General features: G+C 37.0%; 5 protein-coding genes across 69 annotated transcripts in view; 1 reads left to right on the forward strand and 4 right to left on the reverse strand.

Moving 5' to 3' along the window:
- The window catches only part of LOC127856399 (uncharacterized), a 32,933-nt gene extending 14,969 nt beyond the window's left edge, over nucleotides 1-17,964 (reverse strand). The window contains exons 1-10 of one of the 50 annotated variants that reach the window (XM_052392583.1): nucleotides 17,847-17,964; nucleotides 14,903-15,010; nucleotides 14,452-14,526; nucleotides 13,974-14,078; nucleotides 8,955-9,087; nucleotides 6,247-6,324; nucleotides 5,359-5,580; nucleotides 4,935-5,136; nucleotides 4,269-4,490; nucleotides 1-3,824 (exon numbers count right to left, since the gene is read on the reverse strand). The exon at nucleotides 1-3,824 is cut by the window's left edge and continues 8 nt beyond it. In XM_052392583.1, coding sequence (XP_052248543.1) covers nucleotides 1-3,824; nucleotides 4,269-4,490; nucleotides 4,935-5,136; nucleotides 5,359-5,580; nucleotides 6,247-6,324; nucleotides 8,955-9,087; nucleotides 13,974-14,078; nucleotides 14,452-14,526; nucleotides 14,903-15,010 — 4,969 coding nt within the window. In that variant the 5' untranslated portion in view covers nucleotides 17,847-17,964. Of the gene's footprint in view, nucleotides 3,825-4,026; nucleotides 4,047-4,248; nucleotides 4,491-4,692; nucleotides 4,713-4,914; nucleotides 5,137-5,358; nucleotides 6,325-8,954; nucleotides 9,088-13,973; nucleotides 14,079-14,451; nucleotides 14,527-14,902; nucleotides 15,011-17,846 lie in introns of all 50 variants that reach the window. The other 49 variants (XM_052392553.1, XM_052392552.1, XM_052392555.1 and 46 more) reach the window with 49 other exon arrangements.
- Nucleotides 17,965-28,968: 11,004 nt separating this feature from the next.
- On the forward strand, nucleotides 28,969-51,583 carry LOC127856595 (uncharacterized). 3 transcript variants are annotated; one of them, XM_052392893.1, is made up of 6 exons: nucleotides 28,969-29,208; nucleotides 31,568-31,825; nucleotides 44,673-44,790; nucleotides 45,457-45,485; nucleotides 48,174-48,317; nucleotides 50,971-51,583. In XM_052392893.1, exons 1-6 carry the CDS (start codon nucleotides 29,097-29,099, stop codon nucleotides 51,231-51,233), a joined length of 924 nt encoding a protein of 307 aa, XP_052248853.1. In that variant the 5' UTR covers nucleotides 28,969-29,096; the 3' UTR covers nucleotides 51,234-51,583. The 3 variants fall into 3 exon arrangements, with proteins under 3 accessions (XP_052248853.1, XP_052248851.1, XP_052248852.1); XM_052392891.1 differs by lacking the exon at nucleotides 50,971-51,583 and adding an exon at nucleotides 46,687-47,604 and having other exon boundaries at nucleotides 48,174-48,293; XM_052392892.1 differs by lacking the exons at nucleotides 28,969-29,208; nucleotides 31,568-31,825; nucleotides 50,971-51,583 and adding exons at nucleotides 34,094-34,357; nucleotides 46,687-47,604 and having other exon boundaries at nucleotides 48,174-48,293.
- Nucleotides 51,584-54,157: 2,574 nt separating this feature from the next.
- Nucleotides 54,158-61,028, reverse strand: LOC127856437 (uncharacterized). Of its 2 annotated transcripts, none has more exons than XM_052392644.1 (6): nucleotides 60,971-61,028; nucleotides 57,587-57,693; nucleotides 56,318-56,381; nucleotides 55,323-55,481; nucleotides 54,939-54,990; nucleotides 54,158-54,678 (listed from the first exon to the last, which is right to left on the reverse strand). In XM_052392644.1, the coding sequence occupies exons 2-6, from the start codon at nucleotides 57,674-57,676 to the stop codon at nucleotides 54,534-54,536; spliced, it is 510 nt and encodes a 169-aa protein (XP_052248604.1). In that variant the 5' UTR covers nucleotides 57,677-57,693; nucleotides 60,971-61,028; the 3' UTR covers nucleotides 54,158-54,533. The 2 variants fall into 2 exon arrangements, with proteins under 2 accessions (XP_052248604.1, XP_052248606.1); XM_052392646.1 differs by having other exon boundaries at nucleotides 60,897-61,012.
- Nucleotides 61,029-65,618: 4,590 nt separating this feature from the next.
- On the reverse strand, nucleotides 65,619-115,347 carry LOC127854932 (band 4.1-like protein 5). 11 transcript variants are annotated; one of them, XM_052390039.1, is made up of 21 exons: nucleotides 115,019-115,347; nucleotides 110,117-110,221; nucleotides 106,167-106,209; nucleotides 101,993-102,071; nucleotides 99,382-99,479; nucleotides 98,897-99,017; nucleotides 98,470-98,557; nucleotides 97,048-97,136; nucleotides 96,614-96,683; nucleotides 95,506-95,675; nucleotides 94,552-94,722; nucleotides 93,248-93,477; nucleotides 91,847-92,053; nucleotides 90,319-90,400; nucleotides 87,305-87,472; nucleotides 83,668-83,769; nucleotides 83,282-83,375; nucleotides 81,227-81,241; nucleotides 78,003-78,803; nucleotides 73,708-73,776; nucleotides 65,619-71,782 (listed from the first exon to the last, which is right to left on the reverse strand). In XM_052390039.1, exons 1-21 carry the CDS (start codon nucleotides 115,157-115,159, stop codon nucleotides 71,579-71,581), a joined length of 3,147 nt encoding a protein of 1,048 aa, XP_052245999.1. In that variant the 5' UTR covers nucleotides 115,160-115,347; the 3' UTR covers nucleotides 65,619-71,578. The 11 variants fall into 11 exon arrangements, with proteins under 11 accessions (XP_052245999.1, XP_052246002.1, XP_052246000.1 ...); XM_052390045.1 differs by lacking the exon at nucleotides 73,708-73,776 and adding an exon at nucleotides 76,576-76,621 and having other exon boundaries at nucleotides 71,641-71,782; XM_052390043.1 differs by having other exon boundaries at nucleotides 71,644-71,782; nucleotides 73,658-73,776.
- A 2,069-nt stretch (nucleotides 115,348-117,416) lies between these two features.
- On the reverse strand, nucleotides 117,417-143,121 carry LOC127854933 (ribonuclease P protein subunit p25-like protein). Of its 3 annotated transcripts, none has more exons than XM_052390054.1 (6): nucleotides 143,083-143,121; nucleotides 141,817-141,970; nucleotides 125,498-125,590; nucleotides 124,254-124,330; nucleotides 120,902-120,976; nucleotides 117,417-118,404 (listed from the first exon to the last, which is right to left on the reverse strand). In XM_052390054.1, the coding sequence occupies exons 2-6, from the start codon at nucleotides 141,955-141,957 to the stop codon at nucleotides 118,170-118,172; spliced, it is 621 nt and encodes a 206-aa protein (XP_052246014.1). In that variant the 5' UTR covers nucleotides 141,958-141,970; nucleotides 143,083-143,121; the 3' UTR covers nucleotides 117,417-118,169. The 3 variants fall into 3 exon arrangements, with proteins under 3 accessions (XP_052246014.1, XP_052246013.1, XP_052246012.1); XM_052390053.1 differs by having other exon boundaries at nucleotides 143,029-143,118; XM_052390052.1 differs by having other exon boundaries at nucleotides 143,013-143,118.
- Nucleotides 143,122-144,179: the final 1,058 nt, after the last annotated feature.

Here is a 144,179-nt window from a genome sequence, read left to right on the forward strand (position 1 = left end):
AAGGACAACAACCGTAAGAGCTGGTCTGTCCATTCATTTGACAGCACGTCTCTCCATCTTGACACTCAGAGCCATCAGGACATATCACATCAGTCAGACTTACTCTAGCTGGAGATTTCACAAACCAGTCTAGCACTTGATTTCCACGATTACACTTCCCAGCACTCACATCACACTTTGTGTTCTCTGGACAACAGTGGACATGGTCATCACAGCAGACTGCTTTGGGGAGTGGACAACAGCCCCATTCACCTGAGTCCAGTTTACAGCAGGTGTTTCCAGTAGGGCATTCATGGCTTTCATCACATTTCACTGCTCCCAGGGTCTTGGCTGGAGATTTCACAAACCAGTCTAGCACTTGGTTTCCACGGTTACACTTGCCTGCACTCACATCACACTTTGTGTTCTCTGGACAACAGTGGACATGGTCATCACAGCAGACTGCTTTGGGGAGTGGACAACAGCCCCATTCACCCGAGTCCAGTTTACAGCAGGTGTTTCCAGTAGGGCATTCATGGCTTTCATCACATTTCACTGCTTCCAGGGTCTTGGCTGGAGATTTCACAAACCAGTCTAGCACTTGATTTCCACGGTTACACTTGCCTGCACTCACATCACACTTTGTGTTCTCTGGACAACAGTGGACATGGTCATCACAGCAGACTGCTTTAGGAAGTGGACAACAGCCCCATTCACCTGAGTCCAGTTTACAGCAGGTGTTTCCAGAAGGGCATTCATGGCTTTCATCGCATTTCACTGCTCCCAGGGTCTTGGCTGAAGATTTCACAAACCAGTCTAGCATTTGGTTTCCACGGTTACACTTGCCTGCACTCACATCACACTTTGTGTTCTCTGGACAACAGTGGACATGGTCATCACAGCAAACTGCTTTGGGGAGTGGACAACAGCCCCATTCACCTGAGTCCAGTTTACAGCAGGTGTTTCCAGTAGGGCATTCATGGCTTTCATCACATTTCACTGCTCCCAGGGTCTTGGCAGCAGATTTCACAAACCAGTCTAGCACTTGGTTTCCACGGTTACACTTGCCTGCACTCACATCACACTTTGTGTTCTCTGGACAACAGTGGACATGGTCATCACAGCAGACTGCTTTGGGGAGTGGACAACAGCCCCATTCACCTGAGTCCAGTTTACAGCAGGTGTTTCCAGTAGGGCATTCATGGCTTTCATCACATTTCACTGCTCCCAGGGTCTTGGCTGGAGATTTCACAAACCAGTCTAGCACTTGGTTTCCACGGTTACACTTGCCTGCACTCACATCACACTTTGTGTTCTCTGGACAACAGTGGACATGGTCATCACAGCAGACTGCTTTTGGGAGTGGACAACAGCCCCATTCACCCGAGTCCAGTTTACAGCAGGTGTTTCCAGTAGGGCATTCATGGCTTTCATCACATTTCACTGCTTCCAGGGTCTTGGCTGGAGATTTCACAAACCAGTCTAGCACTTGGTTTCCACGGTTACACTTGCCTGCACTCACATCACACTTTGTGTTCTCTGGACAACAGTGGACATGGTCATCACAGCAGACTGCTTTAGGGAGTGGACAACAGCCCCATTCACCTGAGTCCAGTTTACAGCAGGTGTTTCCAGAAGGGCATTCATGGCTTTCATCGCATTTCACTGCTCCCAGGGTCTTGGCTGGAGATTTCACAAACCAGTCTAGCACTTGGTTTCCACGGTTACACTTGCCTGCACTCACATCACACTTTGTGTTCTCTGGACAACAGTGGACATGGTCATCACAGCAAACTGCTTTAGGGAGTGGACAACAGCCCCATTCACCTGAGTCCAGTTTACAGCAGGTGTTTCCAGTAGGGCATTCATGGCTTTCATCACATTTCACTGCTCCCAGGGTCTTGGCTGGAGATTTCACAAACCAGTCTAGCACTTGGTTTCCACGGTTACACTTGCCTGCACTCACATCACACTTGGTATTTTCTGGACAACAGTGGACATGGTCATCACAGCAGACTGCTTTAGGGAGTGGACAACAGCCCCATTCACCTGAGTCCAGTTTACAGCAGGTGTTTCCAGTAGGGCATTCATGGCTTTCATCACATTTCACTGCTTCCAGGGTCTTTGCTGGAGTTTTCACAAACCATTCTAGCATTTGGTTTCCACGATTACACTTGCCTGCACTCACATCACACTTTGTGTTCTCTGGACAACAGTGGACATGGTCATCACAGCAGACTGCTTTGGGAAGTGGACAACAGCCCCATTCACCTGAGTCCAGTTTACAGCAGGTGTTTCCAGTAGGGCATTCATGGCTTTCATCACATTTCACTGCTCCCAGGGTCTTGGCAGCAGATTTCACAAACCAGTCTAGCACTTGGTTTCCACGGTTACACTTGCCTGCACTCACATCACACTTTGTGTTCTCTGGACAACAGTGGACATGGTCATCACAGCAGACTGCTTTGGGGAGTGGACAACAGCCCCATTCACCTGAGTCCAGTTTACAGCAGGTGTTTCCAGTAGGGCATTCATGGCTTTCATCACATTTCACTGCTCCCAGGGTCTTGGCTGGAGATTTCACAAACCAGTCTAGCACTTGGTTTCCACGGTTACACTTGCCTGCACTCACATCACACTTTGTGTTCTCTGGACAACAGTGGACATGGTCATCACAGCAGACTGCTTTGGGGAGTGGACAACAGCCCCATTCACCCGAGTCCAGTTTACAGCAGGTGTTTCCAGTAGGGCATTCATGGCTTTCATCACATTTCACTGCTTCCAGGGTCTTGGCTGGAGATTTCACAAACCAGTCTAGCACTTGGTTTCCACGGTTACACTTGCCTGCACTCACATCACACTTTGTGTTCTCTGGACAACAGTGGACATGGTCATCACAGCAGACTGCTTTAGGGAGTGGACAACAGCCCCATTCACCTGAGTCCAGTTTACAGCAGGTGTTTCCAGAAGGGCATTCATGGCTTTCATCGCATTTCACTGCTCCCAGGGTCTTGGCTGGAGATTTCACAAACCAGTCTAGCACTTGGTTTCCACGGTTACACTTGCCTGCACTCACATCACACTTTGTGTTCTCTGGACAACAGTGGACATGGTCATCACAGCAAACTGCTTTGGGGAGTGGACAACAGCCCCATTCACCTGAGTCCAGTTTACAGCAGGTGTTTCCAGTAGGGCATTCATGGCTTTCATCACATTTCACTGCTCCCAGGGTCTTGGCTGGAGATTTCACAAACCAGTCTAGCACTTGGTTTCCACGGTTACACTTGCCTGCACTCACATCACACTTGGTATTTTCTGGACAACAGTGGACATGGTCATCACAGCAGACTGCTTTGGGGAGTGGACAACAGCCCCATTCACCTGAGTCCAGTTTACAGCAGGTGTTTCCAGTAGGGCATTCATGGCTTTCATCACATTTCACTGCTTCCAGGGTCTTTGCTGGAGTTTTCACAAACCATTCTAGCATTTGGTTTCCACGATTACACTTGCCTGCACTCACATCACACTTTGTGTTCTCTGGACAACAGTGGACATGGTCATCACAGCAGACTGCTTTGGGAAGTGGACAACAGCCCCATTCACCTGAGTCCAGTTTACAGCAGGTGTTTCCAGTAGGGCATTCATGGCTTTCATCACATTTCACTGCTTCCAGGGTCTTGGCTGGAGATTTCACAAACCAGTCTAGCATTTGGTTTCCACGGTTACACTTGCCTGCACTCACATCACACTTTGTGTTCTCTGGACAACAGTGGACATGGTCATCACAGCAGACTGCTTTTGGGAGTGGACAACAGCCCCATTCACCTGAGTCCAGTTTACAGCAGGTGTTTCCAGTAGGGCATTCATGGCTTTCATCACATTTCACTGCTCCCAAGGTCTTGGCTGGTGATTTCACAAACCAGTCTAGCACTTGGTTTCCACGGTTACACTTGCCTGCACTCACATCACACTTTGTATTTTCTGGACAACAGTGGACATGGTCATCACAGCAGACTGCTTTAGGGAGTGGACAACAGCCCCATTCACCTGAGTCCAGTTTACAGCAGGTGTTTCCAGTAGGGCATTCATGGCTTTCATCACATTTCACTGCTTCCAGGGTCTTGGCTGGAGATTTCACAAACCAGTCAAGCATTTCGTTTCCACGGTTACACTTGCCAGCACTCACATCACACTTTGTGTTCTCTGGACAACAGTGGACATGGTCATCACAGCAGACTGCTTTGGGGAGTGGACAACAGCCCCATTCACCCGAGTCAAGTTTACAGCAGGTGTTTCCAGTAGGGCATTCATGGCTTTCATCACATTTCACTGCTTCCAGGGTCTTGGCTGGAGATTTCACAAACCAGTCTAGCATTTGGTTTCCACGGTTACACTTGCCTGCACTCACATCACACTTTGTGTTCTCTGGACAACAGTGGACATGGTCATCACAGCAGACTGCTTTTGGGAGTGGACAACAGCCCCATTCACCTGAGTCCAGTTTACAGCAGGTGTTTCCAGTAGGGCATTCATGGCTTTCATCACATTTCACTGCTCCCAAGGTCTTGGCTGGTGATTTCACAAACCAGTCTAGCACTTGGTTTCCACGGTTACACTTGCCTGCACTCACATCACACTTTGTATTTTCTGGACAACAGTGGACATGGTCATCACAGCAGACTGCTTTAGGGAGTGGACAACAGCCCCATTCACCTGAGTCCAGTTTACAGCAGGTGTTTCCAGTAGGGCATTCATGGCTTTCATCACATTTCACTGCTTCCAGGGTCTTGGCTGGAGATTTCACAAACCAGTCAAGCATTTCGTTTCCACGGTTACACTTGCCAGCACTCACATCACACTTTGTGTTCTCTGGACAACAGTGGACATGGTCATCACAGCAGACTGCTTTGGGGAGTGGACAACAGCCCCATTCACCCGAGTCAAGTTTACAGCAGGTGTTTCCAGTAGGGCATTCATGGCTTTCATCACATTTCACTGCTCCCAGGGTCTTGGCTGGAGATTTCACAAACCAGTCTAGCACTTGGTTTCCACGGTTACACTTGCCTGCACTCACATCACACTTTGTGTTCTCTGGACAACAGTGGACATGGTCATCACAGCAGACTGCTTTGGGGAGTGGACAACAGCCCCATTCCCCTGAGTCCAGTTTACAGCAGGTGTTTCCAGTAGGGCATTCATGGCTTTCATCACATTTCACTGCTTCCAGGGTCTTGGCAGCAGATTTCACAAACCAGTCTAGCACTTGGTTTCCACGGTTACACTTGCCTGCACTCACATCACACTTTGTGTTCTCTGGACAACAGTGGACATGGTCATCACAGCAGACTGCTTTAGGGAGTGGACAACAGCCCCATTCACCCGAGTCCAGTTTACAGCAGGTGTTTCCAGTAGGGCATTCATGGCTTGCATCACACTTCACTGCTTCCAGGGCCTTGGCTGGAGATTTCACAAACCAGTCTAGGACTTGGTTTCCACGGTTACACTTGCCTGCACTCACATCACACTTTGTGTTCTCTGGACAACAGTGTACATGGTCATCACAGCAGACTGCTTTAGGGAGTGGACAACAGCCCCATTCACCTGAGTCCAGTTTACAGCAGGTATTTCCTGTAGGGCATTCATGGCTTTCATCACATTTCACTGCTTCCAGGGTCTTGGCTGGAGATTTTACAAACCAGTCTAGCACTTGGTTTCCACGATTACACTTGCCTGCACTCACATCACACTTTGTGTTCTCTGGACAACAGTGGACATGGTCATCACAGCAGACTGCTTTTGGGAGTGGACAACAGCCCCATTCACCTGAGTCCAGTTTACAGCAGGTGTTTCCAGTAGGGCATTCATGGCTTTCATCACATTTCACTGCTTTCAGGGTCTTGGCTGAAGATTTCACAAACCAGTCTAGTATTTCATTTCCACGGTTACATTTGCCTGCACTCACATCACACTTTGTGTTCTCTGGACAACAGTGGACATGGTCATCACAGCAAACTGCTTTTGGGAGTGGACAACAGCCCCATTCACCTGAATCCAGTTTACAGCAGGTGTTTCCAGTTGGGCATTCATGGCTTGCATCACATTTCACTGCTTCCAGGGTCTTGGCTGGAGATTTCACAAACCAGTCTAGCACTTGGTTTCCACGGTTACACTTGCCTGCACTCACATCACACTTTGTGTTCTCTGGACAACAGTGGACATGGTCATCACAGCAGACTGCTTTGGGGAGTGGACAACAGCCCCATTCACCTGAGTCCAGTTTACAGCAGGTGTTTCCAGTAGGGCATTCATGGCTTTCATCACATTTCACTGCTTCTGTATCTTCCACTGAAACATTATACAAACATGAAAATATCAGAAAACCAGGTATTTGACATTTTACCGATTAAGTTTCTTTAATTATTTGTGCAATCCAATGCTTGGACTGTATGGAAGTTGTCTACACATTAAGTTTAATGGCATTGACTTGATCCAAACTAGTCCTCAAAATATGCTTCGTTTGTTCACCAATGCTAAAATTATAAATATGTAAATGAAAAATTCTATTATGCCAGCCACCTGGCAAATAAAATATCATAGCCAGAATTCAGAGATTGTGAAAAAGCAAAACATTTCTTCATTCATAAATATTAAATCTACAAGAAAAACATCAATAAACACCGAGAGCATTTAAGTCAAAGCCCGATGGCCCCAACATGATTGGCTCGAATTTTTGGTTAGCTCGAACTCTCCTCGAAGAACCAATTTTTTATTGCTATATATTCATCTAAATTTCTGTCAGATGGCTTGATTTGGCGAGGGTTGAATTATCGGATGGCTCAAACTGTTCTCACAGTCCCGGTCATAATTTTCACACATTCTTTTGTTTGTTTTGCTCGAACTCGCTTCGGGTGGCATACAGCTGTTAATCAATTAGGAGCCCTTGATTAAAGACTCACCATAAGTGCAAACATGTCATTGACTCAACCGTTAATTGATTTGAGTAAAAGATGATATTTTGTATACAATCTGGAGTTTTTTGTAGATGCTTTAGTATTATGGCTGGAAGAGCTGCATCACAATATTTAATCTGTCAACTTGATGGAATAGAAAACTTTGTATCTATACATCATGTCATAATTATTTTTTTTTAACGAGAGAAAAAATAAATACTTGTTGTGTTTTAATATTTCAGAAGTGTGCATATAATCATTATGTATGTTTTGTTTCTTAGTGCTGATTCTTTACATGTACCCGTAAATGTGCTAAGAAAAAAGGGCTGATATAATATATATTTATTTAATGATATTCGTTTGATTGCAAGCAAGTTTATATTTGATTCTTCTTAATTCAAAAGAAGAAAGTAGTACGAAGTTTAGGTAGTATGAATACACTTCATCTTGAGATGTAAATATATTGCATATTCATGTTAGTTAACATAAGTATATTAGAAATCGGTTGGCACAAATTCCTAATGGCTCAAACTTTTGTTGTTGGTCCTGACGAGTTTGAGCCATCGGGTTTCAACAGTACTTGTAACCATATTTTGCATTGGAAAAGTCATTAAGCACCTAGTATTTACATGCAATTGAATCACCTGGTTAAATGACTTTCTAGATTGTTATGATTTTCTTATCCAAAGAGAATAAATTCATTTTGTAAAGTGGAAATGCTTGATTAGTAATGACTTGTCTTTGTTTCCCATGATGCCAGGCTAAAATTGCTGATTACTTAAGAATGTTTTATTTCATAAATTTTATACTTTTTAACCTTTATTAAGAAATCAATTCAAATATGCTGGAATCAAAACGTTATTTGAATCAGGTACCCCTTTTCCACTTTCCTTTTCTTTTTTAAAATTGAAAGGTAACACACCTGCTGGGCTAGCATATTTAAAATACAAATTTTAAAGAATGTTGAACTCAAGATATTTTATGAAAATTGTATTTCTATGTTAAGTAAAGGAAATTCATTGTGCGGAAACTGTTTTTCTATCTTTAGTAACAGAGAACATGACCTTGAACCCACTAAGCTCCATAACAACCACAAGCTAAGCTAGATCTTCATGCAAGCTTGCTGTAACCAAAGTTCAAGCTTGATTATAATCTGCAAATGTATTGACCACATTTATTGACCATTCATCTTGATGAGACCAATTTTTGCCATATACTAATCTAATAACCAGGACTTTCAACTATGGTAAAACCTCATTAAAATATTTTCATGCTAGCTTGTTTTTTCTTACGTAATGGCTACACACTCTAAATAAAACAAGACTATTGCCAAGAAATACAATTTATGTCCCCTACCGGCTCCACCATTGTCAGAAATTCCACCATTGTCAGAATTTTTTTATATATTATTATTTGTTGCCATAGCAACCAGAATTTTTGACGAAGGAACAAAATGAAATTACTTGCATAATGTACATATTGTCATCTATCCATTTTTCAAGTTTCATGAAAAAATAATAAGAACTTTTAAAGTTATCGCAGGATCCAGAAAACCACCATTTTCAGCAGTATTTCTAGTCTATTTATTGAAATAGCAACCAGAATTTTTTAAGTAGGAACAAAATGAAATGATGGCATAATGTCCATATTGCCATCTATCCATGTTTCAAGTTTCATTAAAAAATATGAAGAACTTTTAAAGTCATTGCAGGATCCAGAAAACCACCATTTTCAGCTGTATTTCTCTTCTATTTGTTGCCATAGCAACCAGAATTTTTGACGTAGGAACAAAATGAACTGACGTGCATAATGTCCATATTGCCATCTATCCATGTTTCAAGTTTCATGATAAAATATAAAGAACTTTTAAAGTTATCACAGGATCCAGAAAAGTGTAACGAACAGAGCGCAAACCATAAGTCCCCTCCGGTGAAACTGGTAGGGGACAATAAGCTAAATATTGCTGCTCAGAGAGTTTGAATAACAATCCGCTAAGTGTCCCTGATAATATCAGCACATATTTACCATAGGTAAGTATGGTTGTATCTGGTTTTTCTGCCCAAAGGATGGTGGTATCGCTGTTAATGCACGCCTGGCGCTGCAGATCACACTTCAAACCCTGAGGACAGCAGTGCCTCATGTCCTGGCAGCATACCGCCTGCAGCCATTATAGAAACACCATGCAGCAATTTCTCATTAATTTTTTTTTTATAGATTTGCTCAAACTTATTTTATTGCATGATAAGGAAACAACTTACTGACCAGTTGTTTGACAGGATTCGGCTCCAAAACATTGGAGCCAGTGCAATAAAAATAAAAATATATGTATTCCATTTCTGACATAATCACAGGCAAGAGCAAAGCAGAGAATTCAATAAAACATATAAACATATTGGTTGAAGATTCCTTAAATTCGGGTTCAATTTATCATAATCAGATTAAGTTATGAAAGTGACCTCTTTGAGCTGCAACAAAGTTTTCTATGATTTGACCTTGTGACCTTGTTGGCTGCACGTGATCCAGATTCAAACTCAGCCTAGATACTTGACAGAACAACAATCTGACCAAGTTTCATGCCTAGATACTGGACAGAACAACAATCTGACCAAGTTTCATCAACTAGATACTGGACAGAACAACAATCTGACCAAGTTTCATCAAGATTGAGTCCTAAATGTTGCCTGAAAAGTTGTTTCAAGATTATTCTGCGATTTGACCTATTGACCTTATTTGTCACTTGTGATAATCCATAATCAATCTAGGTCTAGATATTATCAAGATAAACATTCTGACCATGTTTCATCAAGATTTGATAAAAAAAATTGTCTCTCATGCTATTATTAGCTATAAAATGACCATGCATGGCGCTTATTGACTAATATAGCCTGACCAAAACAGATTAACATTCGTGCTAGCTCAGGTGAGCTAAAGAAGTGACTTTCCTTTAAAAAATCAAGAGATGTGCTTGTCAGAAACACAATGCCCCCTAATGTGCCGCTTTGATTTTTTGCTTACCTTTGACCTTGACCTTTCACCACTCAAAATGTGCAGCTCCATGAGGTACACATGTATGCCAAATTTCAAGTTGCTATTATCAATATTGCAAAAGGTATGACCAAGGTTAAAGTTTTTTGAGACATAAAATGGCAGACAGACAGTCAGTCAGTCAGACGGACGGACGGACGGACGGACGGACGGACGGACGGACGGACAGACAGACAGACAGACAGACAGACACATACAATGAGAGAGAGACAGACAGACAGGCCAAAAACAATATACCCCGATCATTCGATCAAGGGGCATAAAAAGGATTCAGAGTAAATTTTGGAGGTGCACTTTTATTTTCATTGTCCTTAAGGGTTATCTTTAGTATATACAGTTATATATACAGTTATATAAAGTTACATCCTAGCAAAAGCTTGTTAGCTTTAAAGTAATAATTGTAAGGTACTCTATCCATTTAACTATCAGTTTAGTTCCATGTATGTGGAAAAATACATCAGGAAGAACGCAGATGTGTTTTAATATCATTGAAAAATGTTAATGCAAAATGGTTAGTGTCAAATTACTGTTTGTCATTTACATTAGTAAACATCCTGGGACATTGTTCAGATATTAAACTGTTTTAAGTATATAAAAGCATTTTAAGATTTTCTGATCAAAACATCCCAGTGTGAGTCGTGTTTACTTCCTTTTTGACTTTTTTCTCAAAGTGTTTTTTGCATCATGTACATGTTCATTGTAAAACTGTCACACAACTAGGAAGTTACGGCCAAATTTTGAAATAGATGTGTAAATTAAAACAAGTGATTTAAAGTCATACATTGCAGTTTGCCTACATGAAAACTAAGATTGGTTTTAAGATTAACATTCTTTTTTTTTAATTCAATTTCAAATAAGACTTCCAAGGGAAGCTAAATAACTCCTGGCAGAACATATACATACCTTGTATTATGTTTATAAGTAATTTCTACAAGCAACTCCTTAAACAATAAGCAACATTACAACAACCTCATGAAACAATATAATGTTAATATGTGCATACTTTTATATTGGTGGTATATCATGTTTAAAATTGCCAGTTGACATTTTGGGACCATTTTTAACCAAACATTTTAAAATTATTTTCCCAAATTGTTCAAATCTTAATATTCCATTGAGTTCAGTTATAACCATAATTATTTGAACGTGCAACATCTCACAATATGTGGTGTCATTGGGTATTCTTTGCATTTTTGACGAGCTGTAGTTTCTGTTTCAAATTTATTGTTTAAAAACATAAATTAAACAAGAGTTCCGCAATCGCAAAAATACCCCGCCCCCCCAAAAACAGCGCTTTGAACTAGTGTCTATAATTTCAATATATGTATCCCGGAAAAAGCAACTTTTTGGAAAAACCCACTAATCTGCTGGTACAAATTATCATGACCCATTTATAATCCTTTCAAAATCACACACCGTATAAACCGTTATTCTTTAAAGGAAGCTATCATTGGTCGATATAATGGACCAGCGTTGTTTGTACCGGGGTGATTAGTGGGTTTTTCTAAACTCGTGCTTTTCCGGGATCAGTCTATTGGGGTAATTTACTGTCCAAGCCAATGCACATGGAAAGTATCAAGCCAATCCATGTTGACGAGTTATTGATTGGAAACGATTTCACTCTAAGTGTGACAGTGACCTTTGACCTACTGACCCCAATTCCAATAGAGTTCATCTACTGTCCATGCCAATGCACATATGAAGTTTCAAACCAATGTGTCAATTCGTTGATGAGTTATTGATCGGAAATGATCTTCACACTTGGTGTGATAGTGACCTTGACCTTTGACCTAGTGACCCCAATTTCAACAGGGGTCAATTACTGTACAAGGCCAATGCACATGTGAAGTATCAAGCCAAGCGCTCAATTCTTGACAAGGTATTGATCGGAAACGATTTTCACATTTGTGATATGACCTTGTTCTTTGACCTAGTGACCCCAATTTCAATAGGGGTCATCTACTGTTAAAGGCCAATACACATGTGAAGTATCAAGCCAATCGGTCGATTCGTTGACAAGTTATTGATCAGAAACTATTTTCACACTTATTGTGATAGTGACCTTGACCTTTGACCTAGTGACCCCAATTTCCATAGGGGTCATCTACTGTCCAAGGCCAATGCACACGCCAAGTATCAAGCTGATGGTCGATTGGTTAACGAGTTATTGATGGGAAACAAACTGGTCTACCGACAGACTGAAAGACAGACCGACTGACAGACAGACATCCAGCAAAACAATATACCCCCTCTTCTTCTAAGGGGAGGGGGGTGGGCCTAAAAATTGCTTAAAGACATGATAAAGCATTTCAAAAAGAATGGCTAAGAGGTGAGAACTCAAGAGCTTGACACTTTAGATGAAGACAAATATTTTTTGCTCTTTGATTCTGATGCTTTTTGCTCAAAATTACACTTAAAATAGGATATTTAGTTTAGTTTGAACCTATTTATTTTAGCTCGATTGCATCGAAAGCTTCGGGTTTATTGAAACGCTCTCTGTTTTCTGGGCCTAGAACCAGTTATTGACTGAAAGAATTCAAATATCATTTTAAGAAGGTAACATATGATCACATATGATTATTCAAACAAGGTCAATTCTCCAAAACTTCTTTTAGAAATGTCTTACATGCTTTCTTTACAATTGATAGAATAAATGTGTCAGAGATAGCGGCCAGAATCATCGTGTCAGGAATAGCAGTTAATCATTGTGTCAGAGATAGCGGTCAAGTGTAAACTGCACATAACATTGTAAGAATTGTGTCAGAGATAGCGGTCAAGTGTACATAACATTGTTAGAATTATTGTGTCAGAGATAGCGATCAAGTGTAAAGTGCACATAACATTGTCTGTATTTGGTACAATAGTCAATAGTCATATGAATTTTTATTTGAAGTTCACATAAATCAATGTCAAATGATCATCCCTTTGTGATATCAAATGATTGTTTCCTTGTGACAAGTAGATAAACATTTGAACTTGAGTCCTTGTACAGTTTGATAATCAACCGTGAAACGGTAGCTTAGATAATTAAATTTTTCTTTACACAAAAAGGACACAAACGCCCTATCTCCATAACTGAGACATGTAGGAACTAAACTGTTATGTACAGATTGTTGAGTATTTTAAAAATTGCATCATGTTACGATGTAGCAGGTTTGAAACAAGATGAATGAGTATTAGAACAAATGATCTGACATCTCATCTTAACAGGAGGGTCCTGAAATTGATATTTGAAATTATGCTGGTATTGAAAAAAGTAATTGAAATGCAGCAGGTTAAAATTAATATTTGACATTCTGCAGGTGTTTTAATTATTATTTGAAACAATGCACATTTAAAAATTAAAATTTTCACATGAAGGTTGAAATTATTTATGACATTATGCAAGTGTTCAAATTTATGTTTGACATTATTCTTGTTTAAAAGATTATGCATATTGAAATTAGAAAATATAATTAGTAACCCCAAGGGCAGGGCCAATCTTGACCTCAGGGACATGTTTTAACAAACTTGCAATTAATATATATTTAATAATATATTTCAATAATATGTGTGGGTTTTCACAAGTGTTCATGTAATATTCTATTAATTCACAAGTGGCACATTTTTATTGAATTATATCATCACAACTTAAAAATACTAATTCCCAGTCTGGAATTGTTGATAGCAAAAGTGAGGGATGTGTGGTGGCCAATTCACACAAACACTATCAATATGTCATAAAACAACATTTTCATTACATTGACAAAAAATATGATATAATATACATATATATCACATTCAATTTTTATGTCAAAGTTATTAAAAAAATTGTTTAATACCATATCGATACTGCTTGATTATTGTTTAATTTCATGTGCTTTACAAGGGGTCATGGATGACTTGGCCATGTCCAAATACCTGTGGTTGAAAGTCATTGAAATACCAATGTAATCTCAATCAGTGACATTTGATTACGTAACTATACTCTACTTCTGAGCATGATATTAATTATCTCACATTTTCCAGGGTGCAGCAACCGAATGTTGAGAAAGATGTCTGACAGCAGGTGGCTGTGTCCGGGCACGATGTTCTGTTGTCCTGACACTGCTGCCCTCCGTTACCCTGGCAACCAAACACAGAAGCTAAAGTAGGAATTGCATTTATGATGAATTCTCATCCCATATTGTCCATAATTTTTCATCTTTCTTTACATATGGAAACTCAAATTAATTTACATTTGTAGCCTTGACAATTGGTAAAGGTCACACAACACCAAATGGATGCAAACATTTATTATTTTGTACTTGATTATACACGGTTTTCCCTCAGCATGATAAGAACTATTATAAAAGTTTATTTTCACTGTTTTCAGGTTTGTAAATAACTTATATCACATTTCATTTGCAAAATTTACATATTGGGGTGGTGTTGATATAACTAGTGGTAGTCTTTCAAAGTTTGTCAGACTTACGAGATAATGACAGTTTTTACTTACCAGATGTTTCCTTAGATTTTCTACTGAAGTAAAAAGCCGATTTGGCTCATGCTTGTAAACAGTTCTTTGTTTATCCTGGAATATATTAAAAAATTTAAGTCAATACTTAACTTTCAATCAAACACATTTTTTCAAATCAAATGAATTCTAGGTTAACTTTCCGAGTTACCCTAATGCTATGATATACCTTGTGAAAAGAACATGAAGACTAAAAAGTCTGCATTTGACTGAAATGAGCAAAAAATCCACGAAGTAAGATTAATAACTGTTAAATGTTTTGTACATTTCATAAAACAATAATCTAACAAGGTAATCATGATTTGAAATATACCATTTACTTGGTATTGTTGTAAGTTTTCATGTAGGATATTTGGAGCCCTGAAGAGATTCATAAACACAATTATTTCCCATCTACATGTACTAATAGCAGGTCCTGTTCAGATATACATACCTGGGCTATATTGAGGTCTTTGAATGACTTGAAAAACAGCTTCTGGGAAACTGCTGCTCCCAAAAGTCCCACAATGCAACTGCACAGCAGAATGTCCCTACACCCCATCTGGGAGTAGAATATTATATAAATATAGAATAATGTGATATATGGGTGGGTTGATCAAAGATATTTTATTAAAACTGTGATTAGTGAATAATTATATATTCATACATTGTTAAAGTAACTCTGCAAGAAAAAGTCAGACAAGTGTGTGGCTCAAAACCACAACAGTCAGGACAATAAGCATGGTGCTCTAATATCTACGTTAAGCAGGTGGCTATTTCTTTCTCAAACATAAACTTCAAACCTCCTATTATCTTTTAAGGCTTACTCAAGGTATCCCACTATGTTCTCTTAACAGCATGTCAGTAAACATGACAGGAATAGTCTGCCAAGTGGAGGCTCAAACACAATTGATGGAACAAACACTAGTAAGGAAATTTACCAACTTAGACAACCTGGCATCTGGTTGAAACGAATGCATGCTATTTGTTGCACTGATTTGGTCTATGGGTCATAAGACAACCTGTGTATATTTATATTTTTTTGCAGTATTAGAAATATTTTACCAAATTACACCAATATAACGTGGAAAATTATACTATGAAAAAAGAACCCTATTTTAATTATTGTATATTGTATATTCAGCTACTTTGGAGGTACATTGACTTTTGATCCTTATCAATACCATGTGAGACATTTAACTCCAAATTTTACATCTTAACGTCTAAGAAGGCAAGCTTGCAACTATGAAATTTTAAACCTTATCCTATCAATGTGTTGAGTTGTAATTTTGCTTTCATTCATAAAAATAGACTACCAGTACTGTAAGTACACCAACATACTATTATAAAATGGATATTAGCAAAATTATAGTTGATTGTACAACATCTACTAAAACAAGGGCTGTTTGTAAAACATGCATGCCCCCCATATGGGCTGTCCGTTGTACTGGCAGCCATTGTGTGAATACGACATTTGTCACTGTGACCTCGACCTTTGACCTAGTGATCTGAAAATCAATAGGGGTCATCTGCAAGTCACGATCAATGTACCTATGAAGTGTCATGATCCTAGGCAAAAGCGTTCTTGAGTTATCATCAGAAAATCATTTTACTATTTCGGGTCACCCTGACCTTGACCTTTGACCTTGTGACCTCAAAATCAATAGGGGTCATCTGCGAGTCATGCTCAATCTACCTATGAAGTTTCATGATCCTAGGCATATGCGTTCTTAAGTTATCCTCCGAAAATCATTTTACTATTTCGGGTCACCGTGACCTTGACCTTTGACCTAGTGACCTCAAAATCAATAGGGGTCATCTGAGAGTCATGATCAATCTACCTATAAAGTTTCATGATCCTAGGCATATGCGTTCTTGAATTATCATCCAAAAATCATTTTACTATTTCGGGTCACCGTGACCTTGACCTTTGACCTAGTGACCTCAAAATCAATAGGGGTCATCTGCGAGTCATGATCAATCTACCCATGAAGTTTCATGATCCTAGGCGTATGCATTCTTGAGTTATCATCCGGAAACCATTTTACTATTTCGGGTCACCCTGACCTTTGACCAAGTGACCTAAAAATCAATAGGGGTCATCTGCGAGTCATGATCAATATACCCATGAAGTTTCATGATCCTAGGCGTATGCGTTCTTGAGTTATCATCCGGAAACCATTTTACTATTTCGGGTCACCGTGACCTTGACCTTTGACCTAGTGACCTCAAAATCAATAGGGGTCATCTGCAAGTCATGATCAATGTACCTATGAAGTTTCATGATCCTAGGCCCAAGCGAGTTATCGTCTGACAACCACCTGGTGGACGGACCGACAGACAGACCGACCGACCAACTGACAGACCGACATGAGCAAAGCAATATACCCCCTCTTCTTCGAAGGGGGGCATAAAAAGTGTTCTTAGATACTATCTTTTAGATTCTAAAACTCATATTTTGTTGTTATCTTAAACCAAGAGCACCAGATTTCTTTGTTTTGTTGGTTCTTAATACAGAATCATGACCAAGGTTTTATAATAAGTATTTCATAAAATCAAATTAAATGTGAGTGTGGTTGATTTTATAGGAGTGAAAGAAAACGAAGGATATCAAACTTTTTTTACACACATAACTGGGTATGTACTATTTTTCCTGTATGTATATGACATTATCCTGCACATACAGATCAGGGTATGGACTTTTTATCCTTCATAATCAGTAAACTGAACATATAAATGACTTATACATGTAGTTCTAGCCATGGCATAGTGGATATGGTGTCCGTATTGGTGCAGGAGGTCAAAAGCATGATTGCCCACAGTGAGAGCTTTCTTTACATCTCCCTTAAAAACACTATGAATTGGTTCTACTTTGCTAAATTACATTATGCTGAAACTTGGGTAAAAAAACCTAATTGACAAAAATCACGAAAACTGTACATTTTTGTAAATATTTTTATTTCTAATACATTGAGAGGGGAAGTCATTATATGCACAAAATATATATCTTTTGAGCAAGGGAATCGGGCCGAATTAAAGCCCCAAATAAGCCCGGAAAATCCTATGATGACTGTATTGTAGTGAAGCACATCAGTACATTATTAACTACTATTAAATTTAATGACATTCATGTAAATAATTGTCATTCCTTTACCTAGTCGTAAAATCAATTTACGAGCCTGATGATTAACTCTTTTTGCGCGCTTACCTCATGTGACAGCGAGTAAACAATCAATGAACTGATCTGATATAAATCTAGTTAATCATAATGCACTCCCCACCCATAGCTTATAATGCATATTTTGAAAAAGAAACTACAACCAAGCAAATGTTTCACTTTTAAAAAGAAGATTACGTGCAGTTTAACATATTGAAATGTCATATAATAAAGAACCAACCTTGCAATTCTGATGTGCTTCGTTTGGAGAAAAAGTTGACAGTGTACAATTTGATCCGTGGAAAAAATAATCACATGACTGCCGGCTTGATCACGTGCATCACATGAACACTATTATGAGCGCTCTGATTAGTTAGACGCTTATCAAATGCCTTCAGTTTTACTTTCAGTTTCGTTTTAGTGACTAAAAATACACATTGTCTTTCGCACCATGAAATCCATCGTAACCGTCTTGCAAACAGTTGACTAAATGTATAAGCAAGAGTTTTACGGTTCTTGAGCCCAGCACATCCCCGTTGTGAGATTCATCTACGCATTAAGTACTAAGCAGATACCACTTACACAGCAGCTTTCAAGATATACACCGAACAAAATGGATTAAATTGATTATTAGCAATCGACCATTAGCACTAGCATTCTAAGGAACGTACACTTGTTGCCATTCCATAATGTTTTAAAGCTATAAAGATGCGGGAGGTGTTGTGCCATTTAACCATAATATTAATACATTATGTACGTGAAATATGTTTAAAGGTAATTTTATGAGTCAGTCATGACGGAGAAAGTTCGAGGTCACTTTAAGGGCAAACGTTTTGCCCATAATTTTCGTGTCCTCTACAAGAAAACTTGGTTGAACTATTTTTTATTCAATTACTTTAACATTATTGCACATTTTTATGAAAATCCTTTCACAGCCCTTGTCATTAAGAAGACATGCAGTAACGCCGACGCGAGGTCAAGGCCACGTGCGATGTGAAGGTCAAATGCTTAAGCTTCAATTTCCTTTAAAAGTTTGTTTGTTTCACTCAATAATTTTATTATTACCAAGCTTCGATGGATTTTCATGAAAGTTGGAATACATGCATGGCCGGATTAAGAGCTAGGCTAGCAAGGCTGCAGCCAGTTTCCCAATCTATTATCTTTCTTTATTACGCCATTTAACGAATCTTTCGGGATTGCAGTATAATCTGTGTGATTTCACCAGTTTCCCGATGTTTATCGAATTGTAACCGTTTAGTTCGCTTTGATTAACTATGCTATCTATTTTCTTTCTTTGCTGTATATAACCATTAGTTTCTCTGTTTATTATACGACTTGCCCGTATGGTCATTACAACATCAGGACACGTTTGACGACATTGAAGAGAGGGCCAAAGCGTTTGTTGCAATAAACGAATATAAGGATGCGATTTAAAAGCGTAAGAAACGGCGGAAACTATTTCGTGACGAGAGTACGACACCAGATGCGAATTCGGAGTTAAGTGCATGTGACCAATTTCGAATCCAAACATTCTACAGCATAGTTGATTGTCTCACTGTTGATCTCCGCAAGCGGTTGAGCGCACATTCTGGTCTTCACAAACTCATGACAGAGTTTTAGTCTCTCACATTGGATGATCTACGGAAATGTGCAACACATCTATTGGAATCTTATCCAGATGACACTGAATCGTCTTCTGTTGACGAATTCGTTCAGTTCAAAGCCATCTAAGAAGCGGACCAAGACCTTACCGTCCCCCACATGAGTGAACTGCTGAACTTTGATGGAGGTCAACTACAGAAACTTTTCCAAACGTTGCCATCGCTCTACAAATATACTTAACAATTCCAGTTAATAACTGTCAAGGTAGTATGTCATTTTATCATTTTTCACGCGTGAAAAAACTATCGATGGAACACCATAAGTCAGGAAAGGTTGACAGCATCGGGGCTATTGAATGTCAAGTCCTCCAAGAACTAGACGTCACACAGCTGATCAATGACCTTTGCCAGCTGAAGTGTCGTAGAAGAGACTTATAGGCTGGAATCTGTAAAATGTAACATGTATGTTAAGTTCATTTAATAAAATTGTTATACATTGTATAACTTGTTTTGCTATATATATAATGTAACTGTCAACTGGGTACAAATGCAAGTTTTCTGATCTTTGTAGTTGTAGTATCAAGTAAGAAGGGTCCAGAGGTAAGGAGGCCCCATGTAACTTGTGCAGCCTTGGGCCCCAAAACAGCTTAATCCGGCCCTGAATACATGTTTTGCTCATCGATACCATGTGCGGAAAGGTAAACCCCCTACTCAAGCTTGAAGGTCAAGTGGTTGACAATGAGTCTGTATTTTCATGTCCGGTAAATATTTCATGTGGTCTTTCAATTGTTTGATTTTGACACTTGTCTTCGATGTTTATCCATTGACATGTATTTTTGTTATACACTCAAACATAACATTAAGATTACCCCAAAATTAGTCTTCTGCTTTGACAGAATTATGGAGCTTTTTGGACATTGAATTTCAGCATATAAGTTGTATTTGATTTTTTTTTTCAACTATAACTGATACAATTAAACTCGATGAGGACAGATTAGACGTATTTGCTGCTTATTAAATTAATATTGTATGAAACCGTTAATATATTGTGTATTAACTATTTGTTTCTACTTACCTAGTTTTTAATACAATACCTTTTGTGCATTATGTTTGAACTCTGTAATGTATGTTTTAATATTGTACAGATGCACATTGACTACAATTTGATAACTTGCATGTAAATGGTCAAAGGCATTTTGCCGATGTTCTTATAAAAAAACTTGAACTATAAAACAACTAGCTTGAAGCAAGTGTTAGAATCAGCTGTAACAATACCATGATCATTTTAGTTCAATTTCTCCAATAAACAAAGTCGAATGCCTGTTGTTTCCGTATTGTCTGCGATGTCCCGTGTGTTCTGTGTTCTGGTGAATGTTCTTTTGTCAGTGTATATTTCCCTAAAGACACTAATAAAAGTTTCTATTCCGCACGTTAAATACTTGTTCGATCTTAAAATACTATTATAAAAAACAGATAACAATGCGATGTGTTGTCTATCATTGTTTGCACTTAAGTCAAAAACTGTTTTTGGCATGTGTGTTGTGATATATTTTGTCTAACAATTACCAAAGAAAACTATAGATTGTAGTTTATAGATTGAACCACTTCTGTAGACAACAGCCTTTGTAAAGGATAATATGAATATTAGTTTATTATAGTCTCATCAGCATAATTGCATAGATAGATCAATACATTAAAACATAAAACACAATGATTGCTGCAGGTCAATTTTGAGTTACAAGAGACTACCCAGCAAACAAAAGACGTCTTTTATGGTTGTTAAGACGTTGTTTTGGTTATGTCTGGATTTATCAGGATGTTGGTAGTGTTGATGTATTTTTACAACTCTTAAAAGATCGCCTTATTTGTTGTAACACGCAAAAATGGTCAGGTAGTTTGTTCGACTTGTCTAGGTGTGAAACATATATAATGTATTATTCATTAATTGAACCAGAAAAATATATTTCGCTTAAAATACTTCTACACAAAATTGTACTATAGAACACATTTGCAAAGTTCAGATGTTCCAACCACAAGTTTCGTATTAAAACTGGACGGCATCTTGGTATAGAACATGATCTAAGATATTGAACACATTGTCGTCTTTTTGAAAACACTTGTGTTATTGAACACGAAGTTGTTTTTATTGATCTAAATTTCACGAAGAACGTAACACTCACCCTTTTTCTTGGTTAAGTGGAATAAGAGAAGAACTCGATTTTGTTACTCTGAGGAAAACAAAAAAAAGATCATGCAGACATTGAAAAAATACACTATTTATGTATATCTTTATTTGAAAAGTATAACAATAATATTATTCACAATTTCTGTCATGTATAATGTGACATGTACGTATATTAAACATTTTTATTTTATTTATTTTAGTCCTTCTACTAATCATTACTTATCATTCATAGCATACTTGTTCAATTCAATATTATCTTTAAAACTATGACATATTTATATAAACTAAATAGTATATTTTGAATTAAAAATTGCAGACATTTTTTGGCGTTAGAATTGTTAAGCATGTAAATAGTATTATTTATCCATACACAAATCTCGAATATAAAAAGCAATACATCAAAATATTATAATTATAACGTATGGGTCTATTTGATTTCAATACAATATGTCTTAAATCGAGATAAATTTAGGATATACAAAGCCAAGAAACACCTATTCAATCCACCCTACAGTATATGTTGCATTTTTGGCTTGTCACAAGTTCTTGTCTATAATGTGTACTGGAGGTTACTCCTCTGAGGCATTTACTCAACACGGGGTTTATAATGACAATAGGAATGTGTAAGAAGTACGCAGTTATTCAAATCTATGCACAGAGGTTGCAATTTAGCTGGTGTGAGAATTGTTAACCGTTATCCCACATGGGAGGTTCCCAATGCGATGATTTTTTTGTTATTTATACAACGTCATCCCAAGTGTTTTATTTGGCCTGGTACACGGACGGTCATGATTCAGGGAACGAGTAACTATTTAGTGACTTCATGAAGGTCCCAGCCAGATCCCCGCGTCGTTATGGAGCCATAGGGGTCAGGGCTCCCAGCGTAACCCCTAGTGACCCCAGGTTGGAAAAAGCCACAAACCGCGTTGGTCGATATGATACTGGCTCTCTCCTGAATCAGAAATAAACTTTTTGTCCCAAATATACATAAGTTTACATGCTCTAGTTCAGACAAACTTTTATAAACTTGATTTTAACGTGTCTATATTATCAGTTTAACTGAGATTTCGATGCATAAACTGTTATAAAATAAAACCGCGTGGTTGTAACGTAGTCTTAATACTTAATGGAACATACTAAAAGTAAATGCTCTAAAGCCACCTGGAGGAAAAGCAAAGAGAATTGTAATCAAAACAATTATAGGAATAAGAGCGGTTACTACAGTAACTATGACAAATAAGGGGCACATTCATCACTAACGCACACAGAATGTTCTCTGGACCTAAAGGGGGGGGGGGGTAATAACGAGAATGGTTACCGAATTAATCAAACATAGCTATGTAAATGTTAACACATCGGTTTTTGCAGCAACCGAAGCCATGCCAACAGTTGCACGTAAGGAAATCATAGCAGTTGTAGAACACTGATACTTCATAACTGTTGCACAAAGCTGGTTCTTATGAACCACATGGTGCCATAGAAATTAGAATGCTTATAATAGCAACTATGTCATAAGATTGGTTACCATTGTAACTGACGCAAACGAGGCATTCAATAATAAGGTACAACGCAAGTGACCGTCTCAACCATAGAAATGAAACTAACGGCGATCTAAACAAAACTAATTAACATATCAATGACGATATAAACCCTTGGAAAGAGACGGAATCCCATTGCAACAAAAATACAAGGCTCGATACAAACCAATGCAAAGATAAAATTTGAACTGTAGAGCACCAACAATTTTTGCACGAAAACAATCATAGCAGCAATTATGGTCACTGAATGAACAATACAAACACTTATTATTGTTTATTGGGAAAAATACTATGACATATTTATTATGCGCGAGTTAACTTTATAGTTGGTTCAGTTACTGTTTCTGTTCAGTTTTTCCAACATACTCTTAACTCAAATGGGATATAGGCGGCGATGGCTTTATCAGCAATAGTGGCAAACTTCACATGCGCCACCCAACTTTCTTCCTCCCAACATAATTTCAAAAAGTTCGTCCCCTCACCTGTCTATCATGCCGCACACGGTCAAAACTGAGGTGCATTTGACAATGAAACTAATTTCACGAAAATGCCAGACTCGGATGACCCAACTTACTAGACTGAAATGCTCTCATGTTCACGATTCAAGTGTGTACACTGACCATATCAACGTATCACTCAACAGATCTATGTGCGCTTAGTCAGCAGACCAAAGTGAATAGACTCAGGAGAATTAGGTGCACACTTTCAACGTACCCCGGTGCACACATTTAATGTATATCAGAGCAACATATGGTATATGTTTAGAAAACATAATTAAGGTTCTCTAGTCAATAAGTATATTCAACGTCGACTTATTTGTGAGAACAAAATTACAATAAAATCAACCTCTTTATCCTGTGTGATTGTTCTAAAAGTTAATAGGTTATATTGCCAAAAAAAAGCTTATACTATGGTTAATATGGGCAACGGATATTTTGTTGTTTGAGAGTTTAATTTAAATTGTGGCCATAAGAACCGTCTATGATCATAGTTCCTCAAAGTATAGTAAAATAATGTAATAGTGAAGTTGAGTATCGGTGGATAGAAGTAATAATTGAAAAATGTGACGAACAGTGTCAGGTTAATAGACGATACAAGATACACACCCTGTCACAGTGTCAGGTTAATAGACGATACAAGATACACACCCTGTCACAGTGTCAGGTTAATAGACGATACAAGATACACACCCTGTCACAGTGTCAGGTTAATAGACGATACAAGATACACACCCTGTCACAGTGTCAGGTTAATAGACGATACAAGATACACACCCTGTCACAGTGTCAGGTTAATAGACGATACAAGATACACACCCTGTCAAAGCAGTTATAATAGGACCAGTTAAGCTCAACGTCTTAAAAGGGCCTTTTCACAGAGTTTGCCATGTATTGAATTTTTTCATTAAATGCTTTATATTGATGAAGTTAAACATTTGATCTTCAAAGCTCCAGTACAAAATCAAGACTAAAATTTAAAAAAGAAAAAAAGGGCTCGAACCACTGACCCCTGGATTCCTGGAGTATAAGTCTACCACTTAGACCACTCGGCCATCCGTGCTTATACAATGAAGTATGTAATTTATACTTTATATAAGTAATCCTTGTAGTTTCACAAACTATAACGACAACAACAGAACTCTCCAAATTATTCAATCGTTTCGCGTTGCAACGCTTGATAATTTTCAGGTTTTAAATCGTCTAAAGATGCATATAATGGCTATTTTAGAGCATGGTTATTGTTCAGCATTACTGTTTCCTCACAAATTTCATAACTAAAACGAAAATTTGCCAATCTGAAACAACTCTTTTTATATTTTGTCAATTAACCAAAACGTGTTAAGGCCCCTTTAATAGCGACAGCCAACTGGACTAGTAGATCATCCCCGTTCGTTGACAGTTTTATGTATCTAGCATCCTACTCGGACACGGCCAAATCTCGAGCGTAGTATTGACACGTGAAAGATGACAGGTTAACCTCGTTAATCCATTCATGTGTAATTTTTGTAATTACCGGAAATTGTGTATCTTAGTTAAAAGGACGTTCGTGTTTTGTTCGGCGAAGCTCTTTAACCCTTGTTTGGACCTTTCTCGACCTTTGTAATTGTTCAATATAAATCTTAACCCTTTGCATGCTGGGTAATTTGTCGTCTGCTAAAATGTCGTTTGTGAATTTCTAAAATTAGCATTTTCTTAAAAAAAAAACAAAGAATACTATCAGAATAGCTAACAGTTTGGATCTTGATGAGACGCCACGTTCTGTGGCGTCTCATCTGGATTCAAACTGTTTGCAAAGGCCTTCAAAATTCGGTTCCAACGCTTAAAGGGTTAAGAATAATTCCCGCTGTATGTTCGAATGAATAAATGGAGTTTTCTTTTTTGTGTGAAAAATGCCAATATGACCATGTTTATTAAGATTTATTATCAAATGAGGTATCTAGAGAAGGGTATTCTAAGATTTGACCTGGAGACCTAGCTTTTGGATACACGAGTCACAGATTCAAACTCTGCCTATATTGTCAAGAAAAACAATCTGACACAGTTTCGTCATGATTTAGCCATTTATTTAGCCCCTACAGTGAGTGACCTTGATGAAGTGTTTTTATGCACTGTATTGCAAATTTATATATACCCTTTCCAATTCATGTTTACATATTGTATAAATTAATGCATAGCGCACAATTTATCGCATGTCTAGCGATTGTTATACAAATGCCAGTATTTGCAGAATATAAGACAACTAGGAAACATCCATTACATATTTGTTATATTCAAACTGTACACTTTTGTTCTTGGATAGACGCAATCTATTGACATTGATTGAAATTTGGTATGTAAGAATTTCACGAAGACGCAGTCTTTTCACACATTCGTTAATATCTAATTGCGTTTTGTAATGAATATTCTAACAACATTACTTTTCGATAGAAGATGGAAGACAGACTTTGTTATTTATAGCAAATATGTCGGTAGTGCTTCTTTGGCTTTCAGGTACGATATCCAAACATTTGAACGCAAACTGCCCTTGATATCCTTCGAGATGAAATGCATTACGTATAAAGAAAGCACGACATGTCTGTGCTAGAACGCTTGTTTATGCAATACCAAGAAATAAAAAAATGTTCTATGTCAATTATAAAACTATTATTCTATTGGTGGGAGATTTCTCCACTATTTTATTGGGTGTTGACAAATGTCATTATAAGTAAATAAAACATGAATTTGAAAACCTGACAAAGCAACAGTCGCATGTCAAATATTTGCATAAGCAGTTCAAATCAGCTTTTACTGTATCAGTATGATACATGAACAAATTATTGCAGCATTTGCTTTGAATGTATTCAAACCTGCAGCGGCCAAGTAAATTTGCATGACAGTCTAACGAAAACCAAGCTAGCTTGAACAAACGGCACACTTTCTGTATAAAAATCTGAGAATGTTGTTATATTAGAGTGAACATTTATTTAACTATGTTGTACTTAGGTGATAAGGCGTAAAGCGTGGGTTTTATTAATTCAAACTCCCACACTTGTTTCCTAAAACATATGCACAACTTCATTGTCACATCACAACTGGGGTTTAAACATGCACACAAGTTGAATCTACATGGTCTTAAAGCATTTACAATTATCAGAAGCAGTCAGTAAAAGGTACACACAATGCTTACAAAGCCTTTGAAGACAGAAAGGATTGAAATAAAACACAAAGGGGCCATGATGGTCCTGAAGGTCCTTATCAGATTTGATGAAAAATGAGGCCTCTAGTGCGATCTTGAGCTAAAAGTTGACTATTTTTGTAACAACGCGTGGCTTTCTTTTTGAAGTATACCGGTAATATGCATTTTACATTACAGTCTGAATATATTTGTAGTAATGTCCCTTACATGTACATTGGTTTAAGACCCTGTTTGGTACACGCTTTCGCTTTTCGTTTCTTTTCGTTCTTTCTTTTTTCTTACAGTGTATTCTTGTTATTACACTTAAGCTCTATATTTCCGATGTATAAATCTAGCAATGTAAGGCATTTCATGACGCACTTCTTAGATGCCTTTCTCTTAAATATTAATTATAGATGCGTGGTTAGTAAGCATTTAAAAACAAACAGATTTAACAGACTTAATATTATTATTAAGTCTATGCCGTATAAATAATTCCTTTAAAAAAACGTTCAGAGGGAAAATAAGAAAAAATGCAACGAGAACGCTTGGTGGAAATAGAAAAAAACACTATTAAATTGCGAAATAGAATAAAGAACTATAAACGCCAAGTGTGAATAGAAAAAAAACCCACTACAAACGCTTGGTGGGATTATAAAAAAGGCACCCCGAACTCTTGGTTGGAATGAGAACAAGCACCTGAAACGCTTGGTAAGAATAGAAAAAGCACAATAAACGCTTGTTGGGAATTAAAAAAATCACTTCAAATGCTAGGTGGGAATAGAAAAAAGCACTACAAACGATTTGTGGGAATAGAAAAAAAGAACTACAAACGATTTGTGGGAATAGAAAAAAGGAACTTCAAACGACGCTTGGTAGGAATGAGAAAAAGCAACTGAAACGCTTGGTGGGAATATAAAAAAAGCACAATAAGCGTTTGTTGGTTATAAAAAAGAGCACTTCTAATCCTAGGTTGGAAATAGAAAAAAAAGTTTGGTGGGATTAGAAAAAAGCGCTACAAACGCTTAAATGGAATGGAATCATCTCTATAGACGCTTAGTGGTTAGATATAAAAAACACCACAAAGGCTATGTGTTGGAATGAAAAAGTCGTCACTGATAAATCTGGGACGACACTTTACGCACATGCATTACGCCCCGTTTTCTCAGAACACGACTGCAATAATCAAGAGACTCACGTACACAACCATCGCAAAAATCATGAACAAAACTGGGATCATCGTCTCAATGTAAAAGCACTTTGGGTTGGGGTCAATTTTAAGGATCTTTAAGCGTCACACTTGGTCAAATATTATCCGTTAAACTTTTAAGTGTAGAAAATACTTTATTGAATAAAAATTAAAATTAAATAGCAATCTACAAAAATCGTTCAATTTAATTACTATTTAATTACTCAACGGTTTTATACATACCATCGCATCAGAACTTTCTAACTTTTTGAGGTACGATGACATGAAACCATAACGAGTATAAACTACAGTACATCTCGCCCTTTTTAAATACGCTTAAAGGGATATTATGCTCATCTAACAGTATATGCTATGTTTATAGGTGTCTTTCGCAACCGTTGTTTATTTTTGGTGCTTTCACTTCATATACACTTATATTTGTTAATGCGGCATCAACATACTAAAACTATATACCGAAAAGAGAAAAATAACGCATTTGAATATCAACCGTACTTTCGTTTTGACAAAATGATTCGATGTCAATCTAAATTTAGTTTTAGTGCAGATTCGTTCATACGACACAAAGACACAATTTTGTTTTACGGATCATTTTAATTTCCTGCAACGATATTTATTCATACGACACACGAAAACTAACTCCGATCCTAATAAAAAGACAGTTCCGCTCGGCTTAGAGGACTGGGACAGTCATGTAAAATATCGAATATATTAAATACTTTTTTTTATAAACAACTGGTAGCAAGATGACTTGCAGATAATTGGTCAGTTACCACATTATAACACTTTACTTCACTTTAAGAGACGAAGCATCATACAGTTTTTACATTCAGATCATCGTCTTGCAATCATGGCAGAAGTCGCCATAAGGTTGTTAAAGGCCTAAATGAAATTGCTCGGTTGTGTATGTCTATCCGAAGCCACATAAGATCAAGTCTATAAAGCACTGACCATGAGCATCGTTGGCTGATAAACAATAAAACATATCTAATTACAAACATACGTATGAGCGATTTGACATCAACTATGTCATAAACGTCAGTAAAGAAACACCGTTAGAGCGCAGTCGATTGTTTTTGCGTTATTTTATCTGTTTCAACATTACGTCATAGCGACGTCTGACAGCCAACCGTTCGCCTCGCGAATACTATATCATACAAATAGTGTCCAGACAAGCGGTTGAAACGCGCTGCACGTGTATATTAACAGTAGATGAGCAATTATAAGTTGTCTGAAAGGCACGAACGTATTTTTGCGATAAAAATTATTTGTTCCTATCAGGTTTAATATTGACAGTATTTCAAGGATGTTTATACAGATTGTGTTCATGTTTTTGCTAGGGGTCGTGTGCACCCCTTTCACGAATGCTCAACCGAGTTTCGAAGCGTTTCTTAGAAGCATGGGACACGGTGGAGGAGGTACGTAGATAGTCTTCTGTCAGATAGAAGATCATAATGTGTATACCTCAATGGTCGTTCCGAAAGTAGTGCTTATTTCGTGAGAGTCCAGGGATAAATAAAAACAATGAGCAATCGCATCTTTGCCTGTTGTGGTATTTCCTGTATCATAATTATGTTTGTCTTCATCATTTAAGTACATTTTGTTGGAGACTTCGTTACAATATGAACGTTCATGTGCTACTTGGTTAAAAACAGTTTCATTTTGTGTGTTTTTTCCTGTATCATATGTGTGTCTGCATCATGTTAGTGCATTGCATTGGAGACAAAGTTACAATATGAACGTTCATGTTCTACTTTTGTAAAAAAACAACAACAGTTAAGCAATCCCATATATGGCTTTTGTAGTTATATCATGTGAACTTTGTGCGTACGTTTAGTGTGGATTGGGGCATTTTCATACAAGTAACACGCATATCGTTTCATTGCAATTGTCGGAAGAAAACACATCTATTGTTTACATGTATACAAGTCTTCTATGATTGAACATAAATAAAAGCAAGAAACATGATTTGAAAACAGGCCGCTTCATAGTAGATCTATATAGAAAATTGATTAACTGAAGCACACCTTTGTATCTATTTATGTACGGAATCCGATTGTTGCTATAAAGAATGTAACCCTTCGACCTTTGAGAAAAACGCACGACAATCAAAGCGACGACAATCCGCAATTTATTACGACACGCGACATTGGAATTTTTTATTGTCACATTGTCACGCATATATTTGTCAAGAAAAGATCCATGGAAATTGCGTGTCTTTTAGAATTTCGTCTTTCGTTTTTAATGTCGTTTTTCGTGTCTTGCGTTTTATCGATTGTTGACTGTGGTATTTTGAGGACGATACACGACAATTATATGTTTTGTCTGATTTATGTGAACCGGAAAATCGAACAAAACTCTTAGTTTCAGCATGATATTCACTGATCATCGTATATCCAACTATCGTCTATTCGTAAACAATTCAAACATAGCTCAGTTTTGAAAAATGAATAAGAGTTTTAATTTCAATTGTACACATGTGTATAAAATCGTTTAAAAATAGATATAATTTTCGGTAAATCGTTCTGTTTTTCCAGAAACAACTCTGTGTCGTACGGATGTATGACTCGGTAAATCGTTGTGTTTTTCCAGAAACAACTCTGTGTCGTACGGAAATATGACTCGTACTAATCAATTCGTGGTTTAATTCATACGCAAAAGAACTGAATATAGTCGTTAATTTGCCAATACAAATGATATAAAAAAAGAAATATAAATTTATGTATTATGCCATGATTAGGCCTGTTAAAATAAAATTACATATACGCATGCAAAAGAAATATAAAAAAAACTCGCCAGTTCGGAAAAATAGGGATTTTTGAGACATCATTAACAAAAAAAATCAATATATACACACATCTACTTGGCAAAAGGAATGACGACATGATTTTGTTCTAAACAATATTGAACACATTAAAGCCTTTTCATTTATACTCATGTGACAGACAAAATGAAAAAATACTATACTCCTTTCTCGAGCCTTTAAACAATAAACTTTAGACAAACACTTTATATGGCTTTTGTGATCTTTTTGTCTATTTTAAGCATGGATAACTTCTACAACGATTCATCCACTTTGCCATCAGGACGTCAGTTAAGAAATTACGCGCAATTTCATCTGTCCGTTTGCGCTGAGCATATGACGTTTTTACAATAGGAAGTGTCCATCCCACCACAAATAAATCATTAACGTCATAGACCATAACAACTGTGTTACCTTTTATTGCTTCGACAAGTTACCAAGACCGCTCGATTCTCTTTTTTACACAAATAAAAGAAGAAACTTGCATCATCCCTATCCATTCGAGGCAAAACAACCAAATAAACTGGATGTATGATGGCAGATTTCCATATTATTCTGGCGTGTTGGGGGGTTGAAAAAGGTCGCCAAGACGCCACGATGAAAGAACGACAAATATACCCGCTAGATCGACAAAATGGGCGCCGATCCTACAGTATTGCATGTTCGGAAAGTTTGTCGTTTTGGCAGGTACCCCGGTATATATATAATTCTGGCGGCTAAGCGATCTTCAAACCCGCCAATACGAAATCACGAAAAATATACGTAAAGCGACAAAAAGGGCACCGATGCAACAATTATCACATCCGTCATCTTTTTAGGTTAGGGCAGGTATATGTGTCGTGTTGGCCACTTCTAAACCCTCCAACACGATAAACCGGAAAACGACAACTACACCTACAAGAACAACAAAAATGACGCCACTATAACAATTACGACATGTTTAGCCCATTTTCGTTTTAATTGTCTATTTTCAGGTATGCAATTTCCTAGCAGACCCAGTTTTCCCGAAATGATTGATATGACGTCATCAGCCGGAAGTGGTTCGTGCCCCTATCAGTCACATCCGAATAAGTTAAAATTCAACCAAATGGTGAACAATCGCATGATTACGCAAGACTGCGCACCGGGTACCATGTTCGATCTCAGTAAATGTAGCTGCGTGAATGCTCCTAGCGCAGCGCCGGGAGGTGGACCGCCAGTCGGAGGTGACCCCAGAATGAGCGCCACTGGTGGTAAGAGTCTTAAAACACCGCCTTTAGATTTCTGGGTCCATTATTTTAACAAGTCCAAAGCTACTATATTTTACATTTCTTAAAACTAAGATTTTTATATGTGTAAAATTGTAATATATCGATAAAATATGTTACAATAACACAACATAGGCCAGAAAAATTATGCATTGAAGACAAATTTTATAAAATGCAGCAATGACAAATTAGCGCCCCGAGCCGGTTGTGACGAAGTTATTTCGTACATATTTTCCTACAATGACCGAAGCATTCGTCTTTTTATTTAGTGTTCGTGTGTCGTATGAATAGATATTGTTGCATGAATTTAAAATGAACCGTTAAACTAAATTTAGATTCATATCGTACATGCACGATTTACATGCTGGCGAATTCGACTGTACGGACATTTTCGATTTCAGAATTAAATATCTGGGGTCGTATTCTAGAAGCATCTTAAGTTAAATTTTATTCTTATCCTTAAATAGGGAAAAATTTCTTAAGTGTTTCCTTTCATATTGCAATAGTTTGGCACCAAGATATACATGAAAATAGCATCATTATGTCAATGTTATTTTAGGAATACCATAAAGACACGTGTTTCCTTATTTACCCGGTAGTAAAGAAATACACAACATTGTAATTTTGACCTTAAGTGAAATTATTTAAGAAATGACTTAAGATGTTTATGGAATACCACCCCTGGCTTATTACGCATTTTTCGACACATGTTCTTCTTAAATTTTATTTTAATTTACATTGAAATATATCTTTAATAAGTTTTTTCCACATTTTATAAAAATTAATAAATAATTTGACAAAATCGTATAATCTCGCTTTAAGCATTAGTTTCGATTTTTTTCGGCGTAAGCTGAATAAGCCAGCTTTTCACCCTGACTTGACCTTTGTAAGTGTCCAATAATACTCAAATAAAATTTCCCGCGGCTAGGTACGAATGAATACACTTCATTTATTCCATTGGCCGATTTGAGTATAACACCAGAACATTGGAAACATATCCGCGTCTTTGTAACACTGTTTTACTGCATGAAACAATTTTATCTCTAATGAAAAGGCCCAATAGATAGAACAGTTTTACAATCAATTTTCGACATAAATACAGTTTGTGCGTTCACCTTTTATTTTCAGAGAATTACCAGCGCAAAAGCGTTTAACTAAAGGCTATGTTGTCATATTTAGTACTTACTTGCATTGCATTTCAACCCGCGAGGTTTCGGGTGAATACGCGGTCATTTTGTGAAAGTCAGAGTTTATATACAGTTCATCACCGGAGTTCGCAAAAGGGGTTGCGATCATTGTGTCTTACTGACAATAACGTAGTTACTGTAATGCATTGCATTCCAATCCGCAAGGTATCAAGGTCAGTTTGCGGTCAGTTGCAGAAATCTTTATATAAACGCCGTCTCGTAAACTTTGTGCACTTGAAGTCTGTTTTGATCAGAAAGATACTAAATAAAGATATTCGGCGATATTATTGTGGTATGTCAATCATCGATTTTTAATATGGTTTCAAAATTTGCATGATAAGGACCAATTTTGATAAAATTAATTAGAAATATTTATCCATTTAGACCAGTTTATTAAGCATGACCACAATAATTCGCTATACTATAATTATGCAATTAAATAAGATTCGAGTATTGCCGGCTGACCTATATGCACTCGTTTATTTTTATGTTTCTTGTGTTTTTCTATTCTGTAAATATAGATATCTGAGTAATAATATCACATAAAGCAAAATAAGCCACGAAATCTGGCGCAACACCCCGTAATTGATTTGCTTATGATGTAGCTAACAACTGCGCAGAAAAAAGGCATCCGCTACTTTTTATCTCATAGAGATAACTTTTGATCGTTCATAAACATCGACCACAATCAACGCCGTATATCTTTTTTAAAGATATTTCTTGTTCATCTTAGAAACACATGGAGAACAAATGAGTTCAAAAGGGTATTATATTGATAAATTCCATAATCTAAATAATACCGACGAACGTTTGTAATTCTATTTTTAGTGTGAGCGTTAACTCACACTAATGTTACAGAGCAAGTTTTGCAAATCAGATCTATGCGCTCAACTGCTTAAAGCGAGATTATACGATTTTTTATAAGTGTTAAATTGTAATATATTGATAAAATATGTTACAATAACACAAAATAGGCAAGAAAAATATACATTAAATACAAATTTCATAATATGCAGCAAAGACAAATTAGCGCCCCGAGCCGATTGTGGCGAACATATTTTCCTACAATAACCGAAGCATTCGTCTTTTTATTAGGACCAGAGTTAGTGTTCGTGTGTCGTATGAATATATATCGTTGCAGGAATTTAAAATGAACCGTTAAACTAATTTTAGATTCACATCGTACATGCATGATATACATGCTGGCGAACTCGACTGTACAGCCGTTTTCGATTTCGGAATTAAATATCTGGCTTATTTCGCAATTTTCTATGGAACGCCTCGTCTGTCTCCTGTTGACTATTGATATATCGGAGGTTTCATTGAAACGGTATGGGTTTAAATCATATGAAATGTGTTTATAATAGTATGCTCTGTGCTTGCCATCGTATGCTGTGTGTTTGCGATGGTATGATGTCATTGATGTGGGTTTGTGATGATATGCTGTGTGTTTGTGATGATATGATGTGTGTTTGTGATGATATGCTGTGTGTTTGTCATAGTCTGCTGTGTGTCTGTCATGGTATGTTGTATGTTTGTCATGGCACATTCTATACATAGATGTTGACGTCACTACGTTATTGTCACTAAGACCGTTGTGTACACAATGGTCATGGCATGCTATGTCTTTGTGATGGTACGCTGTGTGGTTGTAATGGTATTCTGTGAGTTTCATTGACATGATGTGGGTTTAAATCAAATGATATGTGTTTATAATAGTATGATGCGTGCTTGCCGTAATATAATGTGCGTATGTGATTGTATGATCTGTGTTTGTCATGGTATGCTAGGTGTTTGTCATGGTATGCTGTCTTTTGTCATGATATGCTAGGTGTCTGGAATGGTATGCTGTGTGTTTGTCATTGTATGCTGTATTTTCGTCATGGTATGCTGTGTGTTGGTCATGGTATGCTGTGTGTTTATCATGGTATGCTGTGTGTTTATCATGGTATGATGTGTGTTTTTTGTACTATCCTGTGGGGTTATCTAACATGATGTCCTTTTCATTCGCTTTGATGTAAGTTGGCGTTATTTTCATTCGGAACACTCGGTATTTGTCAAAGAACTTATGATTTCGTCATACGTATGTCCGTCGGTCCGTGCGTCCGTATTTCCGTATGTCCGTGCGCTGCTCTCTTTGTCTGTTTTTCTTTCTGTCTATCTGTTCGTGTGTCTGTTTGTCTGTGTGTCTGTCTTTCTCTCTGTTCCTCCGTTCGTATTACCGCCCGTGTGTCTGTCCGTCCGTGTGTACTAATTTCATTTTGTCCGTTTGTCCGTGAGTCTCGTCTGTTTGTCTGTCTGTCTGTTTTTGTGTATGTCTTTATGTCTGTCCGTATGCCCATTTGTTCGTGTGTCAGTCCGTGTGTCCTTATTTCCGACTGTCCGTGCATCTGTCTTTCCGTCTGCATGTCGGTCCGTTCGTCCCTGCGTCCGTATATCCGTCTGTCTTTGTTACCGTCCGTCCGTTTGTCGGATATACGGACATAAGGACGGACATACGCACTGACTTACGGAAATCAGGACAGACAGACAGACACACAGACAACCATACACACCGACAGACAGACAGACAGACATGCAGGCTGGCAGAGAGGAAGGCAGACAGACAGAAGACAGACAGAAAGACACACAGACAGACAAACACACAGACAGACACACAGACAGGCATGCATACAGACGGACGGACGGACCGACGAACGGACAGACACACAAACAGATAGACAGAAAACAGACAGACAAACAGGCAGACGCACGAATGGACGGAAATGCGGACATACGGACCGATGGACATTCATATGACGTAACCATTTGATCTTTGACAAGAACCGAGTGTTCCGAATGAAAATAACGCCAACTTACATCATAGCGAATGAAAATGACATCATGTTAGATAAACCCTCAGGATAGTACAACAAACACACAGCATACAATAACAAACACGCAGCATACCATGACAAACACACAGCATACAATGACAAACAAACAGCATACCATGACAAACACCTAGCATACCATGACAAACACACAGCATACAATCACATACACACACCATACTATGGAAAGCACACATCATACTATTATAAGCACATATCATTTGATTTAAACCCACATCATGTCAATGAAACTCACAGCATACCATCACAAACACACAGCGTACTATCACAAACACTTAGCATACCATGACAAACACACAACATACCATGACAGACACACAGCAGACTATGGCAAACACACAGCATATCATCAACAATACACAACATATCATCACAAACACACAGCATACCATCACAAACCCACAGCATACCATAACAAACCCACAGCCAGTCATTGAAATTGAGATTTAAATCTACAAGCAAGTCGGGCTAGAACTATGGGAATTTGAACAAGCCCGAGTCAGATTTTACTGGCCATAACATTTTTGTTAAAAATGCAGATAAACATAACATAAAACATCCAAAGAAGCATTCATTTATTCAATCTTTAAAATACAATACAAATCTCTTATTAATTTCATCCTCATCCAAGTTAGCTTCCTCGTCATCTGAGCCAGCCTCTTTCGGATCCTGAAATAAGTAGAAATTAATTTCACACACGGATATCAATCAAATCACAATTATAAATATATACATAAGGTTTAGGTAAAAAAATAGCAGAAAGTTGTCCCATATATCCACGTGAAAGAGAGAGCAAACCTGAACCACCGGAAAGTATATAAGCAATTAAGTGCCAGGTTATTCTACAAAAAGCCAGTTGACAAATGCGTCAATCACAGTTACCTCAGATTCGCATTCCTCAACGACGTACTTAAATGACAACTGTTCGGCCATTACTCCCTGTGTCCCGAACGCAACGCAAAACATTTATTTTATATAATAGTAATCCGGGAATCACAAAACCATGCGCTTTATGCGCAGTTATCCAATTTTCGGCTGATTGCCCAGCATGTGTGCGCAGTGTGTTAAAACATAAGCGGCTGTTGATTTAAGGGGCTCAAAACTTTGTTTACAAATATTGAAAATGAAAGTGGAACTCGTTTTCTGTTTAATGAATTGTACAAGCACGTCGGGCTTGTAATATTGGTTTTCCTACAAGCCCGAAAGAAAAAATACTAGTTTTTTGCTGTCGGACTAGTGCGAATTTCGATGACTGCACAGCATACTATGGCAAGCACACAGCAAACTATTATAAACACATATAATATGATTTAAACCCACATCATTTCAATGAAACCTCCGATATATCAATAGTCAACAGGAAACAGACGAGGCGTTCCATATTTTTCGACACATGTTCTTCTGAACTTTTATTTTATTTTATATTGAAATATATATACATATATAATAAGTTGTTTACACATTTTATATAAATTCATTAATATTTGACAAAATGGTATATACCCGCTTTAACTACGCTTTGGAAAGACAACCACTGACTGTTTGCAATAAAATTATGCAGACAACAAATGCTAGGAGCGTCTGCTAGAAAAGATAACCACCACATCTGCCTGTTTAATGTTTATAGTTCACCACTGGTACACTGCAGCGAGAGTATATGACTAATAGTGTTTAACAGCTTGTAAGACGACATTGGCCAGTCTAGTGTTTATCATTGAAATCTGTACATGTTGGCTGCTTCAGGGAACGCGGGGCTTAATGCATCTCAAATAAGATTAGCCTGTGTAATGCGCACAAGCTAATCAAGGACGACATTTCTGATTTTATAATGTTTTTCGTTTTAAGAGAGTCTCTGGTACTGGGATGACAACTAATGCATATGCATTAAGCCCTGTTTTCCCAAAATGAAGCTTAAATTATATTTTTTATTAATGATTTGAAAAAAAGCACATCTGGACCTGTGCTTTAAGACACACTCTTTATAAATTTGAATGGGTTGTGTTTATTTAAAACTTGCAATATAAAAAGCTATAACATAATTTTTATTACTGAGTTGCGTCTAAACTTATACAACACATACAGTGCCATCAGCGCTTTGATTATATACATTCCTATTCGGCGTAAACGTTTCGTGTGGTAGTCAATGAATGCAAATAAACTTGGTTCGAGGAAGACATTGATTGAGATGCATGTTTATATTGTTTCGTAGAGAAATTGCTCAGTTTGATATCTTATTTTTGTTTTATTTATTGCATTTCAAACACTGCAGTATTATTTCCTGAAACTGTAGATGAGACAGTCGTAAATCAGTAAACCACAATGGCGAAATATAGATGCTGTACCTAAATGTTGTTCACGGATGTATTTCATGATTAAAAGCACTGTATTTAAATAGCATATTCATCTCACGTTACTCGGTGATTAACCGTTAAAGGGGCCTTTTCACGCTTTGGCAAATTGACACAATTGAAAAAAAAAGTTGTCTCAGATTCGCAAATTTTCGTTTTAGTTATAATATTTGTGAGGAAACAGTAAAATTGAACATTTACCATGCTCTAATATATGCATTATATGCATCTTTTGACGATTTAAAAACCTGAAAATTATAAAGCTTTGCAACGCGAAACGATTGAATAATTTGGAGAGTTCTGTTGTTGTCGTTTAATTTTGTGAAACTACGAGGATTGCTTATATGAAGTATAAAATACGTCCGTCATACGTACTTGGCAGGATGGCCGAGCTGTATAATTCGTTTTTACTCCAGGACTCCAGGTGTCACTGGTTCGAGCCCTGCTGAGGTTTAATTTTTTTTAATTTTTTTTTAAAATTGTATTCTTGATTTTTTACTGGAGCTTCTTAGATCCAATGTTAACATTTATCAATATAAAGCATTTAATGACAAACTTCAGAATATGCCAAAATCTGTGAAAAGGCCCCTTTCAGGAATATGGCGTTACTGTTGTCTAGTTGTTTACTTTCAGTTTAATCCAAACAATTTCGAAAAACTCATATAATTGTTTTAACGAAAGGCTTGCTTTATTGGTGCGTGTTTTTTAATTATAAATTCCGACCATAGACACCGCTCTCCGATATTAAAAAGATAAATAACTCTTAAAATCAAAATTGTTCAAATATGGGAGTAAAAATATCATTATGTGTACCGAAAAGACGAATTTTGAACTTTTAAGCTGGTTGAACCAAACGATCTTTGAAGATTTCTACGAAAGTTAAAAGCCGGAATAACACAACGGTATAAATTATGCCCGAATTGTCTAACTGATCGTTCATTGGCAATAAATAACCCTTAGTCCTGATAATACATTTTAACACGCTTGACGCAGCATGCGTTGTACCATAAATATTCATGATATAATATAGTGAACATGTACTTTTCGTGATATGTACTACGGTAGATAGAGCGTACATCAGTCATGCGGCACTATACATAATGATGTTACTTCTTGACATGCGTTACACGTTATATTATTTGCGGGCATTTATAATTGTGCATTGGTCCCACTTGTTCCATGATTCTGTGGATATCCTGCATGCAGGCATGACAAAACGTGGGTTGCATGGTATACTGTTGAAGCTCCATGAAGAAGGCAAACATATAAGTATAGGAAAAAATGGTGTTCTTAATGTTTAGCGTTTAGTTATTCTAGACAAGTAGTGAAATATACGCTATTTCCGAGTGTTAACATATTCAAACTAACAGGACGTATATGCTCTATTATTTGCATACCAATGAAAGCTAATTATTATGGGCCATTGCTTGTTGGCAAACAATTTTAAATCACTGCAAATGGCAGTAATTTATAACCAAGTGGTGAGCTATAAATATATGTTCATTATTTATAATTATGGGCCATTTTTATTACATTTATTTATTATATTTGGAGCTTTCAACAAATACATAGCAGTGTGTATAATTGGATGCGGATATTGTCAGAGTATTTTGATATTATTTAAGTATACATGTCTTCAAATTAACTCGCAGTCACAAGACTTTGGTTTTTGAACACGCCACTTAAGAAATAGCGGTGGTTTTTTGAATCCATTCAAAACATGATCCATCATTCTGACATTGTGAAGTTATATAAAGTATATTAAACAAGTCAATTTAACTATTCATAAAAGCGTGAAACACAGTATTGTTATGTAGTTATAATGAATGTAAACAATCCAATATAGTTTTTGCATATATACATCTGAATTATGTACTCGTGCTTTTTACACCTACCATTACGGTTTCTAACTGAGATGCATTACGATACTACGTGATGTTAATATCTCAGATCTTGTCAACAAGAAGAAAATTCTCACCAAAGGCTCGCTTACTAACGAAATTCCTGATCTCGTTTAGTAAAATATGGTACAGTATGATATGACAACTCGTGCCAGATCCTATATAAACATAAAATGTGAGTGGTTACACACGAGTCTTGTTCATTATTCATACATGTTTAAAAGCTTATTCAAACATAATCTGTGAAATGTAAATGATGTTTTGAAAAATAAGTCAACATTAAAGTTTAATGTGAAGTATGCACTTTGTTCAAACCAATGTTCAGCGTACACAAAGTTAAAACACGACCTCTTACCTTTGTTTACAACCATGAGGTCAAGCCGTTTCCTTTTTGGGGCAGACTTTCCGTATTGGGAACAATTGGAGCCAACGTTTAAGCTTATTTCTCAAAATTAGCCGCGCTTAATTAATACGCAATTATATGAACGTGAAAGAGCTGGAAAACTGTATGTATACACACTAAAGTTAAACTCAAGGCGATTGTTTTAATTGGACGAAAAGCAGTTAGCGTTCCGTTATCCGTTATTGGCGACCTGACTCTATAGTACGTTCTTAAATATGGTATTGATGACTATAGTATTAATATGAATACATATTATATTTTGACTATTTACTCATAAAAATACAAATTACAGCAACAACAACAACACAACAATCTTGATAGGCTATACAAAATTTTGTTTTGAAACTGTATTCTTTGACGCATATATTTATCGTCCATAACCTTAATGTGAAACTATCTGCTCAATAAAGACTCAATTGCAAAAATACTTGGAACATTATTTCTTCATATCAACGATACTAAAGTGTACAGTATCCTTCCGCATCGATCAAAATAACTATTAATACATCGGTGTCAAAATAGAAGGGCCATGCAAGGTTAATTGAATAAATCACGCAGTTAAAAGACACGATTCGTCATTATCCGAAATAAAAGACGCACGAGTTTCTCTTCCCACGTGTTTGATTTATTGGACTGATTCAGAGCATCTTTGGGTCGTAAATTGAAGGTACTTGTCAAGCGACTTGAGGGTCGAACATGCGAGATGCTCAGATAGTTATGATATTACCACCTGAACGCGTATTTAAAGTTACAATCAATTAAAATTGTGCAAATGTCACGACAGCAAGATGAAGTTAGATTTTGCACCTGTGCTAAACTGTTCTGTAGCTAGTTAAAATACTTAAGTTACAATACACCAATCTCCACAGAGTTGTCGTTTACGGAATACCGTTGAAGATATCGTGGTTACAAATTAAAACCCAAAGGCGACAATGCGCTAGTGCGATAGTACGATGGCGACAATGCGATAATACGATGGCGACAATACGACAACGCGATAGTTCGATGGCGACACTGCGAAAGTCATATCGTACTGTCGCCATCGTATCATCGCATTAAGTCGCCATCGTACTAGATAATACGATGACGACAGTACGATAACGCGATATCGCGTTATCGTACTGTCGTCATCGTATTATCGCATTGTCGCCATCGTACTATCGCACTGTCGCCATCGTATTGTCGCACTGTCGCATTGTCGTCATCGTACTGTCGCATTGTCATCTATCGCATTCCGGTACACATGCGCACATCGTATTTTTTCCTAGATGGAGACACTTTTAAAAATACTGTACAGTTCGGCATACCTTACATCAATACCCATTCTATTACTTAATAAGACTTTGATTTCATTATAACTGTAACCTCTGTCAAAGTACATCTTTAAAAAGTCATCTATTTGTTTCTGCAATAAGAAAAGTTTGTGTACCGGAAGGCGATAGTCGACAATGCGATAGAACGATGGCGACAATGCGATAGTGCGATTATACGATGACGACAGTGCGACAATACGATGGCGACAGTGCGATAGTGCGATGGCGACAATGCGATTATACGATGACGACAGTACTATGACAATCGCATTGTCGCCATCGTACTATCGCGTTGTCACATTGTCGCCATCGTACTATCGCATTGTCGCAATCGTACTATCGCATGATCGCCATCGTACTATCGCAATATCGCATTGTAGCTCTCTGGATTTTAATGTGTAACCACGATGGCCTAACGGTATTCCGTAGTCGTTGCATACTCTCACATACTAGCTCTGCCATCATAAGAAAATCCTACTTGATTTCATTTTCTGTCGTATTAACAAAAAAGTGTATTAGTTTAGGTTCAAAATACAAAATAAATAACCCAAACTAAAAAAGGAAAAATAACAACGGGAAAATTATTGTACCGCGTGGCTCGGCTATCATAACATGCTTGGTTATGAAGGCAAGGATTTGATCCAGCTATGCTGGTTCCAGTCAAATCTCTGCACGGAGGTTGACAATACACCGTACAGGCGTCCATATTATAACGTAGGAAAAATGGCTGTCACCATTTTTTATATTTTTTTTATCATTATTGCCTTGTACTTAATGAGACTTTTCTTAAATGGGTATCACATTAATGCAGGGTTCGGAAGACAAGATGGCATCATTTCAATCAGCTTTTCCTTCTTTAAGGACCCCTGTCTCAACCTCAGCCCAACAAACACAAACAATCTTCCAAGAGAATTCCTTTAAAATGATGCAATCTTTTCAACGTTTCAAGTTCAACTTGTGCAACTTCTTCCCCATTCTCTAGTTCGTCGATATTTTCCCCATGAATCAAGAGAAAAGGCCCTAACAAGGTACCAAGATCGCAATTGTATATACAAAGTTGCCATTCGCTATGCTTACCCCAATAAGGTAGTCGCGTATCCCAAACTCAGCGGACACCACGTGGCGGATAGGGCGATGGCCTCTAAGTGTGGGGTCAGGCTATGAGATAGAAGGTAAGGCAGACCTTCCTGGGTACATAAACAGCTATGGATCAACTGGTGGTGTTTCTGACATAATGTGTGTGGGGAAGGAGTTCAAAGGTTGGAACTTGAAACTACCCCATTCGTTCCTCGACAGTAAGGCAGAGAAACACAGTGCCAACACCATGAACTGGAATGCAGAATGCGAAAAGCACAAAAAGTAAGAATTACAACGTTTCATGCATGTGCACTGCATTAGTATCCGCTTCGTATATGAAACACATCTGCAATGGTTGAATCCTTCATGATGGATCAGAGGGTATCAGAGGTGTTGAAGCGCACGATAAGGGAGGGAGAAGGAAAATCCTGAGCAACAAAATATGCAAGCAAGTGAGAACAAGACTACCAGATAGTTAGCATAATATAGAAATGAATGCCATCAGTTAAAAAGCCACAGTACATCTACCGCCACGTGCCTATACTTACACGGGTAGTCATCTTCCGGCTGCTTACATGGTACATTAGACAAAACCTCCACATACACAAAAGATTTAACATAGTGCTGACCCCAAATGCCCCTGTGTATAAGCCGACAAAACTTATGAACACATCCTCCATGAATTCAGGGACAACCAGCTACTGAACAGCTGGCTGGACCCAGTAGAATCTCTACGGACGGGTGCAGGCTCTTTAAAAGACCACCCGTTTCATCCTTGCCTTCAGACTACAAAGTCAAGCGGTGATCGAGAAGAATATACAGCTGTTCTTTCAACTGCCTTGCTGTTATTCGTTGTGATGTGTAGCGAATACTACATGGCTAAGTTGTTCCAAGAAGTTGAGGAGCACTAAATTATTGTGGAATGTTTTCTCCCACGACCAGGACAAGGGAAATACGATGTCACACAAAAAAACAAAGCGATACTTACAACCCACCGTTATGTAATACCAAGTATAAACTTCTATCCATCAACAACAAGTTAAAATAAGTTATTGAATACTTCTATTTAATTGTATTTTTTTATTTACACAAAACACGTGGAAAATACATTAACAGTTTCGAGAAGACGCGCATGAATTCATCGTTAGATGAAAATCATTCAAAACAGTTTTTCATATTTTTGCGAATTTATACATAAGATATAAATAATATAGTTTCAAATAGAAAATTAAGATCTTTAAAAGAACCTCGGAACAATTGACGATACTAAAAACATGAAAGTAGTCCGTTGTCCCTTTCGTATATCGGAGCGTTTATCAGGCTAAGAAATATGGCTTTCTTTTCCGGTGAACAGTATTTTATACCGAAAAAATCTCATAATTTAATTTAAAATAACTGCATCTGCAGGTAGATAACACTACTACATGTAACTGTACCTGCAGGTAGATAACACTAATACATGTAAAGATAAATATAACTGCACCTGCAGGTAGATAACACTACTACATGTAACGATAAAAATAACTGCATCTGCAGGTAGATAACACTACTACATTTACGGATATACAGTTACGCGTTATAAAATGTAGATATTTTGGGAGTCCGTTATGATTACAATGCTATATGTTGCTAGTTCATGCAATATATAAATGATTGTCGTAAAACAAACTGCTTTGCTATGCGATTTTTGGATTCATAATCGCTTTCAGATCCTAACTTCTCCCAGATGATGAGCATGTTGCAGTCGTTAGGTGGAGGCTCCGGAACGCCATTTCCATCCTCCATGGATATACAGCCTCCTCAGATGTCGGTCCCTTTTAACCCCATGTACGTTATAATAAGAGTTCTTTATATTATCTCAGTCCACAAAGGCTAATCAGGGACGACACTTTCCGTCTTAACTGGATTTTGATAAGAAGAGACTTTCTTTAAAAAAAAAAAAATATCATTAAAGCTGAAAGTGTCGTCCCTGATTAGCCTGTGCGGACTGCACAGGCTAATCTTGGACGACACTTTACGCACATACATTTTCACAGAGCTCGGCCTAATTATATGTGTGACAGTTATGTTTGCAACATTAGTCATTTATATGTAAAACATTTGTGTGGATGATGTACGTCTCATATAACTACGATAACTACTAGTGTCATATAAGTGTGTCCTATATATTATTACTGTTATAAAAAAACTCTTATTTACTTCTGTTAATGATACTATCTACCGGTAATTTGTAAACATAATTTCATAAATTAAATAAACGAGTGTCGAGACCGGCGTGTAAGTGTGAGGATCAAAAAATCATATTATATCATTGCGAAAAAATGGAAGCGATCACAACATTCTAAAACTGCTTAACTTGTATTGTTTGAAGAAAAATATGAAATGCTTTTTCGCCTACAATTTAAATATATTTTTCGCAGATGTGAACACAATAATTTTTGAAAAATATTTTTCAAGAGACCTTCGTGACCTTGATGCTTCCTGTATTTTCAGGCAAATGCCAGGACTTGCCATGCCTAGAGGTAAGCCACTAAATTATTGTATTGATTTATATGCTTGCTTGCACGTGTAGTTGTTCGTATTGATATTTACTTGTCTTTTTTGCATGGGTCCTTTTTTACTCAGTTGAATTAGAAATGTTTTGATAAATATACTTATTTGTATCGATGTAGACTACATGTAGTATAGTTCAACATAGCGCGTCTTGATCGTGCGCTCTCACTTATTTCCATACTTAATGAATAATCAATAAACTGACACTAACAATAACCGGATCATCCATTCAATATTTAATACCAGCATGGTTCAAATCATATTTGGAAACAACTTTTCTGAAATTTCAAAGATAATGGAAACGTAAGTTTCGGTTGGTCTTATTATGAAAACAACATTTGAATATCCCCTTTAAATATAATAAAATAGGATAGTTTCGATAAATCATATTATACATTTACATCTTGTTACAGCTGGCGAAATTGATATTTGACGGACATATGGTCTCAGTGATTTAGTTCAACAAGTATGTCAGGGCAAATAACTGATTTTTTTTAATCTAAAACCTTAAATACTCAACTTATTCAACTGTTATAAGTTGCACGAACAATTTTTTTTTAAAATTCATTGTTCGATATGCACTACATTAAAATATGCTCAGAATAATTCAGTTTCTTTTTTTTGTCATTTAATATATTCCGAAAGGGAATGTTAGGGAAGAACCCTCGTAAAATAGTAATCGCTCCAATCGTACATCTTTATGAATAGGGATTTAACTTTTGCATATCATTTTAATAATAAATTTGGTTGAAAACAAAATCCAAATAATTAGTTTCTTTAAGTAATTATTATATTTCAAATTTAGGAACATGTCTCAAATCGTCGCAAATAACGTCGTAATTCAAGGTAAACGTCCCAAGTTCAGTGCAACGTAGTTCGTTTAGTGTAGTGTAGATTAAGCATGTTCATATTTTGCGATTTGTGGAGACAATGGGTTTAATGTGCGTGCAAAAAGGTCGACTCTTTCCGCTTGTATGGCGTATCCGGATTCATTTAAGTCTGTACTATATACATTATAGATATAATCTAATACAGACAGAACTTGCCGTCCCGTTTTTTTTATATATAAAAATGATCTTAGAGAACGGCCCACGTGCATTAAATCTGGTCTGTCCACAAGACAACTCATATGTAGACACTTGTTTGCTACTAATTCAACTTCTTCGTAAGGCCTCACACTGGATATTGGCACAAGTTCCGCAGACCAAACATTAGCCAACCCAATCCAGTACAAACCGATGCCGGCCGGGACAAAAGCTAACTCCCTAGTTGATCCCGCCCTCCTACCTGACGTCATCCCGCCGGAAGTGATGCTGCTGCTTCAACAGGCACAGGTCGCCAAATCGAGAGAGATCGGAAAAACCAATGGGCGATTCCTTACCTCAAAAGTCGCTGTTACAACTACCACTCCATCGTCGATGGGTAACCAGGATCGAGTGAACCAGGTTCATGAGCAATCATTAACCGGTCAGCTGCCACCAGCAGTGCTTCAGATGCTCCAACAGGCGTCTTCTCCAACCGCCCATGGATCGGCTCGAAACAAAGAAACTAGCGGTGATAGTCCGGTGTTACCACAGTCTGTGTTAAAACACTTGAACGATATATCGCCAGCATCGTTTAACCAGGCACTTGCACCACATGAGTCTGGCGGAAGTGGAATTCCTTCGCATATATTGACAATGATGAATCAGTCATTATCACAGCCAGAATTAAAAGTTCCACGTCCGCTCCCTACCTCACGACCAAGCGCTACAGCTACGCCACGTCCAACCGAAAATTCGTTGACGCCAACCCAGCACCCAACATCGCAGGCTTCTGACGGAAGTGGAATTCATTCGCATATATTGGCTATGATGAAGCAGTCATTCGCACAACCGGAATCGAGAGTTCCGCATCTGCTCCCTACCCCACGACCAAGCGCTCCAGTCACGCCCCGCCAAACCGGAAATGCGATGACGTCAGTGGATTTTTCAGCGGACGGGAACCCAATGGCAGTTTTGCTTGCACAACTTCAGCGACAAATATTCGGCGGAATGAACTTAAATCCAAATTCTAAAAGTACATCTGACCCTTTTGCGTCATTCATTTGTAAGTATTAAGAGACCCTTTTGCGTCATTCATTTGTAAGTATTAAGATCAAAATCACACGGCTGAAGATATGTTAATAATCAGTGTATTTTGCCCGAATGAATGAAAGAATAATATAATTAGAAAAGCATGTTAGTTTCAGCATTCTTATTATAGAAAACTGACGAAGTATGCAGTAAAACATATTTTTTTTATTAGTTTTGATTTTTATAAGATATAATTACATGTTTTATGAAGTTATTATAGAGACGCTTGTTCACTACAAAACAACCATATGTTCTAGTTAAACAATGCATATTCGCATATATAGAGTTTGCTTTAAAGACCGATATAGTTTGCTTAAGTCTTTCGTTCTTGCTTCGTAACACGACGCAACATAAAAAAAATTAAGTCCATTTATTAAAAATAAATGAAATAGAAAGACTATTGAAGCGAAATATATCAGGAAATAGTAAGTATTGCTCAGTGTAAAATATCGGTCTAATCAAATACTGAAAATATATAATATTTTAAAGAGCTTTTCCCAAAACAAAGTTAATTTCGTTTTTTCATTTTTATTTAATTATCAGAGCGCACACAGTCGTCTATTTCACCGCCTGCAGCCTCTTCCGTTGGTGGACCGGATATGGCGGCCTTGATGTCGCTGCTCGGTGGCGGCGGTTCCAGTTCGCCAAATGGCGGCGGAAATGACATGTTTAATGCCTTAATGGCAGGTTAGTACAGTCCGTCCTTCATTTCAAAGATAATATTTAAGAGTTGCCAGAATTGAAGCCACAGGTGAGGCATTCATACTACTTATTTAAAGTATCTAAATATAATTTGTATAATTATTTTACCCAGATAATTTTAATACATTTGTCTATGCATGAAAGCAGTCGACAACGAAAGACTTCATCGAACATTAAAAAATGGGTTTCACCAAAGATTTAAAAAATCATGTAATAATGAAACAAATGCGTTAAATGCAAGTTCATCGAGACTACCATTTTGTTCCTTTTTGTAACGTTGTACGAAATTGCAGAATTCAGTTTTGAACAGCTCGTCGGTATATATATCTGGCTTTAACACACTGAATAGTGATTAGTTGAACACATGACAAAAATACAAATTCCTTGGTAAGAACGCTCCATCGTTAGTTTTTTAGTGTGAGCGTTACAGAGCAAATTTTGCAAATCAGTATGCGCTTAACTGCTTAACTACGCTATGGAAAGACAATTGACATGACGCCTTATCAGTGATCGCTCCGCCCACTTAATCACGTGGCTCAGCGGGAAGAAAACCTAGACAAGCGAACACTTAAATGGCTTCTTTGCCTATAGACTGCATGTAGATTTACGAGTGCATGTAGAATTACGAGATATTTCGGATGATTTTATGGACTTGTTTTACACCGTATTACACTTGTAAAGGGGATGATGCCATTTCGTTATTCTGCAAATGCAAAAAATATACGATTAAAGAGAACATCAGCTATTTATAACGGGTAAATCGGTACATTAAACACGCTCTCAAACGCTTGCGCGCTTACCGAAATCGAACCCGTTATTATGTGTAATGGTGGTATTTGCAATAAATTAACACTTCACCGGTATTTACCCGTGTTATTAACAAAATTATTACCGAAACATTCCCCCCTACCCGTGTATTTGACACGAAATAGCGCTTTATAACTGGGAATTCGGTGAAGTTTTACGCGCTTTAATTTCTGACGCCGGGTGGGTACCTCAATCCCAGATGTTATTGCGTATAAAAGTGATATTAATCATATTAAACATTGCTTATGGGACATTTATCAATCACTATAATTTAAAGCGCAAAAACAACACAGTAAGTTTGGACATTGTCTGATATAAAATGAGCGTTGTACGAAATGGAATACGGTCAGGCTATTATAAATTAATAAGGCTACCAATATCAGACGCTCGCGCAGGTACCGACTTCCCCGAAGTTACCGCATTTATTGTTTAACTAATATCAGTAATAATAACTCTTTTACAATAGCATTTATCGATACGTCTTTATTAAAATAATAACAAAATGGTTTTCACTTGTTTCTGACACACACAGAAACGCGATTTTTAACGGGGATTTCGTAAAGTTACACGAATTGGGTACCAAAATTCTCAATTATTTTACACGTGTTTTTTTATAATTTGAATGGCTTGTGTTCATTTAAAAATTGCAATATAAAAAGCTATAACATAATTTTTAAAACTGAGTTGCGTCTAAACTTATACAACAGCGAACACCAACAGTACCTTCAGCGCTTTGATTATCTTTGATTTCACATGGTTTACCATGTCTAATGTACAAATACAGTTTTCTCAACATCGTTTAATAAACCTCAAAATGCAGCAAAGTGATATACAATTCTCATTTATTTGCAATATAATTCGCCATAGCTTATCTATATTTAAACTATTTCACTTCCTAGCTGTTGCGAATCGATTTACTTAGTATTTATCAGCCAGGCAGTCATCCATGTGGTTCATAATCCACTTTCATTCGTACTTCCACTAGTTGTTTAAATGGTCGTTAAACGCGAAAAAAATATTTATAAACTTAACAATGGCTAGGCAACGGATCACGTTTCAAATACGAAGCTTTGGTGACACGTTGTTCTGGGTGTGGTGGGGATTCTGGGACGAAAACAATCAAACCCAAGTACAAAATACTAGTATTTATTAGGATAAACACATACCTGTTATGAAACTGCATTTAAGATGTTTAAAACCACATGCATTAATTCAAAGTTTTGTACCTAATGGCTGTAGCGGGATATACCAGTGAAGTTTTCAAAAACAACATGCAGTCATTCAACCCAAGAAACGGACTCAAGATCTCTAATCAGCTTTCTAATCAGTCATCGAAATGAAATAAAAAGGTTGAAACGAAATGCCCCGAATTCTTTCAAATATTTTAATTCTTTATCACAATAACACGGAAACGTGCCAATCATGTTTTTTTCTCTAGAATAAACGCATAAACATTAATTGATCGTGTGGTTTGCGCTATCTGGTTGTGGTTACATGGGAAAATGTGATGGGACATTAAAACACTTCAACTTCTGTTTGTTTTCCGGAAAACACATTAAAAAGATTAATTAAATATGTGATTTATATTATTGTAAACCGCACTAAGAGTTATTTTCAGTAAAAACAAATTGATTTTAGTAACTATCAGGCACGTATTTTTTTGGCGAAGATGCGTTACGCTGTCAAAATTATGAAATATCTATACTCGGCAGAAAAGTAAGCTTTGGACAAAGACAAATGTTGTTATTGTCGTGCTATTATTTCCAAAATTCAAAGCAAGCCACATAATTATACATGAATCATTATAAACTTAACTTCGCTTTATCCACAGGAAGTAGCGGAGGCATGCCAGGTGCCTTTCCCGGCGGACCTATGAACCTCCCCGGTGTAACAGGAACTATGGCGGGCCCGGCCCCAATAGACATGACATCATTCTTCAATGAACAGGGGCAGATGGGCGCCGGGGGCGGACTAGCGGGACTTGCGAATATCAACTATGTACGGATGCAAGACCTGGATCGGAGGGGCGTTATCGACCTTAGCGACTTGACACCTGCCGGTTTAGCGGCCGCAAATGCGCATTTTTCAGGATGACGTCATTATTAAAAACCGTTCGTTATGTCGTCGAAATAAAATCCGGGGACAAGCTACACATAGAGTTTCTTGTTTGAACATCTCTAAATATGTGAATCTGACGCGCTTTTTATATGTCAGTAAACGCACACCTCATCGTGATTTTTTCTAATTGTGTATTTTGTGTTACAGTGAACGGTATTTCAAATGGATTATGCGTAATACCGCATGATCTAGCCATCCTTAAATTTATGGAACACAAGTTTTGGTTAAATGTTTTTCCCCCGAAAGATTGTATATTTTGTCCAAAATACACTTACACTTGCTCTTTACTGTTTTGTATATTCACTTAATAAATTACAGAGATTGTTAAACAACTCTTGGGTTTTTGTTCTGCGACATGCCTGTTCTTATGTGACAGTCACTTATTCAGTAGACGTTATAAATGCGACAATGCAAACTTTTTCTCAATATGCACGTACATTGACGCGGTGAAGGCTGTACAAAACACTTGGACCGGTGATCACAAAGCTTCTCATAAGTCTTCTGCGTCTTAGGCTAAACTCGTGTCATACTTATGTTTTATTATCTGTTCTTTTCTAAACTTTGCGATACGACACGTCTGCATGCGTTCATGATATTAATCATGGCTTACACATTTACGGCATAATTAAGGAAGAAAACTTGTTTCCCAATTTAATAACAAATACCAGCCAATATCACTGATGGTGTTTGTGATCATTATTATTTAATCGAGTCTTCGCTTTATACTTTCATTTTACAGTCCAATTACTAGTATGTGCTAATTTAACAAGACCTGTGATGAATCCCCCCCCCACACACAAATACGTCATCCCGTCATATCAATATTGACCAGTTATATTTGATACAGGTAGCAAGCAACAACATGGATAACTGCGTCTTTACGTTTGTTATAGATGAATTGTGATTGGCTTTGACGTACATAGATTTGATAATGCAACCTTGTGTTTTAACGGTGTTTACCAATAAAATATATACTCATGATTGGACATCTCATTCCTCGGCGATTGATTTGTGGTCATTCTACCAGAAAGGTGGGGTTTCCTCCGGATGTTCCGGTTTCCCCTTACAGCACAGAACCACATTCACATTAAATATCTTTAGTAGAAAAACTAAAAAGCTAGTAATTGCAGCCCCGTTTCAAATTCGCCCAAATCCTTGATGCACGTAGGTTAATAGGGCTCCATTGGTCATTGTTGGCTCGTGTACTACTTACATGTACCCCGGGTACTCTTAAGTATACTTGCATGTATCCCGGGTACGGTAAATATACTTAAACGTACCCGGTAGATATTAGACTGTACCGGATTTGTAATCACGCCCAAAATCCGATGTCGTAAAACGCGCTACCGATTACCGTTAAACGATATTGTTGATCTTAAACAAAATTCTCTTTTAAATAAAACTGCAGCAACATGCTTTTTGAGTTTGATACTATAGGGGCCATTTAACAAAAAATTGACATAAATGGGAACATTATTTAAAAAAATAATAGCCGACAACGACCGATTAAGCGTTAAAATTCCCGGGTACGTTTTAGTATGATTACCGCACCCGGGGTACATGTAAGTACACTTAAGAGTACCCGGGGTAGATGTAAGTAGTACCCGAGCCGACAATGACCAATCGAGCGTTAATAGGGTAAGGGTGCTGGTACATAGGAATGGTTCCTACATAACGCAGCCTCAGGCGCGCAACCTCATAAACCTCGAAATACACACGTACACACTCCCAGTCCATGACTGACAGACGGGTATTTACTGGTCATTTGTTTGATGAACTGGTGAATATGTTTTAAACAGAATCTTTTCACAAATGTTGGCATTGTATTGAAGTTTGTAATTTAAAGCTTTATATTGATAAATGTAAACACTGGATCGAAAAATTTCCAGTAATATAATATAACAACTGGGCTCGATCCATTGACACCGAAGTAAAAGTCTAATGCCATGACCACTCGGCAATCCGTGATGGAGTTTATACTTTATATAAGCAATCCTCGTGGTGCAACAAAATATAACGACAACAACAGAACTCTCAAAATAATTCAATCGTTTCGCGTTGCAATGCTTTATAATTTTCAGGATTATAAATCGTCAAATGATGCCTATAATGGATATTTAAGAGCATGGCAAGTTGTTTGTATAGGTCCCTGGGTAAATATTCAGTATTACTGTTTCCTTACAAATTTCATAACTACAACGAAAATTTCCGAACCTGAAACTTTTTTTTACATATGTCAATTTAACAAAACGTGAAAAGGTCTCTTTAGTGCCTCAGACAGGTGTTTGCTATTATAGCTTGCCAATGTAAACAGGACACTGACCTTGTAGTATGAAAATTTAATTATATATTTTATTATACCAACGTGTTATACATGTATAATAGTATATTCGTTTCCGTACTGAAATAGAACAAAACGTGCCCAGGTCAAACCTCGGTCCACACATTGGCTTTAGCATATAAAAACTAACTGCATGATCTAATATTCATCTATTGCTGATTACCCCCCCCCCCCCCCCCGGTCACATATTGACCTTAGGATATAAAAACTTACTGCATGACCTAATATTCATCTATTGCTGATTTTTTTCCCAAACAATTCTTATTTTGTTACATTATATTACGTTTAATATGACGATAGTCAACTGTTATATACAAAAGCGCCACAGATTTACGAAACGTATCTAAAACATGAGTTATTTCCTTGGCCTTAGCAAGAGTGACAAACTGTCGCACGTGCCTGGCCGACAGTATACAAATCAAATGTCGCGTTTTTACTAAATGGTGGCACTGACTCATCCGTTTTTTATGCTTAAAAATTCAAGACAACCGTCGCATGATGAATTCAAGAAACTGAATCGGAATGACCTTCACTGTGGCAAAAAAGAAGATCCATAAGATTGCACCAATATATGGTTTATTTGACTTCTTATAAATTAAAACAGGACGCCAATACAGCTATATAAAACAGAAAACACTTTGTGAAAAAGCAAAGTAGTTGAAACATAATAATAAAACACCTCTACTGCAATAATAACTACATGTCTTCACATAAACACATAACATGTATCAAATAATATTTTTACTTCTTTTTTAAATCAATAACAGGCCCGTACAATTTGAAGGGAAATGTAATGATTTGAATTGAAATATACATTCTCACACTGAACGTCAAAATAACATTAATATATTGTAATTCGAAACCAGATCCCCTTTATCAGACACAAGGACCGGTTGCTAGGGTCCGCTACCATGGTTACCATGAGAACGTGCTCACTAATGCTGCAGTATTTGGCCTATGCCATGCAAGCGTCTACACAGGAGGGCCTTCTGGGACTGCAGGCTGTCATCTAGATCACGTGCCCGCTGTATCATGGTGTCAAGCTTCTCCGGACACTGACGCTCAAATGACTCACTCTGTCTGTGAAGACAGAAAAACCAGATAAAAAATAGACAAAAGTACTCGATTTGTCCATTATTGTCCTTTAACAAGTCGCAATTCATGACTTAAAAAGTTGTAAAATGATTGACCTCAAATTAAAAGTGGTGGAAACATTCCACAAAGTAGTTCATAATACATGCCGTTTTAAGTATACATTAAGAACATGTATAACAGTGATTTTTCTAATTAAGTGTAAATACAGTATTTACCCAAATATAATCTCAATCCATTTTACTTACGTAAATAATTTTTGCCACGAAGTTATTGTCTTTTCAAACTGACGGTGCAAGTCTGGAATAAAAAACAACAACTTACAAAGCTGTAAAGTATTGCAAAAGATGAACAAAAGAATCCATAAAATCATTCAAACTGAAATGGGGACTAATATAGGACTTTAAGAAAACATTTAGTTTCATTTGAGATTTTATAAAACTGATGATGTTAATAAGTTCTTTTGTCTTCCTTCACTGATTATTCAATTAATATGTAATTTAGAGACAAACTGTACAAGCATTCTGTTTCACACAATGTTTTGATCTGTTTTGAACAATTGTCAAATCAAATTAACTGTCACCTATATGGGGGTGGAGTGATGGTTAACTTCATAGAGGCTAACAAAGTACCTGAGAACAATGCTGACATATTGCTACTTTGTATGTTATGTGTTATTGTCTCCTGACATGCCGCCCCGTCCCCAGAGGGCAGCTCGCACTTTAGGTCGGAACCACTTTCATCCCCATGGATACCCTCATACTGGTCTGAGGATTCCTCCACATCAGAGTCTACAGTCAAATGACAAGTGTTCATAACATTGAACAATATACATATGAGATTAGTTCTGGAAAATCTGGGCTTAAGTTAATGTATTTGTGTTCAGTTTTGTCCAAGATTAGGCTAACCTATATGCACATGCTAATCAGTGACAACAATTTAGGCTTTCATGGAATTTTTTGTTTTAGGAAGTTGCTTCTTAGCAAAAGTCCACTTTCAGGGGAAAATGTCCAATAGCAGCCTGTGAAAACTGCACAGGCTGATGTAGGACGACACTTTACTCACATGCATTAAGCCCATTTTGTCCAGAACGAGGCTCATATAATACAGAAAGTGGAGTTTTTTTTCAATAAAGTATTCCATGTTTTCAACGAAATCTATAATTCATCACAGATTGTTTGTTAACATTTTTATACCTATATAAAAATAAAACAACAGAAAAGTTAAGCACCAAAATATACAGTGTTTTTTTTTAAATTCAAAATCGGGTCTGGTAATCGGGCCCCATTTTTTTTTTCCAAAATGGGAGCTAATTTTTTTAAACTAAAAACGCCAAAATTTTTCCCAATCCAAAGGGACCCAGCCCAATTCCCAAAATGCTGAAAAAAAACACTGACATATTATTTATAACATTCTTTTAAAAGTGTGTGCATTTGCTTCGTACTATGTCGATTATTTCAGTAACATTTTGATACTTGACTAGTTTATTTTTACTAAAGCTCAGACATTTTTTTTTAAATATCCATGTCGACTTGCAACTATCAAACATGATCTTTTATGAAAATACTGAGAAAATAATTAGTAAAGAACATTGGGGTATCACATGTAATTTAAGGTAGCATTTTACCTTTCTTAAAATGACGGGATGAACGGGGAATGTCAGGGGTAGCAGGGCAGACGAAACCCTCTCTCTGAAACATGTAAATAGGATGGTAAAACTCTTCCAACTCACACCATCATGCAACTAAAATTTGTGTATTTTGAAAAAAAAAAAACTGCAAAAAACATGATCTAACTGACCTTGTACTTCAAAAGACAGTTCAGAGACCAAGTACATCAGCATAATTATGCTGATAATGTGTTCTGAATATAAGTAAATGGATGCGTGAATTCATGCCTCATCTTCATCAATTTTGTAGGATGGACTCTAAGTGACTAGATATATGCTTGTCTTGTATTCAAAATTAATTTAAGTGCTGACTTAATTATGTTCAGAACTTGCATTCCAGAAAATTTGAAATATTAATTTATATATTTGAACAACAACAGTACTACTGAATTTATTAAAACACAGCAATGTACTTTATGTCTTGTGCATATTGTTTTTACCAATAGGTGTGATTAAAAGATAACAAGCAAATTCGTTGAATTGATATCCCCAGCCAATATGCTTCTGGACACAAAAGTGTTACTGGTATATTTGACACTCAAAAAAGCATTTTTTCAAGATACAAAGGGCCATAACTCCGTAATTAACAGATATTGTACAATGCTATTTGGCGTGCATCATCCTCTTATTGATATACATACCCATACCAAGTTTCAATGAAATCCGCCAAAGCACTTACAAGATATGGCTCCCGACACACAAAAAAAGCATTTTTTGAAGATACAAAGGGCCATAACTCCGTATATATTTGAACAACAACAGTACTACTGAATTTATTAAAACACAGCAATGTACTTTATGTCTTGTGCATATTGTTTTTACCAATAGGTGTGATTAAAAGATAACAAGCAAATTCGTTGAATTGATATCCCCAGCCAATATGCTTCTGGACACAAAAGTGTTACTGGTATATTTGACACTCAAAAAAGCATTTTTTCAAGATACAAAGGGCCATAACTCCGTTATTAACAGATGGTGTACAATGTCATTTGGCGTGCATCATTCTCTTATCCATATATATACTCATACCAAGTTTAAATGAAATCCGCCAAAGCACTTCCAAGATATGGCTCCGGACGGACGGACGGAAAGACGGATGGACGGACAACGCCAAAACAATATCCCTCCGCCTATGGCACGGGATAAAAAATGCAATAAGATTTATTTTTAAGATGCATCATATAATTGATAATGGTTTTAATGGCTAATATCGGTAAAAAAAGTTACATCAATTTTCCGTTTTCGCCTTTTGTCAGGTGATCCTCCATACTGAAGATTCAAGCCATCAGACATTTCTAATTTGAATGTGTCCTCCATTCCAGTAATCGTCTTTTCTGAAGGGAAACAATGATCGAGTGACAAATATGTACTTGACTTGAAGCATTTTCATCGGTGTGCGAAATTTGCACTAGCCCGAAGGGTTTTGGCTAGCGAAAATTCGGGCTAGTGGGAATTAAAAAATTTATATAGTTGGGCTAGTAAGAAATTTTACTTTTCATATATGTGTATAAGAATTTGGGCTATTACTATATAATTTTTAATTTCGCACACTGATTTTCACACCTTATTAGTTAGCAAATACCACAAAACAAGATGGGCAACCTTTGATTTCCGCTTAAATATCAAGAACTGATAAGTCTCTCAAGGTTGGCCCAGTTACTTTAATTAACCAGTTTATCTGCATTCCAATTCTTGATGGTTCATTTAGGAGGCCTCTATCTTTTAGGAACTCTGGTAACTTGCAATACTTGCCGTTAAATTGTTGTTCTGTAACTTCTAGTAAATTATTATTCCTTAATAGGCTAGTCTAAGGGTACCAATTCTCGAACGGAACCAATTTTATAAATGATAAAATTTACTCACGGTGGAATCGTTGAATTTGAAATCGGATCCTATTTTAAGTAAGTAAAAAATGAATACATTCTATTGGCAAACTTCCAACTTGACAGCCTCTTCTTCGTTAACGTAACTGCAGACGAAGATTCATTGAACCAAGTAAAATTTTAATATTTGACCAGATAAATGTGTGGTTAATTCAGTTGGATCATTATAAGTCATCAAAATGTTTTGTTTTATAAGATTCTTACAATATGAGCGATGTTTTCATTCACCTTTAAGGCTTTTTACTACCTTTCACTTTGTTTACAACTTTTAAAATAAGCGATTTCATTCTTGACCTTGACCTTGCCCTGTTTTCTATTTATATTTTAATGGATTAGGTTGCAAACAACTTAGTTGTTTAATGGTCAATTTGTACTGAAGCCAACTCGTAACTCGGTAACATTCAACCACATTTATTGAGAATCATTTATTCATTAATATAATACATTTATTTAGATTTTCTTTTTATTTCTCAAATGCCACGAAGAAAATCAAATAAATACTCAGTCTGTGCTCTACAAGCAGCAGATAAGGAAGTCAAACAGGAAAGTGTTTGTCCAAAGTATGAATTAGTATTAATCTTTTGATTAAATGAACAGAATATATTAGTAATGATTATCCACGTCAGTTGCAATGAAAATAAATTTATTTTACCAGTGTATGTGTGTGTTGTGAATGTCTGATGGCTTGCTTTAGTGAACGTTCAATAATTGGTTCCAAACGGGTTGCAAAATGTCAACAGAACCAACCTCATTTGACCAACGGTATGGCAGGGCTCGACATTAAAGGTAGTCCGACTGTCCGGGACATCCAAATTGTTAGTCCGGACAAGTAAATAAAGAAATTTGCTAGTCCGACAGGACAAGTGGTCATTATAATTGTATAACTTAGAAAAAATGCCTTTAAAGCCATTATTTCTGTGGAGATATCACTCAACTTTTCCGAGTATATTTTGTATACGTTTAATCGTTGAAGCCCGAGATATTCCGATAGATCCATGTGATCAGGGCCCTCACACTACTTTAGGGGAAGGGGTCCGCAGCCCTAAGGAGGGGAAATTTTCGCTGCGTTTCCCTTTTTGGGGGATTTTTTTACTTACTCTCTCATTATTTCATGTGTACATGTTTGCACTATATTCAATGCATTTTTCATAATTTACTATGTTTGAAAAGATTAAATTGAAATAGAATTGAGATATAATAATCATGAGACACATCTTTCTATTGAAAAAAAAAAAAATTTTTTTTTAGGGGGAATTTTTTCCCCCAAAAGGGAAAAAAAAGTATACTTTTCAAGTGGTGGACTGCCACCGAAATTCGGCGGCAGATTTGATAGATTGAGGGCCCTGGTGATACATGTACTTCACTGTACTGTTCACAAGGGAAGCAACCCTTTACATTTTTTTCTTTGCCAAGATAACAAGAATATTCTCCCTTGTAAAGAATATGCATTTTACGACACCGGTACACACCGGTCTTACAGACAATTAACGTAGTGACGTCCTCCCTATATAAAGAATGATTTATTTATTTTTAAATATCAGTTAAGTACTGTACATATACATCACTTTTAACATTTTCTGTTTGATGTTGGCAACACACAAGTTTTTGTCGGCTATTATGGCTTTGTATAATGTTTAAAAATCAATAATCTCGAGTTTTCCTGTTATTATAGTCAGTTCTTTTTGTATTGAAATTGCCTACAATTATGTTTACATGTAATTTGAACGATTCAAGTCTTTATGATTTGAGCATTTTGTATTATTTCATTATTTTGCAAAGTACTGAGCAGAATAAAGATATAATGGTCAGGACAAGTTGCTTTTTGGTCAGGACAAGTGAAATTATGGTCTACTTGTCCGACTGGACAAGTGGCTTCAAAAGTTAATGTCGAGCCCTGCATGGTCGAGTTATTAACGCTTGTTTTCTTTACATTTTATAGTTTCAGAATGAGTAGTCTTTTACCTGAAATATCAGCTTAAATTATTTTTAAAAACTTGAAACAGTTTGACAAATTAAATAAAATCGGCAAAAAATCGTTCGAGAATTGGTACCCCGAGGCTAGCTTTAAATGTCTGCTGTATTTACATACAGAACAATAACAATAAACGCAATGCCTTTTTTGACAGTTTAAAACAATGTTGAGCCATGTCCTGATTTCACTCATAGTTTAACCCTATTGTCAGTATGAAGCCTCAACATGAATCAGAAAAGCAGTGAGTATAGATAAAACATTTATTTTTCCAATTATGTTAAAGCGTGTGATTTGTTTAAAGGTTGGGTAACATATTGACGCAATAACATATGTATTGAAATAATAGACTAAAGAGCGTCTAGTTATGAATCATCAATGTGTTCCGCTAAATTAGGGAATTTCCACTATTGGCTATTCGACTGTATAAATAAAAGCATATCACAGCAATAATTATATAGTAAAGTCTAATATAGATAGTATCTTAGATATATACCGGTCAAAAGTAAATTTAGTGGGTAGTTTGTGTTTTTGTATTATAAACTGAGTGAAATCTTTCATCCGAAATCTTCACCCGAATAAAGCATGCGGTTCATTATTTTCAACTGATGTTTTCTAATTCTGTATCCACGATAAAAGTGGTTGTTTAAAATTATAGACATATGAACATGATATTGTTTCATACACGCAGTGTTGATCATGGAGTAATTACGACAAAGAACAAACAGAATTTAGGAGTTCAAGAAAAATGCAGCTTACAATTGGCAGACGACCGGAAGTTTTAAGTGAACCAACGATTCGAATGTGCGCTATATGTTCCAAAGAATGGTGTGTTTTTCCGCTTTATTTTTTAACAGTATGTGCCTTTTTGATTGGAAAAACCCGGTAGACCATGAAATTAGGAAAAATTTAACATGATTTATACGATCATGTATAACAGTATACCATTTGTTAATTAATTATTAAGTGCTTTCTAAAAATTCTATTAGCATGTCTATCCGTAACTTATCGCCTATCGGCCCTCTTAATGAATACATACACATTTTGGAAGTGAACAAATTCAAAAACACGCATGTGTTATATGTCAATCTATAGTTAAATGTGTTTTCTTGGACATAACAACGAAAACTGCATTTAAATCGGCAATGTTTTGACAAAATACTGGCTAGACTTAGCTCTCTGTATAGTAATCTGTTTCATGTACAATAGTCTCGTAGTATCGGCCCTTCTGATTGGTTGCTAAGATTTGTTACTATGCGCATGTGATTGTTCTAAAAAAAATAACTTAATGGAAAAACGAACCTCTTGCTCAATTTGTTAAAGCGGGTATATACGATTTTGTCAAATATGTATGAATTTATATCAAATGTGTAAAAAACTAATTATATATATATTTCAATATAAATTAAAATAAAAGTTAAGAAGAACATGTGTCGAAAAATGCGAAATAAGCCAGATATTTAATTCTGAAATTGAAAACGGCTGTACAGCCGAATTCGCCAGCATGTATACCATACATGTACGATGTGAATCTAAACTTAGTTTAACGGTTTATTTGAATTTCTGCAACGATATCTATTCATACGACACACGAACACTAACTCCAATCCTAATACAAAGACGAATGCTTCGGTTATTGTAGGAAAATATGTTCGTCACAATCGGCTCGGGCCGCTAATTTGTCTTTGCTGCATTTTATGAAATTCGGCTTTAATGTATAATTTTTCTTGTCTATTTTGTGTAATTGTAACATATTTTATCAATATATGACAAATAAACACATATAAAAATCGTATATACCCGCTTTAATAAAATATTTTTACATTTTATTCAAAAATAAGCGGCATATAAAATATTTGATAAAGCAACTATTTATCCATGAACAAACTAACATAATTGTACGTGTGTTATTATACGTCATTAAAAATCATAGGCTTTTAGCATCACCATGGTTAAACATGACATACTTTCCAACGAACAATGGAAATGAAAATCATTGTCTTAATAGTTATGGATAACCATCAAAGAAATAACAACATCTAAAAATAAAACATTACCTTTCGAAAGTTTTTTGTTAAAGGCACGATGCTATGAGGAAAACCGATACTATGAGAGTAATGGATATAGATTGCTAGGAAATTAAATTGCTGTGTAATAAACTCGATAAACCAATTATTGAGTCCATTGGAAAAGTTTGGCATATTTTTGGGGAAATTTAGGTAAGATTTTATTGGAAAAAATGTTACTTTGTGCCATGGGGAAACAGCCTTTTTACTTTTGGCTAATAGGAACAGCCTGTAAGAGGCTCTAATTTTTGCGTACATATTGAAGTCGCGGACATAGGATTTGTAGTTACCGGGTGGATTATTTAACTTTTATCAACCATTCAGAAACACATAAAATGGCTCAATACATAATTTTGGTTATCAATCATCATTTGGTCAAATACCATGTATTTTTGTATCGTTGACTTAATATAATAAAGACGCTTTCGTTGATATAGAGCATTTTAACTTTTAGATTTCAGCACGATGCACGAAAGTCTAGATTTGCTGAATAACATAATTGATCTATGCGGCGTAAAAAACGTATGAAATTCTAAGTATACATAAGAGTATATTTCCGGTATTGAACAGCCGGTATGTGTTCTATATATTTCCAGCTATGTATTACTAGTAATTTAATGGTCTTGAGTTGTACAGTAGCACACCGCGCAATCGACAAACGCAAAGTCAAAGTATGAATTATTTCAAACGAAATCCACTCACCCATCCCATTTTATTTCAAAATACAAATGAAAATCTTAAAACTGTTTTGTGATCAAAATATCTGATAGTTCAATCAAATATGGTCAATGAGTAACGTCCACATCTCATCATGCAAATTTTCATTGCCTCAGCCGATGGCTTGAGCATAATTTTATTTTCGCAGCCGATGTCATGACCATCTAATTTAAGTAACCACGGCCGTTGTCTTGAGCCGATTTTCCAACCCCACTCAAATTTAAATAATGATACAAATGTTGTGTGTTCATGTGGGATGCTGTAATTTGGAATAACCGAAGAGAAATGATTAACTAGTTCAATAAAATGTTGTTCATATTTATCTTTGGTCTAAATCCTGTGTAATTAGAGTTTGACAGAGAGCGTGGTGAATTTTGTTTGATTTTTGACCATATTCTAACTGATTTCTTTAAAAGTAAATTCGTGAGATGTGTCCGAACCACTTTTAGTAGGACAGCAAGGAGCTATAAAAGACGGATAGAGCACTGCAAAGCACCCCTCTGCTTAGTTATTTGTTTGGATTGATTTTCGAACATAATTACACTGTAATTATTAAAGATCACTTCCAACAGCCTTGCTGTTGGGCTAGCTCTTTAGCGACGCGGTTCAAGAGTCTGACTACCACTCTGGGGGTCCTGGGTTCAGGTCGTGGGAGCTTGAGCTCCGTATTTTCACAATAATGGCGACGAGGCAAACACCAACTGTGAACATGCAAATGGGTCTGAGCTTTGTGTAATGATTTCAGAGAGCCGCTTGTGTAGCGGTCGAAACTTGTAACAAGTGTCTGGGGCCTTGAAACAGTAATAGGGGAGAGGTGTAGGGATTTAAGGTCGCTTCCAACAGCCTTGCTGTTGTGCTAGCTCTTTAGCGACGCTTGAGCTCCGTATTTTCGCATGAACACTACTGAAACAGGGTACACTTTTGCATAGGGTAATAGTTAATGAATGCCAGATATGTCGTTTAAAGCAGTTAATCAAAAGCTAGAAATAGGGTACGATAGGGCTATGCTGTTTATATTGCAGTGCCGTATTTTCATATGATCAATAAATTAATTATGTACATTATCGGGTAATTTCTAAATTCTAGTGTACCGAGATCAGTGTGTGCTGACGTACGTCTACACTATTTTGAACTCTTAAACATATCCCAATAGTTTTTGCATGACCCCTATTTCGCGAAATAATTTAATCTTGTTTTTCAAATTTTAAGCTTCAACTCACTTTTTGCATACTGCACAAAATAAATTTAAACAAGAGGGCCTGAAAGGCCCAAAGTCGCTCACCTGAGATACAAAGAAACTGACCTGTGCTGTGCAGTCCAAGACATGAGAACAAATGTTCTGACCAAGTTCCATGAAGATTACTTTAAGTTGTCAAGGTCAAAGGTCAAAAAACTAATTCAAGGAAAGTTGTAGGTGGAAGCACTTTGATTTTAGAGCCAATGTTAAGGTTTAAGCACGACGCCTACGGCGGACGACGAGCTGGCTATGACAATACCTCGGGTTTTCTCCGAAAACAACCGAGCTAAAAATAGTGACACTAATTAATTAAATTATAACTGAAGCCAGTTATATTTAAAACAAGCTTAAGATATTTCAGTAAATCGGCCCCTGTACGAATGTGAGGATGCAAACTTTTATATTATTTATATATTTGATTCCATCTAGCTCAATAATTGATTTTAGTGTGTTAAAACGCGCGCGCGCGCGCACACACACACGCACGCACGCACGCACGCGCGCGCGCGCACACACACACACAGTATTTTAAACGTAATGACGAATCTGGTCCAGGATTTTATAGTTTTCCTGTTTAATATATAGTCCAGGACATTTCCTCTATAATCATGCGTGTAGGCAAAAAAACCCGGACCAACCATCTCAGTGTTTTTTAAGGCAATTTCGGGGCCGATATTCGGCCCCATTCCCTTCAAAAAAAGAGTATATATTTTTCCCCCATTTTGTAAAAAAAATCCCCTCCAGATGTTAAAAAAAAAGTTTTTTTTTATAGAAAGAACTGTTTCATAATCATGATAAATATATCTCAAATTTATTTCATAAATAACTAACAAAGTATATAACTATAATTTATATGATTTTTAATTATTATAAAGTGTTATATTAAATTAGACTAGATTTTCCCAAATCAGTGGACTTTTCACATGAATTGCATTTTTCTCCCAAAATGGCCAGGAAAAGGCCTGATGTATCTATATTGTGTCAATATTTGTTGATAAAAACATTCCGAATTGGTCCATTTTATTGATAAAAAATGCTCAAATTTGCCATTTAATCGATTTAAAAAACGCAATTAGACTCAAAATGGCTAAGAAAACTGAGACTGTGCATGAAGGCTGAACTGTCTGAAACTAATGTTGAAAAAATCATTGATATACATTTCAGAAAAAGGACAGAGACATTCTGCTGTGAATATTATATTCATACAAACATGTGTATTCATATAATAAATATCATTACATATAAAAGAGTGAATTTTTAATTTTCCCCTTTTCCTAAAAAAAGACGCATTTTTTTCCCCTTTGGACGGGCCCCGCCACCATTCCCCTATAAGTGAAAAAAAACACTGCATCTTTTGAGGCGTTATATACCGTATAAACAAGACATATTTCGATGCGTGTGCTTTATTACGACTAGTAAATTTGTCTTACATAATACAGTTTACGCAGTTACAGATACTGATAATCAATAATTTTAATATATTTTACCGAAATGTACAAATGACCAGTTTACCAGTTAATTAATACAAACTTTTAAGCTCTAGTTAAAACACATAAAACTCTTAATTTTTCAGAAAAAAAATCTGGATATTAATGGACACATAATAAAACCAACTGATGCGTGACTGTGACTATAATTGATTGCTTGATATAAGTTCAATGAACAGCTTTTAACACTGGATAGTAAAAAATTTGATTACACAATGTCAAAGTTTCAGCTATAAAATATTTCAATTCTTTAGCAATAAAAATAGATAGTTAAAAAATAAATACATGTATTGAGTTCTAATTTTAAAACAAGAAAGTCCACAAAACATCACAACACATTTCATAAACACATATGAACATATTTAAACGCTTCATTAAAACAATATAAAACTATTGAATTGGGCACATGAAATATCAGTAGGCACATAAAAGCAAGGCCTGATGGTGATATGTTGCTGATATGTGAAAATCATTATCAGTTTTCTCACCTACAGAATAGCAAAGGCAAAATCTTGTTAAGTACGTGAAATAGTGAAATTGCTAAGAATCTCTCCTACTCACTTATTACAAATAAGATTAGCAAAAAAATGGTAAAACCTCAGATTCATCAAATGAGGTAAAAAATAAATACTTCATGCAAATGACATATGAATTGTATATACAGGTAAAAAATATTATGGCATTTCAGATTTTATAAGGTAGTTTACGAACCAGTTACAAAGCATTCTAGCATTACATTTCTTTTTGAACAATGCTAAAACATGAAAGCATGTTATTAGCAGCGTTATACAAACCTAAGATATTAACACAAACTTGTAACAACACAACTAGATTTCAGCAGTTGTTTTTATACCCTTCACACAGTTCAGAATTATAAAAAAAGATGAAATAACATTTCTGTGTTTGAGCTACATAATATTAACACAAGTTTAATCTATTTAATGTGCAATCATGTGACCAATCGTTTTAACCTTAAGGTAGTACTTGTCAATCAATAATTGATAAGATATATCAATTGCATTTACATTTGAAAAGTCAATAAAAGTACATCGTTGCATAGCCACATCTGATGACTTCAATTACTTGGACCAACTAGCCTATACAATTTGACCCATTATGCTCCTCTCCATAACTGATGGAGAGGCAGAATGAAAAGAATCCATTGCTGGACGATGTCTGATAATGGCCAGGGCTATTCAGTAGGTGAGAAATCTGTCAACACGCAAGGACAATGTAAAGGCTTCACAAAACTTAACAGCAATATACAGGTATATACAAAACATGCAAAGTAATGGGAATATACTTCTATTAAAATGATTTATTACAATACAGATATAAAACAATTAAGATGATACACTGATTTAATATATTAAACTTCAATCACACTTGTGTATGCATGTATTCAAAACAAACTATGTAAATATTATTGCTTGAAAGGTCATTTTCTTATCAACTTATTGCATTTTTAAACCTCTGTTAGTAACAGACAATCAGCATTTTGACTTTGTGCAGTGCTATTTTACACTCTTCCACATAAAAATCGAAAGAATGGAAAAGGCTTTCTTAACAAGTCTGAAATTCAATAGGCTTGCAGAGAATACAGAATATCCGATTCCTGCATTTGGTGAAATCAAAATTAGTCTCATGATAAAAATGCTAATGTTTTATTGTCAAAACTTGAGGTTGTATTTGAGATATGAGTAAGCTATTGCCCTAACCTTTTTCAAAATGCACAACAAGATAAAAACACTTATTTTTGATATTGTAAGAAATCCAATATAAATACACATACAACATGTAGTTGCATACAGGATAAAAGAAGCAAGAATTTCTCAAATGAAAATAAAATGGCACAGGTCTGGTACATGTACATACATACAGGTGATAATGTTGAGGAGATAGGGAAATATCCGATTCTATAGGCAGTAAGTGAAATATTTATTTAATGATACCATAAAATAAACTTACATATGTTAAACTTACAGTTTAAATAAAAAGATAGAGATTAACATCAACTCCTAAAAAGCATTTTCAAGATGACACAATATTGCCTACAACCGTTTGAAAGAAAAAAAATAAACACAAAACACTGAACAAAAATACGTAATAATGAGAAAACACTATTTGTTCACAACCAAATCTGAAAAGGAAAATATAATGATTAAAATAATAGACTAAAAATGATTTTCTCACTTCTCCAAGTCATTTGGCATTAAACTGCAGTTAAAAACAATAAAACACAAAAGATGTACAAATCACACTTCAAAATGTAAAAATTAACAAACTTTGCACAAACTGTTTAACAGTATTTTTTTAATGTTTAAAGTGCACATCTTAATAAAATCATGATAGAAATGTAACATTTCACTGAAAGAAAGAAAATCTATATAGCTCAGTTGTAACAATAATCACAGTGACCATGGCTGACTAAAAGATACATCAATCTATCAACCCTTTGCATGCTGGGAAATTTGTCGTCTGCTAAAATGTTGTCTGCTGAATTTTTAAAATGAGCATTTTCTTTGATTTTTTTTCAAAGAATACTATCAGAATAGCAAACAGTTTGGATCCTGATGAGACGCCACTGTGATGGATCCAAACTATTTGCAAAGGCCTTCAAAATTCGGTTCCAGCACTGAAAGAGTTAAAACCACTTAGACACTTGTGTGATACAGGCAATGTTCAAACCAATAAGACTTGTGTGTGATTCAGGCAATATTAAAACCACTTAGACACTTGTGTGATTCAGGCAATGTTTAAACCAATAAGATACTTGTGTGATTCAGGCAATGTTCAAACCAATTAGACACTTGTGTGATTCAGGCAATGTTTAAACCAATTAGACACTTGTGTGATTCAGGCAATGTTCAAACCGCTTAGACACTTGTGTGATTCAGGCAATGTTCAAACCACTTAAACACTTGTGTGATTCAGGCAATGATAAAACATCTTAATGTGAGTTCAAAACATCACAACCATTATTAAACAGGAATGACAACAAATACTGGTTATTCACTGGAATGACAAACTCTGATATGTTTCAATAAGCATTTAACATAATTAACAATTAATTCATATTTAAGAAAAAAACTTAGTGAGATTACAAACAAATGTCATAAGAAAATCTTAAGAGGTGTAGGAGAAATAGAGGATACACATGTTTATTTGTTTCATAATGATTAATTAAACATGATTTTTTCTCCAATAACTTCAGATGCTGTTTAGAGGTTTAGGAGCATGGACACCGAATATGTATTTCATTCATTTCAAATAAAACAAGAGATGTGTTTGTCAGAAACACAATACCCCCTATTGCGCCGCTTTGAAACCATAAATTTGACCTTGAAGGATGACCTTGACCTTTCACCACTCAAAATGTGCAGCTCCGTGAGATACACATGCATGCCAAATATCAAGTTGCTTTCTTCAATATTCAAAAAGTTATGACCAAACTTTTAATGAAAGTTAAAGTTTTAGGAAAGAAAAATACAATGATATTTGACCTTTGACCTTGAAGGATGACTTTGATCTTGACTTTTCCCCACTCAAAATGTGCAGCGCCATGTGATACACATGCATGCCAAATATCAAGTTTCTATCTTCAATATTAAAAAAGTTTTATAACTTTAACCAAGGTTAAAGTTTTGGGACACACAAATACAATGACTGACAGACAGACAGGCCAAAAACAATATACCCCCGATCTTTCAATCCGGGGGCATAGAAAATAGAAAGGCAAACACTTTTTAAATACGAAGCATATTTTACAAGAAACCCCATTCACATTATAATAAGAACAGACCTAACTATGCAAATATTGACTCACTTTTGACATAATGTGTGAAATGCTCTATGTTTATGCATTGACTATTATGTAGTGGACTTGTTCATTTTAATTTTATTCAATACTAATTTAACATCTTATACAAGCACTTATAATGAGATCAGATTAAAATACTCCATATCATTGGTAAACATATGTGTCTTGTTCTGTGAAAGCAGGTCATAATGCATGTGCGTAAAGTGTCGTCCCAGATTAGCCTGTGCAGTCCGCACAAGCTAATCAGGGACGACACTTTCTGCCTAAACTTGATTTTCGGTAAGGAGGAACTTCCTTGAAACTAAAAATACCATTAAAGCGGAAAGTGTCGTCCCTGATTAGCCTGTGCGAACATGAATTAAGCCCAGTTTTCTCAGAACAAGACACATATTATTTACCAAGGCAAATCTCACGAGAGACATAAAAGTTAACGTTTACTTCATTTGTGTTGATGACTATCAAAACATTTATAACAAGTTCTCGTTTGACGGACAATGTTACATAAGTAAAAGGATTTATTTGGTATAATATAGTGCCAACACTACTGGAAGATGCATTGAACTATACTAAATAAGGTATTTATAAGCATTCAATATTGTAAGTTTGATAAAATTGTTAGCAATTAAATACATTTTAAATACATAATATCACTAACAAGTAACATAACTTGCAGTGCAATATCATTATACATGGATGTTAAAAAAATGATGACCTTAAAAAATAAATAAATGTCCACATGTATTTGAGTTTAAAGATGGACTAATCTGGAAGATGCTTTAAGCCTGTTTTTTGCTAACATTAACAAACAAACTATTTATGAATCTGTTGAATGACAAACACATGTTCATGATAAAAGCACAAGTGCACAGAAGTTTTGTACATGATAGGGCTGTAGATATGTAGACTATCATATTGGTACAGGGGATCATAGCTAAACCAATACAGAAGAGTACATATAACAGACTGTACAAATATTGCATTAGAATAATATACTAGTAAATGAACACCAAAAGGGACATATTTGAAAACTTGACTGGACAAGTGTTACAATGGTTTCCATAACTGATATATTTTTTCTTATTATAGCAAATCGAAACAATCTTATTCAGTGTCTTACGCAGCATTTGTTAATTCTCTATTTCTCGGTTAAAACCGATTTTTGTCATTCTTGTTTTTCAGTCATTTTTTCCCCTGATAACAGGCATACTTTAGTTTTAACAAGTTTTAAGTTTTTTAATAGTAACTTAGCACGTTTATATTGTGTTGCAATTGTATTATTTATAAGTACAAATTAATAAATCTGCAATAACAAGATAAGTCGTTTATCAGATTTACTTCTATCTTAATGTAGTGTGTCATTGTGAAATACCCACTCAGCCAGAAAGATTAAACTAAGCAAATGTGCCAAACATCAACAACACATCAAATTAAAAATAATAACCAATATATGTAATGGAAGTCCAGTCAGAATGGCTAAGCTATAAACATGTTGAAAATGACATCAAATAAATCATATGTTCAAGCAAATATCAAGCAGACAGGCAAACTGTGTTGAAAATCTGGTCACACTTAACAGTGTATACAGTGGCATTTATATATTGATACAAAATGATTTTATGTTACATGAAAAGTAATTTATATGACACATTTTTAAGAACATATTTTGTAAGAACAATGAAAACAAAATAGACCTTTGTTATGGAATAGAGCATGGCAATAAGTTTGCATTTCATTCAAAAAAATAATGATGCGATTTAAACAAGTGACAAATGAAAATTAAGGAAGGTCCAAGATTTCTTCAGATACCTTAAAGATCAATTAACTTTTATTAGCATTGGAAGGTAAAGAGAATTCTTGTAATACACAAAATAAGAGAGTATACCAATAATAACATTATCAAAATTATTATTTCCCTTTATCTTGATTATTTGGGTGATTAAATGATATATGTTAATCAGCTTGAATGAAAACCCTCCCTCAATGCACTAGGCCACTTCCTGTTTTCATAACTCCAACAATGTACTAGGCCAGTTCCTGTTTTCATATCTCCGTTGTCAAGGTGACCTTCCGCACCACTTTCGTTTCTTCTGATTGGCTTACGTGCCAGGGTGAAAGTTTATCACCATTCACAATGTGTTCTGAATGAGTCCGACCCACTTTCACTGTTGCACCGTTGGATCCCGGAACACATGATGTTGACATGTTCTTTCTAGCGGCTGGTCTAGGGCCAGGTCTGGGGGGTTCCTAAGAAGATAATTACAATAAGGATAACCCAAAATGTCTGATTCACATATTTCATGAGGACATTATTTGTTTATTAAATTGTTGAACAGCTTGGCCATTATATTTGATATGTGTATGACTAATAGTAATTGAATATGTTTTGGATAGGCATTATGGAAAGTACCAGTATTTTGTATGCTTTTCATCAGACTCTTTTGGAAAATATCTTTGATATTGTTTTGTTTTTTGGAAGTAGTGCTAGCTGGTTGGTGTTAAGGAAAGTAAATTGAGGTTAAATGTCAGCAGGCTATATCAGTAAAAAACCAATCAGTTAAACATCTTAATACAAAATAATGGCCTAAAGTCAAAACACAACCATAACAAGAAACCGTCGGAGACTCCGACGGGTGATGCTCCCCAAAGTTTTTTTTGGTCACAATATTGCATTATATATTCAGATAAAAGAAAACGTCTTGAGGGGCATACCTTTGGACAAAATAATACGATGGATGGTATAGCAACTTAAAAATTTCAAAGGGCCATAACTCACTAAATATATCATCAAACCAGAACCCACAAATAACTTGCGCATCTCCTCAAGGTAGTTAAGCTTCCCATAAAGCTTCATTGAATTCCAGTCAGTAGTTGGGGAGAAGAATTGCACTATATGTACAGTTTATAGAAAATTTCAAAGGGCCATAACTCTGTGAAAAATCATCTGACTAGAACCCACAGATAATATGCACATGTCCTCTTGGTAGTGAAGCTTCCCATAAAGTTTCATTGAATTCCAGTCATTAGTTGCTGAGAAATCGCCTGGACAAGAATTGCACTATATGTACAGTTAATGGAAAATTTCAAGGGGCCATAACTCTGTGAAAAATCATCCGACCAGAACCGGCTGATAATATGCACATCTCCTCTTGTTAGTGAAGCTTCCCATAAAGTTTAATTGAATTCCGGTCATTAATTGCTGAGAAATAGCCCAGACAAAAATTGTGCACGGACGGACGGACACACGGACGGACAAACGAAGCGGCGACTATATGCTCCCCCCAAACATTTTGGGGGAGCATAAAAACATGCAGTTATTATGCGAGTATATTAGACAGAAAATCTTAACTAACACAATAACACAACCTTATGGAAAATTAAATATTTTGAAAACACATTACCATTTTCAATGCTATCTGATTCAATAAATTAATAATTCACACAAACATACTACTAAAATTACAAAGAGTAATCATATTGCATTAGCTGTTCAATTCAAAACACTTTCCATGTTATTTTGTATAAAGAACTTCAATACAACTGTTCCAAGCTATTTAAAACAAATCACACAAGTTGCAGAAAGGTGTTGCAATGATTATTATTATAAAGCCATTATTTGTTTAATGCTCATATAGTTATGGGAACCTACTGCAATTATGCATGTAAATTAAAAAAGAAAATGATTCTTTGTAGATATGTCACATAATAAATAAGACAAAGAACATGGTTTTAAATATTGACAGCCATGTTTGGTTATCAGTTATCATTCATTTATTGCTTTTGCCCAATTCAATTCACGAGGACAGATTCAAGTTAAGCTTACATTTAAATTAATGAGATTTAAAGAGCAATTATGTGCATATGTTTGTTGTGATGTTTTCTTAGACCATTGTGTTATATTACAAGCGTCATTTACTTGGAAAGGGCTAACAGTGCAAATGGAAACACTTCACACAAAATTTACACTTTTCTTTTGTTGATTTTCAGAACAAAAAACTTGTGTAGTTCTTATTCTAACAAAAAACTCAATTTCTAAAACAACTGCACAACAAACTTTAAAAGCAAACGAACAAACGGTCGAAATTCAGGTCAAACACAAGGTCAAACGTGCTTTCTGCCTACAAAGAAGTGAGGAGATGCTATATTCTGGTTGATTTTGAATTTGGTCGCACTTTTTCACCAATGGGATTGTAAGCTGGTTCCCTTCTTACAAGCTTCATTCCAAACTGGTGCCGCATTCTCTGGTATCAAGAAACAAGAGCTGTCAGAGGACATCGCGCTCGACTATTCGAGTGCTTGACAATATAACGTAAGCCATCATGGGGAAATCGTTCATATTCAATAATTTGTTAGACGATTTTTCAAAAATAAAAAAAGGAAAAAAAAAATTTTTTTTTGGGGGGGGGGGGGTAGGGGAGGGGGGGGGGGGGGTAGGGGAGGGGGGGGGGGGGGTAGGGGGGTGATAAGGGGGTATAATGTGGGTGTGGTAATTTATTAGATGATGTTTAAAAAAAATTTTTTTTTTTTTTTTTTTTTTTAGAGGGTGGGGTGGGGGTAGGGGGGGTGGGGGTGAGAGGGGAGTACAATGTGGGGTGTGGTAATTTATTAGATGATGTTTAAAAATAAATATGTTTTTTGTGGGGGGTTAGGTTGGGGGGGGGGGAGGGATTCTGGTATGAGCGTGGGGTATTGTTGGGTGGAATCCATTGTGGTATTCAGGTAAGTGTTGTTATGTCAAAGTAATAATAAAATGTGATCATAAATAAAGAAGTTCTGGCAATTTAAGCAAAATGTTCTATTATCCAAGTGTAAAAGGGGCCATACTTATGTCAAAATGCTTGATACTGTGGTCTGCTCTTGTTTATAGGTTGGGGTCATCTTGGTAAATAAGTATGCAACATATAAAAGCAATATGTCCAAGGATAAAGGAAATATTTGGGGTAGTGCGCAAACTTTAACATAGATTTATCAATAATATGCATATTCTAAGTATAAAAGGGGCAATAATTATGACAAAATGCTTGATAGAGTTGTCTGCTCTAGTTTATAGGTTGGGGTGATGTTGGTAAACAAGTATGCAAAATATAAAAGCAATATGTCAAGGGACAATGAAAATAAATGGGGTAGTACGAAAACTTTAACATTTGCTGCATATTCTAAGTGGAAAAGGGGCCATTATTATGACAAAATGCTTGATAGAGTTGTCTGCTCTTGTTTATAGGTTGGGGTCATGTTGGTAAACAAGTATGCAAAATATGAAAGCAATATGTCAAGGGACAAAGAAAATATTTGAGGTAGTACGCAAACTTTAACATTTGCACGCAGACGCCAACACCGGGGTGAGTAGGATAGCTCTACTATATATATTTCATATATAATAGTCGAGCTAAAAACCAATTACCGACCAATACAAGTATAATAAACTCTGGAGAACTGACCAAACCTTCAAAAGTTGCAATAAAGTAATTGAGAAGATTCATGTATATGCCAGTTATTTGTTAATAAATCAAGTTCTTTGTTACACATTTGTTTAATAGGTTGTATTTAGTATGATTATATTTGCAAGGTCCTAAATACATAGACCGGTGCCACATTTTACATTAAAATGTTCCATACACATCCATTAAATGTTAAAGAGAATATTACAAATCACACTTATTTAGATATATAACAAATTGTCACTATTAGTTGTATCTCTTGCAGATGAAATAGTCTATTTTGGACCAATATGGAAATTGGAGCAATATTTTTAATTTTTCCAAAGGACACATGGTAAACTAAACGAAAGAATAAAAGTACAAAGTATACGTAGCTGCCATGTACAAAAAGCAAATTAAATATCATTTGTGCAAGTTTTATAATATGCATATAAACATGATATTTCATTTATTTCAACACACTATTGTATTATTAAGTCAAGGTGAACAAAAAAATCTTAGAAACTATAGAAACTCAACTGACAAAAATAAATGCCTGGCAACGTTACGCAAAACATGTCTTAGCTATATAAAAAAGAAGGTATCTGATTAAGCAATGACTATTTCTAGACAGAAGATTTTTATTTTCAGAATGGATGATCTCTTGACAATAATTAGAGTAATATTCAGCTTCTTATTCAGCATTTTCCACATATACTGGTACACTTCATTAATTTTTGGTGTCCTCAAGTATTCTTTTGTAAAGGACTCAAGTGTTAGAAATAAGTCCACACAATGTATCAAGCTGCTGTACACACTTCTACTGGACATGATATACCTCGAATGGGCCATGGAAGAATCGGAAATATCAAATACTGAAAGCTAAAGCATAAACTATAAAAGAAGATTCAAATTTTCTTTTTTTTCCTTAATTTCGGTAGAATTAATGTAATTATTTCAATACAGGATGACCTCTGCCTACAGTGGTAGATTTCCCACAATGTTAAAGAAGGGGAGCAGGTTCTTGGGTACAAGATTCCTAGTGCAATATATCCTCTACTCAGCCAACCAATCTGGGCCATGCATCACCTTCTTGTATAATTGCAATAAATGAGTGTGTAGGTAAAGTATATAACCCTTTCCGACTCAGAAGCAAATTGGAAATGGCTATGTGCAAACAGCCTAAAACATGAAAGCCTGCAAGTAACTCGCAGCCTGTTCAAGTTTTATGCTGTTTGCTGCTCATCAGTAAATTAGGATAGGAAATGAAGCCTTTAAAACATCAATTTAGTTAGAAAGGTCTTAAATTAAAATTAACTGTCTAAGGGACTACAAATGCGTTAAAATACATTTCTAAGTGGTAAAGGTTTAAGCACAAATTTTTTAATGAGATTCCGACAAAGTGATGTGCATCACATGCTGACTAGCTGAGATGACACTCAAACAGTTCTACTAAAATTACAGGTTGCAGAGCATTCAAATGTTCTGGTTACAAAACTCCAAACAATGTTCATAGCTGATACATGGGTATGCATGCAAACAACAAGAGGCAATACTCATGGCCAAGATTGGCACAGAGTAGCAATCTATTTCTGTTTACTGGGTAAGAAAATCTTCCCTTACTATACAGTCATGTTAGATAATGAAGTTGTGAAGAAGACATTCATACCTGTAAATGAACCACAGAATATATCATGATGATGTAAACTTCACATATTTACATTATATTTCACTCTTTAAGATTTCAGTGTATACACAATGAATTTTTATTTATTGAATATAAAATATTCATCAACAAGACTTATTTACTGCTATATTATAATACCATGAATGTGACATATTTGGCATTATGTTTTGCAAGGCATTAATTATATATTAAAGATCAACCTATCTTGGTTTTTATGAAAATGTAAATAAAATGGAATGGGTTGTCACTAACAATTTGTAAATAAGGTAAATCATATAATTAATTACTAATGAACGGTCACAAAAGGATAGAAAATCTCTACATAAGAACAGTCAGATAGTTACTTTAAAAGTCCAGCAAACAAGCCATTTGCAAGCAGTTAGCACTAAAGAGGATTTTCAGTGGACACTATTGGGTTGGAAGGTTAATGCCTTTTGGCTATCACATGCTGGTACAAACATTAACATGATCAATCCACTCAGAAGTACACCAGTCTTAAATGAACAATTCAAACAAGGGCTGTTTGTAAAACATGCATGCCCCCCCCCATATGGGCTGTCAGTTGTAGTGGCAGCCATTATGTGAATATTTTATTTGTCACTGTGACCTTGACCTTTGAGCTTATGACCTGAAAATCAATAGGGGTCATCTGCCAGTCATGGTCAATGTACCTATGAAGTTTCATGATCCTAGGCTTATTATCCTTGAGTTATCATCAGGAAACCATTTTAATGTTTTGAGTCACTGTGACCTTGACCTTTGACCTAGTGACCTGAAAATCAATAGGGGTCATTTGCCAGTCATGATCAATGTACCTATGAAGTTTCATGATCCTAGGCCTAAGCGTTCTTGAGTTATCATCCGGAAACCATCTGGTGGACGGACCGATGGACGGACCTACCGACATGTGCAAAACAATATACCCCCTCTTCTTCAAAGGGGGGCATAAATATATACGTAAACCAATCTCAAAAAAAAATTGTTTATTGTATATTTCGAATGAATCTCAACAACACGTTCTGAAAAGCCAACAAGAACATTCAGGTACTAGTAAATTAGATTTCTAGCAGTGAAAAAATAAAATTAAACTTTTATACCAAGTGTAATAAAGGTAAGTAAGATATAGCATTTATATAGCAACAACCTTAAATGACCTAACTTCAAAGAAGTTATAACAATAACATAAATAAATACAATATGTACATTGAAGTTAGTAAATAATTCAATTTAACTCGAGGTACACCAACAGGAAAAGACGGTGTGAATATTGTAATGATATCAAAATTCAAGCAGCCACAGTTTTAGTTGGTAAGTAAGTACTGTTAAAAGTAGGATACACTGAAATCAAGCATTGGACACTTACAACAGTTACAGGCGGGGCTGCGATGTCAGCCTGCTGCTCATTGGTTACTCCCGAGGTCACACCAAGGTCATCACTTAGCAACGCCCCACTTTCATCATCAGGATTATTCATATTTGCATAAGCATTTGTGTTTTTTGCCCCAGCACGAGCAATATCAGAGGGAGGAGCTATGGAGGAAGATATATCTGGTACATTGTCTCGCTTGTTCAGACTCTGAACATTTGGAGGCGATGGTGCAGCCTTCTTCTTTATGGAGGCAGATAGAAATGGGTTGAGAGAGGACCTCAGGGGTCGAGGTGGGGTCATAGCATTCCTTCCTATGAGCTTATCCTCATCCCCAGATCTATTGTCTTCCTCATCATCATCACCAAAAGGGTTCAGATTGGGATCATAGGCAGCTTCACTTCTTCTGAAACTGCTCCGACCCTCACTGCCCAGGTAGGCATCACTAGGTGAAACAGACCTTGACCTATTTCCCACACTCTGTGGCAGGTTCAAATTTTTATCTGACGTTGGCCTTGACCTTGATAATGGAGAACCGTCATGTACAAAGCTGTTAGTGGCCCTAGCTCTCTTGCTTGGGGGTGGGGGCCTAGGAGGAGGGTTATGACCTTTAATAGAGGGTGGGCGTGGGGGAGGCTTTGGGGAACCATGAGGGCTAGGGGTGGCCCCCTGGTTGCTGCTAGTAACCCTTGGGGGCTTGGAGGGGCGGGCAGGGGACTCCTCAGGTGACCCCAGGGGTGTGCCATATGAAGCATGCTTGGCTTGTAGGGGAGATTTCCGCATTTCCACAACATTCTCCTAGAGAAAGAGAGCAAGCAAGTGACAGTCATTATTATAACGAACACACCAGCAATATTTTCATGGAAAAGATTTGAGCATTTGTAGGAAAATCTTTACAGCAGGTCTGGAATTTTGAAGCATACACAAAAAATATTGGTGTAAAAATTATTATAGACTCTCAGAACATATAATATCCAATTAATAAATGTGAAAAGAATGATATAAATATGCAGTTCGTCTATGTTTTGTGAAAAGATTGAATTTAAATACATGGCACTACATGATGACAAAAATATCTGCGGTATAACTTAACAATACACAAGATTGGCTTGTACAGTCATCAGTCATAAAAAAATGTAGTTTTTAAATATAATTTTGAGACAAAAATTGAGTTTAAAAATAAAGCAAGTTTAAAGGCAAAGCCTCTATAAGACAAATGCTGCTTATGTGTTTGTGAAGTCTAGCTGAGTTGTTATTTAAAAATAAACTCTGTATACAAGGCCAAAAATAATAAAAATATATTTGTCTCCCCTTGCCAACTGACCCACCAGAATTTCCACGACCCAATTTTGTCTTCATTGGAGGTGTAAAATTTTTTTCTGACACGATTGTTAAAGATTGACAAAATGCCAGGTTAACATATATACGATTTCCAGGCGCAAGTATGCTTTACAGTAAAGCAAAATTGTATAAAAAATACAGTAACCAGATAAAATACAGTAACCAAGATGGCCTATCATGCAAGTTGAAGTCGGTGATGGTACACATTTAAGACTTTTTTTGTGGAAATGAAATAATAGTTTTCCAAACTTCTTTTGGTAAAGTTATTTTTTAATAAAATAAATATTCAATTCAACAGCATTCAATATATTATTATAATTTATTTATTAAATGAAACATTAATATAATCATATGCAAATACTCCAACAGTTTGGTCTATAACATTTTTTTATACGCAAGAAATTTGTAATAACTTTATACTGTGTCATCTTAGAACAAATCATACTTGAAATTAGCAGAACTAGTTTCGGGTGATTTAACATCAAAAGAAACGGTCAGATAATCAAATTAATGCATCAATATGTATGTAAAGTCATACAAGAATGGCACTTAAACTTTGCCAGTGCTTGATTTTTTAATTTTTAACAATCCTATAGTTTCAAGAAAATCGGTGTGTCTATGATTTAAGTCTGGCAAGGGAGAAATAGTTTGACATTGGATGATGTTAGGGAGGTTATTTTCAAATTTGAAGTTACTTAAAGGGATCTTTTCACGCTTTGGTAAATTGACAAAATTGAAAAAAGTTGTTTCAGATTCGCAAATTTTCGTTTTAGTTATGATATTTGTGAGGAAACAGTAATACTGAACATTTACCATGCTCTAATATAGCCATTATATGCATCTTGTGACGATTTTAAAACCTAAAAATTATAAAGCGTTGCAACGCAAAACGATTGAATAATTTGGAGAGTTCTGTTTTTGTCGTTAAATTTTGTGAAACTACAAAGATTGCTTATATAAGGTATAAAATACGTGCAGCATGTGTACTCGGCGGAATAGCTCAGTAGGCTAAAGCGTTTTTACTTCAGGACTATGGCAGGACTCCAGGGGTCACTGGTTCGAAACCTGGTCCGGGCAATGTTCTTTTCCTTTTTTAAATTTTATTCTTGATTTTTTACTGGAGCTTTTACGATCCAATGTTTACATTTATCGATATAAAGCATTTAATGAATAAGTTAAAAAATGCCAAAATCTGTGAAAAGGCCCCTTTAATATGTAAAGAACATCAAGAAATATTATAATCAGATATCTAGTTTATTCATGAAAGTATATTTATACATTCATTCTGAAATGTCAGATTTGTCAAGTAATACATTTTACAATCTTGTCCATTCAAAATCTAGTCTGTACTACATGTAAATAGTATGTACGCATGTAATCTTACACATTTACACATTCTTTCACAGTTAGTTCATGTTCGGTGAATCTTCAAGTACAAAATAATGTTGTTGTTTTTACCTACCTACCTACCCAACTACCCAGCCTTATCTTGCATGGGTCCAGAAGGGGAAACACGTATATTTTTTTTAGCCTAGTAAGAATCCAATTTGTATTAATTATTTTGCTAATAAACTTTTTTTATTGGTAATTCAATCAAAAATTTTACTACAAGATTAACAACCACTAACATGAAATTCCATCTACACCAGAAAATGTTATTTTATAAATTGTTAAACAGCTATTCATGCGCTATAACTTGGGCTATACATACAAGGAAGATATTTAAAATTGTCTTCATGTTATTGTCGTTATTATAAGAAATGACAGATAAAATTTGCTATCTTTCTAAAGTAAGAAAAGAAACAGCTGGCTGAAATTTGAGTCTCTGTTATTTCTGAAAACTCAGAAGCACAGAGGCCACTAGGGGAAGATTTTCTTACCCTAAAATGAAACACCTAAAACACAAACAAGGCATGCATTGTGTTAATACAAGAAAAAGGAATCATTCAATAAATATTGATGACTAAGCATACAACTGTAATAAAATTAAATGCAAATTATTGTGTTTTTTTTACTTTTATAGTTGATTGTAAATGATGCTTTCCAATTTATTGTTGTTTTCATTTTCAAAACTAATGCTACAAAAATGTTATTGAAGAAAATCACATCACTAAGTAGATCCTTTTTTACACAAATCTTAGTATTAAAGACAAAACACTCCTACATCGATATATTGAGAAAAAAATAATCATTCAGTAAGACACTTTAAAGGAACTTAAGTTAATATGGATGTATGTCACTTAACAAAACTTGGATGTTTTTATTACAGAAATATACCACCATAACAAATGTTTCATAATGGACATTTGAACCAAGCAGGCAAGCAACTAATGTTGTACTTTGTATTTGTACTTCTATTCATGCAGGACTACATTACATCCATCACATTACAAAACACACTGATGAACAAAATGATGCATAAATGAAAAATTGACCACCATAACATTCCTCATGCTTCAATACCCAGTAATTTATTTACATGTTTAACCCTTTACCACTTAGATACCTATTTTGTCACATTTGTAGCCCCTTAGACAGTTACATTTAATGTGTACCCTTCTTACTTAATTAAAGTTTTAAAGGCTTCATTCAACCGTTAGATACTGATGTGCAGCAAACAGCATAAAACCTGAACAGACTGCGAGTTACTGGCAGACTGTTCTGGTTTTATGCTGGTTGCAAAAGCCATTTTCACTTCCTTTCTTATGGGGGAAATCATTAAATGGGCTCACCTTTACATACATGTATAAGGTAATCAATTTGTGAATGAAAAAGACATTTCTTAGACAAAAAATCCATCTGGCAACAGAGATGAGCAAAGGTTTGCAGTGAAACGATTTTGCTAAAAATCTATAAATTGCTTAAAAAAGACTATAAAGCATTCCAGAAGAAATTCATGAGAATAAACCAGACCGAGAATTCACATTGACCACTAAATTATAATTAAACCTTTCATACACCTTCATGAATATTTTCAATTTTGTGTCACGGATATTGGTGCCCACTTGTGTCATATAACTTTGTATATGTCATATTAAAAGTAAAAAATAATTGCAAATTAAAAAGGAAATACTAGTAACACAATGTATTATGCCAATATTTGACATTTCATTTACAATTGTGACCTTGACTTTACAGATCAGGACACATGCATTGTGTTTGACACACTGACCTTGACCTTTCAGATAAGGACACATGTATTGAGTTTGACACACGGCCTTGACCTTTCATATCCGGACACATGTACCGTGTTTGACACACTGACCTTGACCTTTCAAATCAGGACAATGTACTGTGTTTGACACACTGACCTTGACCTTTCATATCAGGACAAATGTATTGTGTTTAACACACGGCCGTGACCTTTTATATCAGGACACATGTACTGTGTTTGACACACTGACCTTGACCTTCAAATCAGGACACAAGTACTTCTACACTTGCATGATACACAAAATGCTACAGCTTGAATACACTCTATTATGCCCTGATTTTACCTGATTTTGACCTCTGCGTGACCTTAGAGCTGGAGACAAAAATGTTGAAAGCAGCATGCTGTCTGCACATGGTGATCATTAGTGGAAAATAAGTAAGTAATAAGGTGAAATACAAATTTTGACATAAATATGAATGTTAAGAACCAGAAGGGCAAAAGGGAGGGACACAAGAAATCTTTCATGTTTCCCAAAATATGGCAGCACCAAAATAGCTACTTGATTTTAATGCCACGGACGTTATACTGTGGGCATGTATTTCAGGGTCATGCAAACCCAAGTCATTCCCTGTACCAGAAATATTTAATGTTTCCCAAAATGTGGGAGCACAATCAAATAGATACAATATTTACACTACAGACAGTGTGCTGCAGGCATGTATTTCAGCATCATGCAAACCCCTGTCATTCCCTGTACCAGACCTTGCAGTAGGCCCCATACCTGTGTAACAGAGGATTTCGTTGCCCCTGGTGATGAGATGAACACTTCATTATGGCTGCTCGAACTGACCCTGCGTCGCTCTATACTCTCATATCTGAAACGCATCAATTCCTTATGGACGGAAAATGTTCACCCAAAACAAAATAACCATACTTTTATTACAAGTAAACACTTAATAGCATACCAAAATGTTGTTTATTTTCCATGTGAACATTTCTACATGAAGCAAGAATATCTGTGTTTTATGTACTTGATAATTTGCCTAGCCAGATCTTAATTTTAAACTGCTAGCTGTTTTGGTCTTATGCTGGTTGATTATCACCATTTTCAGTTTGCTTCTGAGTGGGAAAGAGTTGAAGGAGATTTAGTTGACTTCTGTATCCTACCCATTCTGTATGCCCCTGGAGTGTGTGGACCCATGACTGCTGCTTGATGACATCCTCTTGGGGCCTCGGACCAGGGGCAGAGTATCACTGTTCACATGGCCACTGAAACCATGGCAGCCAACAGTGAACAAGAGTGCTTTCTAACACAGATAAGTTCTCTTCTTAGTTAAGGCATTGAGAAATATAGAGATACATTGTAATTACTACAGATAAATTGTATTTATGTTTAACAACAGTGGTTAAGAATTGATAAAAACTATTTAAAAATGCTGATTTTCAAGAAGAGTTGAAAGGGCCTAAGGTGCTTACCCGAGACCCAAACAAACCAAACTATGCTCAGCCGGAAGTGTTCACAATGTTTCACTGCTTCAATTTAGATTTATAAGAAAAATTACCTCACCCCATGACAGGTATGGATTTCAACATATCAAATTCCTTTTCTTACTCAGCAAAGATATATTATAATAACACATTTTTTGAATGGTCACTGCAAGTTTTATGAAAAAATAAAAAAATTAAGTTTGAGGAAGTTCTAATGATTTAACTATAGCCATATAAGGAAAACTGCTCTGCACCCTCATGAGAATGTTTTTCAAACCAACAGGAACCCTTCAAAGAAAACTGTACACAGATGAAATTATGTCTGGATATTATTCTAAATATTAAATTACAATATGAAACATTGTTAATTATTAACTATATATTGAAATCTAGCTAAAATATGTATAAAATCCGGTAGGCACACACAACTCACAATGACAAAACACAATGGATACATGTCTAAAGATTGTGAGTAGCCATGACAACAATATACAATGATAATACACACCGGGACCTCTAGTATAGCACACATGTTAGACAGATATGATCATGCATATCCAACACTGACATAAAAAGTCACAAAAAACTGGCTTAAAACTACACTATTACACACTTAAGATATAAAAAAAAAAACTTATAAGCCCATACTGGCGTTTAAAAGGCCTAATAATATAGGAAACTTCATTACACGTGCTCAGTTTACGAACAGTTTGAACAGTTCACGTGCGTCCAGTGCCTGTGGAAGAACACGTTGCTCCCATTGTAAATCCATACACGTTGGAGAAAAATTTAAAAGTACAGTAACAGGCGAGCAATTTAATTTACAGAAGAATATGAATTGTGCATCTAAAGATGTAATATACCTCATTACATGTAAACAGTGTAAGAAACAGTACGTTGGACAAACCATGCAACCGGTGTCAAAAAGAATGAACAGTCATCGATTTGACATAAGAAACTTTTCTAACCCTGAATTTTCAACTTTGGTCGCATCACATTTTAATGAAGATCACCACAGCGCAAATGACTTTTCCTTTATGCCAATTGATGTTGTTAATAACAACATAGATCGTCTATGTAAAGAAACTTACTATATACATAGACTTAAAACATTACACCCTAATGGTATGAATAACAAAGTTCTTTTTAACATAAAAGACTAGCTCTTCAATTTAATTAAGCTTACTTTTGTTTTTTCCTATTAGTATTTTTATATATAATTTTATAGGAAATTGTGTATTCTTGAATCCGAAAGTTAAGCTTAATTTAATTAACGTTCATTTTATTGACGTACATTTTCCCGCATTTTAATGTACGTTATGTCAATGACGTAACATCCGCTTTCTGTTATTATTTGTATTATCCTGATGAAGGCGTAAGCCGAAACGTTGATAAAAAAGAAAAGAAAAAAATGTGTTTTTGTTGGATTTATCATACTACACTTAAGATATAAATAACACATGTTTAGAAATGAAAGTCAACTACCAGTTTATTTATCTGCAATACTTTATTGAACTTTAAATCTAAAACAAAGTCACTATAACAGAATCATTAAATATGTTAGACATCAAATCTTGGTTTCCTTTTAAAAGAAATAGAGATGATCCTTTTACAATACACCTCTTATATGAACTACTATTTATTCTTATTTTTCAGTCTATACTATCCTTGGAAATTAAAATCATTAGCAAAGCAAATGCAAAATAAAATGATTAAATAATGTTTTTAAATATAATGGAGAAATGTTGGCTAGCTGGGATATGGTGAATACATACACACTCATATAAGCATATATAATGAATGCAGATGTGGCTTGCATAGAATGTGGGATTTTGAAGGAACCTGTTCACAGACTTTTAGGAATTTAAAAAGAGCAAATAAATTAGGCTTAAAGCGTTTTTTTAAGTGTCGTCTATGACTAGCATAGATTAGTTTTCACAGACTAATCAGGGATAACACGTTCCCCTTGTATGGAATTTTTCGTTTAAAGACAGCCTCCTCTTCTGTGCAGCCTCAGCAGGCTTTTGTGGGACATAGTTTACACACATCCAATAAGCCCGACTTTCCCCAAAAGAAGGTAAAAAATATTGTATTTAATGTCTTAAAGTACTCAAGCTTGATGTCGAAACCAGGTCCACTGTATCAAAAGGCCTATGCCTTAAGGGCTCTGACATTCTGACTGGTTGAAGGTATTACTTAATATATGAAATCCACCTTCTGTCAACATTGGTAATAAAAACAAAAGAAATACTCAATATCATTTTAACTATTTTGCTTTATTTTATTTTCAGTTTCAATTGATAATTACTGAAACAAGAGGGCCTGAAAGGCCCAAAGTCGCTCACCTGAGATAACAAGATATTATTGGGACATATCTTCTGACCAAGTCTCACGAAGATCAGAAAATAAATGTGGCCTCTAGAGTTTTAACAAGGTTTTACTATAGCCATATAAGGAAAAATGCCCCGCCCCCTGGCAGCCATGTTTTTCAACCAACCGGCATCATTTTTGAACTCATCCAAGATATTATCGGGATGAATCTTCTAACCAAGCTTCATGAAGATCGGACAATAAATGTGGCCTCTAGAGTGTTAACAAGATTTTACTATAGCCATATAAGGAAAAATGCCCCACCCCTTGGCAGCCATGTTTTTCAAGAAAACGTAACCATTATCGAACTCATCCAAGAAATCATTGAAACCAATCTTCTGACCAAATTTCATGAAGATTGGACAATAAATGTGGCTTCTAGAGAGTGAACAAGGCAAATGTTGATGTCGCAAAACGGACAACGCACGACGGACAAAAGGCGATCACAAAAGCTCACCATGAGCACGTTGGGCTCAGGTGAGCTAAAACCAAGCACCACATAAAGAGTGCCAACGCTCGGCTGCAGGTGCAGTTTTGAATAAAAGAAAGATTGTCAGATTTTTAAATATTTTTTTTAGAGGTCACAGTGACCTTGACCTTTGACCTAGTGACCCCAAAAATGGGTGTGGCATGTAGAACTCATCAAGGTGCACCTACATATGAAGTTTCAAAATTGTAAGTGGAAGCACTTTGATTTTAGAGACAAATGTCAAGGTTTAGCATGACGCGAACGGCGGACGACGAGTTTGATATGACAATACCTAGGGTTTTCTCTGAAAACAGCCATGCTTAAAAATTAGAATTTATAGTACATTGTATATGTTCATGCCCATACTGTTATTTGGCTCCTTTATACATTTGTATGATTTAAAAAAATAAATTATCAGTGACAAGATGTCAAAATGTGTCAGTCTGTGATCAGGACCCTTTCAAAAGTACAAAATACCTATCAGCTTCGTCATCATCATCGACTTTACTTTCGCCCACAAATTCGTTCACATTTTTCACTTTGGGTGGCAGGGCGGGGGCGATGTCATCGACACACGTTTCCTTGGCAGGGCTGTTGTTGTTGGCAGGGGGCTCGTCAGGTTCAGAGGTGACAGTGCTAGAAACGCTGCAAGCAGTGTGGGCAAGAGCTCAAGCCTCGGGTGAAGCAGAATGAAAACTAACTTTGAACCAACAAGCAAATTCGTTGAATTGATTTCCCCCGTCGTGCTTCTGGACACAAAAGTGTTATATTTGACACTCAAAAAAGAATTTTTTCAAGATACAAAGGGCCATAACTCCTTTATTATCCAATGGTGTACAATGCCATTTGGCGTGCATCATCCTCTTATACATATATATATACTCATACCAAGTTTCAATGAAATCCGCCAAAGCACTTCCAAGATATGGCTCCGGACACAAAAGAGCATTTTTCCAAGATTCAAAGGGCCATTACTCTATTATTAACAGATGGTGTACAATGCCATTAGGCGTGCATCATCCTCTCATCCATATATATACTCATACCAAGTTTCATTGAAATCCGCCAAAGCACTTCCAAGATATGGCTCCGGACACACGAAAGGACGGACGGAAAGACGGGCAGAAAGATGAACGGACGGACACCGCAAAATCAATATCCCTCCGCCTATGGCGAGGGATAATAAAACTCATGATGAGGAATCAGGGTTAAAGTGATGTATGTTTTCAACCTTTCTGAATCCGATACAAGCGTTTGGCAATAAACCAACAATAGGGAAAAACTAAGAGTGGATGGCAAAAAGATAAGTGAATGACAACAATCATTTGATGAGAATCAAGCTTTTGCTGAGAAAAACTTATACAGTCTTTTTCTTTTCTTTTTCTTGGTGTTTAGGGAAAAGTACCTGTACTGGTCCTACTTAGAAAAAAATTGCATGTAAAATCCTGCAATGAGAAAAATTGCATCATTAAGTCCAAAAATTGCATCATTAAGTCCGAATATCAGAAAAATTGCATCATTAAGTCCGAAAATCAGGAAAAATTGCATCATTAAGTCCGAAAATCAGGAAAATTGCATCATTAAGTCTGAAAATCAGGAAATTTGGATATTCTTAATTTTTATAGTGTAAATTTTGGGTACTTAATTTCGCCTATCTATTGAAATTATTTCAAACAGACCATTTTGTACTTAAGTTGGTATAAATTAAAAAGAACACAATCTAACTAAGAACGTTCATAGTAGGTTGTGCTTTATACTTAAACAGAATATAATCATAAAACAAATATTATAACACTATAACTGCGAAAGTTATGACTGTTGTACATTGTTAATTACGATTGTAGAGCTGTTTGAAGGTCAGCTGATCCGTAAAATACTATCTCTAAGAGCTCTAAGTTTCATTCCTTCTAAAATATTCATGATCTGTGATTTCTGTTGTTAGCATTTTTTTTTAAAGACAATGACTCAGAAAACTCAATTTTTCTGAATGCACTCAGAAATTAAAAGAATTTTCACTATTGGGAAATAGCTGTTTACAGGTTCTTAATTAAGAAGAAAAAAATAGCTCAGATGCAATTAAGATATCTTTCAGGGGACCAGATAGTTTGAAAATTCAGAAGGATTACCTGGAGTGCTAAATCATTCTTGCTGTAGAATGTTTATTCACACCAGTAAAATTCTGTGTATGATGGAACTTGTACAAGTCTAATTAGCAAAAGCCTGATTTCATGTTTATCTGCACAATGTTTTGTATAGACTGCAAAAAAATGCCATGCCTATTCTATAATTCATATTATTTCATCATTGATTTGTCCTTCAATTTGTGAATACAATAGGAGTGCTTCACTATTAAGCTACATAACTATTTTAAGCACTACAAATTGCTTTAAACAACATTAAACTGATCCAATACATCATTTCTAATATAAAAGCTATTTAATTCTAACAAAAAGATTGAGTGCAATTACAGTATTTTTATGTTCGTTAATTTAAATATAGTGTCTCTATAACATCTTAATTGATTTCTGTAAAACATATAGGTTTTTAATACTAAGCAGCTTTAAATGCATATTGCATCACACGAAAGTTGACGAAGTGCACATTCAAGAATGTCAATTTCTATTACACAGAAAAAATACCCGTCTCGGCATGGTTGTCGCCATCTTGTTTATCACATGATTACCTGTTCTGTTTCACTTATTGAAATGGTTGTAATGGATATAGAAAACACTGTCTGGAATACCACACACATGCTTTCTAACGCATATTAAATAATATCAAGCCTTTTTTCATTGAACTGACTATTATGTTTTAGCATTCCCAATCTCTCTTGTCTATTCTATTTAAATTTACATACCATAACATTGTGCAAATAAAATATAAAAGGGATTTAAGACAAACAAGGAAAAATGAACTATATCAAATAGATTGATCACAACAAGAGCTAAAGAAAAACATTAATTTCCATCTGATAGGTGTCACACTCAAATCATGCTGTTACTAAACAAACTAGCATGCATGCATGTAACTTCAAGAGACTAACTTTGCCTTATAATACACTGTACAAATAACATAATACATTATAGTCAGTAAAACATATTAATCTGATCTTCATTTAGTTTTGCTGAAAAGAGTAAGACAGTCAAGGACTATTTTACAATGCAACCCTTCCATTATGCTCTAAATCTTACAGTGGTAAATTTTCATGTGTTGTACAAGTCAGCGTAAACCATATCTTATTCTTAGTAAGTTCATGTTTTAAACATGAGTATTGCTTTTTTAAATAATTCCTACATGACCGATAAACCATATGGAATGTCAATCACAACATGATAATGATGAATATTAGCAATAAGAACAAAAGCACAAAAACTCTGGTATCCACTGACTATGGCGCTACTAGACAAGGGAGGTAAGTGATGATAACATCAAGGGACACTACTGGGTAGTACACACAAGATACACACAGGAAGGTGGGGTGGGACACTCACCTAGTGGTGTCTGAGATTTCTGTTTCCTTGGTAACCACCTTGTCTGGCAAGTCCACCATGAGAGCACCATCTACCGGAGAACCTTCAGACACAGAAACAAGTGGCAAGTGAAGAGCTATTGTATCTCATATACATTGAGTGCATGACTTGAGTATTTTATATAGAAATAATAAGCAGAGACACAGAGAATATATATATTGTTATGCTAGAAACATGATATCAGACAAGTCTGATATGGCCCAGGAAAAGGAAAGGCTTTTCCTCCAGATAAGAGAATTTTCATGTAAAGATTTGACAAAGTCTCATTTGATTTCTTTTATTTCAACTTTCACCTTAAATTATGACCTTCATTTACAACATGGCGACTTCATTATTGTATCCACCACTAAGTATGCTTGCAACTAATTAAAACTATTTCAAAATGTTTCATTTGATCGAAACTTGATTTCGACTTGTAACCTTGATTTGAGATGTTTATCTAAGAACATATGACCCGATTCTTATGTGTGATACTCAGTTTCATCATGCTGATCACTTTTGCCAGGTCATCTGAAAATTCAATCATGCTGGACAAAGTTATGCTCTAAACAAAGTGTCAAGAACGAATATCCTTAATGGACTTTGAATTGCAACCTTGACTTTCGAACAAAATCCTGGTTGTTGTACGCATAACTCTGTTCCACCAGGCTGACCCAATAAGACAAGTTTACAAAAATCCATCCATGCTGTTGAAAAATAACTTAATTTGACCTTTAATCTTCAATTGTGAGGCATGATACTCTGTCCAGGGTTGTGATTGAGGTGAAGTCTGAGGGGAGGAGAATTCTGTAGACTGATTTTGACTACCCGAATCCCGTGCATAATGCAATGACAAACTTTAAAACAGACATTTAAATAAACACCATCTTAAATTTATCAACAATATTTTTTTATGAACATCTTTTTAAAATCACTTAATGCAAAGTCACAAGTATTAATTGTGATCAAAATCAATGAGTGTTGCCATACCTTTGAACGATGACGGCAATCTTTTGTTTGAGCTTAATGCCTTTACATTCTATATAAGGTCAACAATGTTACAGTGTCCAACTAACGACAATTTACCACAGTTAACATAGTTCAAAATTTTTCCACATGAATAGAACATGACTTCAGCCTTATCAAGACAGTCAATCTTCAATATCCATTCAGAAAGTGGTATCGCTTTCTGATTTATCTCAACTGTTGTTTCTTCCCTTTCCCATTTAAATTTGTTTTTCAATAACTGTCAAATCTCCGAGATTTTGTGAGATTCGTTCGTTTTTTGCAGGCCGTGGATTTTTCGGGCCGCTAATGAAATACACACGCGGATTTGGTCGTACTTTCACATATTCTTTTCGAATGTATGCGAATCGGGGAAATGACCCCGGACAAGCCGATCAGCAGAAATCCGCGGATCCGCCCAATCTGTTTGATCATGCTTTACCAAGAAAATCCACCCATACCAGTCAAAGTTGTGCCCCAGACAAACCCATGCACGTTCACATACCTGCCCGAACTTTCTTCATCTCTTCATCATGTTTTGCCTTCAGAATATTGCACTTCAATTGATCAGACGGGATTGTGCCCCCACCAGCTGAGAACTTCACCTGGTTGTTCTTATACGTGTTCACGTCTTTCACCGCGGGTTTTGGGGCCACAACTGGTCCTGGACTGTCCAGTCCCTTGAGTCTGGCCTGAGCTGCTTCAGAGGCGTCTGGAAATATCAAAATAGACTGTAATCTGTTGACATTCACATTGAAATGACAACTATGGGAAAGCAAGGCAACCCAACAAAATTAACAATTTTATACACTTTAGTGTGTGCATTTCTAAATTAATGAGGTCCCTATGGCTGCAATATAAGAGGACCATTTTTATATTTCTGCTTTTCCTCATATTCTAAATATTAAACCAGTCTATATCATCAAGACCATTTGAATGGACTTGCTGAACAGTTTTGCAATCATCTTGCTAATAAAATACTTCCCATTGAACTAAAATAAACAAGACTATTGTCAAGCAAAATAAGTCCCCTACCGGCTCCACCATTGTCAGAATTGTTTTTTTTATTTTTATTTTTTATTATATTTGTTGCCATAGCAACCAGAATTTTTGACGTAGGAACAAAATGAAATGACGTGTATAATGTCCTTATTGCCATCTATCCATGTTTCAAGTTTCATGAAAAAATATTAAGAACTTTTAAAGTTATCGCAGGATCCAGAAAAGTGTGACAGACTGACTGACGGACACACAGAGCGAAAACTATAAGTCCCCTCCGGTGAAACCGGTAGGGGACTAACAAACAATTAATCCCCAAAATAGGCAAGGAGTTAAATTTTTAATACAAAGAGAAGTAACTTCTTCAATTCTTTAACCATTTCCTGCTCAAAACCAAAGCGGCAATGGCTATATGCAAACAACATAAAACCAGAACAGCCTGCGAGTAACTTGATGTTTGCTGCTTATCAGTATCTTAGGGTTGGAAATGAAGCCTTTAAAACTCTAATAGGACGCTGTGGCATAGTGGATTTGGTGTCCACCTAGCTACCTGGAGGTCATAGGTTTGTTACCCATTGTGTTAGCATTCTTTAGATCTCCCCCATAGACACCAAGTACTGGTTATAGTCCAAGAAAATGGAATCTCGAGTGTTTTAAATAAGCCTTAGGCTTGCAATTCAATATCGAGGTAAAATAAATAAGTTAAAACTAAAACTCTAATCTTGTTAGAAAAGTCTTATATTGAACTTGGTTTTGTGAGGGACTAGAAACGTGTCAAAGAGAATATCTGAGAAGTAAAGGGTTAAATAATTTATGAAGGTAGTAATGTTCAATTTCTAATGCAAACAGAAGTAATTCCTACAATACAATACAAGGAAGTAATAAACATGGAAGAGTTGTCCCTCACCTTTTAGAGTGATCTCCCCTGGAGCTGTGCTGCCTGGCGAAGGGGTCTCCACTGGAGACTTGGAACTCTTGCGACCGTTCCTTGTCAGAGTCCCACCACCCTCGGCTCCCGATGCTGCCCCTCCGTTCAAGGGAAGGGAACCGGCTACCGGGCGTGCAGGGGAGGCTACTGGGGAGGCAGACGATGTGGAGGGCGTCGGCTCCACACCGATAGCAGTCTCCATCTTCTTACTAGAAATTCATAGTTAAATAAGAATGGTTAAGGTCTTGACCTTGAAAGACGCCTTCAAACTTTAAATGGAATTCAAACCTTGGAACTTTTGTTTTCTGATTCATCATGATTTCACTGTAAAATAACAATGAATTATCCACATTGCAGACAGATAGACAGACTAATGAATCATCAGAATGGTTGAAAGGATTGAACAACAAACCAACAGCAAACATACACCCTAATGTGTACACCAAGTTTTAGGATTATATATTATATGCATTTAAAGTTTTTAGAATAAAAAGTTTTTGTGATGTATTAAGTAAAAGTTTGCTGACATTTAAACATCTAGTAAAGACATAAAGCGTCATTCATAATCCTTACATTTTATCTGAGTATCTTGAGAACTTTTTGAGAACTTACAGGATGCAAATTTGATGGTGGAGGTGGAAGTCAGACGTATGATAAACTTTAAAGTCTCCTCCTGTAAGCGGTACTGAAGGATGCTCCCCAATACTGCACTTTTTCAACTTTGGTATTAATGCAAAGAAGTGGAACAAGAAAAAGTGCCAATCACTCTTTGAAGATCATTTTAGCAACCATGTCAATCACAGGTACTTGAAAAAATTGTGTTTGGTCCTTATATATATAATGAAAGAAAAGGTATCAAACGATGATTTCACAGGTGTATTGAGTAACACTATGCAACAGCATAAAAGACCAAACAATACACACATTTGTCGCTGTGGTTGCCAGCAGGAAGCATCCATCTATGATCAAACACCGTTTATTTGATGAAAAAAAAAGTATGTCCAAAACAGCTAAAAGTTTCACAAAATTGATGTGTAATTCTAAGAGACCAAATGTCAGTTATGATGGAAGGCACTTTTTGGTAGATTTTTCACAGTTGGCTAATGTACCTATTCAATTTGATTTTAGAAGCCCCTGTGAACTTTGACCTTAACATTTATAGCCATCTTTATTTTATTTTAATTCACGTACTGTTTTTAAATTTCTTAAAGAAACTTGAAGCAAGGGGACAATTTTTATGTTGAATATTTAACTCATAACTGACCAAAATATTGTAATCTTACGCATTTCGTTCCTGCTCCCTTTTCCTTCGTTCTTCCTGCCTCTTCGCAGCTTCTTCTCGTTCTTTCTTCTCGAAAGTGGGTCGCCTTGAGTAGCGCTTGCTTGCTGTGCGCTCAAACTTCACGCTTCGCCGAGCACGATTCTGAAACGCTGTCTGGTACTCTGTCCTTCCACTGTGACAATGTAACAATTTGATTGAGAAACATTCTGAGAAAACTGGGCTTAATGCATGTGTGTTCGTAAAGGGTTGTCATAGATTAGCCTGTGCAGTCTGCTCCTGCTAATCAAACGATACTTTCCCCTAAGACTGAATTTTCGTTTAAAAGAGACTTAAGTTCAATAATAGCTGAAAGTGTCATCCCTTTATGCACAAGATTAAAGCCCAGTTTTCCAGAACAATTTTCATTTGATTGATGGCATTATGAACAGTTCCCAACTACTAGGGGTGCTTTGGGGCCATAAAACACACGTTGTATAAACAATAACAGGTATTGTGATGAGTTTAATAGTGCTCAGGGAATTTTGATACATGTTTTTTTACCTTTGACCTTGAAAGATGACCTTGACCTTTCACCACTCAAAATGTGCAGCTCCATGAGATACACATGCATGCCAAATATCAAGTTGCTATGTGAAGGGACCTAAAACTTATGAGCATTTTTTTACTAAACCTAAACGCGAAATCTAAACACAAAGTGTCACGAAAAGACGGACGGATGGTCTGATCACTATATGCCCTCCTTCAGGGGCATAAAAATACGGTATGCACCGAAAACTAGATGATGATTGCTATTTTTTTTAATTGACATCAACATGTGAACAAAATGTCACAATGGTTGGGTGAATATGGCGTCTGTCTAGCCACTGAAGGGTCTTAACTTGAATATCCACTTGGGAAGGGTTTTCAGGATCTTTCACAGACATGAAGTTTTTCTACAAAAACTTGATAGTGGTACCTGTATCGGAACCTGGAGCCCATACGTATGAAGTTCTGTCTCTGGTTCTTGTCCTTAACTGGGCCCTTGAGACGGAAGAAAGCATGGTATTCCACGGCACACTTCCACAGGTGCTTGCACGCTCTGTCAGTAGGCAACCGGAACACAAACGTATGCTCCTGTTCACGACCCTAGATTTTAAACAAATGAACTTGACTTAATTATCTTTAAAACAACTATAAGCATCACTGAATATGGTAAATTCTGCAACATACAGCTTTCACAGATACAGTGACCTTCAATTTCAACTTTGACTACAAACACAGAAGAATGAGTAAAGTATGCAATCACAGTATCAGGTCATAGTGAAACAAGAGATGTGTTTGTCAGAAACACAATGCCCCCTAATGCGCTGCTTTGATTTTTTTTTACCTTTGACCTTGAAGGATGACCTTGGCCTTTCACCACTCAAAATGTGCAGCTCCATGAGATACACATGCATGCCAAATATCAAGTTGCTACGCTCAATATTGCAAAAGTAATAAAGAGGTTAAAGTTTTGGATTTTTTTTTTACCTTTGACCTTGAAGGATGACCTTGAACTTTCACCACTCAAAATGTGCAGCTCCATGAGATACACATGCATGCAAAATATCAAGTTGTTATGTTCAATATTGCAAAAGTTATGAAGAAGGTTAAAGTTTTGGGACACACACACACACACACAGACACATACAATGACAGACAGGCCAAAAACAATATACCCCCGATTTTTCGATCCAGGGAGCATACAAACTTCTTAAAGTTAACAAACTTTTTCTGAATAGGTTTATAAGTATATGTTACAAAATGCCAGAAAAGACAACACACCGTATTGCTAACTGTTTATGTTGAAATATTATGAAGCAATACAGACCTTTTTAAAATTGTTGCTTAAAGTAGATTTCTGAGTGGTTAAAGGTAAAGGAACAATTTTAATGTTCAACCTTCAGAGCTATACTGAAGAGCAACAAACAGCATAAAACCTGAACAGACTGCAAGTTACTCGCAGGCTGTTGTGGTTTTATTCGGGTTGCATATTGTCTTTTTCTTTTGCTTCTGAGTGGGAAAGGGTAAGGGAGAGTATTTACCTCATCATCATCTTCAACAACTACAAGAGTGAGTCGCTTCCCTTTGAAATCCAGCCGTGTCATTTTGGGCCTGAAATTTTTCCAAGACAGAACATAGTGAAGAAAAATAGAAGAGGAATGGACTTTATCAAGATACTTTTTAAGCAAATCTGAACTTGTGTCCTAATGATTTTTGGCCTTTAATTTGTCCAAGACAGAAAATAATGAAGACAATTAGAGTTAGAATGTGTGTTATCAATATGTTTTTACCCAAATCTAAATAAGTGCCCGAATGATGATAATTCTTATGCTAAAAGGGACACACCACATAATTTTGTTTTGACCGGAGGCATGAAAACCATTCTTCAAATGTAAAACATTTTTTCATCTGTTGTATGAGGAGCTTTTATTTTAGGACTGTTTCTACGGACGTATTTATTTCAAGGAGAGCTTACCAGAAGAAGAGCCCTATCTTGGTTTCCCCCTCAAACACCAGTATGCCAGTAGGGGTGAGACCCAGGTGGTACTGGTTTCCATCCTTGCCCTTGAAAACAACAACAACTACATATAAGATGGGCTCTGGGAAAACAGGATTTTATGCATACGAAGTGTGGGACAACATTTTCCGCCTAAACAGGATTTTGGCTAGAAAGAGATTTCCTTTAAAAAAAAAATACAATACAAAGTGAAAAGTGTTGTCCATGATTTGCCTGTGCAGATGGCACAGGCTTATCTGCAGGGGTGTCTATTGTCCCAAATTTAACATCCGGAAAATTAGGCCGGGGCACTGGGGACGCAGGTTCCGAACAGAGATAAAGGGCACTGCCCCCATCACCTCGATCCATCACTAATTGTACTATTTTAAAGTCTAGTTTCAATTTCTGGTGAGTACTAGGCGTACTATAAATCAACAAGTCAAACTTAAAATAAATCGGCGAAAAATGCAGTATCCAACAAGAGCTGTCTCCATCGGAAGGCATATGCCCCCGAAAAACGTTTTTTCGAAACCTAACCGTTTGAATGCTAAAAAATGATAACCATTTTCCTGGCAAATACGTAATCAATATATAATTTGGTTCACATATTGCTTTACGATATGCTATTGAACTGCTTTACTTTGCTAATCCATCGCTTAAAATATTTCATGATGGCGGACACGTGCAACATTTCATTTACTTATATAAGATTTTCGGAAAGTAGCGACAATTTTCCGTCAATTACCGTTCATGTCTGTGCCATATGCTAGCCAATCACAAATAAATAAATAAAATATTGGCAAAATCGGTACCGAGAGCAAATTTCAGGAAACACGAAGCTTTAAAAAATATATTTCGTTCTCAATTTATCGTGCTTTCAAACGAAATGCCACCCCCCCCCCCTCGGCAAAATTATCTAATCAGATTTACATTAATCTCAAAATTTACCCAATTTACCCAGAGCAAGGACCATATATATAGCTACATGCTTGAGTCATCAAATGGGAAAATTTCAAAACATTGAAAAATCACAAACATTATCACCGTATCATTTAAATATCACAAATAGTAAATGTATGCTAAGCTTTTCTGTTTTGATAAACCACTAAATATGTGATATTCAAGTCAAATGATTAGATAAAAGTGAATATCAATGTGAATATTACTGACATCAGCTAAAATGTATATTGTGCCTTGCGCTATCCTTTCGCTGACTTTAAATTCACATGCTTATCTTTGTTACAAAATCAGTAAGAATTCTTATCCAATTTCTTAAAGACATCCACAACTGACCATGACTATGCAACCATCATACATGCTGACCTGATTGCACAATCAACCTATTGCTTCCCTGATTGCGCAATCCCTGTGTATACTGACCACGCCCCTACAGGTACATACCATGACATCGTGCATGTCCACCCCGTACATCTCCAGCCACTTGGCCTTTTGTAGGTAGTTCAACTCAGCCTGGGCAGGACTCATACCACTGAAATAGACAGTAAAAAACTTACAAGCTTGATGCCAGAAATATTGAATTAATTAAAATTTGCAGAATACTTTTTTTAGGAACATCTTCCTGCTTTATAGAAGAAACTGCATAGAAATTGGTTTAATAATTCTGTTTTGATCCATCTTCCTGAAATCAATGAGTTACAAAACAAGACTGAAAGCTTCTTTGTTCACCAAATTTATTCATTTGGTGCAATAAATATTGTGTACAGTAAACATCAGAGCAAATGGTTTGTTCGGCCACACAATATACATATAACGTCAGAAATTCTTAATGATTCATGCCCCAAAAGGAAAGCCATCACCAAAATCTGACCTTGTTTCTTTGTATTTCTCAAAGAAGGCAAGTTCCATCTCTTCAGTTTGCTCAGGAATGAAGCGGAACTCCGAGATGTCGCCAACAGTGTGCTGTTCCTCATCATAATCACCGAGCTCGGCTGCAAGAAATATAACAACAGTTCTATAAAAAACTATGCTTAATAAAAGCTCGTGAAGTGTTATCCCAGATTAACCTGTGCAGTTTGCAGGCAAATATATCATGATTAGCCAAACTGACTCATCACTTGGCTTAATGCATGTGCGTTAAGTGTCCTCCCAATTGGGGACAACACTTTTCACTTTATTTGAATTTTTTGTTAAAAGGAAATCTCAACTAAACAAAGATCAACTCTAGGTGGAAAGTGTTGTGCCTAATTAGCCTGTGAGGACTGCTCCGGCTAATCTTGGAAGACTTACTATGAACATGCTACAGAACATTGCATGCTTGATATCAAAGCCAAAAACCATGGACAGGGTACGTACACTGCAGGGCATAGGCAGCCAACTCTATGAGCGTCTCTTCTGGGCACTGAAGCCTTCCACTGAAGATGTCATGCTTCAACTGCAGGAAGAACTGGTATCTAGGAAGACAATACACAAAGAGACTGAGAAATGAGCTAAATACAGCACCGGGGAACATAAATTGGTTGATCATTATTATATGAGTCTTGTAATGGAAAAAACTGTGCTTTATGAATGAATATAAAGTATCATCCTGATTAGACTGTGCAGTCTGCAAAGGCTAATAAGCGATGCACATTTTAGATTTTATGGGATTTTCATTTGAAGGAGGCAGGGTGGCAAAATCTCAAAAATCTATACTTGTCCACGGACAACCATTTAGAAATTTAACTTGCCCGTTGCTGAACTACACTTGTCTGTTGATGTTTATTTAAATTATAAACGCATTTATTGATTAATGTTAAAAAATGTGGAATATATCAAAATGAGTATGATTTGCTTGTTTTGTTTATAATTGTATTTCAATGGTACATTCATTATAGCAGTATATTATAAACAATATAAAGACTTTCTCAAACTTTAAATCTTGCGAAGCTAGTGTTATTAAAACATGTGCTGAACATAAGTACATTGTAATCTTAACAAATTAAACAAGTCCAATATGTGGACCTCATCAGACTGAGGCTCTGCACCGCTACTGGTAGCAATTTGATTATATAAACTGGTAACCATTGAAAATCGGTAAGTCAAGTTTCTTGAAAAGTTCTGGTGCGTTTACTTAGATCATATTTTTTTATCATAATCTTTCTTAGTTTTTTGGGAGGTGGGCTGCTCAAAGCTTCGGGTTTCTGCTCCGTTGTTGAAGATTAAAAAAAAAGTTTCATCTTTACCATTAAAGTCGTCTTAAATAACAAGGTAGACCGTGTTTTGATTATCTTAGATTGATACTTTTTATTTCCGTCTGATTGTAAAAATAAAGAAACCAGTCTGTACACTGTCTAACAGTCGGGCCGAATGTTGAAAATGCGGCATGCTCCCAGTCTCATATAGAATAAGGGAGATCACTGCGCAGGAAAGTGCATGTATTTTAGCTTGATTGCTCCGTAAATAGCACTGACAATGTAATCGCGTGCCAACATCCGGTTTTGTAAAACTTAATTAAGGCTTTAATACAATGTATATTTGTATACCTGGACGTGACTTTTAAAAAACTTGTTGTCCACGGACAACTTAATTGAAAAAAGTCAGTTTCCCAGACAAGCAAATGTACGACTCGGGCAACTCGGACATTTGATTTCGCTACCCCTGGGAGGTCTCTTCAAAACCAAAATGAAGTGTAGGCAAAAGTGACAACTGGTACATAAAATAAATGAATTGGCAATCGAAATCCTTGACAAATCTGATTCAGACAAAACCATGCAATTTCAGTCTTTTCCGAATCTGCATTAAAGAGACAGTTATTTAGAAGACATCAACGACCGGTTGAATGCAATGAAGATAATGCCATAGTAAGAAACATTTAGATGAATATTTCTGGACGTTCAATTTCACTTTTTATTTTATTTTAAACACAGTGACTTGCAAATGATAAGCTGGACCAAAACTTGATTCTTGTTAAAAAAAAAGGCAGAAAATACCTATTTTGCAGTTTAACACTTCAGAAATTCTTATCAAAGAATTTAGCATTACCCTGTCATGAAAATTTTTCCTTCAAAATTTCAAATAACACAAGATGCGTTTGTGAAACACAATGTCCCCCTATATGACGTTTGACCTTGAAGGATGACCTTGACCTTTCACCACTCATAATGTGCAGCTCCATGAGATACACATGCATTTCAAATATAAAATTGCTAGCTTCAATATTGCAGAAGTGACATTACATGAGCAATTTTGACCCATATATTTGACCTTGAAGGATGACCTTGACCTTTCACCACCCAAAATTTGCAGCTCAATGAGATACACATGCATGCCAAATATCAAGTTGCTATCTTCAATATTGCAAAAGTATTCATAAAATAAGCGATTTGGGCCACATATATTTGACCTCTGACCTTGAAGGATGACCTTGACCTTTCACCACTCAAATTGTGCAGCTCCATGAGATACACATGCATGCAAAATATAAAGTTGCTATCTTCAATATTTCAAAAGTATTCTTAAAATAAGCGATTTGGGCCACATATATTTGACCTCTGACCTTGAAGGATGACCTTGACCTTTCACCACTCAAAATGTGCCGCTCCATGACATACACATGCATGCCAAATATCAAGTTGCTATCTTCAATATTGCAAAAGTATTCATAAAATGAGCGATTTTGGCCACATATATTTGACCTCTGACCTTGAAGGATGACCTTGACCTTTAACTTTCACCACTCAAAATGTGCAGCTCCATGAGATACACATGCATGCCAAATATCAAGTTGCTATATTCAATATAGCAAAAGTTATTGCAAAATGCTTAATTGGCGCAAACCAACCAACCAACAGACAGGGCAAAAACAAAATGTCCCCTACTATGTGGGGGACATAAAAATGCTTTCCCTTAGAAGGAGGGCCAAGGGCCCCTATCAGAAAGAGGTGTAATAAAGTCCTGCTAATGTAGAGTCCGGATGCTAGCTAACCTGGTTAGTTCCTCATGAAGATTGTTAGGCTCTGAGGAGTAGAACTTCACTCGAAACCGAAATGTGTACGGCGGACCAACTAGAATACAAAGAAACTTGTGTACAAGGTTTGATGGTTAGGTACCTTGAACAGCATATATAAATGTGTTTCTCTCTGGGGAAACGAGACTAAATGCATGTGTGTAAAGTGTTGTCCCGGATTAGCCTGTACAGTCTGCACAGGCCAATCAGGGAAGTCTTTCTAAAAGTATTCCCACTAGACTGGAATTTTGTAAATTAAACTAACTTTAAATGATAAATTTTATTAAAGCAGAAAGTATTGTCTCTGATTAGCCTGTGTGGACTGCGCAGGCTTGGACGACACTAAGCACATGAAGTAAAGCCCATTTTTCCAGAGCAAGGCTTACATCAAATACCTAAATTCATTTCATATTCACAATGTATAATATATGTATCATATAAAACATTTTGACATGGTTGGTCCAGTGGTATACACATAAATAAATCTATATACAACCTTTGATTTATAAGAAGTGCATACATGTAGATAGTATCACAGTGCAGTATTTTCTTATTTGGATGGTGGGGGGTCCCCCTCAAATTCCCAATGAAAGGTTAAAAAAAATAAAATAAATAAAATGCGACATTAAGTTAATATATCTACTCAGCTGTATTAATTTAACCTTATTTAATTTAATACTGAAAACAATTTTATTCTAAATTTTAAATTATTTGTGAGCAAACCACCACAACTCCAATATCTTAATTTAAGTCGAATTCCCCAATCGGAAGAGCCCAAATGGTGAGAAAAAAACACTGCAGTATCTTAAAAAGCAAAAGAGATCTCTTTAATTGGTTAAAACAGACTCAGTGCACAGTTTGCTACAGCTCCTCATCAATCACCCATACAGGACAGTCAACTTAACCAGCAGCCATTCCATTCTCAGCATGATACATTCAGATGATACAATGACAGGGTAGGTATGTACTGCACACATATGTAGAGTGTAGTACAGACTACAATATACATTCTGATGTCTGACACCACACTCAGAGCTGATTTCAAGTAAAGGGTCAATTGACCACTGGATTTTAAAATATCCTTATCCTGTAGCTCATTTACAATCAGTATAACAGCCCAACTCTTAATTCTACATGTATGACTTTGTGATTCAAGAGAGACAATAGGGCACATAATGTACATTATTTATAAAGCTGAGATATTTTCCAGAAACATTCCTAAATTCATAAAGAACTTTTTCTGGCACAGATTTATACTTGCGCCCTGCTCTAGGAAAATGGGGCTTAATGCTTGTGCGTAAAGTGTCAACCCAAATTAGCTAGTTCAGTCTGCACAGACTAATGAAGGACGAAACTTTCCGCTGCAATCAAATTTTTTATTTTAAAGAAAGTCTCTCTTTAACAAAAATTCCGGCATAGCAGAAAGTGTCTTTCTTGACTTGAATGTGCAGACTGCACAGGCTTATTTGGGACAACAATCACACAACACTTTACGCACATGCATAAAAGTCTCTATTATGCTAAAAATCAACGAAAATTTTGTTAAGTATTTCGTAAAATAAAGTTAACACCTTCACAATCAGTGTTCCTTATAGCAATATCCAAAATTTTAACACTAGATGTGATATGATTACATAGATTTTTGTAGATACAAAATGCTCGTGTTTATTTTTTTGTGGCAACAATTAATTCCTGCGAATATATCTATTCATACAGCACACGAACACCATTTTAGTATCCATGTGTCGTATGAATAAATATGCAAAACAATAATGAAAACAAGCATTTTTCATCTACAAACATCTATTTTACCAGTCCACATCTGGCGTTGAAATTTCGGCAATTGCCATAAAGAACACTGATATTTAATTGGTTAAGTTTATTTTATGAACAATTGTATGAATTTTTAATTTTGAGTAGTAATGTTACTTTAAGCCCCATTTTTCCAGAGCGCAGCTCACATAAACTGACAATTCTTATTTCTTGGAGAGAGCAGGATGAAACAGGACTCTACATGGTTATGTATTCATAGATAAAGGCTACACAGGCATAACAGATATCTCTGGTGAGTGGGTGAAATGAATCTATCCCTTAGCAAGCTGGATTACATGTAAGTCACAGTTTGAACAGTAGGTCCTGTATCAGGAGAAAGTGACTTATAAGCTTAACATGTAGCAACGCCTGAGCTTATGTAGAAATCTTCACAAGAATGTTTCGACAGTACATGTATGCTGTGTCACATCATAAAGACTGTTAAGCAGTGTTTTTTTTCGTTCCTTTTGGGTCTGGTGGGGGGGGGGGGGAACACATTCCCTATGGAAAAAAGTATATATTTTTCCTAAATGGTACCTAAATATTGCCAAATAAAGGTTTCCTACAAAGATTTTTTATAAGTCTAAACATGTCATTCATCTCCAAATCCAGCTCTAAAAGTTGAATCTTTGAACCTTTTATTATCATTCAATTTTAAAGCATTTGTAAGCATAAAATCAATAACCTTAATTTCCCAATTTTAGTCAAAAGGGCCAATATTTCCCAATCCAAAGGGACTCGGCCCATTTCCCAAAATGGTGAAACACTGTTAAGGAAATATGGAATTTCAGCTTGATCAAATATACTTGGATACACATGTGCATGTATGTCCAAAATAAAAGAATATTATTAATTATACCAGGTGCATTCTTACCAAACTGATTATGACTCACATCTTTACCAGTTTCAAAGTGAAATGTAAATCTATACCAAGATGTTGCAAACAGATAATTGACAGACCTGTATCATTTTCCATTAACCAATCAAACCCATCGTAACCCAGAGATGCTCCATTTGACAAACCCTGATAAGAACAAGTCAGGCAATTAAGCCAGTTAATTACAGGCCTGTTCAACACTCAATAGACACCAGGGTAACCAATTTCACAGTTTATTTAACAGTTTATTTCCGCCTTTAGAAAACAACCTACTCAAGCTAACCACAATAATGGCCACAGCTTTTGAAATAAAAGGGTTTGTTGTGACATAAAACGGTTTATGGTAGCAGATCTGTGAAGTGATTTAACGGTGCAGTGTCGACAGGTTTAATTCATGGCTAGACCAGTAGACCAGAGGCAAAGTTTTCAAAAAATTTACATTACCTATGTATTGGTTGTGTTAAAGTGTTTAAGTCAGGGGTTTTTATCTGATATTGGGGAAAGGGCCTGGCCTTTTTTGAGGGAAAAAAAATCGCGCAAAATGCCGGATTTTGGGGGAAAAAATCGAGCGAAACGCCAGATTTTGGGGAAAATAAGGAAAGTCTTAAATAATTAATTCAACATATTTTGCTGTTTTTAAAACAAAATTAAGGCAACAGATAATTTAATTATGCAAAATGTTATATTTTCTACACTGGATCAGGTTAACTTATGTATTTAAAGTAAAAAAAAAAAAAAAAAATTTTTTTTTTTTTTTTAGGGGAAAAACAAAGAAGTCTGGGGATAATTTACCCGCTGAGGGGAAAAAAAAATCTGAGGGGAAAGGGCCGATTTTCGGCGGGTCCCAAAGAAGGAAAAAAAGCCCTGTAAGTACACAGAAATACATGTACATGTATCTGAAAATACCTTCCATAATCCCTAAATGTAATCAGTGCAATTTACAAATTTGATGACTACTCAAATTCGATAACATGATTTATAAACAAAGAATCACCAAACATAGGAAATCTACAAAAATGATGATAGTTGACAGGTTATATAAGTCAATCAATTTGTTGATTTATTCTGTCATTGTCAGTACACTAGCTGGGATTTGAAAACAGCAGGGTGCTCTTTTGTCACAAGAGCACTTACATGTAAGCACGTGTGATCACATTAACTCTGTGGAATATTTTCAACATAACATGTGTTACATAAAATATATATTTTTCTTTTTACATGTATTTTCATTTATAACATTGTTTATATAATTAATCAAACACATTTTCCTGTGAAAAACTCGAGATCAGTTAATCTTTCAAAACTCGAATACAATTTGCAGTATAATAATGTGATAAGATGAAAAAGGGCATGGCGGAGTTCTCAGGGTCAGGGTGCCACCTTGGGGAAGCAGGGTTCTGCGTATGCTTAGCTGGAGCTTTGTGTAAATATGTATAAAATGTAAAACATAATGTAGCCACTTACTTTTCACTTGCTTTCTGATTCCTTTAGTTTGGTCCAGCCAATGCTGTAAGACAATCACCAAGTATAAACAATGATTAACATCAGTATAGATATTATTTCATGTTTACTTGTGGGAACTGAGAACTATGTATTTTGAGTGAATTATTTACAAAACATGAGAGCCTAAAATGAGAGTGCATAAAGGTTCGAGGTCGCTCACCTAGGAAATCAAGATTTTGTGATGGTTGTGTTATTACTGTAGTTTTTATCTAGATTTTTAGTCTGTACGACAAAAACTTAATATGGTCTGAAAAATTATTAGAACAAATTGAATTTTTTTTGCAACAAACATAAAGAAAAACATGCAACACCTGGAGTTGGACTAATCTTTGACACAAGGAGCGAGCATCATTTTAACTTAGGACCACCATCATTGTCGGACACCAAATATAACAAGGGCTGTTTGTAAAACATGCATGCCCCCCATATGGGCTCTCCGTTGTAGTGGCAGCCATTGTGTGAATATATTTTTTGTCACTGTGACCTTGACCTTTGACCTAGTACCTCAAAATCAATAGGGGTCATCTGCCAGTCATGATCAATGTACCTATGAAGTTTCATGATCCTAACCATAAGCGTTCTTGAGTTATCATCCGGAAACCATTTTACTATTTCGGGTCACCATGACCTTTGACCTAGTGACCTGAAAATCATTAGGGGTCATCTGCGATCATGATCAATCTACCTATCAAGTTTCATGATCCTAGGAATAAGCGTTCTTCAGTTATCATCCGGAAACCATTTTACTATTTCGGGTCACCGTGAACTTGACCTTTGACCTAGTGACCTCAAAATCAATAGGGGTCATCTGCAAGTCATGATCAATGTACCTATGAAGTTTCATATCCTAGGCATAAGCGTTCTTGAGTTATCATCCGGAAACCATTTTACTATTTCGGGTCACCATGACCTTGACCTTTGACCTAGTGACCTCAAAATCAATAGGGGTCATCTGCAAGTCATGCTCAATGTACCTTTGAAGTTTCATGATCATAGCCATTAGCGTTCTTGAGTTATCATCCGGAAACCATTTTACGATTTCAGGTCACCGTGACCTTGACCTTTGATATAGTGACCTGAAAATCAATAGGGGTCAACCGCGAGTCATGATCAATCTACCTTTCAAGTTTCATGATCCTACATGTAGGCATAAGCATTCTTGAGTTATCATCCGGAAACCATTTTACTATTTTGGGTCACCGTGACCTTGACCTAGTGACCTGAAAATCAAAAGGGGTCATAGTCATGATCGATCTACCTACAAAGTTTCATGATCCTAGGCATAAGCGTTCTTCAGTTATCATCCGGAAACCATTTTACTATTTCGGGTCACTGTGACCTTGACCTTTGACCTAGTGACCTGAAAATTTATAGGGGTCATCTGCGAGTCATGATCCATCTACCTATTAAGTTTCATGATCCTAGGCCTTAGCGTTCTTGAGTTATCATCCGGAAACCATTTTACTATTTCAGGTCACTGTGACCTTGACCTTTGACCTAGTGACCTGAAAATCAATAGGGGTCATCTGCGAGTCATGATCAATCTACCTATCAAGTTTCATGATCCTAGGCCTAAGCGTTCTTGAGTTATCATCCGGAAACAATTTTACTATTTTGGGTCACCGTGACCTTGACCTTTGACCTAGTGACCTCAAAATCAATAGAGGTCATCTGCGAGTCATGATCAATGTACCTATGAAGTTTCATGATCCTAGGCCCAAGCGTTCTTGATTTATCATCCGGAAACCACCTGGTGGACGGACCGACCGACAGACCGACATGTGCAAAGCAATATACCCCCTCTTCTTCAAAGGGGGCATAGATGTATTGACTATTTGTAACTTAAATTTAAAATACAAATCTACATACATTAAAATCATGTGATGTCTGGGCATGTTGAACTTTGACTCAAGGCCCACGATTTTAATAAACTTAGTAGAAGACTAGAATAATATGATATGTGTAATTAAACCAAACCCTTCTGCTTCGCAATTTCAGACATTTACAAACAGTTTTTGCTACGCACAAATTTGGCAAACAAGTTGTCTCCAGGACGAAGCCATTGCTTACCACAGTGGGATTATTTGAAGAAAAGTTGTAGAGTACCACCATAAGACTAAACACACACAATATTAAAACCCTGACCCTTGCTGTTTTATAGAATTATTTAAAGTTATGGGTGTATATAAATCATGTGATCCCTAAGCCAAGACCAGTTTTGACCCCAGGGGCATTATTTCAACAAACTAAAAAGAGTGCCAAAAGACAACGTTTCACACCAAATATTACAGCCTAACTAGTGATTTAAGAGAAGATTTGTTAACTTTTCATTTGTTGAAATCTATTTTTAGCTACATTGACATGCATTTGAAATGAACTGGTACGATTTGGACAAAAGAAACAGAGTCACACAAGGATCATTCCAAAGAAGTTTCAATAAAATCTGCAGAGCAAACCAGGAGGAGAAGTCATAAGGAGAAACAAGAGATGTGTTTGTCAGAAACACAATGCCTCCTTTTGCGCCGCTTTGAAATAAAACTTCAATATACACATTGTATCATTTTGCAGGTTTAGAAATAATCTCCCTTTTATAGCTTATTACTTCCCTTGGATTGTATTTTCGACTTTTGACCTTGAAGGATGACATTGACCTTAAAATTTGTTTTACATTATATCCTTTTGAAAAATATTATTTCCCTTGCGAAAATGATCTGTACCTGCTAAATGATATAAAATAGAATTATCTCCCTTTAAAGCTTGTTACTTCCCTTGGATGTTGTTTTTTGACCTTTGACCTTGAAGGGTGACCTTGACCTTTCACCACTCAAAATGTACAGCTCCATGAGATGCACATGCATGCCAGATATCAAGTTGCTATATTCAATATTGCAAAAATTATGGCCAATGTTAGTTTCGGACAGACTGACAGACAGACAGAAAGACACTGACAGACAGACTGACAGTTCAACTGCTATATGCCACCCTACTGGGGGCATAAAAAGTTCAGGTAGGTGAGGCACGAACATGCTGAGGAGGGACCACGGACTGCATGGTATCCTAAAATGGGCACTTTATTTTCAGCATTGACCGTATGTCTGACCTTGACCTCTAATGTTGCAACACATTATTGAACAGTGATGCCAATTTTTAAACAAATTGCCTGATGAGTGATAATACGGTCCTAACTCAAAGGGGATTTCAGTTTAAGAAGATTCCTGCTTTTTATGCAAGAATTTTGCAATTTTGTCACTTTTGAACCCTCTAAATTATCTACCTTTTATCATTTTGCAAATGTTTACAAAAAAAACATAAATGTATTTATATTGCACAAATAGTTTTTGTTAAGTACATATAATATACTTATATTTACACAGAGCAACGTTTGCAGAGCAATACAAAATAATCCTAAGACAAAACAACAAAACTTCATCATTATGTCACCTGAAAATTTCAAGAACTGGCAGTTTGTTGACTCATGGTTTACAAAAGCTGTTGAAATCCCTGCCAGCTGTATAATAACAAAATGTGACCTTTAAGTGTAACCTTGACCTTTGAACCAGGGAGATGGGTCTTTTACGCAAATTGTCTCCACATTTTAAACAATTTTATTGTACAATTACATGGTAAATGATGAAGGGGACAAGCTAGCATGGATGCACACACAAACTGTGTGATACAATAAACTGTTGTGACAGCTGTATTGAGTTTGAGTGAAAGCAGGCGTAACAAAAATAATTGTTAATAAATTTAAAACATTACTCACACTGTAGGCAAATAAAGAACATTTAGCATTTTCATTTATTCATGTATATACATCAATTTCATCAAATGACAGTAATAATTAAAAAAAAATACAGTTTAAATTACTGTACATGGATGGAAGTAATCATGAAAACATTTCAGAAACTTACGCTGACATTGTTGTGGTCTGTGTACTGAAGTCCAAAGTAGTCTTTTTCAATGATGTCCAAGTGGAAGAAACATTTCTCCAGCAAAACTTCACCATGGTCACGTTTCTAAAATCAGAAAAATTATCAATACTTAAAGAAAACAGACTGAGCTACTGCTAAACAGCGCTCTCTGCTATTTGAACTTATAAGAAAATGGCTGCATATTACCAAATGGCTATAATATTGGAAGAAAATTGTTAAATTTGCTTATATTGACATAACTTGTCATATATCATGATTTACCTAGGTCAAGAACCAAGTAAATGCTAGAGGTTTGAATTGCATATACTTGTTTATTGTTCTAAGGTTAATAAGATCAGTGCATATAGATACCTCTTCCAGCTTGGTACACAAACACTCAGCTTTAAATGTTGTAAGTGTTTATCAGGTAAACATAAGAAAGTGGAATATCTGTGATGAGACCGGCCAAAATCAAACACTTACTTTGCATTGCATACCCATTACCAGTTAGACGGTAATGATAACATTGTGTATTGTAAGCAAAATACAAAAGCATTATTTATTTGGAAAACCAGATAACACCACACTGTCATTCTGATTGTTTTCACAGACTGTTCAACAATGTCAGCGTTATTATAGGGTACAATGTATTAGTGGACTGTTTAAATCAATGCAGAAGAAGAATCTTTCCAATGATAGTCAAATGTATGTTAAAATTGTTCAGAGCTAATTATTCATTGATGTTTGTCTCAATATGAGCCTTGTTCTGAGAAAACTGGGCACAATTCATGCGCCTAAAGTGTTGTCCCAGATTAGCCTGTGCAGTCCGCACAGACTAATCAGGGACGACACTTTATAATTTTATTACATTTTTTGTTTAAATGAAGTCTCTTCTTAGCAAAAATCCACTTTAGGCGGAAAGTAACATCCCTGATTAGCATGTGCGGACTGCACAGGCTAATCTGGGACGACACTTTACGCACATGCATTAAAGTTGTAGGAAAGAAAAAAACAATGATATTTGACCTTTGACCCTGAAGGATGACCTTCACCTTTTTTTTTCACCACTCAAAATGTGCAGCTCCATGAGATACTCATGCATGCCAAATATGAAGTTGCTATCTTCAATATTGCAAAAGTTATAAAAGTTTAACCAAGGTTAAACTTTATCTTTCGATCCGGGGGCATAAAAAGTACATGTACATTAAAATTTCACTCAGATCATCCCAATAACATCCATATGGCATGATTATGAATGCTACAATGATTAAGCATTCTCATTTTTCATGTTCAATCAAATGGGCTAAGGTGCTATTCTCTTGAGGACTGTGTAATTTTGATCAGAATTGATTGCATTTTGGCAATTGAACATCATTATAATAACCTTGACAATCTTTTTACTTAATTGTTTAACTTTTTCTAATAAGACTCTCCGTTTTACATCAGCTACAAGTACATGTACATGTATTTATTAACTGATGTTAATTAATTTAAACAAGATCTTTAATTCAATAAGCACTGACACAGCCACCTGGATGAAAGCCGTGTTGGTTTGATAAAATTGAATCGATCTTAGTATAAAAGAAGGTCAAAATATAATCAGCTGATGTCCAAGTTGAGTGTTTCGCAAAAGAGTCACATAGAACCGCGCCTTACTGTCTTGTGTTCTTTGTCAAGTACATGTTATACGTGTCATTTTGTCTCTTCAAAATAAACAATTGGTTAATACTCAATTGACCGGTCAATATGCCAACCCTGTTAGCATGGTGTCTGCTCTCTCATTGAAGTAGTTTTCATCTGATCTTTACCAAACTTGGTCAGAAGTTGTATCAAGACAATATCTAGGTCAAGGTTGAATATGGGTCATGCCGGATCAAAAACTAGGTCACGGTGTCACTTAGTGCATATCAAGGATTTAGCATGGTGTCTGCTCTCTCATTGAAGTAGTTTTTATCTGATCTTTACCAAACTTGGTCAGAAGTTGTATCAAGACAATATCTAGGTCAAGGTCGAATATGGGTCATGCCGGGTCAAAAACTAGGTCACGGGGTCACTTAGTACATTTCAAGGATTTAGCATGGTTTCCACTCTCTAGTTTATGTGGCTTTCTGATTTATTTCGATATTCTTAGACATTTTTATGCCCCCGAAGGAGGGCATATAGTGATCGGACGGTCCGTCCGTCTGTCCGTCACACTTTGCGTTTAGATTTATGAAAAATGCTCATAACTTCTATGTTGCTTCAGATAGCAATTTCATATTTTGCATGCATGTGTATATGGACAAGGCCTTTCCATACGCACACACATTTTTACCCCTCAGGGGTCAACTTTCTGATTTTATGATTAATCAAATCTTTTTTTAGTAACATATATGCCGAAATTGTATTTGAACAAATTTCGAATGTTGTTTTGTTTGAAATTCTTGAGCACTTTTTCATGTCAATGTTGCTCAAAAAAGATTGATCGATAAAACAGAAACTTGTTCAATTGTAAATAAAAGTTACAACAAGTGCTGTCAGAGGACAGCGCGCTCGACTGTTCGAGTGCTTGACAGTATAACATAAGCCATCATGGGAAAATTGTTAATATTCAATAATTATTAGACGATCTTAAAAAAAAAATTAAAAAAGGGAAAGAAAATTTTTTTTGGCAGGGGAGGGTAGGGGGGTTAGAGGGGGGTATAATGTTGGGTGTGGTCATTTAGAAATAAAATGGAAACAAAAAAAATTGGGGGGGGGTGGGGGGGGCAGGGATTCTGGGTTGGGGCGTGGGGTATTGTTTGGGTGGAATCCATTTTGTTAAGCAGGTAAGTGCTGTTTTGTCAAAGTATATATAAAATCTGATCATAAATAAAGAAGTTATGGTATAAAAGAGGACTTAATTCTGTCAAAATGCTTGATACAGTGGTCTGCTCTTGTTTATAGGTTGGGGTCATGTTGGTAAACAAGTTTGCAAAATATGAAAGCAATATGTGAAAGGACATTGAAAATATTTAGGGTAGTACGCAAACTTTAACAATTGCTGCATATTCTAAGTGGAAAAGGGGCCATAATTATTACAGAATGCTTCATAGAGTTGTCTGCTCTTGTTTATAGGTTGGAGTCATGTTGGTAAACAATTATGCAAAATATGAAAGCAATATGTCAAAGGACATTGAAAATATTTGGGGCAGTACGCAAACTTTAACATTTGCACGCAAACGCCAACGCCGGGGTGAGTAGGATAGCTCCACTATATATATTTCATATATAATAGTCGAGCTAAAAAAGTTAAATTAATGTTTCAGTTTCTATAAATATGTTCAGTGAATCAAATTTTTGAAGTTTTGTTTGCCTAATGGCAATGCCCATTGGAATCGAGTACGCTCGCTTTTCGGATGAGACGTCTTAACTCCAGGTACATGTAAACAACGCGCGTAGTGAAATTAATTTGCGGGTGTGTATGGAACTATCAGCTTGGCGTTGTTAAACATACTGTAAATAAAGGATTTTGACATGGATTTAACAGGAATGAAATAAATCTTAAAAGGTACAGTAAAGCCAACGTGGAACAAACATTATCCTTGGTCACGCCACGGCCAGAACATTAGTACTCGGCGGCCGCGTCGTGTGTTCATGCGGTGTATCCAAAGGCACGCGACATCGATTTGCACAACGACGCCCAGTCTGAATTAGCCTCACGTACTTTTGCGGCATAAATTCGCCGCATACGTACGCGGCGGATCGAGTGCAAAGATATACACCTACATGTATATTTGTGCAGTGTCGAAACCTAGATTAACGCTACTTTCATCGTTATGATTTTCACGTTTTAATAAGCGGATATGATTTTTATATAATGCTTTAAACACTATTTATATATCACGTCCTCAAATATATTCGACGGGTTATGCGCCTTAACAAATTATCTTTGAATTAATAATGCATAACTGTAAATGTTTGGTTCTATTCTAAAAATGAGCATTATTCAACTTGTAATCCGAAACACGGTTCAGAATTTCAATGCTAACGCCACATTAACAATTAAATTATAGTGTCAAATAAACAGTGCTTTTTCCTTTGTCTCAATAAAAAGCAGCGAAAATTATGCAGACATGTAGAACGTCACAAAAAAAAAACTCACATGGAAAGTGTGGGTGTATTATGTGTTGTATGAAAACATGAACATCACATCAGACGATTTACGCGTGTTTCAGTGAAAAAAAAACCGCCCTGATTGGACTTCATTTCATCACATCTTTAAATAAAAACAAATGCCAAAATTTATTTGACACTTTAAAAAAATGGCAATTGTTTTTATTACTTGAAATTCATGAGAACTTTTATTGCAAATATTTACCAGAATTTGCTTTTAAACTGGAATATACGGGATTATCTGGTAATGAGCAGCGACAGGAAAAATAGTAAGTATGCAGCAATAGATACAATAAATTAATTATGATTTTAAATATTATTATGATTGTTCTTTTAAAATTTATTGGCTAACTTATCGTTTTTAAGATTTTTATTTCATGATGCGCATCGATTAGGCGTCATGTCTAGGATCGCGGCTTGCCTCGGCGGACAGATGTGAAGCATCGAGGCGAAATGCGACATGCCCCCGCATACTGATGCAGCTTCAATGTCCAACTTGGCATTGACTCGTTGCGCCTTCACGCAGCGGATCGCAAAATATGTTTGTTCCGCGTTGGCTGTACTGTACATTGTTTATTGTGGCATTGTTTGAATTATTTCCAAAATTCTTTCACTTGTTTTCTTAACCGCTTCATTCACAGTAATTTCTGGATGTTAGTTTTCTCAATTCTCAAGATGAGTCACTGTCAATAAGTCAAACAAGAGTATGGAAGATCTGATGAAAACAAAGCCCAACTGTTCACCAACACCACACATATTAATACTCACGTGTACTTCTGTTGTGTAATCTGTTCCATCAAGAAGCATAACCTTGCATGCGATTGCATTTTTCTTTTTTATAGGATGGGATGAATCTGTTACATCCCTCCCAGTTCTTCGTCGGCTAAAAAAACGGAAAAATCGCGACATGCCTTAAAATACGTTGTATTGTCCGTGGATTAAAAACATGACTCATACACAATATTCACATTATATGTAATTCCGTTATTTTAAAACTGTTAAAATGTATGTAAAACACATAATTTTGTGGTTAAAATCCCATTCTTGTTGATGACTACAATCGTAAACACCCGTAAAACTCCGGAAAACACGGAAATGCTCTTATTTGGCAATTTTTTAAGACTGGTTTCGCGCATTCGGTCAAATGTAAAAAATGGAACTCCAAGGGGTAAAATTACAAGTATTGGTTACACAACACAATTGTTCACAGAATAAAACACCTATTTTTATTGTTTAGAAAACCAAGTATTCTGGTATATTAAACACACGTTCTACTTAGCTTACTAAATGAATAATGTCTCAGTTATTAAACTATAAGTGGTGCGCAGTTTGTGGCTTGAACCAGGGACCTATACGTTTGCATAGGTCCCTGCTTGATCCCATTTGTGCTGTAAAACTTTAATAGGGCTTTAAAGTCTCAGCCAACCTAAATGACTGCTTTAACACCAAAACATTACATTGCTCTTCCCATTAACAATTATGTCAAACTCAAGTAATTTCTACCACACACTTTCGACACTATAGAATTAAACCCAAAGGAAGACTGCCAAGTGGCAGGCTCAACGATCAGAATGTCGCTTTGTCATATGAACTTACCAGGGGATTTGACACCAACACATTACTGCACATATTTAAATTTGGATTCATTTGCTGATATATAAATGCAATAGTAATAATGGTAATCATGGTAAATCTTTTGTGTATAAAGTTGCATACCACTGTTTTATTGAAGCACAGCATCAAATACACGATAGGAAGTGACAATTTAAAGTTTTAAACCAATTATTTTAGCTTGATTGCATTGAAATTACTTACTTTTTTTTAAACGCTCTATAGCCCATTTCGTGGGCCTAAAACCAGTACTTGGTGTCTTTGAGGGAGATCTAAAGAACACTCCCACATTGGGGATCGAACCTGTAACCTCCCAGTTGCTAGGCCGACACCATATTAATTACATAACGGTGACCTGATGTGTTGTGACAATTACCCTGTAGTTTACGCTGACCTTTCAAGGAGGAGCATGGGATTTATGCATTGTTGTTTCGTTCAGACAAGAATCCAGAAAAATATTAAAATCCTCTTGGAAATATTAAAATCCTCTCGGAAATATTAAAATCCTCTTGGCCATGTTTGTGTTTAAAAGCGAAAACAAACCTTTAGAACCTTTAACCTATAATTTTGAAGTTGACATAAGATTGTACCCAAACACAGCCTGGTCATGTGAAATACATATTGAAAGTTAAATTAAAATCGTCTCAGTGTTATGCTACAGAGTGGAAATCAAAATGTCATAACCTTTAACATTGAAGTGTCACCTTGACCTTTAACCTAGTAACATGGGATGTGCATGGAAAATGTATGTGGTGGACATCTGGAGTAATACAGTGTGGGAACAAAATCTGGATGGGCACAATGGTACATACAAATAAACTATGATATTTTTCAGAGGCATACATTTCAATTGTATTTGTGTTGATATCACATTATTGCAACATTTAAATATTGATTTTTATTTGTTTTGGCGTAAAAAAACTCATCAAGGTCACACATTTTGCACAATGCTGATTAAAATACTAGCCATGAGTGTTGGTTAACCTTTTACAGTGATACTAGAAATACCAAAATACAAGTCATAAAGAATCCACAATGTTAAATGTTACTCCAGGTAAACATGAAATTAAGATCCCTCATCTGAACATCAACGTTTGATCTCTGGGCTGGTTTTTGATAAGCTCTTAAGTAAATCTATGCTCGAGTTTAACTCTTGGAAATTGCAATTTTTGTGCGTGGACATTTTACACACAATGTGTTAGATTTGAAATAAAGATATATTGGGCCATGCTCTGATGAAACCCGGCTAAATGCATGTGCATATATTGTTGTCCCAGATAAACCCGTGCAGGTACGACACTTTTTGCTTTCATGGAAATTTCCTTGAAAGGAAGTATCTTTGTCACAAAAATCCAATTTAGGTGGAAAGTGCTGTTTCATTGCACATGGAAATCTCGAAAAAAGCTTTGAGACGCACATGCATTACCCCAGGTAAGCCCGTTTTTCCCAGAGCCAGGCTCAATTTAATAACACATAGGGAATTTTGTAAGCTGGATCTTCTAAGGAAATTAATGGATACTTGGCTTAATTAAACATGCACTTTAACCATCAAGTATTGCAGTTATTTACTTTATTGTACTGAAGGCATATACACGAAGTGGCCTATAAATATGTTGACCATATGTACATATTATATATCATACATCAACATTACGGTTTGGTATATTTGTCTTCTAGGCCCATGTGTTCAACACATAAACAATAATTTTAAGTGTTAATTGTTTGTTCTGATCAAATATGACAAAATACAGGTAAGAGTTTAACAGGGCCATGGCTGAATAAGCTTATTATTACATGTGCAAGTCAAAAGCGGATGTTTAAAGCTTGGGACATACCAACATGACACTTTAACACATATCATTATCAAGCATTCATGAAAAAATATTAAATGATTGATTTTTTTCTCATGAATCATATGAGCAAAACAAAATCCTGAAAATACAACATAATTGAACAAATTTGCTTATTTAACAATACTTTAATGATTTCACACATACAATTATATTTTTCTTAACAATTCAGCTTAAATAATGCAAACAACACAAAATAACTGAATCAACTGTAATATGACTTATTTGATAACCAATTATCTTGGATGTTGATTAAGTAACATGCAAAGTAATAAGCATGCAAAGTAATTCCTAGGCAAGTTCATTTCGGAAATATAACTGCTGACTCAATCATATCAAATCACTTTACATAGGATCATCTCCACTTGAATTGTGTTGTTGAGCAGTTTATTTTCTGTCACCCACAACTAATCCCTATTCCAAAGTGCCAAAGATCAATCAATCTTCAAGAACATCTATCAAGTTCTGAGCTCCATTTGTTCTTTCTTGCCCTTTTCTGTCTTTTTCTCTGACACAGCTTTACCAACATTCTGTTTTTTTTGCTGGCCCTTATTCCTGTTGTTCTGGCCTTGACCCTGTGAAACCTTGGTGTCAACTTCAGGTCTGGACCCTTTCCGCTTCCTGTCTGCTTGCAGACGGTCCTTGGTAACCACATCTTTCCAGAACTCATCAAAGGACCCTGGGGCCTGGTACCTGCAAGAGCAAAATGTAACCATGAAAATCGGGGCCGTGCAATATGCAATATCAAAATGTAACCCTGAGAAGTGGGGCCGTGTATCTGCAAAAGCAAATGGTAGACTTGACAACTGCGCCTTGGTGTCTGCAATACAGGTAACCATGACAACTTGGGCCTTGCACCTTCAATAGCAACATGTAATCCAAATAACTTTGTTTCTGAAGAAAAAATTTTACCATGACAACTGGGGCCTTGTATCTGCAAGACCAACATGAGACCCTTAGAGGTGAGGCCTTGTTTCTGCAATAGCAAATGGTAGACTTGACAAATGTGCCCTGGTAGCTGCAATTCAAACAGGTAACCATGGCCACTGGGGCCTTGCACCTCCAAAAGCAACATGTGACACTGACAACTGGGGCCTTGTATCTGCAATAGCAACATGTGACCATGAAAACTGGGGCTTGTGTCAGCAATAGAAACAAGAACCGGTAGCAATAAAAAATAGGGTCTTATATTGGCAATAGAGACAAGAAGCAATGAAAAATTCTGACTGATATCTGTCATAGTAACATAGCCTCAATAACAGCAGTTAACCATGATTACAGGCATCTTGTATCTGCAATAGCAACAGGTAGCCATGACTACTGGGATCTTGTATCTGCAATAGAAATGGGAAGCCATTACTACAAAGTCTGTTTGTCTGCAACATTAACAGGTAGCCATGACTTCTTATACCGTGTTTCTGCAATAGCAAAAAGTAATCATGCCTACTGGGACCTTGTATCTGCAATAGCAACAGGTAGCCATGACTACCGTGACCTTGTATCTGCAATAGAAACAGGTAGGAATGACTACTTGGCCCTTGAATCTGCAAAAGCAACATGTAATCATGATTACTAGGGCCTCCTATCTGAAATAGCAACAGGTAACCATGACTACTGGACCTTGCATGTGCAATACCAACATGTAACCATGATTACTAGTACCTTGTATCTGCAATAGCAACAGGTAGTCATGACTAGTGTGACTTTGTATATGCAATAGCATCATGTAGCCATGACTACTGGGACCTTGTATCTGCAATAGCAACAGGTAGCCATGACTTTTGGGACCTTGTATCTGCCATAGCAACAGGTAGCCATGACTTCTGGGACTTTGCGATGAATCTGCAATAGCAACAGGTAATCATGACTACTGGGACCATGTATACGCCATAGCAACATGTAAACATGATTACTAGCGCCTTGTATCTGAAATAGCAACAGGTATTGATGACTACTGGGGTCTTGCATTTTCAATAGCAACATGTAACCATGACTACTAGGACCATGTATCATCATCAATTGCAGCAGGTAACCATGACTACGAAGACCGTGTGTCTGCAATAGAACTGGTAACAATTACTACTGGGACCATGTATCTGCAATAGCAACAGGTAACCATGACTCCTGGTGACTTGTTTCTGCCATAGCAACAGGTAGCCATGACTTCTGGGACTTTGCTTTGTGTATGCAATAGCAACAGGTAATCATGACTACCTACTGGGACCACGTATACGCCATAGCTACATGTAACCATGATTACTGGCGCCTTGTACCTGAAATAGCAACAGGTAATCATGACTACTGGGGTCTTGCATTTGCAATAGCAACATGTAACCATGAATACTAGGACTGTGTATCATCATCAATTGCAGCAGGTAACCATGACTACTAAAACCTTGTGTCTGCAATAGAACAGGTAACAATTACTACTGTGGCCTTGTATCTGCAATAGCAACAGGTTACCATGACTATTAGGATCTTGTATCTGCAATAGCAACAGGTAACCATGACTATTAGGATCTTGTTTCTGCAATAGCAACATGTAACCTTGACTCATGGGGACTTGTTTCTGCAATAGCAACAGGTAGCCATGACTATTAGGACCCTGTATTTGCAATAGCAACAGATAGCCATGACGACCGAGACCTTGTACCTTCAAAAGCAACAGAATACCATGACTACTGGTGTCTTGTATCTGCAATACCAAACGTAACCTTGACTTCTAGGACCTTGTATCTGCAATAGCAACAGGTAGTAATGACTACTCAGAACTTGTTTCTGAAATAGTAACAGGTATCAACAGATAGTCATGACTAGTCTGCCTTGTATCTGCAATATCAACAGATAGTCATGACTAGTCTGCCTTGTATCTGCAATAATAACACGTCAATATGAATAGTGGGGCCTTGTATCTGCAAAAGCAACAAGATTAAATTACTATTGGTGCATAATACCTACAATAGCAATAGGTAACTTAGTGCATAGTAGCAAAAGGGTACTTAACAGTTAAAACACAAGTATGCTGAGACAAACACATTTGATTAAATATACCTAGACATTAGCAATATTAGTAAAAGACCAAGGGAGGTATTTTTTATGCTAGTAATCTCATGGAACATACACTTATCTTACTTTGCGTGATTTTATTCAACCATTATCTAGTGTCACCTGCTTAGGTAATTGTACGTACCCCAGTTCATTGGTATTGAGTGGTTCCTTGGACAGCAGTATAGATATGGCTGGAACGTCCCTGTTTACTTTTAACCTGAAAAATACAAATGCATATGTAATGGCTACACGTAACACTAACCCCTGACCTCTTTGTAAAAAGGTATACTACCCGAACCCATTCCTACCATCACCTTCAAACAGTACTTGGTAACCATTTAAGGTATTTGTTAAACCAGGTTAACTACGATTCTTCAGATAAAGGTCTTTCTTATAGAGGTTTTATACATTTTACCTTTCCAACCAGTTCAAAAACTTTCAGTACAGTGTATTGAACTTCCTTTAGCCCTTTGCATGCTGGGAAATTTGTCGTCTGCTAAAATGTCGTCTGCTGAATTTCTAAAATTAGCATTTCCTTCGATTTTTTTCAAAGAATACTTGATTGAGAATAGCACACAGTTTAGATCCTGATGAGACGCCATGTTCTGTGGCTTCTCATCTGGATCCAAACTGTTTGCAAAGGCCTTCAAAATTCGATTCCAGCACTGAAAGAGTTAATCATTCATGTTGTAATTACCATTCATCTATTAACTTAAATCTCAGACATTATGTTTTGATTTTCTGCCATATTAAAGAATAATCGTGATTTTTTTGCTAAAATCTTGTACTGGAATCATAACTGAATAATTGGTCAAGGTAGAAATACAATCATCGACATATGGCTAGAACATTCTGCTCAATTTTCGGGTTTGCTCGAAGTCTCTTCTATGGACTGCTCAACCATTAATTCACACCAACATTTTGTTTGTAACAAATATTTCAGGGTAGAATTTTGTAAGGGCTCTTATTGTTGTCCGGGTCTCAGATTTCACAACTTATTATGTGTTTCAATCAAGCTTCCAGTCAGATACAGGTATTTATTGACTACATATGCTTGATTACAATTAAGCATTGACAGCAGTTTGCAATACATTGTCATTTCTTTTGAATAAGACATGGTAGAAAATTCTTTCAACCAAATTGAAAACTTATAATCACAATGACAATAAGCCACACACACCCTCATTCTTAGCAAGTTACAAGAAAACATTGGTGTGTCATGATCCTGCAAATGTGCAAAAATTAAATAATTTTATACTCACTAATGACTATATTCAAATGTTTTTATTTGTGTTTTAAACATTGAAACATTATGCATGCTTATGATTGTTCACATCCTTGTGCTTTTTATGCCCCCAGATCGAATGATCAGGGGGTATATTGTTTTTGGCCTGTCTGTCTGTCATTGTATGTGTGTCTGTCCCAAAACTTAAACCTTGCTCATAAAATGAAAACTCTTGGGGTCTATGTTCTTTAAACTTCACATGTGCATGCATCTCATTGAGATCTACAATCAAACATGGTTTGTGGTCACTAGGTCAAAGGTCAAGGTCAACGGACCTTTACATTCAAAATATAACCTTGTTTCTAAAATAGCTGCCATGCGACTTCAAAGCGCAGTAGGGGGCATTGTGTTTCAGAAACACAGCTCTTGTTCATACATTTAAGTGCTTCATATGAAATTTGCTCATGTATTATACATTTACATTTATAAAATATGCTGTAAAATATTTATAATAACAAGATGCTGTGTTAAAATAAATGCTGATGCTGCCAGTGGAAGCCTGTACATTACTGATATATTTGAACATTTGAATACCCGGTAAGTATAAGTCCAAAACAAGATGTGTTTGTGAAACACAATGTCCCCCTATATGATGTTTGACCTTGAAGGATGACCTTGACCTTGTGAAGGATGACCTTGACCTTGACCTTTCACCACTCAAAATGTGCAGCTCCATGAGATACACATGCATGCAAAATATCAAGTTGCTATCTTCAATATTGCAAAAGTATTCATAAAATAAGTAATTTGCGCCACATATATTTGACCTCTGACCTTGAAGGATGACCTTGACCTTTCACCACTCAAAATGTGCAGCTCCATGAGATGCACATGCGTGCCAAATATCAAATTGCTATCTTCAATATTGTAAAAGTATTTATAAAATAAGCGATTTGGGCCACATGTATTTGACCTCTGACCTTGAAGGATGACCTTGACCTTGACCTTTCACCACTCAAAATGTGCAGCTCCATGAGATACACATGCATGCCAAATATCAAGTTGCTATCTTAAATATTGCAAAAGTATTCATAAAATGATCGATTTTGGCCACATATATTTGACCTCTGACCTTGAAGGATGACCTTGACCTTGAACTTTCACCACTCAAAATGTGCAGCTTCATGAGATACACATGCATGCCAAATATGAAGTTGCTATCTTCAATATAACAAAAGTTATTGCAAAATGTTAAAGTTGGCGCAAACAGACCAACAGACCAACAGACAGACCAACAGACAGGGCAAAAACAATATATCCCCCACTACTATAGTGGGGGACATAATTAGGTCAATATCAAAATGAGGTCAGGTAATGTGAGCATGCTGAGAGTTAAATTGAGGTAACAATTTGATTTTGGTAAAGAATATCGATAAATAGTGAATAATCAATTTGGATAAACTAAGAATTTGACCCTGAAAATAAGTAAAAAAGTAAGTGAATGTCAAGATAAATAACATTGTGAGGTGATGTGAATGTGTTCAGAGTGTTTATACATAACACCATGCCTGTATCAAATCTGTGTAGCCAGCAGCGTTGATTGTAAGCTAAATGCATCATTTTAGTTTAGCCAAGAAATTGGACTAATGGAGTTAGTCCAACAGAAGGTCAATGTCAAGGTCACAACACAAATTTGACGTGTATGTGTTAATAGTGTTAAAAGAAAACATTGCAAGCATCAACGCTTTGTAGAAAAAATAATTGATTATATATGAAACATTTTTGGTAAAACCTCATTCAGACCACTATTTGGACAGACAGACTGATGGACAAAATAGCAGCGAGCACATCCCTATTTGCCTTCCAAAAAGTAGTAAGTCCAACAGGACTTACCTGTCCAAACCCTGTTTTCAACGCTACATGATTACTTAAGTACAACAGAAATAACGTGTCAAATCAATGATATATGATTACCTTAGAATTTCAGGACCTTCCTGTCCAATCGATGATAGAGGATTACGTTAGAACAACAGGACCTACCTGTCAAATCAATGATAGAGGATTACCTAAGAACAATGGGACTTACCTGTCAAATCAATGATATATGATTACCTTAGAATTTCAGGACATACCTGTCCAATCAATGATAGAGGATTACCTTAGAATAACAGGACTTACCTGTCCAATCAATGAAAGATGATTACCTTTGAACAACAGGACTTACCTGTCCAATCAATGAAAGATGATTACCCAAGTCAACAGGGCTTACCTGTCCAAACCCTCCACTTTGGGTTCCCAGTATTCCTCAATTCTTCGGTATCTTATCCTGGTAATCTGGTGAAGCCCCTACAGGAAATGAGATGCAAAATGCATGTTATGTATACATGGAGTCTCTTAAATATTTTGAAAGGATTATCAAGCTTAATGGGCAGCTATAGAAATTGCACTGTTAAAGGGATATTGTACATTTACAACTGCATTTGAACCAATGAAATATCAATAAATTGATTGTCTTTAGCTATCAAGTTTGAACTTTTACTTTGATAATGCATTATGTAAAACTATATATCTTCTCAACCAATAAAAGATTTTAATGGAGGAATAAAACAAAAATCTATGTTGTGCGTAGACTATCATGAATAAAAACCTGTATACGAGAGCAAACTCAAATGATCAGTTTCTTGCTAAGCCTATAATAGCTCATAATATTCAAAACTTGCTACACATAGTAAATGAACAGCATGACCAAAAAAATCATTTAAAATCTTGAGCTTATGGTAAGTCTCTTTAATGCGCATGGCAAAAAACAAACACTAATTTTCTCTTAGTATACTATAATTTATCATTTCAATAAACTCTGTATAATGATAACAAATTATGTATATGAGACCACAGGTGCTGGTTAATGTCCTATTTTAATCACACACAATGAGTTAAGTTTCTTCCATGCCATATGAGTTCAACAAATCCTTATATATTCCCCAAGGACAGTAAAATGTACATAACTTGTTATTATATTTGCAATTCTTTTTCAATCTATCAATACAATATAAAACAAAACCTTCACCTTGTAGTGGTGATATTATTCCAATTATAAGCATATATATCTAAGCATAGTTCATGTATGGATGCAAAAACAAAGCTTCACCTTGAACCTATCACAAGTATAATATCACAACTCTGTTCTAATCTTCATATGTATGAAACTTGTATAGAAGCCAAAACCAACCCTTCATTTGTATAGAATATACAAATCTCAGCTAATCTATTTAACCCTTTGCATGCTGGGATATTTGTCGTCTGCTAAAATGTGGTCTGCTGAATTTCTAAAATTAGCATTTTTTTCAATTTTTTCAAGAATAATCAGAAAAGAAAACAGTTTGGATCCTGATGCAACGCCACGTTCTGTTGCGTCTCATCTGGATCCAAACTGTTTGCAATAGCCTTCAAAATTTGGTTTCAGCACTGAAAGAGTTAAGCGTGAAACTAACTTGAATGGAACCCATAACCAACCTTAACTTTGCGTTTCATGATCTCAGCACAGGAGACAGTCTTCGTTATCGCCTTGCCACTGCCTGCCCAGCATAGCTGCTTTACATCTGGCTCCTACAAGGAAAAATAGTGGGCGATAGTAAATGAGCCTTGCCACTGCCTTCCCAGCATAGCTGCTTTACATCTGGCTCCTACAAGGAGAAAAAGTGGGCGATTGTGTATGAGCCTTGCTTTAAATCTGGCTCCTACAAGGAGAAATAGTGGGGGATAGTGTATGATCATTGCTTTACATCTGGCTGCTAATAGCAGATATAGTGGACAATAGTGTATGAGCCTTGCTTTACATATGGCTCCTACAAGGAGAAATAGTGGGCAATAGTGTATGAGCCTTGCTTTACATCTGGCTCCTACAAGGAGAAATAGTGGGCAATAGTGTATGAGCCTTGCTTTACATCTGGCTCCTACAAGGAGAAATAGTGGGCGATAGTGTATGAGCATTGCTTTACATCTAGCTCCTACAAAGAGAAAAAGTGGTTGATAGTGTATGAGCCTTGCTTTACATCTGGCTCCTACAAAGAGAAATAGTTGGCGATAGTGTATGAGCCTTGCTTTACATCTGGCTCCTACAAGGAGAAATAGTGGGCAACAGTGTATGAGCCTTGCTTTACATCTGGCTCCTTCAAGGAGAAATAGTGGGCAATAGTGTATAAGCCTTGTTTTACATCTGGCTCCTACAAGGAGAAATAGTGGGCGATAGTGTATGAGCCTTGCTTTACATCTAGCTCCTACAAAGAGAAATAGTGGGTGATAGTGTATGAGCATTGCTTTACATCTGGCTCCTACAAAGAGAAATAGTGGGCGATAGTGTATGAGCCTTGCTTTACATCTGGCTCCTACAAGGAGAAATAGTGGGCAAAAGTGTATAGGCCTTGCTTTACATATGGCTCCTTCAAGGAGAAATAGTGGGCAATAGTGTATGAGCCTTGCTTTACATCTGGCTCCTACAAGGAGAAATAGTGGGCAATAGTGTATGAGCCTTGCTTTACATCTGGCTCCTACAAGGAGAAAAATAGTGCGCGATAGTGTATGAGCCTTGCCACTGCCTTCCCAGCATAGCTGCTTTACATCTAACTCCTACAAGGAGAAATAGTGGGCGATAGTGTATGAGCCTTGCTTTACATCTGGCTCCTACAAGGAGAAATAGTGGGGGATAGTGTATGAGCCTTGCCACTGCCTGCCCAGCAAAGCTGCTTTACATCTGGCTCCTACAAGGAGAAATAGTGGGCGATAGTGTATGAGCCTTGCCACTGCCTTCCCAGCATAGCTGCTTTACATCTAACTCCTACAAGGAGAAATAGCGGGCGATAGTGTATGAGCCTTGCTTTACATCTGGCTCCTGCAAGGAGAAATAGTGGGGGATAGTGTATGAGCCTTGCCACTGCCTGCCCAGCATAGCTGCTTTACATCTGGCTTCTACAAGGAGAAATAGTGGGCGATAGTGTATGAGCCTTGCCACTGCCTGCCCAGCATAGCTGCTTTACAACTGGCTCCTACAAGAAGAAATAGTGGGCAATAGTGTATGAGCCTTGCTTTACATCTGGTTCCAACAAGGAGAAATAGTGGGCGATAGTGTATGAGCCTTGCTTTACATCTGGCTCCTACAAGGAGAAATAGTGGGCAATAGTGTATGAGCCTTGCTTTACATCTGGCTCCAACAAGGAGAAATAGTGGGCGATAGTGTATGAGCCTTGCCACTGCCTTCCCAGCATAGCTGCTTTACATCTGGCTCCTACAAGGAGAAAAAGTGGGCGATTGTGTATGAGCCTTGCTTTAAATCTGGCTCCTACAAGGAGAAATAGTGGGGGATAGTGTATGATCATTGCTTTACATCTGGCTGCTAATGGCAGATATAGTGGACAATAGTGTATGAGCCTTGCTTTACATATGGCTCCTACAAGGAGAAATAGTGGGCAATAGTGTATGAGCCTTGCTTGACATCTGGCTCCTACAAGGAGAAATAGTGGGCAATAGTGTATGAGCCTTGCTTTACATCTGGCTCCTACAAGGAGATATAGTGGGCGATAGTGTATGAGCCTTGCTTTACATCTAGCTCCTAAAAAGAGAAATAGTGGTTGATAGTGTATGAGCCTTGCTTTACATCTGGCTCCTACAAAGAGAAATAGTGGGCGATAGTGTATGAGCCTTGCTTTACATCTGGCTCCTCCAAGGAGAAATAGTGGGCAATAGTGTATGAGCCTTGCTTTACATCTGGCTCCTACAATGAGAAATAGTGGGCAATAGTGTATGAGCCTTGCTTAACATCTGGCTCCTACAAGGAGAAATAGTGGGCGATAGTGTATGAGCCTTGCTTTACATCTAGCTCCTACAAAGAGAAATAGTGGGTGATAGTGTATGAGCATTGCTTTACATCTGGCTCCTACAAAGAGAAATAGTGGGCAATAGTGTATGAGCCTTGCTTTACATCTGGCTCCTACAAGGAGAAATAGTGGGCAAAAGTGTATAGGCCTTGCTTTACATATGGCTCCTTCAAGGAGAAATAGTGGGCAATAGTGTATGAGCCTTGCTTTACATCTGGCTCCTACAAGGAGAAATAGTGGGCGATAGTGTATGAGCCTTGCTTTACATCTGGCTCCTACAAGGAGAAATAGTGGGGGAAAGTGTATGAGCCTTGCCACTGCCTGCCCAGCATAGCTGCTTTACATCTGGCTCCTACAAGGAGAAATAGTGGGCGATAGTGTATGAGCCTTGCCACTGCCTTCCCAGCATAGCTGCTTTACATCTAACTCTTACAAGAAGAAATAGTGGGCGATAGTGTATGAGCCTTGCTTTACATCTGGCTCCTGCAAGGAGAAATAGTGGGCGATAGTGTATGAGCCTTGCTTTACATCTGGCTCCTACAAGGAGAAATAGTGGGGGATAGTGTATGAGCCTTGCCACTGCCTGCCCAGCATTGCTGCTTTACAACTGGCTCCTACAAGAAGAAATAGTGGGCAATAGTGTATGAGCCTTGCTTTACATCTGGTTCCTACAAGGAGAAACAGTGGGCGATAGTGTATGAGCCTTGCTTTACATCTAACTCCTACAAGAAGAAATAGTGGGCGATAGTGTATGAGCCTTGCTTTACATCTGGCTCCTACAAGGAGAAATAGTGGGGGATAGTGTATGAGCCTTGCCACTGCCTGCCGAGCATAGCTGCTTTACATCTGGCTCCTACAAGGAGAAATAGTGGGCGATAGTGTACCGTAAATCCACGAATATAATACGCCCTCGTGCATAATACGCACCCCCTAGTTTGGTCAAAATTTATCGGTAAAAATTGAAAATCCGAGTAAAATACGCACTAAAAAAATCAGTGTCCGAAATCGGACATTTTCGAAAACATGTGTCAATATATTTTTGTGCTGTGAAAATAGCAAATCAATTTGGTGTTGTCAACTATCTGTTACCCCGGTATATTGATCGGGATGTGTTATAGTGCTGTTGTTATGACAGTTGCATAATAAATATCTCTGTCTATTGTTTATATTACCATTGATTGTTACCGATAACACACGGCCCCTTGCTGACATCCGGGTCAAGCAGTCATAATTACAAAAGAAAGAAGCAGAGATGCTGTTTTTTCTTTTCACATTTAATTCAATTTGACAATATTCGGGACGATAATAATTATAATAATAATAAAGTAATAAGAAGACAAAATGGACTTCCGTTTTTATAGTTGTCTAGATGAATTACTTTTACTTTGTTCAAGTTACAAACTCAATACTTTAATATTACTAAAAAAACAATTAAACCGCTCGTGTTTTTCATGATCTAGTTCATTAAAATACGCTGCTGTCATTAAGGCTAGTTTTGGAGTAAAAAATAAATTAATTAATTATCACCTTTCAATTTAATTCGGCAATTTGCAGACAGGTGTAATAGACTATTAGCATCATAAAACTAATTATTTAATTACCACTCTTTACTTCAGATATGGTAAATATGCGGTACAAAGATAAATAGTGGTCAGCTAAGAAATAAATATTTACGGGTATTGTCAGTTATTTTTTTTTCATTTGCTAATCTCTTTATACGACTTAGCGTCCAGTCGCTATTTTGTAGGCAAACGATATTAACTGTGTATTCAAAGTATACAGTGTCTGCTCATGGATGACCCAATATTATCCGATAGCTCCTCCCGTTCTCACGTTTCATTTGACAACGTCATTTCATGTGTAAGCGAGCTCAAGTTTTATTGGCCAGCTACCATGCGCACTTCAATAACAATAAGGTCAAGCGATGTCTCATAATCGGGTACAGACAGGGTTTCGTTTACAGTTCGAATTGCAAACACTTTCATTAAAACAAAGAGACAAATATAGAAAACCAGTCCGATATAAATGGCAGATGTTTTCAATGAAATTTTACTAGATTTTCGTATTTTCACAAATAAGATTTTTATTGAGCCAAATTCTCAATATTTTCGCAAATGACTCAACTGGCGAACGACAGCACGAGCCCTGTTGCACCCCTTTGATGTAATGGTGTAGTTCAAAATGGATGCCACGAAGCGAATAATAGCGATTAAGTTGAAAATTTACACAGGAAAAAAGTTGTTCTGCTCTAAACTCGTATATTATACGCACCCCCTACTTGAAGAAAAAATCGGCAGGTAAAAAAGTGCGTATTATATTCGTAGATTTACGGTATGAGCCTTGCCACTGCCTTCCCAGCATAGCTGCTTTACATCTAACTCCTACAAGAAGAAATAGGGGGCGATAGTGTATGAGCCTTGTTTTACATCTGGCTCCTGCAAGGAGAAATAGTGGGGGATAGTGTATGAGCCTTGCCACTGCCTGCCCAGCATAGCTGCTTTACATCTGGCTTCTACAAGGAGAAATAGTGGGCGATAGTGTATGAGCCTTGCTTTTCCTCTAGCTCCTACAAAGAGAAATAGTGGGTGATAGTGTATGAGCATTGCTTTACATCTGGCTCCTACAAAGAGAAATAGTGGGCGATAGCATATGAGCCTTGCTTTACATCTGGCTCCTACAAGGAGAAATAGTGGGCAAAAGTGTATAGGCCTTGCTTTACATATGGCTCCTTCAAGGAGAAATAGTGGGCAATAGTGTATGAGCCTTGCTTTACATCTGGCTCCTACAAGGAGAAATAGTGGGCAATAGTGTATGAGCCTTGCTTTACATCTGGCTCCTACAAGGAGAAAAATAGTGCGCCATAGTGTATGAGCCTTGCCACTGCCTTCCCAGCATAGCTGCTTTACATCTAACTCCTACAAGGAGAAATAGTGGGCGATAGTTTATGAGCCTTGATTTACATCTGGCTCCAACAAGGAGAAATAGTGGGCGATAGTGTATGAGCCTTGCCACTGCCTTCCCAGCATAGCTGCTTTACATCTGGCTCCTACAAGGAGAAATAGTGGGCGATAGTGTATGAGCCTTGCTTTACATTGAGCTCCTACAAAGAGAAATAGTGGGTGATAGTGCATGAGCCTTGCTTTACATCTGGCTCCTACAAGGAGAAATAGTGGGCAAAAGTGTATGAGCCTTGCTTTACATCTGGCTCCTACAAGGAGAAATAGTGGGCAATAGTGTATGAGCCTTGCTTTACATCTAGCTCCTACAAGGAGAAATAGTGGGCGATAGTGTATGAGCCTTGCTTTACATCTGGCTCCTACAAGGAGAAATAGTGGGCAAAAGTGTATGAGCCTTGCTTTACATCTGGCTCCTACAAGGAGAAATAGTGTACAATAGTGTATGAGCCTTGCTTTACATCTAGCTCCTACAAGGAGAAATAGTGGGCGATAGTGTATGAGCCTTGCTTTACATCTGGCTCCTACAAGGAGAAATAGTGGGCAAAAGTGTATGAGCCTTGCTTTACATCTGGCTCCTACAAGAAGAAATAGTGGACAATAGTGTATGATCCTTGCTTTACATCTAGCTCCTACAAAGAGAAATAGTGGGCGATAGTGTATGAGCCTTGCTTTACCTCTAGCTCCTACAAAGAGAAATAGTGGGCGATAGTGTAGGAGCCTTGCTTTACATCTGGTTCCTACAAGGAGAAATAGTGGGTGATAGTGTATGAGCCTTGCTTTACATCTGGCTCCTACAAGGAGAAATAGTGGGCAATAGTGTATGAGCCTTGCTTTACATCTGGCTCCTACAAGGAGAAATAGTGGGCGATAGTGTATGAGCCTTGCTTTACATCTAGCTCCTACAAAGAGAAATAGTGGGTGATAGTGTATGAGCATTGCTTTACATCTGGCTCCTACAAAGAGAAATAGTGGGCGATAGTGTATGAGCCTTGCTTTACATCTGGCTCCTACAAGGAGAAATAGTGGGCAAAAGTGTATAGGCCTTGCTTTACATATGGCTCCTTCAAGGAGAAATAGTGGGCAATAGTGTATGAGCCTTGCTTTACATCTGGCTCCTACAAGGAGAAATAGTGGGCAATAGTGTATGAGCCTTGCTTTACATCTGGCTCCTACAAGGAGAAAAATAGTGCGCGATAGTGTATGAGCCTTGCCACTGCCTTCTCAGCATAGCTGCTTTACATCTAACTCCTACAAGGAGAAATAGTGGGCGATAGTGTATGAGCCTTGCTTTACATCTGGCTCCTACAAGGAGAAATAGTGGGGGATAGTGTATGAGCCTTGCCACTGCCTGCCCAGCATAGCTGCTTTACATCTGGCTCCTACAAGGAGAAATAGTGGGCGATAGTGTATGAGCCTTGCCACTGCCTTCCCAGCATAGCTGCTTTACATCTAACTCCTACAAGGAGAAATAGTGGGCGATAGTGTATGAGCCTTGCTTTACATCTGGCTCCTGCAAGGAGAAATAGTGGGGGATAGTGTATGAGCCTTGCCACTGCCTGCCCAGCATAGCTGCTTTACATCTGGCTTCTACAAGGAGAAATAGTGGGCGATAGTGTATGAGCCTTGCCACTGCCTGCCCAGCATAGCTGCTTTACAACTGGCTCCTACAAGAAGAAATAGTGGGCAATAGTGTATGAGCCTTGCTTTACATCTGGTTCCTACAAGGAGAAATAGTGGGCGATAGTGTATGAGCCTTGCTTTACATCTGGCTCCTACAAGGAGAAATAGTGGGCAATAGTGTATGAGCATTGCTTTACATCTGGCTCCAACAAGGAGAAATAGTGGGCAAAAGTGTATGAGCCTTGCTTTACATCTGGCTACTACAAGGAGAAATAGTAGGGGATAGTGTATGAGCCTTGCTTTACATCTGGCTCCAACAAGGAGAAATAGTGGGCGATAGTGTATGAGCCTTGCCACTGCCTTCCCAGCATAGCTGCTTTACATCTGGCTCCTACAAGGAGAAAAAGTGGGCGATTGTGTATGAGCCTTGCTTTAAATCTGGCTCCTACAAGGAGAAATAGTGGGGGATAGTGTATGATCATTGCTTTACATCTGGCTGCTAATGGCAGATATAGTGGGCAATAGTGTATGAGCCTTGCTTTACATCTGGCTCCTACAAGGAGAAATAGTGGGCAATAGTGTATGAGCCTTGCTTTACATCTGGTTCCTACAAGGAGAAATAGTGGGCGATAGTGTATGAGCCTTGCTTTACATCTAGCTCCTAAAAAGAGAAATAGTGGTTGATAGTGTATGAGCCATGCTTTACATCTGGCTCCTACAAAGAGAAATAGTGGGAGATAGTGTATGAGCCTTGCTTTACATCTGGCTCCTACAAAGAGAAATAGTGGGCAATAGTGTATGAGCCTTGTTTTACATCTGGCTCCTACAAAGAGAAATAGTGGGTGATAGTGTATGAGCCTTGCTTTACATCTGGCTCCTACAAGGAGAAATAGTGGGCAATAGTGTATGAGCCTTGCTTTACATCTGGCTCCTACAAGGAGAAATAGTGGGCAATAGTGTATGAGCCTTTCTTTACATCTGGCTCCTACAAGGAGAAATAGTGGGCGATAGTGTATGAGCCTTGCTTTACATCTAGCTCCTACAAAGAGAAATAGTGGGTGATAGTGTATGAGCATTGCTTTACATCTGGCTCCTACAAAGAGAAATAGTGGGCGATAGTGTATGAGCCTTGCTTTACATCTGGCTCCTACAAGGAGAAATAGTGGGCAAAAGTGTATAGGCCTTGCTTAACATATGGCTCCTTCAAGGAGAAATAGTGGGCAATAGTGTATGAGCCTTGCTTTACATATGGCTCCTTCAAGGAGAAATAGTGGGCAATAGTGTATGAGCCTTGCTTTACATCTGGTTCCTACAAGGAGAAATAGTGGGTGATAGTGTATGAGCATTGCTTTACATCTGGCTCCTACAAAGAGAAATAGTGGGCGATAGTGTATGAGCCTTGCTTTACATCTGGCTCCTACAAGGAGAAATAGTGGGCGATAGTGTATGAGCCTTGCTTTACATCTGGCTCCTACAAGGAGAAATAGTGGGCAATAGTGTATGAGCCTTGCTTTACATCTGGCTCCTACAAGGAGAAATAGTGGGCGATAGTGTATGAGCCTTGCCACTGCCTGCCAAGCATAGCTGCTTTACATCTGGCTTCTACAAGGAGAAATAGTGGGTGATAGTGTATGAGCCTTGCCACTGCCTTCCCAGCATAGCTGCTTTACATCTAACTCCTACAAGGAGAAATAGTGGGCGATAGTGTATGAGCCTTGCTTTACATCTGGCTCCTACAAGGAGAAATAGTGGGGGATAGTGTATGAGCCTTGCCACTGCCTGCCCAGCATAGCTGCTTTACATCTGGCTCCTACAAGGAGAAATAGTGGGCGATAGTGTATGAGCCTTGCCACTGCCTTCCCAGCATAACTGCTTTACATCTAACTCCTACAAGAAGAAATAGTGGGCGATAGTGTATGAGCCTTGCTTTACATCTGGCTCCTGCAAGGAGAAATAGTGGGGGATAGTGTATGAGCCTTGCCACTGCCTGCCCAGCATAGCTGCTTTACATCTGGCTTCTACAAGGAGAAATAGTGGGCGATAGTGTATGAGCCTTGCTTTTCATCTAGCTCCTACAAAGAGAAATAGTGGGCGATAGTGTATGAGCCTTGCTTTACATCTAGCTCCTACAAAGAGAAATAGTGGGTGATAGTGTATGAGCATTGCTTTACATCTGGCTCCTACAAGGAGAAATAGTGGGCGATAGTGTATGAGCCTTGCTTTACATCGAGCTCCTACAAAGAGAAATAGTGGGTGATAGTGTATGATCATTGCTTTACATCTGGCTGCTAATGGCAGATATAGTGGGCAATAGTGTATGAGCCTTGCTTTACATCTGGCTCCTACAAGGAGAAATAGTGGGCAATAGTGTATGAGCCTTTCTTTACATCTGGCTCCTACAAGGAGAAATAGTGGGCGATAGTGTATGAGCCTTGCTTTACATCTAGCTCCTACAAAGAGAAATAGTGGGTGATAGTGTATGAGCATTGCTTTACATCTGGCTCCTACAAAGAGAAATAGTGGGCGATAGTGTATGAGCCTTGCTTTACATCTGGCTCCTACAAGGAGAAATAGTGGGCAAAAGTGTATAGGCCTTGCTTTACATATGGCCCCTTCAAGGAGAAATAGTGGGCAATAGTGTATGAGCCTTGCTTTACATATGGCTCTTTCAAGGAGAAATAGTGGGCAATAGTGTATGAGCCTTGCTTTACATCTGGCTCCTACAAGGAGAAATAGTGGGTGATAGTGTATGAGCATTGCTTTACATCTGGCTCCTACAAAGAGAAATAGTGGGCGATAGTGTATGAGCCTTGCTTTACATCTGGCTCCTACAAGGAGAAATAGTGGGCGATAGTGTATGAGCCTTGCTTTACATCTGGCTCCTACAAGGAGAAATAGTGGGCAATAGTGTATGAGCCTTGCTTTACATCTGGCTCCTACAAGGAGAAATAGTGGGCGATAGTGTATGAGCCTTGCCACTGCCTGCCCAGCATAGCTGCTTTACATCTGGCTTCTACAAGGAGAAATAGTGGGTGATAGTGTATGAGCCTTGCCACTGCCTTCCCAGCATAGCTGCTTTACATCTAACTCCTACAAGGAGAAATAGTGGGCGATAGTGTATGAGCCTTGCTTTACATCTGGCTCCTACAAGGAGAAATAGTGGGGGATAGTGTATGAGCCTTGCCACTGCCTGCCCAGCATAGCTGCTTTACATCTGGCTCCTACAAGGAGAAATAGTGGGCGATAGTGTATGAGCCTTGCCACTGCCTTCCCAGCATAACTGCTTTACATCTAACTCCTACAAGAAGAAATAGTGGGCGATAGTGTATGAGCCTTGCTTTACATCTGGCTCCTGCAAGGAGAAATAGTGGGGGATAGTGTATGAGCCTTGCCACTGCCTGCCCAGCATAGCTGCTTTACATCTGGCTTCTACAAGGAGAAATAGTGGGCGATAGTGTATGAGCCTTGCTTTTCATCTAGCTCCTACAAAGAGAAATAGTGGGTGATAGTGTATGAGCATTGCTTTACATCTGGCTCCTACAAAGAGAAATAGTGGGCGATAGTGTATGAGCCTTGCTTTACATCTGGCTCCTACAAGGAGAAATAGTGGGCAAAAGTGTATAGGCCTTGCTTTACATATGGCTCCTTCAAGGAGAAATAGTGGGCAATAGTGTATGAGCCTTGCTTTACATCTGGCTTCTACAAGGAGAAATAGTGGGCAATAGTGTATGAGCCTTGCTTTACATCTGGCTCCTACAAGGAGAAAAATAGTGCGCGATAGTGTATGAGCCTTGCCACTGCCTTCCCAGCATAGCTGCTTTACATCTAACTCCTACAAGGAGAAATAGTGGGCGATAGTGTATGAGCCTTGCTTTACATCTGGCTCCAACAAGGAGAAATAGTGGGCGATAGTGTATGAGCCTTGCCACTGCCTTCCCAGCATAGCTGCTTTACATCTGGCTCCTACAAGGAGAAAAAGTGGGCGATTGTGTATGAGCCTTGCTTTAAATCTGGCTCCTACAAGGAGAAATAGTGGGGGATAGTGTATGATCATTGCTTTACATCTGGCTGCTAATGGCAGATATAGTGGGCAATAGTGTATGAGCCTTGCTTTACATCTGGCTCCTACAAGGAGAAATAGTGGGCAATAGTGTATGAGCCTTGCTTTACATCTGGTTCCTACAAGGAGAAATAGTGGGCGATAGTGTATGAGCCTTGCTTTACATCTAGCTCCTAAAAAGAGAAATAGTGGTTGATAGTGTATGAGCCATGCTTTACATCTGGCTCCTACAAAGAGAAATAGTGGGAGATAGTGTATGAGCCTTGCTTTACATCTGGCTCCTACAAAGAGAAATAGTGGGCAATAGTGTATGAGCCTTGTTTTACATCTGGCTCCTACAAAGAGAAATAGTGGGTGATAGTGTATGAGCCTTGCTTTACATCTGGCTCCTACAAGGAGAAATAGTGGGCAATAGTGTATGAGCCTTGCTTTACATCTGGCTCCTACAAGGAGAAATAGTGGGCAATAGTGTATGAGCCTTTCTTTACATCTGGCTCCTACAAGGAGAAATAGTGGGCGATAGTGTATGAGCCTTGCTTTACATCTAGCTCCTACAAAGAGAAATAGTGGGTGATAGTGTATGAGCATTGCTTTACATCTGGCTCCTACAAAGAGAAATAGTGGGCGATAGTGTATGAGCCTTGCTTTACATCTGGCTCCTACAAGGAGAAATAGTGGGCAAAAGTGTATAGGCCTTGCTTAACATATGGCTCCTTCAAGGAGAAATAGTGGGCAATAGTGTATGAGCCTTGCTTTACATATGGCTCCTTCAAGGAGAAATAGTGGGCAATAGTGTATGAGCCTTGCTTTACATCTGGTTCCTACAAGGAGAAATAGTGGGTGATAGTGTATGAGCATTGCTTTACATCTGGCTCCTACAAAGAGAAATAGTGGGCGATAGTGTATGAGCCTTGCTTTACATCTGGCTCCTACAAGGAGAAATAGTGGGCGATAGTGTATGAGCCTTGCTTTACATCTGGCTCCTACAAGGAGAAATAGTGGGCAATAGTGTATGAGCCTTGCTTTACATCTGGCTCCTACAAGGAGAAATAGTGGGCGATAGTGTATGAGCCTTGCCACTGCCTGCCAAGCATAGCTGCTTTACATCTGGCTTCTACAAGGAGAAATAGTGGGTGATAGTGTATGAGCCTTGCCACTGCCTTCCCAGCATAGCTGCTTTACATCTAACTCCTACAAGGAGAAATAGTGGGCGATAGTGTATGAGCCTTGCTTTACATCTGGCTCCTACAAGGAGAAATAGTGGGGGATAGTGTATGAGCCTTGCCACTGCCTGCCCAGCATAGCTGCTTTACATCTGGCTCCTACAAGGAGAAATAGTGGGCGATAGTGTATGAGCCTTGCCACTGCCTTCCCAGCATAACTGCTTTACATCTAACTCCTACAAGAAGAAATAGTGGGCGATAGTGTATGAGCCTTGCTTTACATCTGGCTCCTGCAAGGAGAAATAGTGGGGGATAGTGTATGAGCCTTGCCACTGCCTGCCCAGCATAGCTGCTTTACATCTGGCTTCTACAAGGAGAAATAGTGGGCGATAGTGTATGAGCCTTGCTTTTCATCTAGCTCCTACAAAGAGAAATAGTGGGCGATAGTGTATGAGCCTTGCTTTACATCTAGCTCCTACAAAGAGAAATAGTGGGTGATAGTGTATGAGCATTGCTTTACATCTGGCTCCTACAAGGAGAAATAGTGGGCGATAGTGTATGAGCCTTGCTTTACATCGAGCTCCTACAAAGAGAAATAGTGGGTGATAGTGTATGATCATTGCTTTACATCTGGCTGCTAATGGCAGATATAGTGGGCAATAGTGTATGAGCCTTGCTTTACATCTGGCTCCTACAAGGAGAAATAGTGGGCAATAGTGTATGAGCCTTTCTTTACATCTGGCTCCTACAAGGAGAAATAGTGGGCGATAGTGTATGAGCCTTGCTTTACATCTAGCTCCTACAAAGAGAAATAGTGGGTGATAGTGTATGAGCATTGCTTTACATCTGGCTCCTACAAAGAGAAATAGTGGGCGATAGTGTATGAGCCTTGCTTTACATCTGGCTCCTACAAGGAGAAATAGTGGGCAAAAGTGTATAGGCCTTGCTTTACATATGGCCCCTTCAAGGAGAAATAGTGGGCAATAGTGTATGAGCCTTGCTTTACATATGGCTCTTTCAAGGAGAAATAGTGGGCAATAGTGTATGAGCCTTGCTTTACATCTGGCTCCTACAAGGAGAAATAGTGGGTGATAGTGTATGAGCATTGCTTTACATCTGGCTCCTACAAAGAGAAATAGTGGGCGATAGTGTATGAGCCTTGCTTTACATCTGGCTCCTACAAGGAGAAATAGTGGGCGATAGTGTATGAGCCTTGCTTTACATCTGGCTCCTACAAGGAGAAATAGTGGGCAATAGTGTATGAGCCTTGCTTTACATCTGGCTCCTACAAGGAGAAATAGTGGGCGATAGTGTATGAGCCTTGCCACTGCCTGCCCAGCATAGCTGCTTTACATCTGGCTTCTACAAGGAGAAATAGTGGGTGATAGTGTATGAGCCTTGCCACTGCCTTCCCAGCATAGCTGCTTTACATCTAACTCCTACAAGGAGAAATAGTGGGCGATAGTGTATGAGCCTTGCTTTACATCTGGCTCCTACAAGGAGAAATAGTGGGGGATAGTGTATGAGCCTTGCCACTGCCTGCCCAGCATAGCTGCTTTACATCTGGCTCCTACAAGGAGAAATAGTGGGCGATAGTGTATGAGCCTTGCCACTGCCTTCCCAGCATAACTGCTTTACATCTAACTCCTACAAGAAGAAATAGTGGGCGATAGTGTATGAGCCTTGCTTTACATCTGGCTCCTGCAAGGAGAAATAGTGGGGGATAGTGTATGAGCCTTGCCACTGCCTGCCCAGCATAGCTGCTTTACATCTGGCTTCTACAAGGAGAAATAGTGGGCGATAGTGTATGAGCCTTGCTTTTCATCTAGCTCCTACAAAGAGAAATAGTGGGTGATAGTGTATGAGCATTGCTTTACATCTGGCTCCTACAAAGAGAAATAGTGGGCGATAGTGTATGAGCCTTGCTTTACATCTGGCTCCTACAAGGAGAAATAGTGGGCAAAAGTGTATAGGCCTTGCTTTACATATGGCTCCTTCAAGGAGAAATAGTGGGCAATAGTGTATGAGCCTTGCTTTACATCTGGCTTCTACAAGGAGAAATAGTGGGCAATAGTGTATGAGCCTTGCTTTACATCTGGCTCCTACAAGGAGAAAAATAGTTCGCGATAGTGTATGAGCCTTGCCACTGCCTTCCCAGCATAGCTGCTTTACATCTAACTCCTACAAGGAGAAATAGTGGGCGATAGTGTATGAGCCTTGCTTTACATCTGGCTCCAACAAGGAGAAATAGTGGGCGATAGTGTATGAGCCTTGCCACTGCCTTCCCAGCATAGCTGCTTTACATCTGGCTCCTACAAGGAGAAATAGTGGGCGATAGTGTATGAGCCTTGCTTTACATCGAGCTCCTACAAAGAGAAATAGTGGGTGATAGTGTATGAGCCTTGCTTTACATTTAGCTCCTACAAAGAGAAATAGTGGGCGATATTGTATGAGCCTTGCTTTACATCTGGCTCCTACAAGGAGAAATAGTGGGCAATAGTGTATGAGCCTTGCTTTTCATCTGGTTCCTACAAGGAGAAATAGTGGGCAATAGTGTATGAGCCTTGCTTTACATCTAGCTCCTACAAGGAGAAATAGTGGGCGATAGTGTATGAGCCTTGCTTTACATCTGGCTCCTACAAGGAGAAATAGTGGGCAAAAGTGTATGAGCCTTGCTTTACATCTGGCTCCTACAAGGAGAAATAGTGGACAATAGTGTATGAGCCTTGCTTTACATCTAGCTCCTACAAAGAGAAATAGTGGGCGATAGTGTATGTGCCTTGCTTTACCTCTAGCTCCTACAAGGAGAAATAGTGGGCGAAAGTGTATGAGCCTTGCTTTCCATCTGGTTCCTACAAGGAGAAACAGTGGGCAATAGTGTATGAGCCTTGCTTTACATCTAGCTCCTACAAAGAGAAATAGTGGGCGATAGTGTATGAGCCTTGCTTTACATCTAGCTTCTACAAAGAGAAATAGTGGGCAATAGTGTATGAGCCTTGCTTTACATCTAGCTCCTACAAAGAGAAATAGTGGGCGATAGTGTATGAGCCTTGCTTTACATCTGGTTCCTACAAGGAGAAATAGTGGGCGATAGTGTATGAGCCTTGCTTTACATCTGGTTCCTACAAGGAGAAATAGTGGGCGATAGTGTATGAGCCTTGCTTTACGTCTGGTTCCTACAAGGAGAAATAGTGAACGATAGTGTATGAGCCTTGCTTTACATCTAGCTCCTACAAGGAAAAATAGTGGACTATAGTGTATGAGCCTTGCTTTACATCTGGCTCCTACAAGGAGAAACAGTGGACTATAGTGTATGAGCCTTGCTTTACATCTGGCTCCTACAAGGAGAAATAGTGGGCAATAGTGTATGAGCCTTGCTTTACATCTGGCTCCTACAAGGAGAAATAGTGGGCGAAAGTGTATGAGCCTTGCTTTACATCTGGCTTCTATAAGGAGAAACAGTGGACTATAGTGTATAAGCCTTGCTTTACATCTGGCTCCTACAAGGAGAAATAGTGGGCAATAGTGTATGAGCCTTGCTTTACATCTGGCTCCTATAAGGAGAAATAGTGGGCGATAGTGTATAAGTTAATCACTATAAGCCTGGCTAAGAGAATTAAGTTTAGGCAGAACGTATTGTATATGATAAACCTCTATGAAACTTTACAGGCAATCTTGGATGGCACTTTACGAACAATGTTACATGCATTAAGCCTAATTTTTACCAGAGCAGGGCTCATATATAAGACATACACAAAATAAAGGGTTTCATCTTTACCTGGGTCTATATCAAGACACCATTGTCCAAATAACTCAATATTGGCCACCAAGGAATTTCCCTTAATTCAGCAAATTTGTAATGTTTTAAGCTTTTTGTGCATAGACATTGTTGGGTGTTGCTGTTTTCTAGGTAAATAATTTGAGAGTTAGTCTTTTGATAAATTACAACCTTTGTCTTTGAATGAGTCAAGGAAAAAAATCCAGTTTAATATATCTATGAATGGATAGATTTTAATTTTTAATTTTTAGTGAGAAGCTTTAATAGTTAATGTTATTCAAATCAATTCTATTTCTAACAATTTGTAAATGGCTTAAGGAAAGATTATGCATTGCTCTGAATGAGATTGGTAGAATTATAAACAAAACTTTATACAAAAAGTACCTTTATTTTTTTCATTGCGAAGCCCATTACATTTCTGATCTTGGTTCCAGGAGAAACCCTCATTGTGACATCATTCTTGCCAAGGGAGAACACTCCTGGCTCTTCCACCACTTTCACCTCCCCTATCTCATAATTCTCCATCTAGACGTACTTCCTGAAATATAATTGCGTGATCTAAATACTGTACTTACAAACTTCAAAATCGAAATGGTTGATAGCTAAAGAACTAGTGCTTGTTCGACTGTCAGCGAGCACTAATATACAATAAGACTGGTACGAGAACTATTTTCAAATGGCTGTTTTTTTCAATCCCAGTAGAAGTGTCCACATCTTATTGTGTTTGGGAGGCTTGTTTCAGATAGCCTGGGTTGTAGAACTTGCGCGGAAAAAGTTTACATCTAGAGAGCTTTGTTGCTCATGACATAAATTTAATGTGATGTAGCCTAAGACATAGTCTATATATTATCTATCATACATGATTTTTTTGCGTGGCCTAAGACAATAACAATGTTGAATACACTGTTCTAAATGTCAACAAGAATAGGGTGTTGAAACATTGTGTTTTTTAAGGTCTGGTGTATAAAAAGATAACACCCGTAGGTTAAAATTCAGGTAAATTTGATATGTTTGAAGTTAATTTATTGCTTTCCTCAATTTGTCACAAATAAAGTCTATTTTGGGATGAGCACTGATCTGCTGTGGCGAACTGTTGTTGTGGTTATGAAGGGGAGCATATGGACTGTCACTCCCACAGCAAAAAATAACAAAGTCCCTGGAATTCAGTATATGTAGACTACTGTTTTCTTTAGTTGACAAAATGATTAAGAGTGATTAGTGACTTGTCCAAGAGATTTTGGGCGAGTTGACCTACTTTTGGGCGACTTGGTGTTTGGCCTTGGGGCAAGTCATTTGATTTCCCTACAATATTTCAGCATTTGCATACTTTTTTCAGGTTACGGAACATGCAACGTGATAAATGTTTTCAAGCAATATGGCGAACTGATGGTGTTGAGCATTTTATACAACAAACAAGTTAGTCTGAAACAACTAAAAGTTTTATATCCGAAATCATACATCCGAATTATATTCTTGTGATGTGTTTTATTATCTAGATAAGTATCTTTATCCTCCTTGTGTTTCAATAATTGGCGAACAGCCCTTTAATCATTCTTTTAAATTAAGAACCATATTTATACCAGAATAATGACTGACTAGAGAATCATTAAAATCATGCACGTTATGAAATTGTATTGATATCCGAATTACTTCGTCCGAAACCACGACATAACATGGTTCCCACCAGTTGTAAGGTTACATCCCACCAAATCATTTTGTTTCCTCCCTCGTCCACTCGAAAGGGTAATTTCAAAACTACATGTGTAGTTCATATTTATACAGTGTTTCATTTCTCGTGCAAAGTCATTAAGCGATCGCTCCATTTTTTTTAAAAATGTAATGTCCTGTACCGTATCCTACATCAACATCTTGCTCGAGGTCTTCGTCACAAACAGGAGTATTAAAGTTGGCCCAAGCAAAAAAAAAAGATCCGAATGAATCGGTCTAACAAATCGTAAACAAATCAGTGATTTGTTCACGATTTGGTACCGATTGAAATCACATGCAAATGAGCTAATGAATCGCCAATCAATCGTAAACAAATCGTGCTAATTAATCGGGATAAAATCAACTAAATAATGAATCGGAATTAAATCGGGTCTATTGAATTGGTACCAAATCGCTAACAAATCGTATAAAAATCGATATCAACATGTTAACAAATCAGTAACAAATCGGTCTAATGAATCGTTACTAAATCGGACTTATGAATCGGTACCAAATCAATCTAATGAATCGGTATCAAATCGGACTAATGGATCGGTACCAAAATAAGTCTAACGAATCGGTATCAAATCGGACTTTTAATATTAAAATCATTCCGTGAATAATTTAATCTGCTGTTTAATGCACATGCGATAGAAAACAATCATTACTAGCCTGTACGAAATGTTCCGCCCGGAAATGAGAACGAATTTAATTGGCAGTTCCGCCAAGCGGAAACGAGGCGGAAACGGGGCGGAAACGCGGCGGAAATGGGGCGGGATTTGGGGCGAAATATGCTAATGAGGCGGAAAAGATTTCCGGGCGGAAATTATTTTTGCATGCTAACACGGGGCGGTATTTGGGGTGGAATATGCTAATGAGGCGGAAAAGATTTCCGGGCGTAAATTAGACTGGGATGGAAATTTCCGGGCGGAAATGACAGGAGAATATGTGAAAGATTCCGAGGGGGTGGTATTATGAACTACTCCGGTATAGTCATAGCTCCTTAAGCTGCTGATGGATTGACGGACATTAAGTGGTCA

This window comes from Dreissena polymorpha, chromosome 13, assembly GCF_020536995.1.
Source record: "Dreissena polymorpha isolate Duluth1 chromosome 13, UMN_Dpol_1.0, whole genome shotgun sequence".
Classification (NCBI taxonomy): domain Eukaryota; kingdom Metazoa; phylum Mollusca; class Bivalvia; order Myida; family Dreissenidae; genus Dreissena; species Dreissena polymorpha.

Bases quoted from the DNA above. Each gene is read 5' to 3' on its own strand.
- LOC127854933 (XM_052390054.1), bottom strand. From the start codon at position 141,957: ATGGAGAATTATGAGATAGGGGAGGTGAAAGTGGTGGAAGAGCCAGGA. The intron at 125,591-141,816 runs GTACTTTTTGTA...TTTTCCTTGTAG, and splicing joins TCGCAATGAAAAAAATAAAG to GAGCCAGATGTAAAGCAGCT. The intron at 124,331-125,497 runs GTTGGTTATGGG...CATTTCCTGTAG, and splicing joins TCATGAAACGCAAAGTTAAG to GGGCTTCACCAGATTACCAG.
- LOC127856595 (XM_052392891.1), top strand. From the start codon at position 29,097: ATGTTTATACAGATTGTGTTCATGTTTTTGCTAGGGGTCGTGTGCACC. The intron at 29,209-31,567 runs GTACGTAGATAG...GTCTATTTTCAG, and splicing joins CATGGGACACGGTGGAGGAG to GTATGCAATTTCCTAGCAGA. The intron at 31,826-44,672 runs GTAAGAGTCTTA...AATCGCTTTCAG, and splicing joins CAGAATGAGCGCCACTGGTG to ATCCTAACTTCTCCCAGATG.
- LOC127856437 (XM_052392644.1), bottom strand. From the start codon at position 57,676: ATGGAGGACACATTCAAATTAGAAATGTCTGATGGCTTGAATCTTCAG. The intron at 54,991-55,322 runs GTACTTTGTTAG...TTTTTATTCCAG, and splicing joins TATGTCAGCATTGTTCTCAG to ACTTGCACCGTCAGTTTGAA. The intron at 54,679-54,938 runs GTAAGTAAAATG...CTGTCTTCACAG, and splicing joins TCGTGGCAAAAATTATTTAC to ACAGAGTGAGTCATTTGAGC.
- LOC127854932 (XM_052390039.1), bottom strand. From the start codon at position 115,159: ATGTCGCGATTTTTCCGTTTTTTTAGCCGACGAAGAACTGGGAGGGAT. The intron at 102,072-106,166 runs GTAAGTGGCTAC...TTTGTATTCTAG, and splicing joins AATCAGAAAGCAAGTGAAAA to TTGGTCCGCCGTACACATTT. The intron at 90,401-91,846 runs GTATGTGAACGT...CTGTGTCTGAAG, and splicing joins GATGAAGAAAGTTCGGGCAG to GTTCTCCGGTAGATGGTGCT.